The sequence below is a fragment of the Phasianus colchicus genome, chromosome 5 (assembly GCF_987193195.1).
Source record: "Phasianus colchicus chromosome 5, bPhaCol1.hap1.1, whole genome shotgun sequence".
Lineage (NCBI taxonomy): Eukaryota > Metazoa > Chordata > Aves > Galliformes > Phasianidae > Phasianus > Phasianus colchicus.
The window spans coordinates 28,230,315-28,345,063 of record NC_143440.1 but is presented as its reverse complement, the minus strand read 5'-3'; the positions used below and the strand labels follow the sequence as shown (position 1 = coordinate 28,345,063).

The following is a 114,749-nucleotide window of genomic DNA, read 5'->3' as shown; positions in this document are numbered from 1 at the left end:
GGTTTATATCCACAGAGGCTGAATGACTCTCAGCACGCTTTTATCCTTATTTTGGGTAGAGTGTTAGAAAGAGTGATCACAATAAGAATGCCAGTTGGTGTCTAATCAGCAGGAAGGAGAAGTGAGGCTTTATTACAAAGGATAAGCTCTTGGTAATGCAGTCTCTTTTCCCTGTAGACTACACAAGGCCACACACGCTGCATGTGAAGCCACCTCCTACATAATTTCCTTGAGAGTCAATCTAGCTAACCAAATTTGATAAATATTCCAGAGATATCAGTCCCTCTCCTACTAAACACTACTAGCCTGAAGCTGATGTTCTTCCATCACTCCATTAAGCTCAGTCCCTTGCAATCTAACTGTTGTGCTTATGAGCAGATCTGACAACTTTAAGCACTTGTCTTCAAGCTTATGATTTGATGGGTTTCACAGAAACAAGAGATGCAGTTAACTATTGGGCACAGCATCTGACAGAAGCTCCTAGCAGGCCTGCCAGTTGCACAGAAGTTGTTTTGAGAAAGTATGTGTTGTTTAGATCTGTTGTCAGGTGCGAGACAGAAGGGAGAGCAGTGAAAAGCTGGATGATTATGAACTCTGAACTTTTCTCTTGTAAGACCCATGTCCTATAGAATTTCCCCCAAATCTAACTTGTTTCTGATGTCAGTAAAAATAATAGCTTATGAGTAAAGATGCTTTTCAATTCATAGCTTGCAAAATTATGCCTGGATCTTTGACTTAAATCATTATTTTTTTTAAATTTGGAACGTTTTGCTTCTTTTCCATTATATGTCATTTGAAGATTTACAAGCAAGAATGTAGTTGCATTGATACTAACAAAACTGTGAAGAAGCAGTGTATACCAGAAATTCAAAATTCAGTCCAAGAGACAATATTTTGGCCACCTGTGTTTAATTGTACTGTTACCACAGCAAGACTGTTTTTCATATGATTTGTGTAACACTCAGTATTGAATTAAATCTTGGAAGTACATTTTCTACAGCAAAATAGCTTTTTTTGATTCAAGTACTGTTTGCAACAAAACCTCTTTTCATGTCATGTTGCATGCTGAAACAATGGTGAAAAGATAAATCACTCAATCTAATTTTAACTGCTTCAAAATTTTGCGATAGGTTCACTAATTCTTCTGAAGTTCAGAACATTTTTTTAACACATGTAAACATATAGCTTACAGATTTCTGATGCAGCCTTACTTGGCATCCCTGGGCTCTAGAAGCAGAATGAACAGAGTATGAATCTCTCCACAAAAGAGTTGCCTACTCCACCCTTCCTTTGTTTCAAAGTCGTTTCTGATTTTTTGACTTTGGGGTTATTTTTAATGTTAGATCATTTCCATTGTTTATCTCCAGAAAAGTGTTTCCAGGCCATTTTGCAGTCATCACTATTCTAGGAAGGCCTATGAGCAGAAAAAGGTTATTTGTTTCCCAGGCAGATGTGGTCAGAAATATAAAAGTAACTGCATCAGCATCACATACCTCTAATTTCTTTGTTCTTTAACTGTTTTCTCCCTATTCATTTTCACTGCTAAACCCATCAAAGATTTCCCTAGGGGCTGAACATCTCTTTCCATGCCAAGGGCTGATAAAGAATGCACCAAGGAAATAAATAGGCCAATACTTCTAATGTCGACAATGCTCTGGAGCTAAACCTGGAGCCAAGAGCTTAGCAGCTGCACAAGGAGTCTGTGCAAGTGGTTTTGGGAAACACAGCACCCTCTGGGTGTCTGACAATCCCCAGGAATCTGCCGTGAGGGCTTTACAAGCTGATCTATGATGGGCATCCCTCATTCCTGTGCAAGTGGTCAGGAAGAAACTCTGCCAAGTGTTGTTCCCTCTTAGGTTCACTCTCACAGTGTCTCTTGTGAGACTCTTTTTCCACAGAAGGGTTGTACTAAGAAGCAGTGTTTGTAGGAAAACCTGTTGGCTGGCCGAGTCTTGGAATAAACCTGCCTGCATTTCTCTGATCTGTAAATTCTACTGCTACTGCTCTATTTAGTCTCTGCTCTTGATACAAAGCTGGGCACAATCTCGTATGACAAACAAATGCAGTGGAGGAATTAATATTGAATGTTTCATCCCACTGGGTTGTCTGTGAAGGAAAAAAACTCACTTGTGTAGTACTGTCTGTACAGAAGTGTGGTTTGTACAAATACTCATTCTGATTCATGGATTGGGACCTGGTAGGTCTGAGTACTGGTTTTGTCAGTGATTTACTTGGTGAACCTGAGTAAATCAGTCCATTGATTTCCAATAGTGTTAACATCCATGTAAGGGAACTAAGGAGAGCAGCTTTTCAGATTGCTTTTATTCACAGATGAAAAGGCTGTAACCAAAAAATACAGCAGAATCAGTATGTCTTAACAGATAACACTGAGTTGAATCATGCAAATCTATTTTTAAGTCCACTTTTCTTGGCTATGTATAGTTCTCTGCTTGCTATGGTGCTGCTGTGCCACTACTGTTGATAATGATCATCAAGCCTTACCTGTATGAGTGAGTGCAAAAGATGCCAATGGCAACCTCAAGGACAAAGGGGTAAATGTAAAAAGTGAAACACAGCTTGATTTAGAAACAGGCTGAAGATTATCAGTTAATGCAGTTGAAAAAATATTTGCATGAAAAATGGTGCTGTTTCAGAACCTGGAGTGTCTGTATATGTGCATGAGCATGCAGGTCTGTATACATGCATGCATGGGTGTGCTCCACATTTACAGGGTCTACCTTACTGTGTTGTAGCCAAGAGCTAGCTGGAAGTAGGGAGTGTGGGGAGAAGTCAGCTAGTGTGTATGTTTCTGTTTAACTGTGGTTTTCTATGACTGTAAGAGCTTCCTTCTACATTAGTTTACTATGAAAAGTTGTTTACAAAGGGTAGGTGAAAACCAGCTGTCCATTGAATGAATAGAAGAAATCTATTAGGCCAGCAGAGGAAGGAGAAGATGTTTGTAGTTGCTGTTGTTTTCCTGATGAATAATTATGCCACCTCCAGCTGGCTGCTGAAGACCCTTTTCTTTAAAAATCGTGCGTCCTCCCTAAAGCTCTCATCACACCTCCTTCAGGCTTGCCTCGCTCTGCTGTATGCCTGATTTCATTAGGTTTGTGCAGTGGTGTGGCTGTAGGATGATAGCTTCCCTAAACTAATGCTTCATAAAACTGTGGCCTAGAGAGAAAGGAATGAAAATCAGGGGCAGCCTGGGTCTGTGCTTCAGTGATTCATGGAATGTTACTCACTGGGTAGTTCACGTGGGTTTTCTTTTCAAAACGTTCTTTAAAGAGTTGCTGGAATCCAGGTTAGTTGGATCTGCCATTAAGTGGTGGTGTTTCAGGGCACTTCCCCTGGATTAATCATTTTCACATTCTGAAATTTGTCAACTGTACCTTCAGGCATTGCCAATTCAAGCAAATGCAAAAAATATTCACAACACCTCGGTGTGATTTCATCAGATCTTCTACAGTAAGCAGGTCAGACTTGCTCAATACTTATCTGGGAGACCTCCAGAGAACAAAAAGAATACAGGAAGGAGCCAATCTTGTGATGCAGCTGAGATTTCTTGCCAGTATAAATCATAAGACATATCTGGGAATTTAAACTTTGGCTTTTAACTGGTTGTTAAAAATATGGCACCTCTTCTTCTGAGGCCGACCTACACTGAAGCTGAAGCAGTATGTGACCAGCAACGCTACCTTCCAAAAGGGATTTAAGACTGAAATTCTGTAGTTCTTTTCTCAGATTTAAGTTGTTAACTATGGCTACATTCCACCTCGAGGCAATGAATTACATACTGTTTCCAATAGTCTTGAATGTCAAAATTATTCTTCACACCTCCTACTAAAGCACACAGTCACTGCCATATTCCACTTCAGACAAGGCTGTATTCACTGAGGAGTCTCACATACAGAGCTAGGAAAGGCGTTGAAATCAGACAGAAATGTGAAGTTAGTGTTCTGTTTATTCAGAACGAAGATGAAATCCAAGGGAGATTTAGAGAAACTGATGAAGCTTCAGGGCCTCTGAACTAATCTACCTCAACAGGCCCTGGTACATATGTGAAATCAAATCAAGTGAAATTGTGACTTATGTCCCCATACAACATTTTCACCTTGCAATGCATTAGTTATTCTGCAGATTTCCTCAGTTTCTGCAAGTTAATGTACTCTCAGCTTCTCCACAGCTCTTACCACACTGACACTGCCATGGCTTCCTGCACAGCTCACTGCCATAATCTCCCTACCCCATGTTCTGTGCCTATGTATTTTTGGCCTATTTAGCTGTGCAAGACGTAATCTATCTTGTGGGTAATACAAAATTACATGCCTGGTGATAAAACAGCCAGTTCATGACTCTTCTCCAAACTTTGCCCACATTGCCTCTTCATTGGGAGTCCTAATTTTGGCCTCATTTCATTACCCTGAAATCAGTATGCATTTAATATTTAAGTTTTTCTTTTCTGACAATGTAGTTGAAACTGAAACTCTCTCCTAGGCTGGAACTAACAAGTTCTAAAAGCTTAACTCACCAATTCTAAAGGCTAAAACCAGCCATGAAAGAGAGGAAACCCTTTAACTGTAGAAGATGATCATGGATGGACTCGTCCTCATGTTGTGGGAGCTTTATACTTCAGACGGAGTTTTAACTGTGAACAAAGATCTTAATTAGGATTTTATCCCAGTGGCATCATGAATCATTGTTTGGTAGAAATTTCTTACAATGAGGCACCACTGTGCTGTACTTTAAAGAATGTGGTATAAATGCTGCTCAAATACTGTCAGCTCAGTGTTTGGATATTCTAATTTTAGCCTTGTTTATTATGTTTCATCTCCATGGTGGTTTTAGGCAATTCTTGTACCAGTAATGCTAGCAAATGTCTCTTTGTTCACAGAGACCTTGCGGTCACTGGTACACTGATGATGCTCCTCTATGTGATTTCTGCATGGATGTGTTCACAGAATTAGGCCCAATGAAAGTGGACGCTGCTACAATTTTCTTTCAAGAAACACTACCAGAATAATCCTTAGGATGAAATTTCATTTTAAAACTGCATAAAAATGCATGGGAGCATTAAGCTATTCCAATTGGTTTTTCAGCCATGCTGAAGCAGCTGGATGAGGTTAGAATAGTGAAACTAGAGCCCACCTACCTGCTGGAAACAGCCAGCTGAAAGAGGCAATCTCTGGACAACAGAAGAGTAAGGAGGCAAGGTGAAGATTCTAGTGGCCAGAAAGGTGCAATCATCAAGTGAGAAAGAATACTGTTTTCCTTAGCTCTCATGGGACTCCTTTGTCCATGTGGATCCATTTCAAACATTTTTTCCTCTTTAAGCACTGATAATAAAAAAAACTGATATAAGTGCTCTTCTATGGGAAGAATCTCACTTCGGTCTGTGTATTTTGTCTTGAGAGGATACAAGAAGAGCTTACTGTGCAAAAAATGCAGCCCACAGCTGAGAGAAACTGCAAGAGCAGGGGTTAATGGTACTGAGAGCTTCATGGTTCAGCTGTTTGCAGATCAGTAATTAGAATCCTGTGCTGACTGCATTGATCTCTCCCTGAGCAGCACTGTGAAATACTACAGAGAGATCTATTAGTCATAGAAATATTTGGGTGGGGGAAAGAAATAAAACACTTCCCTTCCCCCCCCCCCCCCCCCCTATTTCTAGGTATTTGAGGGCAAGAAGTGCATTCTTCTACCTTAAGGGAGAAGCCCCGGTCTGTCTCCAGGACTGCTGGGGCAGGCTGTCTGCATGAGGAGCAGCTGGAGCTGGAAGAGCACAATGTGCCATGGTTGTGATAAAGGTGGTTGCAGGCTGCACTGCGTGGTGTGAGTAATAACGTACCAGCACAGCAGGGGGAGGAGGTCTCCTGGCATGTAACCTTTCTGCTGTTAAATGTCTGCCTGATCTGTGCAGAAATACCAGAGAATGCATGTGCTTTCCATACTATCACTAAAGGGGCTGTATTCCAGGTGGGAGCAGGGGTAATGTCCAGGGCCGAATATCAGTGTGATACTCTTATGAGTAAGACTGTATCTGATGTGACTTCTCACAGAGGGTTTTGGAGAACCAGGGAACAGAGCTGCTGAGAAGGGAGTAGAGTCTGTGAAAGGATCTGACTCTCATTTAGATGTTTGCTTAAAAGCTGTGAGAAGAGCAGATGAGCTGCAACCAGATGCTAAGGTGATGGCAACACACTCAGGGGTGTCTTGTATTGTTGAAAACCATTCTACTACAATTAAAAGCAAGTCTAGAATAGCCTCCTGACAGTTTTTTTTTAATACAATCTATCTCACAATGAAACTATGCTAACAAATAGTATTGTAAAATTAACTTCTGCTTGCTATCACCCTTGTAAATAAGCCTATTTCTTAATTCTCATATGAGATGATGAGAGATTAAAACACATTTATTGCTACTGATGCTAATAAACTACATGGGAAATTGACTTCTGTCTTAAAAAAAAAAAAAAAAAGTAAGAGTTGTAGCTTTGGACACTCTGTCCAAACCATACTAAGAAATGTGTGTCAGCAGGATCCGAGTTAGGGTTGTAATGCTGCTGTCTAGTTATAGATCTTGAGACAAGGAATCAATAGGAACAAGTAAATAAAAGTTGGTAATGAGCCACAAAGGCCTAGTTTGTCAATCTTCAAAAACAATACTATCCAGCATGGAGACTAGAAGTACTAACTCTCCTAATTGTAAAGTAGTAAATTAGTCTTTTACTTATTTTCTGCTGATTGTTTTATGAGCTACTTACAGCTTGGTATCAAACTGTGATGATTACTGCAATGGAAATAACAAGGAAATGCCAATCATGTGCTTGTTTACAGACAATGACTTCCACACAATTTAGGTAAAATATTCGTTTTAACCTTTTGTTTGACCTCTTGTCCTAATTAGCTACTCTGTATTGTCATAAAGCTTAGGCGTTTTCTTTAACTAATTTTAAAATTACAATTTTGGGTATTCCACAAAAGGTGGAGGAAATACTGGAGGAAAAAGTGTAAAGCTTAACTTCCTCAAATGCAAAGATGAGAGATACTAAGGCTAAGGTAAAAACAGTAGTCCAAAACATGCTGCTGCAGTATTGCTTTCTTAGAAATGCCAGCATGTTGGAGCAGTTCTGTTTCAATGTTTTGTTTGTTAGTTTTGATTATCTTCTTATTAGGAAAAGCATTTAGGAAAAGCAAAAAAAGTGTGCTTATAAGGTCAATCAAGAAATTGTGATAATCTCATCTGAGTATTTTATATAGCCTACATTTTTATCATGCACCACATATAGCATTGCCCTAATTTTGCAAATGCCCTTTCAACCCACTGGAGTGTGGCATGAAGTAAAGAAAAGTGTTTCTGATTATGATTAAAAGAGAGTTCTTCCTTGGCCAAGTCCAAACAGCCATATCTGTAGTAGGTGGGATATGTAAAGAGAACCGGTAATGCTGGTATTCTACAGAAATCTTCACAGTAGCCTGAAGTTGTAAAGATGCTTGACTGTGTACTGAGAATGTGAGGAAATTAAGAATGTTGTCCGGCCAAAATAATAATTGTAGTTTTGAGTTGGTCCGTTCCTGCACAGTGCTGGCTTATGCAGCAAAATGACTCCTTTGCCTCAGTCTTGGCATAATAATTTATAAGAGAAATGCTGGAGAAAAATAGGTTGCACTCAAATCATCTGACTTAGTGCCTCCACTTAAATATTTCATCTAAAAATTGTTCACTCTTCACCACTATCAAGCTCTTATTTTCCTACAGTACGTTCTTTTGCCTGAGCAGGGAATAGCGTTCATCCTAAAGAAGTACTGTAAGGCTAAAGCAGAGCACAGAAGATAAGCCAGTTATTTGTTGGATTGCAGAGGCTCAATACATAGTCTGAGAGTACTCCTGCTGCTTTCTATTCAGATGCACTGTTTCTCTGCACTTTTCCTACGCTGTTTTTGATGGGCTTTGTTTGTTTCCTTGAAAAGCTAATCATGATTTTTTTCCTTACTTTATTAACGATGCCTACAACTAAGTTCATTATTAGTTTTACCTTCAAGCATGGTTGGATTCCAATAATATTATTTCCCATCTTGTGTCCTAATGTTTTCAGCCTGCATGCCTTTAAGTAGCTGAACAATGGGATTTAATTGTCCTCTCACGCACATCAGATTCTGTTGCTTATTTTACTTGACTCAGTCTAAATACTCCTAGGATCCAGTTCTCTTGAGCAGGACTATCTGTGCTGAACTAGGTTATGCTGCTGTGCATCACGGTTGAGCCAGTAATATTGCAGGAGCAGGGCTAGGGAATTCCAGCCTGTCACACAGGGATTCTGTTTAACATGAATCATTACTGTAAGGCTGAGGCTAATCTCTCCAGATTCAATCAATGGCCCTTAAACAGAAGCATAAATGTTTTTACTGTGTTTAGCAGCCTTCAGACAAATTATTAATGAATGCTATCCTTCTTTCCTCTTTTTGTGGAGAAGGTGAACAGCTTTTATGTAACATTAATGAAACAGCTGCTGGAAGAACTAACGCTTCATAATCCTGATGGTTACATTATCACAGTGTATTTATGGATAACACATCCTAAGAACTTCATCTCTTAACAGCTGTGTTTGTAATTCTAAAAGGTGTTTTGGCACGTGAAGGAGTGAAGCATAGACTTCATAGTTTGTGAGGTTATTTTTGTTTGTTTGATTTTCTTCCATTTCTTCTGAGCCTACAGTAAGTGGCGATGCTTGTCATGCTTGGCTTTATCCCAGTAGAGAATAGAATACTCCCTCCTCACCCATGAAAAATCTCCATTAAGCTTTTCTGTTCCTTGGGTTTGTTTTTGTTGTTTTTTCCCCTCCCCTTACACATCCTTCTTTTTGCTTCTACTTCAGCAATGTTTGACATAATTTGTAAAAAGTTCCTTTTCAGTATGAGCAGCCACATATTCAAAAATGCGCTCCTTGAAACAATAAAGTTAAAAACTTGTTTGTTTATACTAGGAAGAGAGCTATCATGGTTGGGGTTTTGCATCCATTCCTTCTCCTTACTTTCCTGCTGGGGAAGCAAACAAAAAAACCAGATCATTACATCTGTTTTGAGTCAGTCTCTTCTGTCTTCTGGTTTTCCAAGAATAACCAGATGCTGCTATTGGCTACCTAACTGTTGGGAGGAAAACAGTGGGGAGACTGCGCCAGTAGCACAGTCTCTTGAAAACACAGGCCCAAATGCATGCTCATCATGAGTCATGACTGGTTGTTTGGGTGTTGTGCACTGCAGTTCCTCCTCAGCAGAGGCCCAGAAGGTTGTGAGCTCTCGCTCTTGAACCGGTTGAGTGGGGGAGGAAATGGGGTTCAGGACAGAACCTGGGTGGGATTCTTCTGCTATAGCAGAGACAGTATCTTAGCATGCCTTCAAAGCTACTTTTCACACAAATATGGCTGGAGTTAGGAAATTTAATGAAGGATCTTCAGCATTATGTCTTCAGCCCCTATGGATGAATTGACATCCCCCCCTTCTTTGCTTGGCATTGCCCTCAAAAGTCTTTCCCAAATCTGTTTCTTTCTACATGGTGCATGGCTTTGGGGATGTACTTAAAGGAAAAGCTTCAAAACCCAGGACGTGATGCTCACCAGCAGCCTACCATAAAAAGATTCGTCTAGAAGCTGAGTTGCCATTTTCCTTGGCAAAAGCTGGAGAGAAATCCAAACAACTGTGTTTTCTTTAAATGCTTTGGGAACGGAATGGTACCAGGGGTGTTTGGTAAAATTGGGTCTTGACAGCAAATGGAAGGACTTCAAACGTGGCGTCCTTCAATTTTAGACAACTCAAGCGTTCGCCACGGGACGTGGTGATCCCGAGGGCTTTTCCCATCATTCCGTGGTATCGCCGTGCCTTGGTGCCACTGGCTGAGGGGGAAGAAAAGCCCTGAGTGGCTGTAGCTCTAGAAAATGGAGGGAGTCCTAAGCCGCCAACGCAGAAGCCTCGTGAGCCGCCCCGGGGCCGAGCCAGAGAGGAATCCCGGGTTCTGTCACGTCCGGAGAGCCCAGGGAAGTCGCCGCCAGCGGCGGGGCCCTGCGGTTGGGGTTCGGCCCCGAAGAAGCGCCGCGGTAACGGCCGCAGCGTCGCCCTCCTCCACGCCGCCAGGAGGCGCTGCGGCCACCCCGGGGGCGAGGAGGGCGGCGGGCCGGCCGCGCGCAGGCGCAGTGGTGGTTGCCCCCGCCCCCGCAGCGTTGTCCCTCCCCGGCGACAGAGAGCGGGGTAGGCGTCCCCTGCCGCAAGGGCTGCCGGTCTATCGGCGGCGCGGGGGCGGGCGGCCGGCCCGGGGCCCGGACATAAGATGGCGGCGGCGTTGCTGGGGAGGCGGCGGCGGCGACGGTTGCGGTTGCGGCCGTGCGGGCTGTCGCGGAGCGCGGGCGGTGCGCGGCTCTGCCCGGGCTCCCAGGGCGGATAGAGCGGGGCCGGCTCGGCGGAGCGGGGCCGCCATGGGCTCCCAGGTGCTGCAGATCCTGCGCCAGGGCGTGTGGGCGGCGCTGAGCGGCGGCTGGTACCAGGACCCGCACCAGGGCGCCGGGGTCAACGCGCTACACCTCTACCTGTGGCTCTTCCTGCTCGGCTTCCCCTTCACCCTCTACATGGTGAGCGCGGGCCGCCCCGGGAGCGGGGCCCCCTGGGCCTCGGGGCGGGCGGGCCCGGCGGGGGGCGGGCGCTGAGCGCGGCGGGGGGGGGGGGTCCGGGGGGCGGGAGGGACCGCGGGGCCGCCGCACGCGCGCCCCCTGCCCGCCGTGCCGCCCGCCCCGCGGCCGCGGTGTGCCCCCACCGGGCGGCCCCGGAGCGCCTGGGCCCGGGGGTGGCGGTGGGAGGGGGTGCGGGAAGCGCGGGGCAGCCGCGCTTCCGTCTCCGCCGCTGCTCCGTCGGCTTCGCCTTCCTCATCTCTGAAGTGGGCATGGCTCCGCTGGCCTCCTGGAAGCGCCGAAAACGCCCGATTACAGTGAAAGCTCTCGGATAGAACCTGTATTTCTGGCTGACGGTCTTATCGCTTTCTCTCATCGCTTTCGATAGCGGGAAGGGATGGCCTTCAGGATCATTACGTAAAAGTTTATCGAGCCGCAGCACGGTGTGCTGGCTGGCACTATCTCTGGACCGTGGTGAAAAGTTCCTTTGGCGTTTCACTTGTACCCAAACTTTAGAAAGCCAGTCTGGGAGAATCCGTGTTGGACGTACCTGACGCTTTGGTCAAAGCTATTGAAAAAAAAATAATGCTGACCTTTAAACCTAGGTGTTCCCTTGACATTTGGACTTGGAACAGATGCAGCAAACGTATGATCAGTTGTGAGAGAAGGAGGCAGTTTCCTGTTGGCCGGTGCTTTTCTTTCCATTTAAGTTATATGCAGCATATGGAGTATAAATATTTTGCTTCAGATTTCTCAGAGGAACAGTGTGATCATTCAAAGTGTGGTGTGACCAGTCTTGTAGCTTGCAAGTCTGCCTGGTCTCAATGCTCTTGACAACCAAAGAGCTTTTGAAAAAATTGAGAATTAGTGAATGAAACCTTGGAGAAAAAACCTCAGCATGAATGCAGTCATAGAAATGTAGAGCTCTTAGATGAGGCATTTACTTGGCTAAAAAGCAGTTTGTAAAATGGCAATGTGAGATGCTTCATACTAAGAAATAGTTGCTGTAGAAGAAGAGATTCACAGCCCTCTATGCTTAGCTCTTAATTCACGTTTCTGTGTTGGAAACAGTAGCTATGAGGCTTTTTGTTTGAAAACTTTATACTGCTGGTAAGGAAACTGCAGGCTGACGAGAACTGCTTCTAAAACTAATGTGACAACAACTAGATGAAACTTCCTACTAAGCTGATCCAATCTCTCAAAAAAAAGACCTGGAAACTTCTGGTGGGAAGAAGAGGGTCCTTTTGGTCCCAAATCATCTCTTTTTCAGAAATAATGCTCTTGTAGTTTGGCAGAATAGCTGATTTGATTAGCACTCTCTGAGAAGGCTGCACGTGAAGGTAAACTATATGGTGCACACACAGAGGCATTGGAGGGGGTGTATGGTTTTTATTGTATGTAGGTCTGCTGGCTGATCAGTATGAACTTACATTGAATCTCCTGCTGATCTTAAAGCAGTAGTTAATCTTCATTTGCCTGTGCTATAGGGTAAACTTCAGTATTGCTTAAATGTGTTTCTTGTGTAAAGGAAAAAGATGGACAAAAGCAAGCTGCATCAGGTTTTGTTGAGGGCAGAGAAGTTCTCTTTCTTCATAGCTCAGGACAAGTTAAAGATGCAACAAGTGCCAACTTCCCTGAGAATAAGTAGGGAGATTAGTCACAAGTTGAAGCAGATTGAATCATATTTGGCTGTTTTCCCTTTTTCCACCCTGTGCAGTTTAAGTGTTGTCTAGACATAAACTAAACAGGCAGAACTGTGATGGTCATCTTAGTTCTTTAGCATCTCTTAAGCTCTTTTCAGAAGAAAAAGGTGTAAATGTTGAGTGGCTGTAGGACATAGATAAATAAGCAGAACTCACTAAGAAGTCTTAGGTAACTGTAATATGAATTCTGAGTGTGACTTACTGGTTTGTAGGGGGGGGGGGGGGGTTCTAAGCTAGTTTCAATTGACTTGTTGCTGGCAGGCATCCATTAAAAAATATATATAAAGGGTTAAAATGCTGATTGGTTTTACATTATGTATGAAGCTTTTCCATGTAAGAAATTCCAAGTTCGTATTCTTGATTTGATGCATTAGGGTAGCAGTAAGTGTAGGTGTTCGTTAGTCATTTTGAAGTAACAAAGACAGTGGGATCCCTTATAAACTTTGCCTGTAGCTGATTCTCAAGACTAAATGAATCGTATGGTAAGCTGATCACTTTTTTTTCCAAGTATTTAATTTCAAACAAAAATGGGAAGCTGTCTCTTTAGGATATGGTAATTCACGTGCACTTCATTGCTTAAAGACTTGGTTTATTGCACCAAGCATTGCTAGTCTTTTTTTCTGTGTATCCTGTATCTTCAGTATGGAATCTGGTAGTGCTCCTTGTGAGGAAGCTGTATCATGTATCTGTGTTTCTTGGCATACGTATGCCACTGCTTATAGGGTTGATGTGTGTAGCATTTGGTGCAAACCAGTCGAAGAAATTAGCAGTGAAATTCAGCTTGCCTTTCTTCCTTGCTCCCTGATCTGTCTACCTTCTGAGAACGGGTATGTGAAAGTGTGGGCTCTGAATCATTGGTGGAGGACACAGATATATGTGTGTAAGTATCCATATTGCAGATCAGGATACTTCTGTTTCTGATATGTATCTGTACACTTAGCCTGTTTGGGGAGAAACTGTAGGTAACAAGGAGTCAAGGAGAAATGTATGCCTAAGTGAAGCTGTGTAGCTGTGTACTCTTGGATCTGTGGCTTGGCAGCATACAAGCAAAAATACTGCTTTCTAGAGTAGTTGAATCTATCCTGTTTTGATAGTTGTATTCAGTAACAGACTCAACTGTGCTTATTCTGCATATCTGTCATAAGAGCCAATCCTTTTTTTTTTTTGTTTTTTGTAGTCTAATTCAAAACTCAAGCTAGGAAAAGCAAATATGCTACAACATGAGGAAACTGTACAACCGGATTGCAAAATATAGTGGTCAAGTTGGAACAAAGATACCCTAAATCGAGAGGCCAGTGTTGTGCATCACTGTTGCAAGGAGGAGGGGAAGAGAGGAGGCTGCCAAGGCGCTTCCCCCGGTTGGAATGCTGCTTCAGCCCCACCACATGCGCAGAAGGGAATGAAGTCTTGGCTCTGGCAGCAGGGGAACTTTGCCAGTGAGTTAAGAGGAGCCAGGACTGTACCTTGCTTGGGGTGATGGGCTCGTACCTACAGAGCTTGTCTGTCAAAGTCAAACTCATTTACACAACAGTTCTCTTAATAGGTTTTCGATTTCCTGCTTTGTGTACATAGTTACAGAAGTAGGTCATAAATACATAGCTCCATGTAAGTCTTCTTAGGAGAAATTTCTGAGACGGATACTGTTTCCTAAACCAAATTTAAGTACTAAAATATATGTTGAGAATCCACTTTTCTCATGATGCTCTAAGTTACACGTAGTTTCTTGGCTACCAGAAGCTTCATTCATACACTTGAGGTTTTTGTCAAAATATTGTGTGACTTGTAACTGAGCGTGCTTCCAGATATCAGCAGTTCTTAAGGGCCCTAGCTGTTAATAAACAAACAACGGTGACAGAACTAGCCCTGCTGTTCCTGGGTAGTCTTTTCTTCTTCTCTGATACAATACTATAAATACTGACTTCAATATGCTTGGTCTTCAGAGTGTTTCACAAGGCAACTGTTACTGTTGAATGGAAGCTTGATTGATGTCACTTTTATGCAAGGACATAAAATCTGATTTGGACTGAAAGACTTTGGTATGAATGTTCTTAACAGCTAACACCTACACCTCTCTTTTGAAAACAAATGGGAAGCTTCATCATATTTGTAATGTCTAGCTAAAGCTCTAGAGCTTTCCAGAGATCCATGAAAGTGTCTTTAATTTTTCATAATTGTGCAGCACAACCTATGATGACGTGAAATTTTCTCTGGTTCCTCTTGCTTTTGTATTTGAAATGCTGACTCAAGATCTTTGCAGTTTAAGTGGGAATATTTTAAAGTCCCATAGCTAATGGTTTGATGTTTCTTAGACCACTAGATTGTTCAGTCTGGAAAAGAGGAGAGTTGAGCTGACCTTACTGCTCTCTACAGCTACCCTCCAGGGAGGTTGTGGTGGAGTGGGAGTCCACCTCTACTCCCGTGTAACTAGCATTAGGACCTGAGGGAATGGCCTCAAATTGCACCAGGGAGATGGAAGTTGCATGTTAGGAAATACTTCTCTGGAAGAGTGGTTAGGCATTGGAATGGGCTGCCCAGGGAGATGTGGAGTCACCAACCCTGGAGCTGTTGGAGAAATGTTTAGATGTTGTACTGTGAGACGTGGTTTAGTGGGAAATATTGGCGATAGGTGGATGGTTGGACTGGATGATTTTAGAAGTATTTTCCTACCTTGGTGATTCTATGATTCTTTTCTGTTCTAGGTTGATGACTGCAATTCAGGAGTGCTTAAGTGTTTCCTGCCCTGATACAGCTGAGATGGCCTTATGGCCAGTAGTTAGCAGAAACGATGTAACTGCATTCCTGTATCTTACTTTGTTCACTACTTGTTTATTCTTACTTCTTTTATAACTCTTATAACCTCCTTTGCATTATACCCTAGTGTTTTGGAAAACTATGCTGATAGACCACTGGTTGCCAGTTAAAGATAACTTTCTACTGGTCCAGCTGGTTATAGGAGCTCACAGTCTGTTGCAGAGGGCAGAACCATGCTTTTCACCGATAACGAGGCAGTAGTGAAGCAGACTTGTGATTTGAGTTCAAGAACATACCCAAATAATGTCTAGAATAAGTGTTCTTCAGAGTAAGTTCTGACTGCAGTTCTTTACTTTCTGTAAATACTTTTTATTATATAGGAGAAAAGTGAGGAAGAGATAGCCAGGCTTGATAAGTCTGATTATTTTGAGATCAGTTCATGTAGATAGTATGGATATCACGTTGTCTTGAAAGGTATACATTTTTGAAAGTAACTTCAAAGGGAAAGGTGGTAGAAAGTCTGTATCTTCTCCATTCCTCTCCTCCTTGAGTTTTTGATGATACTACGTGACTTCCCTTTAAGGTACAGGGAAATACTTTTAGCTTGGAGTTTGTCTAGTTATTTATTTGACTTGTTCAAACATTGGGTGACTGATGTTTTCAACAGAATGTAATTAAAGCAGGCAGATTCTGTATGGTCATGTCTAGCTCTTTCTTCTCTCCTACGAGAGCTTCACTTGTGACTAGTGCTGTTCAGTGTGCTCTTTCTTTTGGTGCTAATGGAAGTGACTGTAGGGATGTGCAGTAAAATGAGAGATTCTCTGGAATGCTGTTGCAGCTACAGCTTTATACCTGGTCTGAAAACAAGCTCTAACAAGGTTTTTGTCTGGGCCTGATTAAAAATGGTGCTTGCTTACTTGTGAAAACAACTGAAATGAGACCTAGCTGTTCATTTGTAGGACTTGAGCATTCCTATTACAATCTTGAAGATGTTATTGTGTAGGATACTCAGTTACTCAGGTCTCCTCAAATGTGGTAAAATGTCAAGAGCAACTCAATAGAATCATAGCATAATTTAAATTAGAAAAAACCTTCAATATCAAGTCAGCTGTCAGCCTGACCTGCCGAGGGCCATTACTAACCTGTGTCCCTTGGTGCCGCATCCAGGCATCTCTTAAATACCTCCAGGGATGGAGACTCCTGCTTCCCTGGCCGGCCTGTTCTAGTGCTTGACCACCCTATCCATGAAGAAATTTGTTCCTAATGTCCTGTCTAAAACTACCCTGATGCAATCAATAATGTTACTTTAACTTGTTTTGGCTCAGGGAGAAAAGACCCTGCATAGAAGCTGAATTTTTCCAAGTTTTGGCAAAGTAGAACAGAGAAGGTACCAGTGGTTTAGGTTGGCTTGAATTCACTGTATTTCTTGAGGCTGGAATGTAGATGAATTGCTGGCACCATGGATAGTACTGATGTACCACAGCATAAGACCTTAATGTAAGGTATGATCGTACAGTAGAGTGTGCTGGACGTGCTCAAAGTTATTCTATTCCCAAAATCCTATCCAGAGAAGAGCAAGACTGAATAAACACAAGGAATGAAAAATACGAATTTGTTGCATGAATCCTAGCTCTCTGCAATCCTGTAGAAAAGGGACGTGAGGAGGGATAAAATGTACTGTTTAATTCTTTGTTGGGTTTAATTCAAGCTACGTTCATTCTCTGTTTTTTTCTAACTTATTCTCAGAGCTCCGCTTTGCACAACAGAACGTGTGGATCTTGCATTCCACAGGGTGAACAGGATGCAGTATGTAACTTAGTTGCTGATGGATGGAGGGGAAAAACTGAAGAGCTCTCCAAATAGAGTTAGCCCGTAAAAGACATGTCTGTACTTTTGTCATTTAGTGTTAAACTGATTGCAGTAATGGCTTCAGAACACTGGGTGCTTGTAAAGGAGAGGCCAATTGAACTCTGTTTGTGATTTGGTAGCAGACTGCTTAGCATGTACAGGAAGCTTAAACATTTTGCCAGAGCTTATGTGCTTGCCTGTGCCTGCATGAACCTTGCTGCCTCTCAAGTTCTCAGAAGCATTGCTTTTTTTTTTTTTGAGGAAACCTTTGTGTTGCTCCAGGGTTTATGGATGTCACTATCATCGTGGCTCCTGGCTGCTTGTTGATGCTGCATTTAAAATTGTTTCCTCTTTCTTCTCCTGAGGTGGTGCTTGTTAAGTGAGTTTTCCCCTATCCATTAGTCTTGCCCAGCTGATCATGAAAGATAGCAGACAGAAATCTAAGTTAACGTACCCCAACTTTGTATGCCTGTCCTACTTCAAATGGTATGTTAGATTCAGACTTGTTTTTGAGGGTGTAATGTAGGTTAAACTTGAGCTCTTAAAGAGAAGAGATCAGAATAAGTAACCTCTCTTCTAATTGATTCTAGACTCATTCATATATTTGGCTTAAGAAATATTGTACTGATTGATTGTTTTTGCTTCCTGCCAGAATGTGAACAGTCAGATTAGGGATGGGTTTTCCACTGAAGTTCCTAATTGATACAATATTAAGAAATTCTTATTGTTTTATTCCCCTTTGTTAGTACAGTATTTTGTATTCAGAGATCTAGTCAAACTGTTTTTGCTTAAGTCAGAGCTCAAATTACTCACGGCTCTTTCAGGACAAATATTCTCTTAAATATATAGGAATCTTAATGTTTTAATCAGATCTCTTTAAAATGATAAAAGTAGCTCTATATAAATACAGGAGACTTTCTGCCCTATTCTCTGCTTGTGTTTCTCTGTTTCTGCAAGATATGCATGGAACTTTGAAGATGCCTCTGTTGCTAATGTTTATAAAGCATGAGTGACTAGGTGTATGAAGCAAGCTGGAATTAGCCTCACAATAGGAAACCTAATAAGGCAGTTCACTTAATCTTCTCATCTATTGAGTTAATGTTTGTGCTGGATATCAAATGCTACTTAATTCTGATTGTCACACATCTGTATATATACTTCTGAATGCTTAGAATTTCAAACTGTGCTGTCAGCTGGGTAAAGGGCAATGATATAACAGTATTTGAGTGTCCAGCTTCTTGTTTTGGTGATGGAATTGGTATATTTGTGGCTGAACACTGTGAGTTAATATCTCATTTTGTTTAGTGACCGGACAAAAGTATTAGTAGAACTAAAAGGTGAATTAGAACGGATAAAGCCTTGAAGTGGAAGTTTGACTCGTATGCCACAGCGGTCAGACTTCACTTAATACCTGTTGCTGAGATGACTGGTCTGTAAAAGCCTCGTGGGTCTCTGCAAAAGCTGGATGTGAGGTGTTAGTTTAGAGGAGTTTCAGAACTTGAATTTAGAACTGAGGCTTTTTATTTGGCTTTTGTCCACCTCTGTCACAACTGAAAAATTCTCATCAAAATATCTGCATTGGCTGTCTCTCTATGGGCATGTAACTGTCTAGCATAAATAACCCTTATAGGATGTGATACTGTGGGCTAGTGTAGACTGCTGCATAACAGTGTGAGCCACAAATGTAAATTGACCTTTTTTGTATGTGAGTGAGGAGAAGTTAAGCTTTCATGACTGATAGGTATTTTGTCATGGAAGAGTAGCTGTTGGAAACTGACAAAGCTAAATCAAAACATCTAGTCTATGTAATTTTCTCTCATCTACAATGCTGTCAAACTGACTTTCTTTTCTTTCAAAAAAACTGGAATTGGTTTGGTGTACTAATCTTAAAACAGGGTCTAACCCGTGTTTGGTTTAGTCTTTAAGTGTGAATGAAATGTAATTGGAAATATCGTCATATAATAGTCATGCTAGCTTTAAGTCTTCTCATCTAAGTATTACATTCCAAAAGCCTGGAGGAAAAAAAAAAAAAGAGGAAGTTAAATTTGCTTTTCAAACTCTAATCGTAGGTTTACTTAGCATGCTGCTGTGGTGCTTTGGTATTTTGTAGTCAAACTTTTTTTTATCTCGCTGGACTGCTAATAATGTCCATGCAAGGTTTAGACTGTATAATGTGTATGGCTTCTCAAATCTTGCTGAAAACAAAGGTTAATATCTTCAGGATGAAGGAAATTGTTAAACGGTGTGTAGCTGGTAAGTATGCTTCTTATGAATATTTGACCTTGTGTTCACTAACACTTCTTCTGCTCTTCTTTTGAAAGGCCCTTCCTTCTTCCATGATGATAGTAGCTGTGTACTGCCCAGTAATAGCAGCGCTCTTTATCGTTTTGAAGATGGTGAACTACCGTTTGCACAGGGCACTGGATGAGGGAGAAATTGTGGAGAGGAATGCCAATGAGCGTATGGACAGGGGTGCAAAAACAGAACAAAGCAGTGTTTCAGCCAAGAGGAAAGACAGCAATGGACCCAGGTAAGGTCTCTGTCAGTGTTTGTGTACTGCTCGAAATGTTGAAGAATTATGTCTTTATCAGATGTGTAACTGGAATGGTGGATGAAATAAACACTGAAGAATATGGATGCTGACTTCTGTGACTTTTGAAAGACTGATTAAGTCTAATTTAAAAAAAAAAAGCCCTTTTTACATTTCAAGTTTGAAATAATGATTTTATGTCAACTTTCTGGTTCTTTTTTGAAGGAAGATGTTGGAAGCACTGAGACAACAACGTGGAAAATATGTGCTCTTTAGGTTGCTAAATGCTTGGTGAACACAGCTAGAACTAGTAATATTATTTCAGCAGTAGACATGTTTTTAAAAATCTAGCTGTCAAATACTGACTGAGTTTTTAGTGATAAAAGCAGTGTCTGAGATCTGAATTTAGTTTGCTTAGTTTTACAAAGCTGGTCACATACAATACTTCACTCTAGTTGTAGGCTTGATTCAGGAGAACACTGTCCTGTGAAACTGGAATTCTGAAACTGTTCAGCTCACTAGTGAAGATGATGATTCTGAAGTATTGTCAATAGGAAATTATTACTTCCAACAGATGGCTTTTGCCATCATCAGAAGAGGTTTCCCTTCTCTGACCAGGCTATGCAGAGGAAAAAAGAGCAAAAGATTACTCATCAACAAGGCTGTTTGAACTCAGTATGTGTTACGAGCTCTATTATCAAAGCCTCCGCCAAGCTCCGTGTAACTGAGGACCTCTTAAGAGTTAGACTACATGAAATAAATGAATCTTGAATTGTTAGCTTTTTAAAGACCTTTCTCTTTCCTTTGCGTTTCTGGCTATTATTCATGAATTGTTTTCAGAGTGAAGGGATTGGTATACTGTCATACCGTGTTTCTTTAGTTTTTAAAAGGAAACAAAAAAAGACCAACCCAACACAAAAGCCTGAAACTTCTAAATGGAGGCACATGCTATAAGGAGCTGTAATCAAAAGAAGCTTCTTACTCTGTGTATCAGGATGTTTAAAGGTTGATGTAGTGGTGTTTAAAATGTTCGGGGTAGAAGTGAAAGAATTTCCTAGTGCATATGGAGTAGCTTCCACAGAGTGAGTCTTATGTTCTTCTGTGTCTGTGCTCAGCTTAGTATTATTAGCAAAATCTGTCTTCATTTCCTTTAAAGCTAGTATACAGTAACTTCTTGTATCAATCTTTTATAACCTGACCATCTTTCCATTCAGCGTTTGGTAACTGAACCTGCTGATTTTAATTGTAACTCCATTTAGATCACCACACTTCTTGCTAAAACTGTATTGTTCTGTTTTGGTGTAGTGCTACCCTAAATGTATACGGATGCCTTTTCTGCTTAACAAAATTCATGAAAGTAAACTAGTGGTCTTTTCTGTTTAAGTGCAGCCTTGCTAATGCATGTGTTAGATGTGATCTGTAGACTTTTTTTCTTCGTTTCTAAGCTGTGTAGGTTTTGCTTTCACAAGGGTTGTCAGGGCTTGGCAAGGACTTCTTTGTACAGGTATTCTGAATTACTTATGGATGTTTCAGAAGTTCTGTTTTTTCTGAGGACCAGTTGATCTGAGCCAATTTACTACATTATAAGTATCTGTGAGCTCAGATGTTGAGGTTAGTTTGGCGTGTGTACTGCTTGCCGACTGAAGTTTCGTTTACTTTCATATGATCCTTGTTCCCACTCTCAGGTCTCTTAACTGGAACTGGGAACAAGGTCAATGCAAAAATTACAAAGTTACTTTTTGGATGGGATGTGCAGTATGTTCTAATCTTTATCTAGAAGCTCCCAAGAACTTTGGGGTAATGTTCAAACCGGTAGAGGAGATACAGGGCAAGGTTTTAGTGTACTAAGTTAAATCAGAAGAGTAATAGAAAATCTTTTCTGATGAGTGTGTGTATGTGGGGTTTTGTTTAGTTTTTAATCCTGCTCTTGTAGCACAGAGTGGGCATAAGGCTTTTTGCACATGTAGATCTGTCCACCTCTCATGCAATTTCTGACTTCATACTTTTATGACAGGGTGGTGTTAGTTATGCTTTACCTCTTGTGAGGTTTCATTAAAACAAATAAATAATGGGAATAATACGAACTCCTAATCCTGCACTGGAGGAGTAGTACTGGAGTCTGTTAGGTATCAGTGGATCCACGTACATACTTTCAAACATTTAACTTGCAATCTTGCTTTTGGGAATATGAATGCCTTCTTTATTGTGTCAGTGACTGCTATGATTCACAGTAGGATAAGACATTAACCTGGTGACACTATTCTCAATACCCATCAATGTGGGGGAGCTGAATTTTGCTTGTACTTTGCTATATAAATCAGGAGAATGTGATTTCTTAATTTGCTGCCTTTGAAACACACGCTGTCTGCTTTAAACAAGTGGAGCAAGAAAATTAAAAAAAAAAAAGAAGTTGGGGTGCCTACAACTCTTGCTTTACTTATACTATTTCTTCTCCTTGCAGTTCTGTGCCTGACAGACTTCTTGATCTTGGAGTTGTTTGACTTTTTTGAAGTTGTAATTACCACTTTAAGCTTTACAGGAAGTCTCTTAATGCTTGAAATTGGTCTGTTCTGTCATTTTCAATACGTGCTGTGGTCCTTCTCCTATTACATCTGTAACTTTACCTTTAGCCTGGTCTCGGTTTTCTGGTCAAGTCTGGCCAATCTCAGCCTTTAATTGGCCCTGTTACAGGGCTATCTTATGTGCCAGCAGAAACCAGTAAATTGAGGAGGTTAATGGTGAGGGTTTTTAACCCCTTACCCAGCTTACCAGAAGATGATGTCTTCCTAAAGGATGTTCTTCCTGTATTTCTAAATCATATGTACTTCAAGAACAATTGAGTGGCTCTGAAGGATAGAAGGAAGCAAAAAGTCTACTGACAAAGGAAGGTGTTCAACAGATGAAGAATGAAACCCTTCCTCTGCTTTGTCCTGATGTCAGAACTGTTCTAAATTCTCTCTGAAAGTCATTGTCTGAACATCAGACCTCTTTAGCTAATCAGCCTAAGTAAGTTATTAAACTTCTGAATTCCCGTAGGCTAGCAGTCTCTTCACACTTTCAGTTGGACTCTGACATGCTCACAGTTGCATACAGTAAATGTGCAGGTGCCTCTAAATGATGCCTCCTCTATTGCAGTCTTGGTGGCATGTAGCTGGGCATAGTTTACTCCATCTTCTCAATTTGTCTGGTTACTTCTGTTTCTTTGGTTACTTGCAATCTGGTAATTGTAGCACTTGCTCAGGGCTATGAAGTCATCAACCTGTTAGAAACTGGTTGTAGGAATTAGTAGCAGGAACAAATGGCTACTATCTATAGTATACTATACTGTAATGGCAGCAAGCAACTACTAGGGCTCTGGGCTACAAGAGCATTTAGAATCTTCTGTGCATACAGTGGTTAAGCCTGGAAGTCTGTACTTCCTGCTTGTTCCTGCAGACACTTTTATTGTTGTTTTGTTAGAAGCTTTTGTTATAATCCATTTGTTTGAGTGCTACCTCAGAACACAGCAGTGCTATATAGGCTTTTGTTGAATCGTATTGTTACTTGTGCTGATATCTGCTGGTTCATTTTAAAACAAAACTGCTTCCTTCCCCCACCCTGGCCCTCCTCCCCAGACCTATGCATGAAAGCTAATTCCTGTTGACTTACTCTTCCTATTTCACAGAACGTACTTGAATCATTTGCAAGGTTTCTGAATAAATTATTTAAACAAGAACAGAACTTTATCTTTTTCTGAAAGGCATTATTTGTTATTTCTCTAGTTGTCATCATAATGTATGCTGAACTTAAATATTGAGTTGATTTTTAGTTTAGTCTTAACTTTATATTATGTCCTTAAGCATTCTAAAAATGTTTACATAGGGAATACTATGTTTGGCTAAAGCTGATGGAAACTAAAGAAGCTGAATTCTGCATTTTTTTTTTTCCCACTGATTCATCCTTAGCATTATTGATAAGATTAGGTCAGAGAGAGCTTTGTAAACAACAAGCAATTACAACATGTTGATATCATGCTGCTGAGCTATACCAAAATGGTGGCACCTTCTCAGTTTGCTGAGGAGTTGGACCATATTGTTCTGCTGACTAATGTCTGGTTGAATCTTAACCTGACTATTTTTTACTTAAGAAGTATATTCCTTACTTCAGACATTTTGTTTTGTTATCCCTTTGATGAAGGAATGTTCAGTCTGTAGAGGTATGTGATTAGGGGACTCATGTATGATTTGGAATGGTTCCTGAGGCTGAACCCCAGCGTGATTTATCTCTCTGTGGGATTACAACAGGAAACATCATACCACTGTATAAAGGATATTTCAGGTCTGTTAGCCTATTGAGAGATTCTTTATAATATCCTACTTTGATATTCTTGTCTTTTTTAAAAAAAGTTGTTGTTGGTCTGACTGTGTGGGACTAGATACATATAAAGACAGACCTGCTGTATTTCTGCCCATTTCTGTCCCGTTCTCCACAGATAACAGAATTGTATCTTTACTTTCATTCCAAATGGAGCAATAGGTGTCATTTCTCCACCAAAATACTGGAGCAGCCTTGTTGCAAGACCAGCCAATTTCTGTTTTGTAAATGTCTGCCTTTAATAAGCTGAACTATGGTGAATTATGATTTGATGGTGTTGATCTAGAACATACTTTGAAAGTAATATTTATTAATCTTGAAGTGGTGAAATCATTAGGACGCTATAATATGTGTGTTATAATATATGTATTATAATATATGTATTGCATCTTAAAATCTTAGTAGGGCATGTAAACCTTCTGAACAAAAGTTCTTCTGTGGTAGGAGGACTACTCCAAAAGTAATGCCTCCTATTTTATTACATTGGCCCACGACATCAGAGATGGCTGTTGGTGATACGACTGAAGAGGTTGAACTTTCCTACCAATATTCCGTTAGGTTTTGTTGCCGTGTGAACAGATGGCAGCAGAGGGGCAGTCTGGTAAAACAGTGCCTGACATGGAAGTGTGTCTGAAGTAAAGGTGTGGCATTGAATTCCTCCCTGTGGAAAAAATGCACCCACTGACATTAATCAACTCTTGATGGATGTTTATGGAGACCAAACAGTGGGTGTGAACACAGTGAGGCAGTGGGTGGTATGTTTCAACAGGAGTGACGGTGGGTCACCTCTGCTGATGCAGATGTTTGAGTCTGGCATGTATGCTCTTGTTTGTTGCAGGTGAGAAGGCATAGCTCATGGTGGAGAAAACACTGAAAAAGAGTGTTTTGTAGCTGTGAAATTTCAGTACCAAATAGCATTGTTGTAGTTCCCATGGAAATTAATAGGTGGCATTAATTTTAGAGTGACCTACATAAGTAATGATTTGGTGTCTGACAATGGCAAAGTCCTCTAGGGCTTTATCTTCCTGCCTTTCCAATAGCTTTCAGTGATGATATGTGGCTACTTGTTTAACCCATACTTAATTTTGCTCCTAGGTACAACTTAAGGAGAACTTTTTGATCTGTGTAACAGCAAATGACTTCAAATTGAGTTCTTCCCCTGCTTTTAGAAAGATTGTTACTGAGTGCTTTTTCTGTCGGTTGATTTCTGTATGTTTCAGCTGACAGATGTTCCAAAAGTTACACACCTGTGTTCACTTGCAGGGAAAATTTCATATGCCAGCATTTCAGAATCCCTTAAGGTTCCTAACTCTTCATACTTTGTGCTGGCCAGTGACAGTTAAGTTGCAAGGCAAGCAGCTTCTGTACTAGTGTATGGGATGCTCCAGTTACACCTCAGTTTTCTGCATCACATGAGCAGTTTTTGTCTGAGATACTGGGATATGCTTGAGCTTATGAATTTTGATAAGCAAGAAAATGTTGTTAAATCTGGACTCAGCATAGTCAGACATTTTATGTGTTTAACTGGTAGGTTAATTATTTTTAATCTTTCTCTTAGTGACCCTGGTGGAGGAATTGAGATGTCAGAGTTCATTCGAGAAGCCACTCCCCCTGTTGGCTGTAGTTCACGCAATTCTTATGCTGGAATAGATCCAAACAACCAGGTGAGAATTAAAGCATTTGCAGTTGTTGCTGCTGGCTTTGTGACCAGTACTCATTGCTGATTTTTATTTATTTTTAGTATCATTTTTTTGATTGTACTAAGATCAGCAGCTTATCTGCCTGTTGTATTTAACTGCTTTGTTTGGGATGGTGTTGCACAAGCTGTTTGATTCCTGCTCATCCAGTCTTGTGTTCTAAGAACAGCTGGCTTTTATGAGGCAAACTACTGTCCCAGCAGGAAGTATTCAATTTCTGCTCAGCTTGCTTTCTTCTGAGTTAGGAAGATGGCTCAGAACATGGTCAGATAAATACTAAGACCTGCTGTCATAGGCTTTTGTCTTCCCTTTTGTACCAGTGTGCCATTAGATAGAACACAGCTACGAAGTCATGGCACAAACTAATTGTTTGATATGTGTCATTTAGACACTTGATTGATAAACTTCAGTTGTATTAATTTTGAGGAGGCTTCTGTTAACTCTTCTTAGGATGTATCCACCACTATCTCTTGCTGTGCTAAATGACGTTTTGAACATCATTATTTCTGATGATTCAGACTCTGCATTAAAAAAAAAAAAAAAAAAAGTTAATTTGCTGGAGTACAAAGATAGTTGAAATAGAAATAATAAAACTGTTAATCTTTAGATTACCTCTGCAAAATCTTCCCAATTTTGATGCCTCAGCAGGAGCAGGAAGAAGGCACTAAATATGGGCTGCTGTATTCCAGATGGAAGGGCTGAAGAACTTGCCTTTTTTGGATTGTACTCAGTTCATTTTGTAGTTTCACTGGGAAGCTGTTCTGTTCCTTTATTACGTCTGCTGCGTTCGACTTTTACAGTGCTGTATGTGCTGTTCCTTTCATTTAGCTTGTGACTATTAGCCAGTCATGGCATCCTTCTTTTACCTTATCAGAGGATGAACAGATCTGACTGTCCTGACTGTAAGGTTATGTTGCCAGAGAGCACTGCAGCATTCTCTTAAGGATACAGAAGCTATTTTTGGATGGAGGGGAAATCCTTGTCTTGGTATTATAACAAGTCCATCCGATTAGCTCTGTTGGTCAGCAGCGTATAAAGTAGTGCAATATTATGTTGGTGTTTTTGCTGCATAATGTTTCATTATGCGGCATAGATAGGGTTTGTAGTGTTCAAGGAATAGGAAGCAATGGTCCATGTAGGAGTAGTTTAGTAGACCAGGGCTCTTGTTTCTTTGAGAGGCCTTTTTTTGAAGAGCATTTTCCACACCGAACTGTTGTAATGTTAAAGCATGTGAAGGAGCTCCATGCTCTTTGCTGCTTGTTTTAATGCTGATACCATAATAACCAACATAATGTTGCAGTTGAAACTACAGATAAAAATTAGTGCTTGCTAGTTGCCTGTAATTGAATTTGAGGCATCAGCGGGGTAAGTGTACAGTAAACAACTGAGTTCTTTTCAGTTTTCTCTTGCTGATACATTTGCATTCAGCTACAGCATCTGTAGGCAGAGCGTATTATTGAAGGTCAAAAGAAAAAAAAAAACTTGAAAAATTGCAAGATGACTGACAAAAGTGTGCTTGACAGTGTAGTGAAGAAAATGAATTAAACAAGCTTTGCTTTTTTGTAGCAAAGCAGTTATGCTGTAGTCTGACGGGATAAAATCTGCATGTGTGTTCAGAGAATGTTAGATTTGCTATACTTACAGAAGGGAATTAGTAGAATTATACTTTTTTTTTTTTTTTTTTTGAGTCATTTAAATTATACAATAAAGCACGGTTGCTATCTTTCTTTTCTTAAATCTCTCAAGTTCATATTTTGCCTTTGAATGCCCTTCGCCTACCCTGTTTCTGAGAGATTTAATTATCTGTAAATGATGCTGTTTTTTGTGAGTTTTTTGAGGGAGGTGATGGTGGAAATATTACTAAAGGAAAGCCTAAATTCTCTGCAACATCTCATCAAAACATTTGCTAGAGGTTACAGAACATACATAAAAAGGCAGACTAATCCTAAATGGCTATCAAGCTCTTAAATGAGGAGGGATGTATGCTAGTTGGCCATTGTACATGACTGAAAATAGATATTAAATAAAACTTGGAATATGATTGTAGCTAGTATCTAAAAATAGCTCAAGAAATACTGCAATTTACTTGCTTTGGGATGATTGTAGTCTATGTAATCAAACTGCTATTAAAAGAAAAATTTCACTAGCAGGAACAAGAGGAAGAATAAGATAAAGGAAAATCATGGAGTCATAGAGTAGCTAGGGTTGGAAGGGACCTTAAAGATCATCTACTTCCAAACCCCTGTTGTGGGCAGGGTTGCCACCCACTAGATCAGGCTGCTCAGGGCTCCACCAAGCTGTCCTTGAACGCGGCTAGAGATGGGGCACACACAGCTTCTAGGACAGCCTGTGCCAGTGCCTCACTGCCATCTGAGTAGACAATTTTCTCCTGACGTCTAACCTAATCTCCCCTCTCTTAGTTTAAAATCATTTCCCCTTGTCCCATTCACTATCAGACCATGTAAAAGGTCAGTCTTCATCTTGTTTATATGCTCCCTTTAAGTACTGGAAGGCTGGACTGAGATCTCCCAAGAGCTTTCTCTGTGACGAGCAAGCCCAATTCCCTCCGCCTTTCTTTGTAGGAGTGCTACTACAATGCTGTGAGCATCTTTGTGGTCTCCTCTGGACCTGCTTCAACAGCTCCATGCCAATGATTAGGTTAAATTGATCTAAGCTTATTCAGCACATCACCCAAGGGGAAGTGTGCTACTGCCACTTCCCCTGTTCTAACACGTAATGTCCTTGTGGTTTTCTAATCATTGAATCAACTCTCTGATAGACCTCAAATCTAACCCTGCTGAAAGTGTGCATCTCTTCCAAAGCAAACAACTTCTGGATTTAGCTTGGTATTTACTAAGTTGAACAGAATTTTTATATTAACGTAGTGTTTCCCTTAAACATTTTAGGCACCCACTGGTACTGCATTGAACGTACAGCTTTATGGCAGCAGTTATTAGTGGATCACCACAGTAGCAGTTCGTTTTCCCCATGAGGTATTTTCAAGGAAAATGTCCAGATTATAAGCAGTGGTTTTTAAAATCAATGGAGTAGAATGCCTGAGTGTGTTGGCCATAAAACAAAGAAATAGCAGTGTAACTGGATGCATAATTAATAATAGAAATGACTTTACAGTGCTGTGGTATTGTCTTTAAAAATATCCCTTAGATGTTTAGGCAAATGCGTGCTTTGCAGTAACAAAAAATACAGTTGGCTAATTCCTGTAATCCTACAGCTTTTTACAAAATTCCCTGTTTCTAGGTTGGATCTGGATTATCTCGTCTGGGAACAGCAGCAACAATCAAAGGTGAGATTTTCAGCTGCTTCTAAAAATTACATTGTGGAAGCATTTTAATCTAAAAATATTGCTCACTATGCTGTTTCCAAATACTTCATCTTAAAAACTTTTTGGTGACATAATTTACTGATGGGAGGAAATCCACCTGACAGCTGGAAGTGATGTGTCTAAAACATTCAGAGAGTGCATCTTGGAGCATGTGCTACGTTTTCTGTACACCATCTGTTATTTTTTTAATTGCTGAGCTGAGGGACTAGTTTGAGTGGACTTTCACTTATTTGATTTTGAATCCTGTTTTAACCAGGGTCTCTTCTGGTACCTAGTTTCAGTGACTTGAGTATTTATGGTTACTTAGTATCAAGCAAAAGTATTGTGTAGGACAGCCATTGTAAACTCCGCTGGCAGGGAGGAGATGAATTATTTGTGATATGGAAAGTTGCTATTTTGTATACTTACTAAGCTGATAATACAAAAACTGATTTTTTTCTACCTTCCTCACTTTTTTCTTTGTCCATTTTTAATATTTACAAATATTTCATTACAACCTACCCATCATTTTTATTGGCAACCATTTGCAAAATGTAACGTTCAAGTGCATATATCTCTAATTATATTAAAAAAAATCAATTTCATTGGGTTTTAAGATAGTTTTGCAGGTCTTCTGTGGGAGATCTGTGTAGTTGAATGAAAACATTCTTATGCACAAAGTAGGTATGTAGGCAATATATACCTCAAAAAGAAAAGCTTAAATCTTGTGTAACATGCAACTAGCATTGTCTGCCTTTGTGCAAGGAAATAAGGGTAACAAGCTTTGTAGTGTTACCTGTTTACCTGGTGTAGGGAACCTGCCTTGGCAGGGGGGTTGGACTCAATGATCTCTGGAGGTCCCTTCCAACCCCTACAATTCTGTGATTTGTGACAGATGAGGAATCTTCTGTGCATGTAGATGTGTGTGTTAATATTTTCAGCACTAGTACTGTTCTTTCTTAATATTTACAGGAGATACTGACACTGCCAAGACCTCTGATGATATCAGTTTAAGTCTTGGACAGAGTTCTAGCCTATGTAAAGAAGGGAGTGAAGAACAAGGTAAAATTTCTTTTTCCTGCATATTAAACATGGTGTTCTGTTACAGTGACCCTTTGCTAAACGGGCTAAATACATTCATGCAGTTTCTTGATAGAATCTAAAAAACTTTATCTTGAAGTTCTCTGTTTCTTTTCTTAATTACTTAAAGTTCCTGGGATGCATAGCTTGAATCCTTCTATCTTTATTCTTGGGTTGCATGTTTCCTGTTCTTGCATTTTCCAGCAGGTGATAAATATTTACTGCGTTCTCTTTGCTGCTGAAGGATAACTAGATTTTGTGTCTGTTAAGTAGTTTGTTATGCTGAAAATGATGTGGAATTCAGGGACTTCATCGTTGACTAATTTGCTCTGCTTCCCATTACAGCCCAAAGATGTTTTCTAAATAGGTGTGCTATTCTGTAAAGTAAATAGGTGTGCACAGAATGGTTTTTCTGTGCTAAGGACTTCTTCCAGTACTTGAGCTAACACAATTCCTGTAGTTGCTTTTTCCTAATCTGTAAGGAAAATGCTAGCTTGCATTCTTCATTCTTCCAGTTTTGTTTCAGACTTCATTTTTCATTTAGCTTTGTTGCCAGGAAAAAAAAAATCTTCTCAAAATAAAATAAAATAGAGCATAGCACCATAGGGAAATCTTTTGTTTCCTGATTTTTTAAAGTATCTGATGATTAACAGGAAGTTAACTCAAAAAGTAGCGTAATTCAATTTGGCAGGTCTAATTTGTCTGTTAGAGTCCTTAAATGTATTCAGTGATGACTGTGATTCAGTGCAGAAAGTATATCTAAGATGTCGCATCACAGGCTACAGTGCTGTTGTAATAGGCAGCTTCCTTCCACTTCATAATGGAACTGTTTGCTAAATCTTCTAATTTACATGTGGCTATAAACCTTTCCAAAAATTAACAATTGTAGTAACTTAATCTGATCTCCAGATTTGTATGTATGTATTTATTTATTTATTTATTACAAAATGTAAAGGAAAATAGCCTGATTCTCAGCGTTACCTCCAGGTGGACCCTTGTACAGGAGAAAGTTTGTGATGGGTAATGGAAACAGTCATCCTGAGCAAGAGATGATAGCAGATCCTTGGGACTTGCTTTCACAGAGCCAATGTTAGAAGTAGGATATCGGTTTTGAAAGAGCATGCAATACTTGTTCTATTTATAAAACCATAATTCAGCGTAGTCTGAATTAATCTCAGTAACTTCCTAAAGAGTTCTGTTATGATTTTGATACAATCCACAAGTTTACAAGGTATGTGTTAGGTGCGGTATGTATTTTTTGTTTTTTTTTTTGCTACCTTCAGAGCTGAGGGGAGTTATTTTCTTTAATCAGCAAAGATTTTTGTGAAATAGTTTACTGCCTGCAGAAGGTGGGACAGAAAGCAGTCAGGGGAATATGTATAAACCTTGAGACACATTGAGCAAGAAAAGAGGTTGTGGGCTAGTTGGAGTTCTTGTTGTCTTTTATTACCTACTAAGATTTAGCTGCTGCTTACAATTTTTTTAAAAACATAGTGTCTGTCAGACTTGTCTGGACATCAAGTTTTTTTTAATTGTGATATAAAGCATTGTCCTTGCAAATTCATTTGTTGATTTATTTTGTTTTTAAAAAGCATTTGAGAAATAAACTATAAATTGTAAATATTCTTGTAAAATACTCATATAAATATTTACTTCAACAGATTTGGCAACTGATCGGAAGCTTTTTCGTCTGGTGTCAAATGACTCGTTTGTCTCCATCCAGCCTTCACTATCCTCTGGACAAGATTTGCCACGAGACAACAGTGATAAATTGTGCCTCTCGAACAATCAGCTTGTGGACCAGTCTAAAACTAGTGCGTGTGACTCAGAAGTAGCTTCGCTTATAACTCTGCATTCTCACTCCTATAGAAAGGATCACAGACCACGAGGTGTACCAAGGACTTCTAGCTCTGCTGTTGCTTTTCCAGATGCTTCACTGAATGACTTCCCTCTTTATCAACAAAGACGAGGACTAGATACTGTCAGTGAGTTAGAAGCTTCTAAGCCCCCTTCTGGATCCAGAGAGTCCTTGGCTGAGAACTCTTGCATTTCGGGAGTTTTTCAGTTGGATGACATTCTGAAAAGTAGCAGCCCTCAACCACTGGCTAAGAGTGGGAAGAGCAAATCCTTGAAAGCAGACAAAAGTGTGGACAGTCTGAGAAGCCTGAGTACTAGAAGCAGTGGTTCAACAGAAAGCTACTGCAGTGGAACTGATCGTGACACTAACAGTACCATCAGTAGCTATAAAAGTGAACATACCAGCTCTACACATATAGAAAGTGTGCTGTCAGAGCATGAGGAGGAGTCTCCTAGAGAAGAGAAAAAGGATGGTAAGAAAAAAGACTGTGGTGTTGACTCAGAGGATGACAGTAGTTCTACTACTGACAAAAGGACTAGTAGTGAAAGGACTGCTGTGGAAGCGACCTCTATTAGTGGTGTTCAAGAGCTAAAGGGTTCTAATGCATCCAATGAGATGCACAGTCAGAAGGGTCTTAGTGCCTCTGCTTCGGAAGAGGCCAATAAGAACCCACATGCCAATGAACTGACTACGCAAGCTGACAGGCCACCTGGGAAGGCTGCTGAACAAAGAGATGAGCAGAGTGAGAAACTAGTTCTGTTATTAGACTCAAGAGCTTCTAAAGAAACTAGTGGAAAACAAAAAGAAGGAGATGTTCGACCCAAATCTTCTAGCTTAATACATCGAACAGCCTCTACCCACAAGTCCAGCCGGAGACGGACAGGAAAAAAGCGGGCTAGTAGTTTTGATTCAAGTCGGCACAGGGAATATGTTTCCTTCCGAGGTGTATCTGGTACTAAACCCCACAGTGCCGTGTTTTGTCATGATGAGGACTCCAGTGATCAAAGTGACTTAAGCAGGACGTCAAGTATGCAGTCAGCTCATCAGTTCAGCAGTGATAGCTCTTCCAGCACCACATCCCATTCATGCCAGTCTCCTGAGGGAAAGTACAGTGCTCTAAAGACCAAATATGTTTCTAAAGAACGTGGGGGCGCAGACTCTGAAAATATTCATAAAACCCACGTGAGCTCTGAAGGAATTAGCAAAAAACGATCTACACGTCGGACTTCTAGCACAAACAGTGCCAAGAATCGTGCCAGAGTACTAAGCCTGGACAGTGGTACTGTAGCTTGCTTAAATGATCCAAATAGTTTAATGACACCAGGTAACATAAAACAGTTAACCACTTCAAAATCTGATTTGGAAGCCAAAGAGGGAGAGGTGCTAGATGAGCTATCTCTGCTGGGAAGGGCTTCACATTTAGAGTCAGTCACTCGTTCTAGGAATAGCTTACCAAGCCAGGCTACGTTTCCTGAAGGGGAAGAGCAAGAATCAGCAAGTGGAGGTAAGTAAATGACCTGCCAGAAGTAACCTTGCCACATTTTGTTAATGAATTGAGGTATGCTTAAGTGTCTTCCTGTATCTGTTCTTGCCAGTAAAACACTTCCAAAGCATTTCAGTCATCCTCTCATGGAAGATCTGCAGAAACGAGAGCTGAATTCAAACAGATGTTATGAAGTACTTAGGTAGACATATCTGCTGATTTGTTACTGGCAGTTTCTGTTAAATTCGGGCTGTATCTTACAGTTAATATTTACAATCAAATCAGACCTGCTGTTGTATTAGTCAAAATTTTCAATTTGCATACTATTTTAAAAGTTAACAACAGAATTGGGACTGTTTGTGGTTAAAAGATTGTGCAGGTTAAAAAATGTAAGATTGGGTTGATTGAAGCGACTGTTGCCTCTTAAACGAACTCTATCAGGTGAATGAACTCAATAAGTGTGAAATTAAAAAAAAAAAAATCCTTGCAATACTATCTTCGATTGTGCTTTCTCATGATGATCTAACTACTAAACTGAGTTCTTCTAGGGATTTGTTTTCGCTTAGCTTTGCCATTGTTCAAGTTGGCTGTGCAGTGTTGTTTACTTACAGATTCTTTGTTTTGTCCTCATTGTGAGAACATGCTTACCTTCCTGTGCTGGAGAGAGAAATGTAGTTTCCTCTTTCTGTAACTATTGCTTTGTTTGGTGTAATGCAAGACCAAGGTTACTCGCATAGCTAGTATTAATATAGATTAACGAGGGCATTTTTTCATTTTTTGCAGCTCTTGATAGTTTTTATTTATCACTTCTCGTACTGTTTCAGTCTCCTTTCTTGTTTAGCCAGATTGACTGACTTAACTGGAGGGCTCTTCATATTGTGGAAGATAAGTGGGTTTAAACTATTTTTGCAAGGTGTTACAGGTTTACCAATTACTTCATTCTCTGACGTTTGTTGAAGGAAATACCTATCAAAATGCCCGGATCTTGTTAACTGAGGACTCAAATGTTTCATAAGTTGCCTTTACATAAAGTCAGCAATATTTGTAAGAAATTGTAGCAAGCTTAGTCTGAATAGTAAGGACAGTAAAAGTATAGTGTATCTTGCATTTTAAAAGAGACTTCAAGTCACTGGGAGCTGAAACATGACCAATAAATGGTTATTCTCTTGCACTGGCTTAAGAGCAAACTACTCAATAGAATTACTTTATGGAAAACCACATTTGTGACTACTGATCAAATTTGACTGGTTTACAGTTAGCTCACAGATATTTAGATGCTTTCATTAAAAAAAAAAAAAAAAAAGGGATAGTGGAAACTTAATGATGCTTAATGTGTGAGTATTTTGTTATTCCTAGTCAGAGAGCTTTGCAGTAATATGTAGTGGAAAGTTCCATTTACTAGCTTAGTGCTTACTCAGGGTTAAACACTTAATGCATTTTCATATTACACCTTGTTAAAATGATAGCACTTAGTTATTTGACTAATAAAACGTCTGCTTTATGTATTTATGGTCTTGAATGTATGCTCTCATCAGCACACAATTTCACTTTGATTTATTACATCTTAAAACTGTTCAGGTTCTTTACAGACGTGCAGAGGATTCATGTACCTTATTTTATAGAATGTAGTAAACTTCATTCAGTCATCAGTAAAAAATGAAAGAATCAGCGCAGTGTTGATTGGCATATATTGCTAAATATTTTGATCGGTCTTTTAATGAGTGAAATAGCAGGGAAGAGCAAACTGAACATGTCTAACTTCAATCTTAGAGATACAAAATAGAGCATAGAGCAGCCTAAGCAGAGGAGTCTTGCTGGTATTTGCAGCAATATATTCAGATTCCTCTTTGAACTCTGTTTAGATAATGGTCATTCTGAAGTTGCTGGTATTTTTAGTAAATGGGAGCACCCAACTATTACTTACCTGTGAACTTGCGGGCTGCTTTTGAGAAGTGATCTCGGTTCAGGCTCTCCAGGCCTGATAATGGCATCAAAGTCTTAGTAACACTTATCCTACCATCTCTATCCCGGGAAACATTTCCTTTATAAGAAATGAATATGATTGTTTTTGGAGGGGGCAAGGTTTTGTATGTGTTCTTTTCTGAAAGCAGAACAAAAACATTTACTTTTGTTGTGCATTACTTAATATTTATGCAGTCACGTCTACCATCAAGACAGTAGTTACTTTAAATTTATCTGTTCCTGGGCTATGTGAATAATTCCTTCCTATTGTGCTTTGTTTCTGTGGGTTTGCTTTGGAGCTTGTTTGTTTGTTTGTTTTGTTTTGTTTTTCCTCCACATAGAGAACTTCTGAGTTCTGTGATGGCTGTATCTTAAGATCAAAGAAGAAAACAGGACTTAACTATAATTACTATTTATCAGAAAATGTTGTAAATTTTTAGAATCGAAGTTACTTTATAGTCAATATTTCCCACTATTGAGTTGTCTCAATAGTGACTCTCAATTTGGGAGTGTTTTTAAAAACATGTAATGTAAATAAGCATTGTGTATGTGTATACATAGAAGCTATCTGAGAAAACGAAGACATTTTATTTCCATGGATTAGTGGAATAAGCCTGGTTCAGATTTTCCTAAGATCACAGGATATTGATTGGATCTGACTTACAAGTTCTCTAGTGTCATTTCCTGCTGAAAGTGTTACTTAATTTTATGTAAATATTTTTGAATTTTTTTGGATTGCTTGTGATAGCTTTCTGAAAATCAGTTGGTTCTCCAGTGTGCATCTGTAACAAAAAATTTTGTACCCTTTTCTTTTTCCAGTCAACAGCTTTAATTTCCTCATTTTCAGATAGGATGTAAGTGAAATGATGATTAGTGACTCTATATTCAGGTCTCCAGGGAAGTAACTGAGAAGTACATTCTTGCTTATTTAAACTGCGAAAATGTGTATTACTTAGTATTCTCTTACTAAGCAGGATGCTTTACGAACTTTTACTTGTGTTTCTTCGACAGATAGAACTTAGTTTGATTTTAATCTTATTATGCCAGGAAGTGGTGAGTGACTCATTTCTTATGAGATGATTACTTGTGCATTTGAGTAAAAATTGCAGTTCATCAAAATGCAGACAAACAGCATTTGGAAATTCTGTACCTAATTAAATATTTTCAGTGTGGTGCATGTATAACAAAAATTAAATGGAAGATGTCATACTACCATCGCTTTCTTTGTTTAGCTACTCTTGCAGGCTACTTAGTGATTGGTGGGTTATGGGTTAGATGAAGATGTGGAGATGTCTAAATGTGTCTGGTGATATTCTTCGGAAGTACCACCTTGATACTCTGGTGTGCCTGGCTTCTGTCAAATATGTGCTGTTTCAGGATTGCTGTTTGTCAAAATTTAAAGAACCAACTTAATTCTGTACGTGACACAGTGGCGTTTTGTAAAACTTGAGCTGACCTGAAAAGTCATGTGCTCTCTTCTAGTCTTTGTTAACTGTAAAAGACACACCCTTTAAGATGCTGCTCTTTTACAGCTTGCTATAATATAACAAATTCGTTTATTTACTTATTTTAAGTACTTAAGGCTTTTGTAAATAAAATTGTGTGTAACACTTTTCCTTCTGTACGTTGCATATTGTTATGAAGTAACAGCTCATCCTGTTGTTCTCTGGCCTATAGTACATCACTGTAAACAGGCAAAATAGGTTTTTGTGAGCTTGGATTAGAATCTTACATTTCGTGTGGCATATGGAAACCTGTTCAGCTTCTCAAGTCTGCATGTGTTTGTACATAGATGCTTTGTGTATCTGCATGCAAGGATTGGACAGAAGCTAAAAACAGAATTTGAGACTGGTGCTTTGCAGCCAATGGTCATGTCTGCTGTTACCAAAATACCACTTTTTTTTACCTACTGTACTTATGTCGTGTAAGGTTCCAGTGATCTGAAGTCATTACTATTCCTTGTGTGACAGAGCTGTTCCATGCTTCTGTTGGGTTGCGTCAATGTAGAGTTAAGGCAATTAAAGCTGGTTCTGTTTTCTGAAAATGAATCCGTGCTCCAAATGTTCAGCCAAACAATTTTGCATGGGGAAAAGAAGTCAAACTCTGATAAGTTTAGAAATGATAGACTGCAAAATGTGCACTGTTAATGCAATTTAGTTGTGTGTGTATGCATGCACACAAGCTGTCTTATTCCTGCGTTCTGCAGGACCCTTCTACAACTGGATCAAAATAAGCAGGTTAGCCAGTAGAAAGGGCTCTTCTGCATATGAGGTTCATTGTTAAAAGCAAGAAACTGTTCTCTTTCTTGATTTTTTTTTTTTTTGTATGAATGTCAACTAGCAGCATGCTATGCTGCTAAATGCACAGCATTTAGATCAAGAATGAAATAGGAGTTTTAATGTTAGCCCTTATCAATATTTGATTCTGCAAGTATAATTTTCTACTATCATAGATTCAGAAAGTAAAGACTAGGTTTTACAGAGGTAGCTCCAAGTTTTGAATCCTGCGTCATCTGAGTCGGGCTGAGATATAACATTCAGCAGTTAAAGATGAGAACAGCATGGGGAGCAATACACATGGCTGGAATGCAGCTCTGCAGTCTGTATTTCTGGAACTTGCCACTGTAGTGGCACATAGAATAAATCTTGCATCTACATAATAGCTCATCAATAACTACTACAGCAAAAAGCTATTTTTGTATATCTTGCATGGAACTTTGTCCTACTTGTTTTGCCCCCTCTTTGGTGTTTATGGATAACAGAAGGACTTTCGTTAGAAGGCTTATGACCACAATAACTGTGAGCTTTCCTGAATTTCATTGTTCCAGAGGGATGAGAGCAAAAACAACAACAAAAAAACCACAAGTTTTGTCTGACTCCTAGCAGTGGCTGCTGAGACCTAGGGATGTGTATAGTTTGCCAGAAGCACTTAGTACTGTTAGTAAAGGTCTTTCTGCTAATCTGATGGAAACATACTCCTTTAGTGCTTTATGCCCAGAATATTAAGTATTTCACATAAAGTTATGTGGGGATGCATGAGTGAAATCCAGGATACTTGTTGGAAAAATGCATTCTGCAGCATTACTGCTTATACTAAAAGTAAAAAAAAAAAAAAAAAAGTTGTTTTTTTGTTTGTTTTCCCTTGGTAGCAGCACTCAGAAAATGACTCTAGTTAAATTCTTTCTAGCCTTCCAAACAAACTAGAAGTAGTGGTTCCTCCAAAATGCTTTGCATTGCTGTGGGACTGAGGTTTTTTAAATGTCATAGGTTGGTGGTGTTTGTGCAACTACTTCTCACAATAATATTTTTTTACTTGATTTGGAAAGAATAGCTGGATTTTGTTGACAAATGGTGTATGTTGATGAATTTCCTGACTATTCATTTCCAGCAGAAATCTCATGGGAACTTCTGGTACTTGGTGTAAATCAAACTCTGACTACAGTTAAGTTAGTAGGCCACTTTTTTATAGATATATCTGAATTTATTGTTACACAGACAGCCAAAAACAGTTCTAAGAGCGCTCTGTACTGTAATGGAAGTGCTACGTGCTTCTGCCAAATGTAGCTATGCAATGTAATGCGATATTATAGTTAATAATAGCCCATTCAGAGCAAGCATGATTTTCTGTAACTGATGTACTAATGAATACCATTTATACTGAAGAGGCTATGTCTTCTAAAGACTTAAAGTATCTATTCCTAAAGATGTATAAATACAAATACAAATAAAAGGTTTCATAAAGAGTAATGTAGGATTTGAACATTGTCTACTCCGTGAACATACTACTACTTATTAACAATACCCAGTTCCCTAAATTATAGGGTTATATCCCCCTGTTCTGTGTTGGGGCAGAGAATCAGATTAGTAGATTTGCTTTGGGTCTTCTGTCCTTAGTCTGTCATCGCTACAGTCAAGAAGGTTGTGTAATGTTTACAGTTTTTAATAGTGGAATAATGCAAGTGAGAAGAACAGTGAAGTAGATGAACTGAGACTCTGAATTCTATCTTTAGTGTTACGATGGAAATTTGTCTATCTGGCTGGTTTAAAAAAATGTTTGGTTCAGAATTCAAAACAGATAGCTTCATTGTCACAGTTGTTCCCTGCTTGACAGGATTTGCCTTTCCAGATTGTTTGACGTAACTTATATTCTTCACATCTCATTTTGAACTTTTTTTTCATACATTTCAATCAAAACACTGAAGCTTCGGGCTTTCTTCTGAATTTTCTTTTTTGGATTGGTTCATTGGTTTTTGTTGTTGTTGTTTGTTTGGTTTTTTTTGTGACTACCTTTGCTTTCCGAAAAGTATACTGTTTTTTTTCTCTGCCCCATTTTTCAGCAAAACTTGATATGAGGTATTCCTCTGCTTTATGAAGTTTCTCCTTTGCTGCCCATGTGTGCACTATAGCTTCCCTCAGAAATTGGCATTAGGTGTATCTTGTAGTTTTCCACTGTTGTTTATAATACTATAAGCTAGTACACTGGTTTTTCAACAGAGATTGAAGAAATGCTTTCAGTATCTAAAGGGGGCTATAAAAAGGAAAAGGGCAGAGTCTTTAGCAGGGTCTTTTGTGATAGGACGAGGAGAAATGTTTTCAAACTGCAAGAGATTTAGGTTGGATATAGAGAAGTTTTTTACAAGAAGGATGGTGAAGTACTCCCTGTCCATGGAGACAAGGTCAGGCTGGAGAGGCTCTGAGCACCCTAATCTTGCTGTTGGTGTCCTTGTTAATTGCAGGGGAGTTGGGCTAGATGGCCTTCAAAGGGTCCTTTCCATCTCAAGTAACTCTCAAATTCTTGGTCTAATAATGGTGTGTAGTCCACAGTGACTAATAACTATATTGGAGGTATGGACTGAACTAATTCCTTCCTTCTTCTTAGGTTTTTAAAATAGTGTTAAGGTAAATGAGAATAAACTTTATGGAAGCCACAACTGTGAAAAAAACATAAAGTAATGAATACTTGTGTGGGAAACCAAGCTATTATTGCTGCTGACTGTCACAGACTGTTTTATTCTCTCTCAACTTTCTTTGTATCTTCTGAAGAGAAGTTTGGCTTTTCTCACATTCCCAACACAAATGAGATGTTAGATGCAGAAGGACAACACTTCAGCTATTTACTTTAGCAAAATTTGTTCAAGGTTAGAAGACAGATTTCATTGGCAGTGTGAATGCATGAGCTGTAAACTACTGATGTCAGCAGTGACTGAGTGTGTGTGAGGTTGATCATTACCAGTGGTTGAAAAAAAGGCACAGCTTCCAGTTTGACAGTGAGAAACGGAGTGTCCAAGTATTACTTGTGTTTTGTACACAAGTCTAACTGTGCCTCACTGGATTAATTTTCAAAACAGTTTAGACTTCATGACCTATTTTCTTTGAGAAAAGTCGGGTTATTATTTCTATTTTGCGGTTAATTGTTTTTGTTGGTTTTTTTTTTTTTTTTTTGTCTTCGTTTTCTAATCAGACAATTCTGCAATTTTTCTATGATTTTCCATATCAGTACCTTTAACTCACCTCTGTGTCATGTCTTTCCAGGAATCTTCTTACATGAAAAGAATTTGTCTATGTGTCAGAATTCATCCGATGCTAGGTTTAGCATTTTAGCTTAGCCAAAATGGAGTAAACCTTGTTAATATAGTAAAGCTTGGAAATTCTGATCTATTTTTCTTCTTTCCAATCTCAAACTTCATGATTTTCTATCTTAAAGCTTAGATCGGAAGTAGTGATGGATAAACACAGGATGATATAAATGTCTTTTTTGGTTTGTATGCATAAATGTTCTTCTGTAAAAGAAAACATCTTTTGTTAAAGCTAATTGTTTTGTACTTTGAAGTGTAAAGGCAAGGCCTTATGTCTGCTTTTCTTTTTCAAACTGAGGAGTTAAAACAATTTGCATGTAAATTCCAAAGTACTGTAAAAAGAGAAACTCTAGGAAGTCAAAGCCCACAAAGAGGATAGTTCAGGTTATGCTCTGGTATTCCAAGAGTGATGCCACTGTAAGCTGTCATTCTAGAGTTTTCTCTAAGAATACATTTGAGCTTTTTATTCGGAAGGTGTCATTCCAAATGCATAATTGTGAAGTGATGTCCTTATGGCTTAATAAATGATGGTCTGGCCAATCAGAATGGAAATGAAAGAATGGAAAGAAGGGAAAACATTAATTTTAAATGAATATGCATGCAGATACACAGTTGTTAACAACACAAGTCAAAACAATTTTTTCTCTTCGAAATTAAAGTGATTTTATTCGGGAGTAAGTTTAAAAGGGTTTAATTTGTTACGAAGTTGTCCGTAGGCTTTCACTTCTTATTTTGTGTATCTCTGGGAAGTAGGTTTGCATTTCTCATGTGCACTTTAAACTTCAAATCTGGTCTGTTTGTTTTTTTTCCTGATGTTGAGAGTGGTTAACATTTGAGGCTCAAATGCATGTGGTATCATGCAGAAGAAATTTAAATGTAAGTTTCTTGACTTGAGTGAAGTGTGGTGTTCCAACACAAAAAAATTAGAAAAAGAAGAAAAATAAAAACTACAGAAACAAACATTCTGTAAACTGGAAGGCTTGTCATAACTGATTTAAAAAAAAAAAAACAGACAACAACCACACACAAAACTGAAGACACACGGTCTGTGTTGTCTCTCTCTGTTGGATCTAAATTTTCTACATCCATGTATATGGTGGATCTCATTTTCTTGGAATCTGGGGTAAGTGACTGTAAGTCGCAGTGAAGTGTGAGTTGTAGGCTAGAGATGTGTTTAGAAAAGCTACTGTCCTACTGAGATATTTTCTTTAGTTTTTTAATATAAACATAGAAACGTATTACTTTGTAAATACTACAGGAAGCTTGCTTATATTAAAACAAAGCTTATTTCCCCCTGATTACACAGGTTTTACAGCATGGTAGTGGCTGTTGGAGGAGATTCATCCTGCTACTTGCAAAATCAGGAGTAGCTGTACTGCTTCTCTTCCTTAAAGACAAGTAGAAATACAAATAATGCATATTAACGTTGTTTCCATACCTGTTTTTTAAATCCTGTATTGCTTTGTACGGTGGTGGGGTTTTTTTTTTGTTTTTTTTTGTTTTTAACCCCCAAAAGCTCTGTTTGGTTAACTTAGTGACTCTCTACACTTCAAACAAATGATAATCCTTTCTGCATAACTGGCTTTTTTCAATTTTTAAGTCATGGTTTCAACATGTAGCTTGAGGTGTTGTGTAATGTTAGGAGACTCACAGCTCCTTGGCTGAAAAGCTCTGCTGCCTTTTCAAAGCAGTGAATAGACTTGCTTAGTGATCTGGAATGGCACAAACTGCATTCAGGAGGAGCGTATGTGTACTGACTGGAACTTTAAAGATAAATCCCAAATCCTTTGGCAGATTATGTAGAAAGCTATCCCCAAACCTACTTCTCTTAAAGCTTAATGAAATGATAGGGAAGCTAGTGAATGCCAGAGTTATTTGTCTGTGCATGTTTAAATTTCATCTGAAAGTAGATAGGAATTTAGATTGTGGCTGTTTTTTTGTTTTTGCAGGGCTGTGTTTGTTTTTAAATCTTTCATTTATACTTAATTTTTTCTTTTTTTCCTCATTTCTCCCTACCCCCAAGAGATTCCCTTTGTCTGTTCAGGAAGTAAACTTGCTTTGCTGGTAGATCAGAGCTGTGTAGGAAGGACCTCTAGTGTCTCTATAAGCTAGGTTTGAACTGCTGCAGAAGGTTATGTGTTCACTGAGGAAGGGATATCAGAATAAAAACAGATGTGTTAAGTATGCTGCCTTGAAGAATTGCAGTTGAGTGCTTTTGCTAAATAAGTGCAAGTGATAATTAAAATGTAAATAGAGGCCATCACTATGTTAATGGTAGCTAAGGTGTTTATGCATCAGTTAAGATCAATTGCTGTTCTTTATTCTGTGTTGCTTAACTGTGGCCTGATTTGTAGAAATGCATGTTGTTGCTTTTGCATCTGAAATCGGTAGAAACTGTATTTTGGGTGCATGTATAAGTTGTGTATGCTGATGTATGGACTGGAAAAGCTGAGATTTACACATTGGCATCTGAAATCAGTACCTGATTTTTGATCTCTTGTGCTTTAACTGAGTCCATCAGAAAGAAAGGTCAGAATTCCTGCTGTCTTGTCTGGTGTTTCACTTGTCCAGTACTTAAATGTAAGAGCCAGAAAGAAATTGAAGAAATTAAATTGTGTATTAAAATGAAGCATGAAGGTTAACGATTTATGCTTTAACTGAATCCTTGCTGAAATATGCTTAGAAGTGGTTATCACCTATTCATGCTTACAATGAAAGACTGATTGTGAAGGGGTGGGATTGCTCACTTTCACCTCATGGTTTTCTTGAAAAGATTGGAAACAATTGAATTAAGGATTTTCTAAATTTTTTGGCAGTGAAATGCTTGTAACTTTAAGATTGGTCTTAAGATAATTTCTTTATGTAGCTTCTTAGCTGTTAAAGCAAATTATAAGTTGAAGTTTCATGTACAATGTTCACTTAACCTATGGTTTGTAATTGGGTTCTTTTCATGCCTTCTGTATTGTCGGAGCTGTGGCAGTAGCACATGGCAGTAGTAGGTTACTACTCTGTAGATCAGTGCTACCTTCTTTTCTAGTAACTTTGGAAAACTTAATGACAGGGATGTTTTAATTTGGAGGGCTTAAGAGAATGGAGGCTTCTCTGCCTGCAGTCTTTCTGCCGCCCCTCCATAACAAATCTTGCTCCAGCAGTGTTTTTCTTTGTTTTTGCTTGACATAATCCTTGATTTTTCTCAGTCCTGTAACAGGCTTCTTGTCTACCAAGCTGTTATATATATATATATTTTTTTTTCCCCTTCAAGATTTTAATTTTCCCTTTGCATTGATTTTTGTAGGAAGTTTTTTTTCTTCCACTTGCCTGTGTAAGCCAGTTTTCTTTGTGACCTGTCAGATCTCTAGTGCTCCTCATTCTAATTGGTTAGGCTGAGGGTCATCTTTGGCTCAGGAGGGTTACTGAGTTTGTAGGCATGCTGTGAAGTCTGAAATTCCAAAGATGATCCTCTTTAGACTGAAACTTGAGTATAAGTGGGTTTAGGGGAGGGAGAATTTGCAAAAGCCAAAACCAAAGGAGTTAACCCCCTGACCATCTTGCATACCTATGAACTTCTGTTTTCACAGTGCTGCTTTGTAGGTGGACCAGACTCTTAGAGGGGAAGTGGGGATGAAGGGAGAAATTGAAAAAGCAAACCCTTATTCTTATGTGCCTGCTTCTCCTGCTTTTCCAAGTCATAGGATAATTACTGTAAAGAGGGCAACATGCATTTATTCATGCTTATGAGGAAAAAAAGGAATAAAAACAACACTGTCTTGTGAAAGTGTCTCCTGAAGGGATATGATAAAGTAAAACTCAGCTCTGCTTGTTTGGCAGAGGTGATAGAATTAAGAAGAGAATTTTGTAGTGAGGAGTGAGAGAATTACTAGGCTGTCCATGGGGGTACTCTTATTGCTATCTATTAAATGGGGGAAACTGAGAATAGCCTGTCTTCTGCCCTGTGTAAGGCATAAGAGATGGAATATCTGATACTTTTGAAATTTGGTTGTTTCCATTTGGGAAAAAATGGAGCTAGCTGTACTTAAAAGAACCTCATATAAACATGCGCAGCCCTTCCCTGACCTCCCCTTGCTCCCTTCTGCTTTCCCTCCCTGGATCTTTACTAATAGTTGTTCGGTGCTCCTGTCTTGCAGCAGTTTATTTGAGCAGTCAGCGCATGAGCCACTTTTCTTGTTGCAAGTGGAATTCTTTAATTTGGGGAGGGTCAGGGGGAAGAAAGGAGTCTTAAGTTACTTTGTACATAAATAGGATGGGTTCTTCTTTGACCTAAAGTCTGTCTTGATGCAGCAGCACAAGCCAGCGAGGAGACTGTCACATTTCGACGTGAACGCAGCACATTTAGGCGTCAGGCAGTACGACGCCGGCACAATGCAGGGAGTAACCCTACCCCTCCTACATTGCTCATCGGATCACCCCTCAGGTAGGGTATCTAAATGTTCCACCATATTTAGCATGCATGCAGCAGACCACTTCTCCTCACACCCACCAGTGTTGCCAGAAAGGCATTTTTTACTTCCTTCCCCGCCATAACCTCCTCAAGCTGTCACTGCATGTCACTGTGGGCTTGTTGAATTGTGCATGTATATGTGGCACTATTTTCAAAATTATCAGGGTAGCCAGTCTCTAACATGTTACAGTTAATTTTAGATAAATAATGAAGTGAACTAATGCTAACAGACTCCATGTTTTTTTTTTGTCAAAAACTTCAGAAACTTTAAAGCAAGAAAAAAGACCCAAGAAAATATTATTTACCTGACTCAATTTTGCTTTTCTCTTTCCTTTAAGAGAGTAAGTGTTAGGGTCTAGTATCTTTGTAATCACTTTTCATTTATGTGGATAATGAGAGAGAAGCACTTAAACAACAACAACAAAAATTCTTCAACATCTTGAAGAATTAAATAACACATGCAAAGGATCCAAATCTAAAATAAAGGTAGACCATAGTGTGAACATCCTGTAACTTTTTTCAGGAAAAGAGTAACAATAAAGTAATAACAGTGCTTTGTTACCGAACACACAGTGTTGCTCCATATGAAATTTAACTGTGTGGCACTGCGTGCTGTGCTTACAGCGTATATATATGTACATCTTGGGAATCTGTCACTAGCCCGTTTAATAACAGCGCTGAACACACTGATATGTTACATACAGCAACTCCTTGCTCAGCCTGTGACCTCAAACAGTGGAAATGGGGATCTCAAGATGATTTTAAATCTTCTGCTTTTTAAATCTTTTGGTTCTGTTATTGTCTCAAGTGTTGGAGAATCTGCCAAGAATAACACTGCCTACTGTGTAAGGAGCATTTACTCATAAAAGTAATTCTTCCCGTTAACATGATAAGTATAAAGCATATGCAGTCAGTATTCCTTCACATTCTTAATACTACTACTACATATCCTATACTATATATACTATATATAATACTATTATATATCCTAAACTAACTTGTAGCACTAGGAGCAGTCTATTTTTATGTTCTAGGAATTTGTGTGGGTTTTTTTCAGCTGTAAAATACCGTAGAAGGTGAGCAGATAAAAAGAAAGTAAATGGAAAATGGGTTGGGGAGAAATCTTGGTGTCTTTTGTAGTGCAACTGAAATAGCTAGAGGCTGAATTTACTGAATTTTTAGGTTTTCCTTGCGAAAGAGAACGGCTAGAACAGTGCCTAAAATCTAACAAATGAAGGCTTGACTTCTTCTGCATTGCAAATTGAATTGGATAGTACAGTATATGGCAGAAGTTCATCATATGATTTCAGATAAATTTGTTATATTTCTAATCTTGCTGAATAAAACATAGTGCGTTATTTTTTTAGTGAAGGATATTTAAACTTTCTATTAGGTCACTGCTGTTCTACTCTTATGTTCCATTTCTCCTGCTGTTTTTTTGTGGGTGGTGCAGTGTATCTATTGGTTAGTAAAAAATTGTGTGGAGTAATTAGAGCTCCTTACCTGAGAGAGGTTACTTGGTGCGCAGTGGTGTTTGTGCAGCTGAATGACCATCCTTTGGTTTGGAGCTAAATTGTCTTAGGCCAACTAAACACCCAAGAGCTTACTTATCTGCTTGACATAAATTCCATTTGAACTGCAAACTATGGAGTATATCTGAAAATTTGTACTTATTACTGTTACAGATTATTTCTAATCTCTAGATTAGTAGTCTGATTTTCTTTTATATGGATAACTTCATTTTTGTGTGATTTTTATTTCTTCCAGTAACACGACAAGGACATAGGATTTTGGTGGTAACCAGCCAAAAAATATTTCCTTACCACAGCAACTATACATATACCCATATATGCTTGTGGTGAGCTGCTTCTGACTAGTTCCTAGTACTGCTAATCAGTATGACTTCCTACGTTAACTTAAAACAACATTAGATTTACTCATTTTTAGTGGCCCTGATATTACTTATCTCCATTCTTAACAGAAAAAAATTAATCACCTGATCTCCTAACTATGATGTCAAATCAGATGTCATGGAGATGGCTCCACAGAGTCTGAGTTATACCTAGTTGTTCCCTTTGGGGAATGTCAAGTAGAAGATAGGTCTATAATGCCATCATGATTGGCAGTGGTAGACAAAATCTGGTCTAGTAAATTTTGCGGCTTTCAAGCTGAATTAGATGCAAGTGCACTTTCTTTTTGTTTACTTAAGTAACCAGGAAATAACAACAAAAAGGAAGCAGGAAAGAAACAAAAAACCAGAACAGCTTACTCTCCTTTTATCCTGCCTAAGCATTGACAGTGTTTTGACTGCTTCAAACATATGTATGGATTTGCATCCTGTGTAGCTAATGGTGTATGCATGTGCATCTGATAAGTGAAGATAAGTGACTGTCTCAAGCAAAATTTTAAGAATAGTTTTATTAATTAGAGTATAACAGTTTCTTGAATATTTATGCAATCTGTTATTACCGATATTTTGCTTTGTTTTTACTGTGACAGATGTGGATAACCTCTGAAACGACAGCTTGTGTATACCTTTTGAAACCTACCTACTATTAAATGGAAAGACAGCATTGTTTTGGTGTTGCTGATAATGCTTAAGTGAGACAGTGACAGCTGGCAAGTTTGTGAGCTTCCATAGGGCTTCTGTTGCCATATAGCCTTGTCTAGAACAGTAAAGCGCTGAATAAACCTTCAGATATGTTAGTGTGTGGGTTGCAATTTTTAACCTCGTCAGCTGCGTGCATGTCTGTTGTATTTTGCATGAAGCTGTTCTTAACACCTGGTCTTATAGTTATTTTCATATTTTGCAGTGATGTTCTAAGGAAAAGTGAAATCAGTTTTTCTAGAAAATAATTACACGCAACTGCATCAGACAGACACCCTCAACTCTTAGTAAGGTCTTATAGTTGTCTCACTTGCCAACTGTAGCATCACACTGTATGCAGTAAAATGTTAAAAGCAATAGCTGGTTAAGACTGTATTTCAAAAGGGAATGCTCTAAGACAGAAGATAAAGAATTTGTGTTTTAACAAACTATTTTTATATAATTTTGTATTTTATCTTGATAAATAGATGATTTCTTAATCTGAACAAGTGTCCTCCAGCTAATGACTGACATAACTTCTCTAAATGTATAACATAAGGGTAATAAAACCACAAATTTTGCAACATAGCTCTGATGCACGTGACACTTGTATTTGGAGATATTGCCACGTTTAATGTTAAACTGCTTTAAAAATATTGTTAATATTTGTTAAACAGCTGCTTAAAATAGTTTTGCATTGAGTAGGTTATGAAGAGGACTAACATTTTCAGATGTTGTCTGCTAATAGCTTTAAACTTGCTCACTTCTCTGAAGAATGAATTTCTAACTCTGGGTTTAGGAGAATTTTGTTGTGGTAAGGAATACTGAGCAACAAAATCATTGTCAGGGCTGTGCTATCAAAATAACTTTAAAATAGTCCTAAAACTTTTGCCAATTAATAACTTGTTAGACATACTCCCCCCAAAAATTCTGGTTCTACTGGTTCAACTGTGGTTATCCACAAGGTATGTTGCCAATATCTGCTTTCTAATTAATCTTAAAGACGTTTTATAGGAAGACTGCAGAGTAATAGCAAGAAAGATGGTGATGTTTTGACAACAAAGCAAAACAATTGAAGTCATATCTCCATGAGCATCCTAACTATTGAGAGAAGAGTATAGTAGCCTCTATTGTACAGGAGAGAGATCACAGGATGCAGTTAGACTAACCACCAGCAGCTTACTTTTGCACCACAAATTAAAACTAGTAAGGATAGCATTTCCCCAGCTCACCATCAGGCCGTAAGAACAGTGCTTCCAAAGGGTTGAGTGAGAACTGTATCTTTGTATCTTCTAGTGTAAAATTAGTGTCCAAGCAAGTTGTTGTACAGAACTCATGGGTTACCTTAACCCTAACAAATGGCTTCTGAATGCTGTAATTTTAACTTTTTTTTTTTTTTTTTTTTTTTAAGGAAAAGTCTTGTTTTGCTTCACTTTAGCTATTTCCTTTCCTTCCCGGTAATGTCTCCCCCATCCGTGTTTTCTCGTAGCCTTCAAGATGGTCAGCAAGGCCAGCAGTCCTCCTCCCAGGCCAAAGTGCAGTCCCGCTCCCCCTCCCAGGCAGCTGTGCTCAGCGCTAGCACCTCCTTGCTGGTGAGAAATGGGAGTGTCCACTTAGAAGCATCACATGCCACTGCATCTGCTGTAGGCGGTAGCAGTTTGCACGATGGACTTGGTATGCAGGCCTTATGTAACCTTGGTGACATGGAAGTTTTAATACGGCAGCTATATTGGTAATAATGCAGTGAAAAACAGTTAACTTTAACTTTGTTTCTGGATCTTGTAGGTGCATTTCTTAGAAAGCAATATTGTTGATAAATGCCCAGCCTTTCATCGTCACGTTTCCAGGCGCTCTGTCTAACAAATTTGCAGTGAGAAGCATTCTAAGGATGCATAAGTAGCAATGATATAAGATCTTTTGAACTATATAGCACATGTAACATGAGTATCCTTGCATTGTCGAAGAGAATCAGGGTGAGATTGCTAGTAAATTTGGGGGACCTCTGATTCCTGAAAAGATACCTATTGTGATCACTAAGAACACTTGATCTTTCAGAAGAGCCTTGCATAGTTGTTCTTTGAAAAGAAATCCTCATGTCAAGGAGGATAGTTTTACTGTGTGCTTAAAAGTAGGAGATTGAGACATGAAGAAAATATGGATCTTCTTGTTTCAGTTTCCATCATTTTTGAAGTCCTGTAGTGCTCCTTAGTTCTTCATGGTCTGTTTAATGTAATATTTCTAAATCCTTATTAGCTTCTCTGAAGTTAATAAAAATTGCTAAGGAGAAGGAAGTTCAGATGGTTATAGGAAGGGACTGATCTCCTGTGACACAGTAATGTGGAGGAAGGTGGGGAAAAATTCTTGGCCTGGATCTTTGCAGTTATCTGTTCATGCCCTGAACTGGTGATGACTTCAGTGTTAACATGGAATTCCTGCTCAGATTGCTACGATATCCATATTTAGAGCTGCTGATTGTTAGTGATGGTATTTTAAATAGCTACCAGTTGTGATAACACAGAAGTGAAGGTTGGATTAGAACACTGCTTAAAAACACTTGTTACAGATCTTACTGTAACCTTGCTCTAAAAGATAATTGATTTGTCGTCTTGCTGCATTAATGGGGAAGATTTCAAGCATTGCTGGGCTGCAGTTCTCCCCTTTAAATAAGAGTTCAGTTAGCAAGTAGCCATTCTTCTCTATCTACTAGCAACAATATAAGAAAACAGATGTTTCTTCTTATGTGATACGTGTGTTCTTGTTTTAGATTCTGTGGCTCTGGTAGTTTCTAGATAGAAAAATCAATGCTTAAGAGTATGAGTCTCTAAACTGTGAAAGCCGAACACATAAAGCTACAAGTTCTTTTAGCTACTTAATTTGGAGACTTTTTTTGTTTGAAATGGTCATTGGAATGTAACTGAAATTCAGAGATTACTGTGGTCATATCTGTTCAGAGATAGTGTTAAGACTTGTTCTTAAAAGCTACTAGTGTTGTATTTGATGGATATGGCTCAAATTGCCCACACTTCGATCAAATTTTATAGAATTCAGAGTTTTATATACAGTTCTTCAAATTGAATTATTTAAGAGCTTATGTTTACTGTGATTTAGTGAAAATTGAAGTGGATTCAGCATTGCATTTAGGTTCTCTTAGCAGTCACTTTTGCTGCACTTGGAATGGAATACATTTGCAGTCTTCAGAGAAGTTTAGCTATACAAATTTTTAAAGTTCTGTGTGTACAATATTACGGAGCAAGACATTGCCATTGTGAGGCAGAAAACTGTTAGGATTGGATCAGTTGAATAAATCCTTATTACATCTTATATTTGTTTGTTTTGGAGCTTCAAGCACCCGTTTAGATACTTCCTCGTGAAAGCTATTATAGCAAAAATCTGTTTTTAGTCTTAAAAATAAAATTCTTTCGTTTCTAGAGCAGGCTTTAAAAAAAATCCGCATTATGAACTAATGCCTGTTCTCAGAGCGTTCTGTATGATGGGTATTCTTTTATTAGAGCAGAATAGCTGATAAAATGGAGCAGGCTTTCACATTTGCAATTCATTTGTCAGGCATGACAAGAAGGGAGATGATCCTGTTGTGTTATTTCAGAGAGAATATGCTGGAGGGAGAAGGGATGTAGTAGCTTGTTCTGTGGTTTGTTTGTTTGTTTTTTCTTTTTTGGTGATATATTAATCACCATTAAAAATAATAAAAATGCCAAATGGAGCAAATGAGGAGATGTATAATGCACATCTGTCAATACAGTGCACAATAATTTCTTTTGTTACTGAAATTATTAGCATTTTCCAGCTCATATGGAAGACAGTCAGGTTGTTTGCATTTAAAAACTTTTTCCTAGTGCACAAATGCAATATGTGCTTCTGCATTTTTTTCTGTATGTGTGCTGATACGAAGCTTTAGCTCTCAAAATGACACACTTGTTTGTTTGTTTCAAAGATTAATTTATTTGATTTTGGTGATATATTACGTGAAGGATGGATCTTCGTGGGTTATAAGTAGTCTACATCAGTCTCGTAATGACTATACATTCTTAACAGTTGCTGAGATTTGTGCTGAATAAGGCAAGGGAAGCCTTGAAGCATTATTCGTAGTCTTCCAGATTCCAAGTAGAAAGACTTCAACATGTTACGTTGTTGCTTCGTGAATGATGAGGGGAAAGGAATTTGAAAGGGTGGAGAAAGAATGCAGCAGTGAATAAGAAATAAATCATAAGAAATGAAGGGCAAAAAAAGACTTATGGAATGATTGCAGGAATGATTAACATAATATGAATACAGCAAGCTGCAAAATGGACACCATGACTGAAATGAATGATCATCTTCAGGGCATAGTATGGCAATGCTAATGCCTTCTACTCTCATAAATATCTCATTCTTCCATGTGTAGGTGATGGGTGTTATTTTTGAGTTCTTGCTTTGGAGGCTATTAGAATTTGCGAAGTAGTTCAGGCTCCAATTACTAAGCTACTAAAACAGATGTCTGGTATCTGAAAGTAGGGTGAAATAACAGCCTGTTGTCCTCACGTAGGTGGTCATCTTATTTTCTTAAGAAGTAATCAACTGGAGCTTGATGATGCATCTGTACTGCAACATTTGGCTCTTTTAGTTGTTATCGCTTGTGTGAGCAGCAATATCTCAGATTTATTGAAGAATTTTGTTTTTTAAAGGCAATTACATGGTGGGTTGAAGGCTGAAACTTCCCGTACTGCATTTAAAGGTAGATATCTGTGCTGATCAGTCAGTTTCTCAGTGCTTTTTATATAAATAAGTAGACTTTAATTTAGTGGATGGTGAAGTATGGAAAGGTATGAGTAGAAGATAAACTCATTTCCCTCTGTTCCTGTAGAAAATGTCCCTCTTGTAGTTGTGGAATTGTGCATATAATGGATAAATTACGCTTCTGATAAATACCATAAATTAAAAATTGAACAGCCTTGTAGTGTCCAAACTGAAAACTTCTAAGTTTTAATACTGCTGCTGAAGGTAAATTCTGATGTTGGTAAATGATAGTTCCTTGCACGCTGTAGAATAATCAAATTTTGATAGCTTTGTTTGTTGTCCTGAATAGGATTTAAAGAAATATACTTACCTACTACTTACTACAGTACTGTAATGATTCTGATAACGATGCAGACTTCAACATGCGCAAAAACTGTTACTATCTTTCAGAAGGTTTGAAGCAGAAATATTTATTAGATGGAAAATTAAGAAATATGCTGAAAATAATATGACTGAAGAAAAACATCAGTCTACCACTTTAGGCAGATGCTGAGCCACTTGTCTTCCAGGTTCAATCTATGTAAGCTCATTGTTCTGTTGCTTTCATTGATTCCCATATCTGTGGGAACATCAGTCTGTACAATAGGTGAACCTTTATGTGGCTGTCTTCGGACTCAATGATGAGATACTTTCTGCTCTGAAACAGTTTGTTTCGAAGGAAGCATGTTCACCTTTTCTTCCCTTCGTGCCATAACGCTGACGTATTTTGGAGTTGTGTCTGAGTATCAGTAACTTCGGTTTATTATTTTCATGATGCATTCCAGGTAGAGTGCAGTGAAGAGTCTGAAGCCCTCTTTTGAGATGGAGTTAGGTGAAAAGTTGCAAGCATTTCTATTTAGTGTACACATGTTGGTTGAATTTCTTTACTTTTAAAATAAGGCTTTGTTTGGCTTGTTCACAACTGGATAATACTACAATCCTTAGAAGAGGAAACTTTAAGCTGCTTTGTTGTGATGCTATCAAAAATATTTGAGACAACTGTAACAGAGCTAGGAATACGAGGGAAAGAAAATCTGGGTGACTCCCAGAGGCTGGGTGTATCCATGTGTGCTGGGTGTTATGAGCATTGGGATCCCTCTCTAGAGTGCTGTGAGGAGACTGCTGTGTCTCGCACAACTGCTGGGACTTGGAGCTCCTGGGCTCTGCAGCCATGCCTTATGGTTTGCTTCCTCGGCAGCACTGAACAGATCTGTAATCTTTTTTTTGCTTTTAGTGAATTCATTCCTTTTTTTCTGAGGATCTTTGTTGGTTTGTGTGTGTTTAACTTTAAAGAGCAGCTTTGTTTCATTGACAAGTCATGCTTTTCTTGAGTTTCATTAGGAAATCTATTTCAGTAGAGGGATGAATTGCAGATGTAGCAAAACCTGACTCTGTTTTGCAGTTTATGTGCAAATAATTGAAATTAAGCATTTCTTTTTTCTGTTGAAATTGTCTGCTACATCTCTAGTTACCAGGTTTGTTTTATGCTCCCACAGCCATGCCCTACTTATATCAGCAATACAAAAGCAGTAAATGTTGATAATCTCAGATGAATTGGGTGTGAAGGTTCATTATGTGAAGGGTTTTATGCTAAATTTTCTCAAGTTTTGAAGTCCTTTGCATTTGATATGTGTAACGCAGTGCAGGAAATGTCTTTTCAAACAAATTTATCTGATGTAATATCTCGGCCTAAAGGAATGGGAAGCTGTATCTTGTAATATATTCTTGTTTCTCTGATCTAGCATCACATTATTGTAGTTAATAAATTTACTGGCTCTCAGTTCAGTAGCTTGTGCAAAAACATGAAGAATGTAAGGTAACCCAGACATCATTGTTTCTTTTAAGGACTGGTTGGTTGAAATACTTTTTCTCTTACATGGTTTATGCACAAATTTGTCCTGAGAGCAATCTGTAGTATTTTATCGATTATCTTCATGTTTGCTGTTGAAATGTTCTTTATTGTTGCAATTCAGAAAACCTCTGTGTAACTGCAGCTATTAGTTGTGGGGAAGGAGGTGCCTACCAGCTTGAATTTAAAACTTTGTCAATAAACATTCATTACATCAAGCATTAAAAACAAGGGGATACTTAACTAAACCACTTCATTAAGATCTTAACTAATTAAAGAAGTCACTTGAACAAAAACAACATCAACAAAAATTCAAAAGAGCCCACAACCAAAACGACTTTAAGAAGTGAATCTTTTGCTCATGTTTCTTTACAGATATCTGTAGCAGATACAATTAAATGTTGAGGGAGAGCTGTTACATTACTGTGTTCTGATGCATTCTGTACGCAACTACTGAACCATGTAGCTGCTGTGTCAGAATGGAATCTTCTTTCTCAGCACGTCTGCCTTATGTGTCTGGGTGGTGCCCCTCTGCTAGGGAGAGCCTTGTGAAGGTATTGAAAGCTCTTAGCTTGTTAGCTGTTTCTCCTGGGGCTACTTGTTTTCCTGAATCATCAGGAGATAGGGCTGCAGGATGTGCAGCTGAGAGGTTTACGCAGACTTTTGCTTCAAATGTGCCATAGTAGGTTTTTGTTTTTGTTTTTCTTTTAACTGATTAAAATATGTTCTTAAAATATTGCATGCTCTGGCATCATGAGTTGAGTAAAAGACTTTGAGCTAGGAGAAATGGAGAAGTTGGCAGGGCTGTATGAGATGATTACAACTTCAGAATCAGCTTCCTGCATTCTGAGCAGAAATATATTAAACTGACCTTCTGGGGAAATTACAGTCCTTATCTCTCTGATCAAATTGTTGTGGAGAGAAGGGCACTGTAAAAACATCATATTGTGAGCAAGGTAACTTACCATCTGAGTTGGAATCTCAGTCTGCTTCTTTGTTAATTGTATATTTAGAAATAGAGTTGGTATTGAAACTTTTTGAATGAACAATATCTTGAGGTAACTTGGAGTTGCTGGAACTCCTTTAACAATAATGGTTTATCTCAGAAGGTAGATTGTGGTCTTTGATCTTACACTGAAGTGTTCACTTCTGTTTTGTAGAATAGATCTCTGCCTTCCATTCCTTTTTTTACTTTTTTTTAGAGATCTAACTAATGAAGCATCTCTGGTCACTTTATTCACCCTTTGTGTTTCTTTCCAAATAGTAGACACGTACCTCTCAAAAGAATTTTAATTTGGACACTTGAGGAATCTCTGCCATAGCATGATTCCTCTGTGTTGATGAATGATTTACTGATCATTCTCCTGAGGTTGGGAAGAAAGAACTGAAGAAATTTGTCGCTGCAAGATGTTTGCCTGGTTATTCTCTAAGGGTGGGGGGGGGTGAAAGAAGCTCACACTGTGCTTTTGTTGTGTTAAATGGTGACATCTTGTAAATATCAACTCTTAATTTAGTTTATTGCTGTTTACTGTATATATGTCAAATGAAAGATTAAATAACTAGTGTCTTTGTGCTGGTGACGCACGTTACCACATCTTCTATTCTGACACTGATTAAAAAAAATATATATATCTAAATTGATCTTAATAGTTAGCTGATGTATAGAAATCTAGTGACAGTGGGATGAAATATCATGAAGTCTTGACCTCTTCTTAACTTTTTTTTTTATAGGTAAGTTCAGTTCTACACTCTACGAGACAGGGGGCTGCGACATGTCACTTGTGAACTTTGAGCCAGCTGCAAGAAGAGCATCTAACATCTGGTGTGTGTGAAGGCCAGTCAAGAGTGGTGATTGTTGTCTTACTGCAACCAAATTTATTTTAATTTTATTTATTTTATTTTTAATTTTAACCAATTTATTTTAATTTTAAAAGGTTATTTATTATGAACTACAAAAAAAATCTATTTAAGATATTCTCTGTACATTTTTACTTTTGAAACTTCAGTGATTTTTAGGAGATGACAGTAATTGTGTGCATAATGTTACCCATTTTAGCAAATTTTGGAAAACGAAGATTAATATTGGTTTAGGTGATAAATGTCCAAACTGAGAACTTGACAAATGCTTTATTGATTGGCTTAACTGGGAGTCTTCCTTTATAGAATTTAACTCACGTTTGGGGGAAGTAGGAAGCTATTAATTATTATAGCTATTAACTTATTTAAAAATGAACTTCCAATTGTGAAGCAAATGTAAACTGATAAGTTTATTCTCAAGTTCATAGATGGCATGAAACAATACAGGAAAGTATTAACGTGCCTACTGTTTAAAAAAAAAAAAAAAGTTATTTACAGTGGAAATAGGCAGCTACATACTGGAAAGTTCATTTGCTGTTGGAAAGATACGCTTCCTTTCTCTGAAGTGACAGGAGGCAGAAGAAACGGAAAACAAACCAAAACCTTGGCCTTAAAATCCACTTCACTACACAGAACTGCTCTAAACTTGTTACATCATGCTGAATGTTTAAAAACCTACCACGTGTAGGTGGAATAGCTTTTGGATTTATGGAGTAATGGATTTCAAAGTTTCCATCTTCAAATCTTTCTCGTGAAAACGTGCAAGTGCTTCTTGTAGGGTTGAACTTTGAAGAAAAAGTTCTGTATTCCTTGCACAAAGCTATCAATGCCTGCCTATACTGCTTGCATGTTCCAGATGCAATGGCTTTGCTGGTGGCTGCTGTTGTGAAGCTGTACATGCTGATGAAAGGAGCAAACTGGTCAAATCGAAATAATTGATTATCAGGATGATAGTTCAGTTTCAGTGAAATAAAATGTTAAGAAATGTTTATTTTTATGTTAAGGCAAGGAACTGAAGGGAATTTGTGTAAGTTTGATACCAGTCTTACAGCTATGGAAATCATATGGAAAACATACAGCCAAATGCTATACAAAATTATGGGGGGGGAAAGCAGTGGTTGGATATGGACTCTTTTACAGCAAGAAGTTTCTCCTCCTCGCTAACAAATGGAAATTGTGAAGTAATTTTGCTCTTTATGGCAGAGGTTTAAGTTTTGCTTAAAGTTTACATTTTTTCTGAAACAACTTCAGTCAGTATATTTGAGTGTGTACTACTTTTGTCAGTTTTGGGACTTGGTAAAAACCGTGTACAGTTAACAAACTGTAAACACCCAGGAGACACTTCACTGTCTTAGAGTTGTGTGTTTACACATGAGTAGCTAACAGATTATAAAATATCTTTGTGGTGTTGTTTGTTTGTTTGTTTTAAGAGGAGTAATTTTCATCGTGGTAATCTGTGTAGAGAACTAATGGGCTGCCTGGTCAAATCGTGTGTTGGGAAAGTTAAACCAAGTGTAAGGGTGAAGAGTGATCCTGATCTACTGAGGATACTTAGCGCAATATGCAAGGCTGTTATCAAGGTTTATTTTCTTTCCTGATTATTCACTAGGCCTTCGTGAAGTGGATACATGTATTTTAAGTATGTGATCTAAAGAAAAATCTAGAGGATGACATTTAGCTAAAGTTTACAAGTGGTCAGAATTAATTTAGGTCAGTAGTAAACTGGTGGCCTTTTGGAATCAAATGTAGTTTTATAATATGAAGTCTTTCCCCCTGTTCTTATAGTGACACGGACTCTCACGTATCGAGTTCTACCTCAGTTCACTTTTACCCACATGATCTAGTAAGTTTTTCTTATTTATTTTTAAAGCATGCAAAAAATCAGAAGACTTGACAATTCTATTTATCTGATTAATCATCGTGGTTGTTTGTGTTAAGGTTTTTTACTAGAGTTTCAGTGAAGATAAACTGGTATTATTCAGCTGTCATTGTATATACAAATCCATCTTTTTGGGTAGCAGTTTAAAATGTAAACATAAATTTTTCCACTGATCTAAAGCATGGTAATTTGAATATGAATCTCTGTCCTTGTTTGGGATATTCTGAGATACTTTGTCCAGAGATTACTGGATGATGTGAACAAAGCTACACTTCTTTCCACTGCAAAAGTACACTGTGGCAGAAAGAAGAAATCTTGTTTGTGTTCTGAACAAAGGGAATGTTAGCAGTTTCCCTAATGGAGTTCAGACATTTTTCACTGTAATCTGCTGTATGAAGTTTAATTCCAGTGGAAAGAGTGAATGGAAAAAGGTAGAAGCTTTTTCATACTGCAAGTGGCTTTAGAATTCGATAGTTTTCTGGCCTCAACCTTTTATGTTGTTGTCAAGTCCACATGTATCTGTGCTTATAATTCTGAACTCTACTGCTTCAGTTTCTATACAAAAACACTGCATATGGTCAAAATCCCTAAGATCAATGATTCTTAAGCTAGGAAGAGAAAGTGAAAATCATTGAAGTATCTGATAACCTAATCAAGGGGGAAGAATAAATTTTGTTTTCACACTTGAGAAAATAATGAGAAATCTCAATTTACCCAACCATGCTTTTGATCAAGAATGTGATCTTCATTTAGTGCCTACTAGAACTTTGTTTAATTTCCAGCCCCTGACATGTAACTGCCAGTGTGGTTCCACTGAGGATATGTTTGCAGGTGCTTTTGTATAAGGCAAATTAACTATCTATATAAAAGCTGAGCCACATATCCAAAGAGGAACATCGACTGATAACTAATGTGAGAAATGATACATTAAATTGATTCTCCCTTTTACAAGATCAGAATTTTAAAAAACTGCAAAAGAAGCACCTGCTTTCTAACACAGCTTATCCAAAATGAGCTTTTAAATTTCTTTAGAAAGTGGATGTTCCTCCTTTGTTATTTCTTTTTAGTATCTTTCTAGGAAGATACTAAAGGAAGGAGAAGCTGGCTGAGGATAGTTACGGTATTCTGATACTGTAAGGAATTAAGAAGAAGCTACAAAAATGAGTTTTTAATTGTAATGTGTAACTGTATAATGTCAGCACTTTAAGTATGACTTGAGTTTTATTTTTTGCCTTAACAATCATTAACTTATTCACTAAGTGATATTTTAATTGTAGTATTCTTAAAGGTCAGTGCATTAAGGCGTTTCTTGGCCTGTTAATGTAAAAACTGAGTTAAACAGTATGCAAGTGCATAATGGTGGTTTTTTTTAGCTTTGAGTATTCTCCTCACATGTTAGTACTACTGTGAATTCAAGAGAATTCTGAAGTGACAGAATACAGAATAGTGAGCAACTAGAGTCAAGCATAAGCAGTACTGTACTGTACAAACAAGGTTAGGGTTGAGCTTTTTTTGTGTGTCTCTCAGTATATTCTGAATGCAATGAGTTTGACCACTGATGGCTGTACATGTGGCTTTGTCATGCAATACCAACCATTCAGCATGGATGTGCATGCAGATTAGTTGACTATAAGAAATGGACTATATTTTGTTTTAACTCAGAACTTTGTAATGTTCTTATATGTATTATTACTGCTCATGTATCAGTTTACTAGTCTTCAAATTTGAAGTTTTCAGAGTAAGTGGGATAATGTGCCTAGTACGTATGTACTTTGAAATAAGGCATATGCTAAAATGCCACAGTTGTGTTGAATGGGAACTATTATTGCTGCTAGTGCTCTTCATTTACCATAGTAAGGACAGTAAAAGTAAGTAAAAGTCACAGATCTGTTTAAAATCTAATTTCTTAAAACTGAAACTAAATAATTGTAGCGCTTTTTTTTTTTTTCCCAAGGCTGCATTCAACAGAATGCAGTGATACATAAGAAGCAACTTCTGTTAATACTGACTTTCTTTTAGCTTTCTCTTCCCCAGATCAGGTTGAACAGGCTGCTAACCATAGATACAGATCTACTGGAGCAGCAAGATATTGACCTGAGCCCTGACCTTCAGGACCACTTGCAACCTCAAGAGGAAGCAGCTCAAAAAGTGAAGCAGTACTATCGTTTTTGGATACTGCCTAAACTTTGGATTAGCATAAATTTTGATAGATTAACTCTTCTGGCTTTATTTGATAGGTGAGGTCCTTGTATATTACTAGACTTCAGAAATTAAAGATTAAAAAATGGAAACGAGCTGTGAGCATTCCTCTTAGGAATGCTTTTACTATAGTGTGAAAGATGAAATAATAATACCAAAATAATTTTTTGTTTCTAAGACAACAAAAGCTACTTTTTATTTCTTCAGGAATGCTAGCAAAAGCTCTCTCACTTTGTGTGAGTGTGAGAATGATATCTTAAGCAAAAAACCTCTCGTTGTTTGATCTGTTTTTAATGCTAGAAAGTAAGTTTCTCAATAAACAAACTGGGTACTAGAACCTGCATATACGTGTAATTATTTCAGCAATAGACAATGTACATGATATCCCAAAGCATTTTCCAAAGAGTCGTATAGTACTGTAACTGTTGTCCCTGGTCCATTTACTTAGTGGAATAAAATAAACATCAACCTTCAGTTACCAGCTTTGGGAATGTATCAAGTATTCACACTTTGGTAGTGACCTTTCTTGAAGTATTCAGTACAGTAGTGTGGTTTTGTAGAGGTAGATTTCGTAAGGAACTAATTGCTATCGCCGGTTATTCCAGCAGCTTTTATCTTTGCTAAGAGTACTAAAATAATTTACACAAGTTCAAATCTTTTCTTAACTACTTTGCTACCAACAGCATATCTGTTGTTAACTTCTGACCTTTGCTGTTCTCTTTCACCTTTTTCTAAACATAATTAGCTTTTAATACTCTTTTTTTTTAATTTCCCCTCTCATACAGGAATCGTGAGATCCTTGAAAACGTGTTAGCTGTCATCCTAGCAATTCTAGTTGCATTTCTGGGCTCTGTACTACTTATTGAGGGCTTTTTCAAGGATATCTGGGTCTTCCAGTTCTGCCTGGTTATAGCCAGTTGTCAGTACTCACTGTTGAAGGTATTTCAATTCCTATCCTCATTTTGTGTAAACAATAGAAATAGTTATGTTGGATGTTGCAGGCTATTTGGAGCTAAGGAAAAAACTATGTGTTCATTGTTTTTAAAAAGAAATAAGCAAAATTCACTTTAGTGGAAAGTTTGATAGATGGTTATGGAAGATCATTTCACTAGAATAGTTCTGCGTGTTTGTTAAACAGTCCTTGATTTTTTGTACTCTCACTTTTTGTTTTCTGAAAGAGAAACAAAATCATATTGCTTAAAAAGAAACCCGCAAACTAAACATGGTGGTTTTGTGTGTTTCTTCTTGTTAAGCTGATGTACCTCAATGCTTTCATATTATGCAATTGCTTCTAAACATGTTTTTAATCAGTTGAATTAGTTTTTAATCAGTTGAATTAGTTTTTAATCAGTTGAATTAGTTTTTAATCAGTTGAATTAGTTTTTAATCAGTTGAATTAGTTTTTAATCAGTTGAATTAGTTTTTAATCAGTTGAATTAGTTTTTATTAGACATTTTTATCAGGCAAGTGTTAATGATACATAAGGAGTATTGAAATTAAGAAAGATTCTTTCTTTATGATAGAACTATTAAGGTGGAAAAGAGAGAAAGGGATGGGAAGAGAGGAATAAAATGTACTTACAGGAGAGTGGATAACTTCCTTCTTTTTGGTTTCAGAGCGTTCAACCAGATTCTTCTTCCCCTCGACATGTAAGTCATAGGCATATACCTCTATTAACGCTGCAGATGTAAAATTTCCACAAAGAATTGATCTTCTTGATGCTATGCCATTTCTCTTATATGACTTCTCATGAGGTACAAGAGGCTTATACTCTCTTAGTACGTGATAAGGGAATTTATGCTATGTTTTTTTCCCCTCTGTGCTTTTTGTTTGTTTTTAGCAAATCCTATTCTCTCTGTTCTATCACAAAATCATGGAATAGTTTGGGGTGAAAGGGACTTTAAGGATCATAAAATCATAGAATGGCTTAGGTTGGAGGAGACAGTAGAGATCATCTAGTTATAATCCCCCTGTCATGGACAAGATTGCCAACCACCATATCAAGCTGCCCAGGGTCCCATCCAACCTGGCCTTGAATGCTTCCAGGAATGGGGCTTCCACAGGTTCTCTGGACAGCCTGTTCCAGTGTCTCACCACCCTCTGAGGGAAAAATTTCTTCATAGTATCTAACCTAAATCTCCCCTAAGTTTAAAGCCACTCCACTCTGTCCTGTCAGACTATCAGACAATGTTAAAAGCTAGTTCCCCTCTTGGTTGTAAGCTCCTTTTAAGTTCTGTAAGGCTGCAGTGAGGTCTCGCAAGGGTCTTCTCCAAACCAAACAATCCCAGCTCCCTCAGCCTTTCTTGATAGGGGTGCTCCAGCCCTTTGTTCATCTTTGTTGCCCTCCCCTAGACCTACTCCAATGGCTTTGCATTCTTCCTGTACTGGAGGCCACAGGCTTGGACACAGTAGTCCAGATGGGGCCTTACAAGGGCAGAGTACAGGAGGACCATCACCTCCCTTTTGCTACCTGCCACTCCCCTTCTGATGCAGCCCAGGATACTGCTGGCCTTCCAGGCTGCAAGAGCACACTGCTGGCTGTTAATTTGTTGGAATGTCTAATTCCAATTTCCTGACATGGACAGGAGCACCTTCCACTTCTACATCAGGTTGCCTAGAGCCCCATCCAACCTGGCTTTGAATACCTTCAGGAATGGGGCATCCATAATTTTTCTGGGCAGCCATTGCTAGTGTTTCACTACTTTGAATTAAAAATTTCCTCCCAACATCTATCCTAAATTTCCTCTGTTTAAGTTTAAACCATCCCTTTTGTCCTATCACTACAGTCTCTTATAAAGAGTTCCTCTACAGTTTTAAGGCAACTTGTGCTGTAGAACAGTATAAGGATAAGTTGTTGGATGCATTCCAGCAGTAACAGAGAAAAATATTTTTAGTATTTTAATTTGTTGTAGAATGAAATAGAAAAGCTTTGCAGATATGCTGTTCTAGCCTTGTAGATAATTCAGTGGTATTATCATGCTCACAGACTATTTCCCAACTCTCTTAGGCTGAGTATGCAGTACTCTAGTGAGCTTTAATTTGAGCATGGAAGTGTTAATGTGGTAATGCTGAACAATGTTTATATTTTATTTAGCATCTTCTAGCTTGCCAGGACAAAATACTTCTGTAACATCCTAAACAAGATACTGTAGAGCTTTATTCCTCTGCAGCACATCATTCATATTATTTTAGGCAGTAAGTTGTGTATTTTAGTGGGTACAGAAATGCTTTCATTTTCAGCAGAGCAGTATCTGAGCAATAAACATCAATTGCTTTTTAGTCAAAATATTGTTCTCTTGCTTATGAAGCCTCAGCAGAGTTTTTCTGACATTTAGTGTTGTGAGAAACATGCTTTGAAATTCAAGTGAGAATAAGTGTAAAAGTAACTTGAGTCTAAGTATTTGTATATTCATTATATAGATCAAAACCACAAAAAACATCTGTTTTTATCCCTGCAAGGCAATATTTTAAGGATTTTATGAAAAAAATTTGAGGCGACAACACATTGTAGGAGTAGTTGATGAGCAAAAAAGAATTTTGATTCTGAAACTATAACAGAAAGGTTAAAAACAAAATAGGTTTTCTTCTAATCATGAATTTTTTTTATGTTTTTAAACAGGGTCATAATCGTATCATAGCCTATAGTAGGCCTGTATATTTCTGTTTATGTTGTGGTCTTATTTGGCTGTTGGATTATGGCAGCAGAAACATATCTACAACGAGATTCAAGTTGTATGGAATGGCTTTCACCAACCCATTGCTGCTGCTGTCAGCCAGGGACTTAGTTATAGGTGAGTGGCTTTTTCCTTAATTTGAATTTTTTACTTCACCATAGTAGAGCTATTTTATTCTTTACACGTTGAACCTTGTTGTGATGCTGTTGCACTGTCGCCTAACTGCCGTTCATTTAGTTTTCTTTGGAAAGAGGAACTTACTGCTGTTTATAGGAAAACTGTTCCTTTCTATAGCTTTGCTGTCACAAACTGAAGAGCTGTCAGGTAAAATGGTGTCATAATTAAAAAGCTATACAAATCTTTCTGATTTTTCCATTCTCGGCCCTGAACATGCCCTTCTTTGCTCTTGAGTATCATTATGCTACCCTGTGCTGGGACCTACCTGCTCAGTAATTAAATCATAGAATTTTAGAGTGGCTTGGGTTGGAAGGGACCTTAAAGATTATCAATTCCTAATTCCTCTGTCATGGGCAGGTTTGCCACCCACTAGATTTGAATGCCTCCAGGGATGGGGCACATGTTATGATTTGGACTTGCATAGCCCATTCTCTTGCAGAGGACCTTGTCACAAATGAGCTGGGACTTAAAGCAGGTTATTTTTATTTAGCAGTTGAGTAGGACAGTATGGACACAATTATTAAATACATTATAAGCAGATTAAATCTTTCTTAATTGTAATTTTGAACACACCTGGTTTTTCATTGCAGCCCTTCAGTTACATCAAAACATCTGTGTGTAAAGCAATACAATGATTTAATGTTATGATTGCTTGCTTCTGCTTTAGGACAGTCTTTTTTTCCAAGAAAAATAAAGTATTGGTCTTGGCTTTGATTATTTTTTTGACTTTCTATTGATTAATAAGAGTTGGGTGCTCTAAGGATTATTATTTATTACTTGATCTTTTTTTAAGAACATTCTGATTTTTATGCCTCATGCAGTTTTACTTTATGCTAGTAAAACTATATTTAAGTGCCCAGAGGGAGAAGATCTGAGCCTCTTATGAGCAGTGTTGTCCACACCATTTCAAAGCTGCTTTTTTATATCTTTTGTGGAGCTAATAACAAGAAGTTAATCCAGCAGACTTTTTTGTTTTCTTGTTTTGTTTTCTTAAAACTGGCCTCATTTTCCCTTTGTTTGTTCTCTGTTGACCTCAGAAATCTTTTCTCATCACTTTGAGTCATTTTCATAGTGTATATCCATATCCCCAAACCTAAATAGAAAGCCTTATATATGGATGGTATGGGCATTCTGAAGAAAGACCTACTTTTTAAAAGTGCTTAGTCTTTTTCAGTTTTAGGAAGATGTACTGATCTTCACCTTCCAGACTTTTTTGAAGTGTTCTGAATGCAGCTTTTTTTTTTTTAAAATTTACATATAAAACTTGCATAATCCCAGGCACTCCCTAAAACCCCTCCCTGCTCAGCCTTTGGACATAGTGTTGTTGCTGAAATGCTGTTTCAGAAATCGTTGTTTCACAGGGGAAGCTGGCTAGTAGCAAATACTTTGTTAGCACAGAGGAAAACACTCAGCTGCTTTTTTTCCCATTCCCAGGAACAGCAGTTAGAACAGCACAGGTGCAAGGCAGACTTTGTGTTTAGATAATGCCATTGGTGTGTCCTTACCAGCAGACAGGTGAGGTCTGGTAGAAATTTTCACCTATTCCACAAATCAAACTTCATCCATTAATCTAAATCTGCTCCAACAGCAGGTGATTTCTATTCTCCTAAATGGTGCCCATGAGAGAATAGTTCTGTTGAGGACTTCAAAAGCCATCAGAAATGCTGAGTTTTTGCTAGACTGCTCTTTATAGGTTGTATTTTCGCACATTTATTTGCTATCTCACAACTAATGTGAGATAGTTAATCGTTCAGACCTTGATGAAGACACGTTTCAACCACCCAGTCTGATTACATTGTATTGTTTGCCTGCTGTATAGACTTGTTTGAGTAATGATTTGAGAATTCTGAAATATTTTCTTCAGGTCCTGAGTAGCTGGTCCTTAGGCATGTATTTCCTAACTTGTATCAGTACAATCAGTAAAAAGGAGCAGAATTTGTTTTTCCCAAGTCTTGAACCTAAATGTTTTAAAACAACTTTAGTAATTTAAGTAGGTATTTATCAAGTAGGAGTGATGGCCTTTACTATACAACCATTCAATGAATATAACATTAGAAACTTAAAATTGAGACTTGTGATTCTGAGCAAGATACCTCCTAAGTCTGTGGTCACTGAAGCTAAAGTCTCTAAGATTGTAGAAAGTCCTGTCAGATTTTGTCTGCTAAGATGATTTTCATGGTTTGATATTTCAGAACTGAAAGCTTATCATATGAGGAGCAGATTTAAACATAACAGTTGTAGGGAATCAGAATGGCCAGAGTTGGAAGGGACCTCAAGGATCATGAAGCTCCAACCCCTCTGCCACATGCAGGGCCACCAACCTCCACATTTAATACTAGACCAGGCTGCCCAGGGCTCCATCCAATCTGGCCTTGAACACCTCTAGGGTCGGGGCATCCACAACCTCTCTGGGCAGCCTGTTCCAGCACCTCACCACTCTCATAGTAATGAACTTTCCCCTGACATCCAACCTAAATCTTCCCTCCCTCAACTTAAAACCATTTTCCCTGGTCCTGCTGTTATCTACCCTTTCAAAGAGTTGATTCCCCTCCTGTTTGTAGGGAGGATGATAGTTTCTGTATGTTTTTATCCTTAAGGTGGAAAGTAAGCAATTTGCCCAGGGTGGAACTGTGACCATTCTATGTACTGAAATCGTGTCATTTATTTATCGTTATTTTATTAATCCTGTAATTTGCAGAGATTTTAATGGTTCGTGTCAAGTTTCCTATTAAATATGTAGTTTAGCATTAAGACAACATAAATTTTATTTACTTATTTTTAAGAAATGGAATGGGTAAACGAGTAGAATTGTCAGGCATTATTAGTAACAGGCAATCTAGAGATGAAATGGTCTCTTAAATTTGTGTGGCTGTTGTTGACTTACTCATGTAATTAAAAATAGGCAGCTAGGCTTATAGAAACTTTTTGTACAATGAATGAAAATGTTCAAATCTCATAATCTGTTCAAAAAATATCAGCCAGTTTTTTTTTTAACTTAAAGTCTGAATTGGCCTGAGTTTCTGTAATGATTAGAACTGAATTAAAAAAAAAAAAACCAAAACAACAAAACTTCTGAATAATGGTCAGTGTAACTTCTGTATTCAGTCACTTCTATAAGAAATGTAGCATGTAGTACCCTAGAGCTGAAGAGTACATTACCATGTAGTATTTTTAATATATTCATCACTTTTTCAACTCATTTTTTTTCTCTCCCCCCTGTAGTGTTTACACTATGCTTCCCCATAGTATTCTTCATTGGTCTCCTGCCTCAGGTGAATACATTTGTGATGTATCTCTGTGAACAGCTGGATATTCATGTCTTTGGTGGCAATGGTGAGTGTGTTTGTCCACAACAGTGTCGAAAGCATTAGATTAGGTTAGTTAAAGAATTTGATGATTACACTATCTATATTCATGACCTATACATATGGAATAGTAACTGCATTTTAAAAAGGTTATAGTTCTGATCAATTACTGAGAAATAGAATTACTGGCCTGCTTAGTCTGTTGAAAACTATACTACTTCTACTTGTTTCCATTTCAGTGTTAGGCATTCACATGGTAACGCTGTTGAATTAATGAAGATGTAAATGAAGCCATAAAAATAATTTTAATCTTTTTCTAAGGGAAAATGGATACGTTTTTGTGGGTTGGGTTTTTAATACTGGGGGGGAGCTGAGCTGACTTCTTTAAACAACTTGAAGTCTTTCATATGCTAACCTAATTGCATAATATCTTTTCTTCCACTATGATATTCAGCTACCACAAGCCTGCTTGCAGCACTTTACAGTTTCATCTGTAGTATTGTGGCAGTAGCGTTGTTGTATGGACTGTGCTATGGTGCCCTGAAGGTAAGCAAAATTGCACATACAGCATACGTTCATGTTTTGAATTTTGTTCTTTTTCCTTCAATCTCAATCATGCAGAAAATGAATTAGAAATATTAGTCTGATTTGGTAGGGTTTTATATTTGCTTAGTTTTTGTGTCAGCGAAACAGATGGAAAGTAGAAACGAAGCAGACTTTGGCTTTTAAAACATGATTTGTTTATGTGCTACCAGGCTATTATTTGTCTAAAGCATGACACCTTCAGTTCTGTTCTGTATTAATTCTTGTAATAATCATGGGACTGTCTTATTTCTTATAGAGTTGTTATGTATTGATGTGTTAATGTCTAAAAAAGGGTTCTTCTTAAATATTTTTTTTCTGGTGATGTAAACCATAAACAGTGTTTTCAGGCCTGTGTTTATTTGAAAAGAGAGATAGAAGAGGGTTTCCAGTGTCAAAGTGATGATGTATGCCTGCCTACATGAACACGCAGCCTTTCCTTAAGATGCCATTGTGTTTGAAAGTATGATATTGGTTCTGTTTATTAGTTTCAGGTGTGTAAATGATCCAAATGCTTTCAGTTTACAACTGGTTGTAGAATGTGCTCCTTCAAATTCAGCATTACCTGGTTCTTTTTCATTTTGCAGATAGCAAAAAGCTGTTAGAGAAAATATTTTCATCACCCACAGAACATGATTAGCTTTCTGCAGATATGTCTGCTTGTCTCATTAGCCTTTGTATACTTTTCTGTTCAAGTTAAACAAGTTGTAGGGAAGGGTCACTGTCTTTTTTTTTTTTTGCAGATTCAATACAGATTATGAAAATAAAAACATACATAAACACTGCTTTCATCTTAAGTCAGACTCTTATTTAAAAAAAACTTGAGAAATAACATGGGGAGCTTTCAGAATAAGTGACTAAAAATGCAATTCTAAGGATGTGCTCCTGGGAAATACATGAAATTCTTGAGTGTTACGAAAACTCATGACTACTAAATGATTAAGATAGTATAGGCTTAAAGAGTGTAGACTGTTAGAACTTCTAACCTATAGTTAAACATTGAACAGTGTTTTTCTACTGGAATTCCAGTTTTTATTTGTAGAATTGTAGAGTGATTATTTATGTATTTCCATTCTTGTATTATGAAACGTAGTTCTTATGTGGCAGATAAGTGTTAAATACTTTGCCTCCTCCTTATTTATATGTCTTTTTTCTCCAGGATTCTTGGGATGGGCAGCATATTCCAGTTCTCTTCTCCATATTTTGTGGTTTGTTAGTGGCAATGTCATATCATCTCAGCAGACAAAGTAGTGACCCTTCTGTGCTTTTGTAAGTGACTCTTTTTGAATCATTTTTCAAGGAAGAAGCAAGTCTCAAAGGGATTTTGGATACAAAATATTAAATAATATTAAAATATTATTTGACAATAATATTGTCAAAAATAACATGGTATTGGTTCAGTAATTAAAAGGAAATTTTCAAATTTTGCACCTGCTTTCTCCTTTGAAGGGCAACCTTTCTTTACAACTGAAGCCTGATTCAAATGCTTTCTAATTACCAGTTGTGTGCCAGCTTCCTGCTGGTGCATTTGCGTAGTAATGATTTGTAATGATTAAAGAGGTGCTGAAAGAACTAGTTTAAGCTGAAGCCCACTTGTGGATTTTTCTTGGACTATACTTTTTTCACTTAACTTGATACTGGATTTTTCCCTTGAATGTATGGTCAAAGAACAAATTAGAATTTGATCTTGGGTACAAACCAGTGATAGTCTGTTAGTGCACCCATCCAAGATGGGGAAACAGTCTTGTTCATCTGAGTTGGAGTGTATTGATTTGATGATTAGTAATTATGTATGTTAGTAGTTAGTTATGTATGTTAGATAGTAGTTATGTATGTAGAACAAAATACTTCCAGTAGGAGAAATATGGCTTCCACAGAATGGCCAGTAGAGGCTCATTTGGCACATATGTGGTTAGGCAGAACTCGATCTTGGATTTAAATGTAGCTGTAATGTTGGATGAATTTGAGCAGTAGTCTGAGTCATGTAGTCAGAGCCTCTTCTGTAGATGGAGAGATCAGAGACTGGTACCTGAGTGTTCATTCAGGGTCTTCTGAGAATTTATCAGTTGGATATAAGTCAGGGAATTCTTTGTTCTCTAAGTGATGTTTTCAGTTTGCGTCTGAACTTTGGAGCACGTAGAGCTTTTGTTTTGTTACTTACATGCTAATGTTTAGTTTCATGAATAGTTTGATCACAGTTTAGAAATTTGGCATTTGTCCAATTATTTGTTAGCCAGTCCCTAGAAAAATAAGCAGCTAGATTTATTCATATGGCAGTTCAGGTTCTCTCTTTAGTAGTGATCACTGTGTGTAGCTGGAGAACTGGTGCTATTCTAAAATCGAGATCTTGTTATAAATAAACTTTTCCATGTGGAAGCACTAGTATACTAGGATTGTTTTTTTTGTAATAAACTTGCAGTAAATAAATCTTCTTGTTTTGTTACTCTTTTAAAAGCAGAGTAGTGCATGCTTTTCAATAGGTTCTTTTTGTCTTTCTTCAAGCTCTTTAGTGCAATCAAAATTTTTTCCTAATTCTGAAGACAAAAACCCCGAGGATCCTCTGTCTGAAGTGAAAGATCCTCTACCTGAAAAGCTTAGAAATTCTGTGGTAAGTAGGCATTTTTAATCACTTTTTTTTTTTAATTGAGTCTAAACACTTTATGTTGCTATCTTGTGATGATCAGTATTGCATACTGCATCTGGAGCAGTAAATAAAAGACTTGGCAAATTTAACTTTTACAAAAGACCATCTCCTTGTGTAGGTCTTGGCTCTAAAGGATTAACAGTATCAACAGATTTCTCCTAGTACAGCAGACGCAAGCATGAGCTGATTTAAATTTGTGGAAACTACAAACAGAGCCGAGAAATCACAGTCTTAACAGTAGTAGGACAGAAGGACTGTATGGGAGCTCTAACTCAATATGTTTAGTTGCTGGGAGAGTGGGGGAGCTGAGGATGACTTTCATTGCTTTTAAAAAGTAGAATTTCTTGTATTGCAGGAAAAAAAAAACCTGCATCCCAAAAAGTTAAGACCTTGAAGCAATAATTGCTCTGCATAAGTATTTTTCTGGTTTTAGGGTAGTTAATCTTGTAATACTTTCCTGTGTGTGTTTACAGTGGGAGCAAGTCTAAACTTGGAAGACCATGACTTCTAATGACCCTGAGCCTATATCGCCCTCTTGTGACTAGCTTAATGCTAATCATTTTGTTGGTTTTTTAATCCTTTCCCAAAGTGTAGCTTCTATTGCATTTTTTTTGAAATAACAGGAAATTCAAGTTCATTGTTAAGGGTCTTTCCAAAGCCATCCTTTGTTCTTCTGTAGAGGAGGAGAAAAGAGAGAGAGTTGTTCTGCCAGGTAGTTAGCTTTGTCTAGGCAGCTGTCTTGAGAGCTCTTAATTGCTGTATTCACAGATCATAGTAATTCACAGGTCACAAATGGAAAATTTGCTTAGCACTTTTGGTCAGCTTTTTTCACTGCTACACAGAGGATCCTTATAACCCTTAATGGTCCAGAATGAGAGAGTGTATTGAGTATATTAATTTATCCTGTTGCACTTTGAGTAAATATCTTTCCAGTTAACTTATTTGAACCCTTGTGACATTTCTGATAACTTCACTGGAAGCTATTAACACTGGCATAATTGGAAGTTCTTTTAATCAGTTTCACTCTTACTGTTGATGCACATTAAGATTCTGAAGAGGACAACCAAACTGATGCTTGCTAAAATTATTTTGTTTTGACTCCCCAGAGTGAACGATTGCAGTCTGACCTGATTGTGTGTATAGTCATTGGTGTACTCTATTTTGCAATTCACGTCAGTACAGTATTTACAGTTTTACAGGTAAGGTGTTCCATCAAGTATGCCACTTGTTTTCTGTATACAAATATTCTAATGATATGTAACACTTAACAGAGCCATGACATTACCAGAAAGAGTAGATTTAGATTATCCTTAAATTTATAGTGTGACAAGGACATGACTGAACATTTTCACATTCAGCATTTTGTGTCAACTTCTTTCTTTTCCTTAAGTGGTTACATTTGTTGGCTTTTGTTTGTTGCATTGCTTTGTTTGTTGCATTAGCCCCTGACACAAACTGCCCTCTCTTAATCTGTCTCTGTTAAGTTAGCGTAAAGAAAAATATAAAAGGTTTGATTATTAAAGTTTGAGAGGGTGAACATTGACTCAGCAATGCGTGCTAATGTGGCAATAGACTGCAGGGCAAGGGAGTAGCCCTTTCCAGAAATGCTTGTTTTCAGTACTTCAGAAAACCTCTGAGTTTTAAGGTGCTTTTTGACTTGTCACTCTAGGTAATACTTCTGCTTTAGGTATCTTTAAAGTGTATATATGCATCCTACTTGATGATGGTTACATGGCACAACATCCTGTACTTGAATTCGTTTAAGTAAAGGCATTTGTCTAAAGAATTGCAGTTACTGACTTATTTTAATATTCTTCAAGTGAGTACATCAGTTAGCTTATAAAAAGCCTTATTTCAGACAAGTGAAAGTTTCTTGTACATATTTTAAAAGCATTTCACTCTCCAACTGCTGCCCACAGTTAGAAACTAATTTAAAAAGCATATGCATATAGGTAGCTTCAGCTTTCAGCTGTTTTATTTTCAGTGTTCTATTTAGCAAGGTGTAAAGGTTTTTCTAAGGGAAATCTCTCTTCTATTGTATGTTTGGACATCAGTACTCCTCCTGAATTTTACGTTCTTCCACATCTGAGAAACTTGGCTTTATGTTCTTTACCTTTGTGTAGTGCAATAGAATTAGGCTTTGAGAGTTATAACAAGATAAAGTAATTCTGATTTTACTTAGGTATATCCAGTAATTTAAAGCATATAGGAGATGTTACTGTGAAATTTAGTCTTCAGACTATTTAAATATGGTGATGTTTCTTGAGTGTCATAAAGGAACTTGGTCTTAATTGAAGGTTTCTTATTCACCTTCTCCTTGAGAATATAAGAAGAGTGATGATTTATTTTTTCTTATGTTTATACTTCTTTTATCCAACAGATGAAAATGTAAAGTGGATTTGGTCTTTAGAGGATAGTAGCTTTATTATTTATCTTATGAAATGCAGATGGGTAAGAAGTAATGGACTGTGAAGGAAGATTGTTGTATTATTTTTACTTCAAAATGCTTCTAAAATTAATGGAAAATTCTTAGAAATAAAGTTTTTGTTCTTGGACATTTCCTGTTTGATCTTTAGTTACTCACAAGGTATATGCCAGATTACCATTATGTGAGCAACTGTCTAGGTGTTGGAGAAAGTGTTGTGTTATAGTGTATGATTTTTTTAGTCTCTTCTATTTTTTTTTATAAAAAATCTTAATTTCTTCAATTCTTCTCTTCTTTAGCCTATTTTAAGTTATGTTCTCTATGCATTGGTGGGTACGGTAGGCTTTGTGACCCATTATGTTCTGCCTCAACTCCGAAAGCAACTTCCTTGGCATTGCTTTTCTCACCCGCTGCTGAAAACCAAGGAATACTATCAGTTTGAAGTCCGAAGTAAGTATCACTAATGATACTTTTTGAATTTGCAGTAGTTGCTGACCAACTTGTGTTAATGATTGACACGCTTCTACTTCTTGCTTTATTATTGTCACCAGTGGAATATTTCTTGACACCTGATTTAGTTATGTTTTAGTTGCTCACTTCCTCATACTTTGAATCTGTGGCACTTTAAAGTGATTATGATGCTATGTTATATGTGCTATATTATCATATATTTCAGAGCAGTCCTACTAAGATTTTGAGGACTGTGCTTTAAGTTTTGAGTTTTGTGCTAATGATTACCGTGATGAAAAACGTTCCGTTTTTTCTGAAAATTATTTAGGTAGATGTTTCTTCAAGATACTAGTTTTCAAGTGCTTCAGAGAACTATATACAGTGAACTCTGTTGGAGATTTCATCTTAGGATAAATTTGATTCTTATCGGTATTACTCACATTATTCACACATTCAACAACAAAGTAGTTTTCTATTAATATCTAACTGGATACTTTTGTTCTTTGTTTAATCATAAAATGACTTGGATCAAGAATCCAGATTCTGTTACCTGAATTTGATTTATCAGTGCAATCTTATCTTTTTAATATCTCCTGATAGATGCTGCACATGTTATGTGGTTTGAGAAGCTTCACATTTGGCTCCTTTTTATAGAGAAGAATATTATCTATCCATTGATAGTCCTCAATGAGCTTAGTAGCAGTGCTAAGAGTATTGCTAGTCCAAAGAAACTGGATACTGAGTAAGTAGAAAAGGCTATCAAGTAATCTGAATATGTCTATTCCAGTGGGAATTGAAATAGTTGTGGAATCGATGGGAAGACAGCTAATGCTATTGCCTGAACACTAAGGCAAGGAATGAATACCATTTTTCTTCATTTGAAAGCTTGTGTAGAAATGAGTCACCTTGTTGGCTTTAAATGAAATGGAATATTGCAGTTTTAAAATAGGAACCTACACACAGAAAAATCATTCAAATCAAAGTATGTACTATAAAGATTGGAAATTGAAGAATTACCTAGCAGTATGATAGCAGAATTTCCTTGTTGATATGCAGTCTGTAATATGATTATCCAGACCGCAAATTCAAGATACTTAACATTATTTTTATAACCTTCTGATCCATCAGTTACTATCTCTGAGAGAAACAAAATAATAATTAAAAAAAAAAAAAATCACTGTCATTAAGTTGCATTTCTCCCTGTACAACCTAGGCCAGTATAGCATGCAGAAAATAATGATAATTGGTATACAGTAACATCCTCTTGCTGATTAATCTGGAGCATTTCCAGCATTTTTGCATCTCAATATTGATAACCTAAATTTAAGGCTTTATTTCTGTTCAGAAAACAGGGATACCTCTAATATTACTTAGCAAGACTGTTTTACAAATAATGTTAATCCTTTGGTTAGTAACCTCTAGAGAAAAAGTGAAGATGTCTTTTAAAATAAGTAAATGCTCACATACTACCACCATACAAGGCAAATGAACAAAATCCAAATATAAACCCTGAGTTTGATGGAGATTGACATTGCATGGGAACAACAATTTAGGTGGTCTATAAAATAGCCTTTCAGGCAGCAAATAAATAACTGTTTTTTGTGAATTTCTATACAGGTTGGGTGCTTTAATGATCACAATAGCTGGCTTGAAGTTACTGCGTTCATCATTCAGTAGCCCAACGTGCCAGTACGTCACTGTTATTTTCACAGTGCTCTTCTTTACTTTTGATTACAAAAGTTTTACTGAGACCATGCTGCTAGATCTCTTCTTCATGTCCATACTCTTCAGCAAGGTAACTTTTAACTCTCTGTGTGTTTCAGGTCATCCAGAAGGGAAAACTGGCCATACCCTTAACTGATAGCTGATGTTCAAATCATTAGTCCTATTGGCACTTTTACAGTTCTTACAGCACATTGATTAGACTTTTCCTTCTCAAAGCACTTATGTTTTGAGACAGCACTTGAGTCTTTCTAAAAATCTCATGCGTTTCTGATACTAGAACAATGTGGTGTGTATTAATGTGACTCTCACTTCATAATTGCATCCTTATTGTAAGTCCAAATGCTTCTTGTACACCAGCTCTAGGACCAGTAAACTCCTCAGGCTATTTACTGTACTCCAAAAGTATGTTGATTTTCAGCAAAAATGCTTTTTTTTTTTTTCTTTCCTACAGCTTTGGGAACTCTTTTATAAGTTGAGATTTGTATATACCTACATTGCTCCCTGGCAGATAACATGGGGATCTGCCTTCCATGCTTTTGCCCAGCCTTTTGCTGTGCCACGTATCCTTTGTAATTGCTGAATTTTGGGGGGGGGAAGGTATTTATTTATACATTCTAAACGTTATGTTATAATCATTATGTATTATGAGATATATCTCATGAATGAGCAGATTAGTCCAGTGAACATTTATGAAAAACAGCATGCTTTCTACCTTGCTACAGTATTATAAACTGAACAGCAGCAGATAGAGTAGGAAGAGAATTCTAACATAAAAAGCATAGGAATTAAACAACTGGGAAAATAACATAAGTTTTTCTTTGATGTTCCATTCCTTTTTTCAAGAGTCACTAACCATGTGATTTCAGATTTTGAGTATTGTTTATGTAGGTTGCATTGAATAGAATATCGATTTAGTGTCATGTTAGATTTGGTGGTAATTATCTGAAAATTCTACAACAAATACCATTAATTATTTCTGTTTCCAAAAGCAAAAATAAGCCCTTTGACAACTGAAGAAACTGTAAAGATACTTCGCTGCACAGTATTTCTTGGAGATTGTTTGTTTTCTTTTTTCTTACTTAGTGCTGCTGTATACTTCACGTATTGTTACAGAAGCTTGAAGAAAGTTTTTGCTGCTTTGTTTTCCTTAATCTTGTCATCCTACAGATTCTGCAATGTTATTTGTCCAAGCAGCTGTGTCAGCATTCTTCTCTACTCCACTGAATCCTTTCCTGGGAAGTGCAATATTTATCACTTCTTATGCCAGACCTGTCAAATTCTGGGAAAGAGACTACAAGTAGGTGAAATAAGACCTTTAAAGACTATGTCCTGTGTTTTACTTAAACGTGGAACTAAGGCTAAATGAGTGTTCACCTTGAAGTGCTGCTATCTTATTTTTCCTGAAGAAAATTAGAGCAGTGATCTTCTTTCTGAAATGGTGTAGCAATTGCTTTTATTCTAGCAGCATTTACATTGGCTTCTTAGGTAATTGCTACCAAGAGGTATGCAATTTTGGTACTGTTTTTTAAGCATTAGAATTATAGCTTTATAAAGTGCAATTGTATTCAAAGCATGAGTTTATTTTAAAAAGATTGTTAAGAGAGTACCAAGGTTGGAAAAGACTTCTAAGATCACCCAGTCTAACTGTCCACCTATCACCAATGTTTCCCAACAAGCTATGTCCCTCAGTGCAACATGTAAATATTTCTTTAAAGCTTCCATAGACGGTGAATCCATCACTTCCATGGGCAGCCCATTCTAGCACCTAACCATTCTTTCAGAAAAAATGTTTTTCCTAATGTCCAACCTGAACTTCATCTGGTGCAACTTGAGGCCATTCCTCTAGTCCTATTCCTGGTTACATGGGGAAAGAGCTGATCCCCCACTTCAACACAGCCTCCTTTCAAGTAGTTGTAGAGAGCTATAAGGTCTCCCCCGAGCCTCCTCTTTTCCACACTGAACAATCGCAGTTCCCTCAGCCACTCCTCATAAGACTTGTGCTCAGGACCACTCAGCAGTTTTATTGCCCTCCGCTGAACATGGTCTGGGGCCTCAGTGTCTTTCTCGAAGTGAGGGACCCAAAGCTGAACACATACTCAAGGTGTGGCCTAATCAGGGCCGAGTACAGAAGGATATAAAATGCTTAAAGAAGAAAAAAGAAAAATTTTTAGAAATATTTCACTGGGAATACTTTTATCAATTTCTGTTAGTGGTAGTTTCTTCCTTTAAGTTTTCTTACAGTAATAAATTTCATTAAGAACACTTCATTTTAATTTCAGCACAAAGCGTGTGGATCATTCAAATACAAGATTGGCTTCGCAGCTTGATCGAAATCCAGGTAGCTTTCCTAGTCTGACTTGTTTTTATGTGTTTTTGTTATGTACTTACTAACATACTCACAAGGAACAAAGGTACAAATGTTTGTTTTTTATGGGATTTGTGATCAGTTTGTCCTCTGAGGTTTTTTTTTTTTTTCCAAACCCCACTGGACCTTTGTCATCTCCTGTTATTTTTTCCTTCATTATCTCTTTCCTTACTTCATTGTTTACTTCTCTATGCACTTTTCTTGTTTCTTTTTTACCTTTGTGTATCTCTGCTTTACTTTTTCTTCATCTATAATTGCAGTATTAAGTTGTTTTGCTTCTTTATTCTTAAGCAAACAAAAAGCTAAACATTTGAGGAAGTCTCAATGATGTATAGGTGATGAGACCTATATAACAGTTGTTGTTGAGATACTTTTGTGCATATTTGCTTTTGCACGTTATTATATGGAGTAGATCGGTGAGAGATGCATGAGTTAAACCAAAGGAATAATTTGGAAAATGGAGGAGTAAGAGGGAAAAATTTTGGTCAAAAGTATTGAACTTCACTTAGCAGTTATTCAGAGTAGTTGTCTCAAGAGCTGGGGTAGGAGCAGAGGGCATGAGGTTGAGAGCCTTGAAACAACGCTGTTAAGAAAAATGTAAGACTCAGTGTGGATTGATAATTGACATTTCAGCTTGAGTTTTTCTGCAGATGTAGATGATAACCAAAAATTCAATCTTCCTGCAGGTTCAGATGATAACAATCTGAATTCAATCTTCTACGAACATTTAACCCGTTCCCTTCAGCACAGCCTATGTGGAGATTTGTTGTTGGGTCGATGGGGAAACTACAGTACTGGGGACTGCTTCATTCTTGCCTCTGACTACCTCAATGCACTAGTACACCTTATAGAGATAGGAAATGGCTTGGTCACCTTCCAGCTGAGAGGGCTTGAATTCAGAGGTGAGTGTGTTGCCCTTCCTTAACTGTCTGTCCCGTAAACAGGTCTTTTGGTCTGAAAGCTTCAGATATTTTCTGTTTCATCCTAAAAATTATTTGCTTTGAAAATTGAGCTTCAGGGCCACTTTATGCCATCTGACCCCTGAGGAAAAATAACCTCTAACAGATCTGATGCTAAGCCTCTCCTCACTTTTAATGCGACGTGGCTATGATAACTAATTCATAACACTACCTAATTAAACACTTGTAAATGCAAGTCAACATTAAAACAATTGTATGAAGCATTTAACTTTTTAAATTATTATTTTCTCTTTCCTAAGGAACTTATTGTCAGCAAAGAGAAGTAGAGGCCATCACTGAAGGCGTAGAGGAAGATGAAGGTTTCTGTTGCTGTGAACCTGGTCACCTTCCTCACATGCTTTCCTTTAATGCTGCATTTGGGCAGCGTTGGCTGGCTTGGGAAGTGCTTGTGACAAAGTATGTTCTGGAGGGTTATAGTATCACAGACAACAGCGCGGCATCCATGCTGCAAGTCTTTGATCTCCGGAAAATTCTCACCACTTACTATGTGAAGGTATGAGTCAGATAACTATAAACTCTGGGGAGCTAGGCTGGATTATAGATGGGAGTGGTTTAGTGCCTTGAACTTCCAATAGTCTTCATGGGTGTGATATGAATTATAGCTTTATGAACAGCTTCATCAAAAGAGGCCAGAGTTTGCTGCACTGACATTTATAATTGATATTTGGTTGTAAGAGCAGAAAAATGACCAAGAGAGATGATGTTCTTTCTTGCTGAAACTGGACTAGAAACTGAAAGGCTATTACCAAAATGCTGTAGCCATTGTAAATGAAATGGTAACTGGTATGACTCTCTTGGATAAAGCCAAAGCCATCTCTTTCTTTTATTTTCCTTTTGCTCAAAAAAGGATCCTGTTAAATCTGCAAGTTTTCTGTGTAGACCTTAGATCCCTTATATGATCTATTTCCCTATTTATGATCTGTCATGAAAAATTTTAAGTTCAAATTTTTCTGAGGTACATTCACACAAAGTTTTTCTCCAAATATGACTGTATTAAGCTGCCTCATCTTTAAATTTAGTATTTTAATTATTTAGAAATATACTATTCATGTTCACTCAATTAAGAATTCCCATTTCTGTGTTTTTCTGCAGTTAGCCTGCTCCATCCATTTTTCTTTTCCTTACTCCTTAAGAGTATGCTTTAAAAACTCTTGGGAGTCATTAAAAATATTAACACACACAGATCTGTATTGCTGTTGAATTTATTGTATCTGGGAGCTAAGTAAACTCTATTGTGTATCATTTTTGTTCGTTATCTGTGAATTGAAAAATCTGTGAGTTGAAAAATTTTCGATTAATATTTTTTTTTTTTTAATTTTTTTTATTGTAATAACTTACAGATTTTTAACTACCATTTCAGGGAATCATCTATTATGTTACAACTTCACCCAAGTTAGAGGAGTGGTTAGCAAATGAGACAATGCAGGAAGGACTGCGGTTGTGCACAGACCGCAATTATGTTGATGTAGACCCAACATTTAACCCCAATATTGATGAAGATTATGACCACCGTCTAGCAGGAATCTCAAGAGAGAGTTTCTGTATGATTTATTTGAACTGGATAGAATATTGCTGCTCTCGAAGAGAAAAGGTAGGTATGAATACGTGAGGGTAGGTATTCATTATTCAGGAATTGTCTCATTTCTTCCTTGTTGCCTTAGATTAGTATTTTAATACTGATCTTTTAGAAAATAAAAAATTGAAATGTTATTTTGTTTTGATGTTCTACTCTAGATACATGAATTTAAATAATTTCTGTAAGTAAGGAAGTGTACGGTATGACCTGTCTGCTAGTGCCTTTTCAGTTACCAGCTTAAAAGAATCAGTTGAAATTTAGTGAACTATTTATCTATGTAGATGATTCTATGATGTTGCATATTTAGATATCAGTGTTTACAAATCAACCTAAGATAATCTTGTGACAGGTTTTTATAAGATTGCCAACTTTTTGTTAGTGATTATTGCTATAACTTTGCTTTGGACAACTGGAACCATTGGCTTGTGAAAGCAATCATGCCATATCTAACTCTTTTTCCCTCCGAAGCCTCACACCTTTTAAATAGGAACACTAGTGTGTTTGCAGGAGAATGCTTTTACTGTTCACAAAAAGTTGTATGTACTCTAGTCAAGTAGTGTTTATATAGGAAATAAGCAAGAATTTTTATAGAATTTTATAGAAAATAAGCAAGAATTAATTGACAATAAAGGATGGGAATATAATTTGATTTCACTTTCTGCATGAACTGTTGGAGGCTTCAGAATTTTTTACTTTTGAAGCTAAAAGATTAGGTAGCAGCCTATCTTAAAGGAATTAAGACTTAAAGGGTTTTGTAGTCAGATGACAAACACCAGCCAAAGAAAATCATTTTCTATTAAGTGACTATTTTGTGAAACGTATTGTGGATGTATTGATAATCCCTTAAATGCTGCTACTACCATGTGGATCATCATGTATCCTATGCAGCTCCAAATGGCTTTGAGCTGAGGGTGAATTCCCCTGAATAAGCTGTAGTCTGGGCAAGTTTTTAATTGACTCAGAATCATATACTCCATATACTAAGCAAGAATTCAGCTTATTCATTAAGAATACTTTTGTTGTAACGTCCTAATCTTAATAAATACAGTTTGCATACAGGGTGCACCGTACCAATGAGGAAAGTGCATGTATCCCTTCAACTTACAGTTCATCTTATTTCAAATATAACGTGTACATGTCTATCTTTACAAATATGTAGAATACCTGCAAAATTTTTTAAAAAAAGAAATTCATAGTGAAAGTCTGAATAAGTAGCTGATGGGGTAGGTACATGCGTAAGGTTTGTGTACCTTTGTATGCATTTGGGTGTTTTATTCCTTAGAGCAGTTTTTTTAATGTCAAATCTTTAACTCTTTTTACCTTTTTTTTTTTCCTCTTACTGCAAGCCACTGGATTCAAGTAAAGACTCACCCCTGGTTACACTGTGTTATGGGCTTTGTGTTCTGGGGCGGAGAGCATTGGGAACAGCTTCGCATCATATGTCTAGGTAATAAAATCTTGTTGTAAGCTCTGCTTTCTCAAATTCCCTCTGAGATCCTAGATTACATGTTGGATGAGTACCTCTTCAGGAAAGATGATGATAGTTAATTTCATCCTTCCTTACACTGGGCAGATAGGCTGTGTGACCTGTATTCATGTTAACAGCCAGTGAAACATAACCAAAGAACAGCACATGAGGGAGAACTGGAATTTGAGCATTTTGTTTTATAGAACAACTGAAAGGTGAGCATTTTGATGTAGCTAAGCTCCAGCGATAACCGATAGAAAAAACGCAAAGCTGATTGAGTTCTGAAAGTAAAAACTGTTTTTACTTCAGTGTGATGGAAATGTTCTTCTGAGTACCAGTCAGCTTACCCAAGAAGATCTTAGAGATATGCAGTCACAAGAGTGATCAGAGCATTTGATTTTTCTCTAGACTCCATTAGCTTAGTAAAAGAAAATGATGCCACTAAGTATGAGTTATCTATCAAGACTTGATTTAGTGCTAAAACATCCACAACTGTGGCTACATCTTATTCTTGATTGGTCCACTGAGGTGTTGTACTCCCCAGAAAGCCAGGTGTTCCATAGAGTTCTTGTTTACTTGAGTCCATGTAAATACAATCTCTTGCCCATATAGTTTATTCATCTTCACTTTAGTGCATGTAGACACCTTGTATCAAGACTTTACTTACACAAATGCTCACTTGTATTTTCCCTTCCATCTTCTCTCTTATTTATAGAGAAGAGTGATGTGCCTTTATGTACAGCTTAGTATCTTCTTACCTTATTAATTATATGGACAAACTTTTTTTTTTTTTTTTCCCTCAACAGTAATCTGGAATCCTTCTTGTATGGCTTGCATGCCCTTTTTAAGGGCGACTTCCGTATCTCTTCAATTAGGGATGAATGGATCTTTGCTGACATGGAATTGCTGAGGAAAGTAGTGGTTCCTGGAATACGAATGTCACTTAAACTACATCAGGTGAGGAATTTGATGGAAAGCTGACTCCGGTTCTTTTTATTTCTGCATGTTCTTTCTTTTAAATGTAAAGTGCTGGGAGAGAGAGACTCAGCTCTTATGGTTTGCTTTGGAGGACTATTATTTTTCCTCCCTTGAAGAGGTGTCTAAAGGAAGATATGCAGATAGGTAATGTGTGTGTGTAAGGGCAGCCAGTGTCATTGTCAAACCTTACTGCTGAGATTTTTTAGTTTCCAGGAAAGTTAGGGAGGTCAAAATTAGAATACATAGCTTCAGAAAGAGAGGAGGAAAATAAAGGGGAGGGGGCGTGTGACAGAGGCAGACAACTGAAAATGAGTGAATATCCTGTCATGTCTTTCATCCTTAGATGTTCAAGGCCAGGCCGGATGGGACTTTAAGCTACCTGGTCTAATGTAATGTGTCCTTACCTGTGACAGGAGGATTGGAACTAGGTGGTCTTAAAGGTTCCTTCCAAGTCAAACATTTTTGTGATTCTACAAGTCTAGTGTAAAATTCAACTGAATAAATAATAGGCTGGTCCTTTGAATGATTTCTTTCTAAGTTAAAGGGAGCAAACCTTCCCTGAGGTGCAAGTTACTTACTTTTTATACATAGTTACATCTGAAATATCAGTCATAATTTACCGACTGTTCTTGGAAACAGGATCACTTCACTTCTCCAGATGAATACGATGATCCTTCTGTTCTCTATGAAGCCATAACAACCCATGAAGAAAATCTAGTTATAGCACATGAAGGGGACCCTGCCTGGCGGAGTGCTGTTCTTTCCAATTCTCCCTCTCTCCTTGCTCTGCGTCACGTGATGGATGATGGTACCAACGAATACAAAATTATTATGCTGAATAAGCGCTATCTCAGTTTCAGGGTCATTAAGGTAAGTTTTGTGTATATTCCACAACGGTATAATTAAGGTATACCACTACATACTTTTAACTCAAATAATTACTTTGGTGTTACCGGCCTATCACTGCTGGGGCAGCTTCTTCTGTAGTAGAAGTGTTTAATCAAGAAATCAGTTCCTGACTTCAAATTTTTTATTTCTCACTCAGTTCTTACACTCTGTTTATTCTTACTGTTGCAGCCTGTGTCGATCAGGTCAGCCCTTTCATAAATATGAACAATTGTGGTTCTGTAGCACAGTTACACATATGCATGTAAAAGTCTACATATGGAAAGCAGTTTTGTCATGTTTCACTTGCTGACACAGCGTTTTTACTTGCCTTTGGTCATTTATCTTTTGCAGGTGAATAAGGAGTGTGTGCGTGGCCTGTGGGCAGGACAACAACAGGAGCTTGTCTTCCTGCGTAATCGCAATCCAGAAAGGGGAAGTATCCAAAATGCAAAACAAGCTCTGAGGAACATGATCAACTCCTCTTGTGACCAGCCAATTGGTTATCCAATCTATGTCTCACCTTTGACTACATCCTATTCAGATAGTCATGAACAGCTTAAGGAGATTCTTGGAGGAGCTATCAGCTTAGGAAATATCAGAAACTTCATAGTGTCTACATGGCACAGGTGAGCTGAGAAAATGAGTTCTCACAAGTATATGTTTGTGCTCATTAACTAGTCTCATATATATGCTAATCAGGGCATAATTTTCTAGCATTCAGTTACATGCAAATAAATAAGTTAACTTTTATTTCAAGCACATCTTAGAATATGGCAAGTGCCCTGGCACAGAGTTAGCCTTGAAGGCTTGTAAACATTAAAGCACAAACTGAATGAGAGCTTAGAAAAAATTTAGAGGATAATGTTTGTATGCAAGAATTACAATTACAGTTCTTATTTCAGGTCTGATAACGAAAGATGATGCAACTTCTGTGTTACTTTTTTGTTATCATTACTTTCATTACTTTTGCTGTCTTCACTAGGATAAATGTGCAGCGTGCAGCCGTAAATATTAGTGTTGGTGTGCTCGTGCACAGCAACTCAAACTTTAGTTATTGTTCAAAGTTATAATGTATAATATATATATATGTTTATCATGTATGTCAGAGCTAGAATATGCAACTAGTGATGTTGGTATAATCCACCCTGCATATAACCTTCAGGTAACCTAGTACAAAGTATTGCTGTGCTGTATTTTGTAGACCATGAGAACTTTTACTTCACTTCTGGCTCTTTACGACTGTGGCTGTAAAAGCAAACCATGGCAACTTTGCATGGCATTCAGAAACATGTTCTTACCAGTTTCAGGAGCTGGTCCCATAGTTGGAACAGTCCTCTTGCTTTTCTATGGTCATGTGTACACATAGACATCTACAGCACATCTAAACAGAACATATTCAACATGTGCTGCATTTACTGTAGTCTGTGGCATATGTCTTCTGTTACCATCTGCTTGTCTGACATGTGGGTAGAGCAACAGGTGAAAACATAACACAGGACTGTATTTGGATCCAACCTGTTCTGAATCCCAGGGGCAAAGAGAAAAAAAAAAAAAAAAAAAAAAGGATTTCTTGGTGTATTTTCAGTGGGACCAAAAGAAAAAATAGGAATTGAAAGGAAGAAGAAAGATGCTGTTTATGTGTCTGTCTAAAGCTTATCAGTGCAAACAGTATGGTGAAAATCTTGTATGATTATATATGCTGGAAAATGTCAGTTGCCATCTGAATGTTCAAAATTCACAGAAGAATTAATGATTCAATTAATTGCAATGTGTACTTGAAAATTATAATTATGTTACTGAAATTAACAAGAAACCAAATTTAAAAAAAATTACTGCTCATCTAAATAAGTTTTTGCTGTATGAGACTGTGTATGACTAGTATGTTAAGGAGCATAAATTTACTAAACTGTTGCAAAATAACAAGATATTCTTCTAGCATTTTGTATTTAGAACTATTGATTCAGAGGTTACTTCTTTCCTTCTCTCTTCCCAAAGGCTATTTTATCTCAGCTCTTGGTTTATCATAGCTGTTATTTGAATGGCTGTCCTGAAGAAACATTCATACCTGCAAAGCCTGTTCTGAGAAAATAGCATTGTCTAAAAAATCTGATTTAAAAAAACCCACAAAAGTGACTTTTACAGACTGTGCTGAGTGTGGTGTTTCTTAGACTCTTTATGTTCAGATGATGTGACTTAATGTTAATTGCACTGTGTTTTCAGACTAAGGAAAGGTTGTGGAGCTGGCTGTAACAGTGGTGGAAATATTGAAGATTCTGATGCTGGAGGTGGGGCTTCTTGCACAAGTAACAATGCCACTATCAATGAGTCGCAGAGCAGCATGTCGCAAGGAGGAGTGAATGCACCTACAGGGCAGGGACCTGGAGCAGTACAGCACCCTCCTGTGGCACCTCATCCCGGGGCTCATCCCACTGCTCTTCCTGCAGCTCATCCACCAACCCATCCATCCACTCTGGGTAATGTTAAAATACAGCTATAACAATTTTTCACAAGTACAATCCTGTAGCCAGAACCGGTCTCTCCACTCTTTGGATCTGGCCTAGGCCAACAGAAAAGACAAAACAGACAGATGTACAAACCTTGATTGTTTTATTAACACCTGCTTGGGTTCCTCTCACACTACAGTGCTGTTTTGTCCAATGGAAAGTTTCCAAACAGAGACTTATCCTGTTGAAGTTTAGTTATTCTTGCAAAACAGGCTACATGACTTTGCAGCAAATCTCTACAGATTGATTCATCTTATGTCTTCTGTCTTACTGATTGTTAACGTTCAGCTTGCTGATTTTTAATGTATTTGTATTTTTCTTATTTATATACTAGAGTGGATCATCTATTTCAATTGTATTTTAGCTAAATCCTAACAGAATCTGTGCTGATTTGAATCTAGTGAGGCAATAAGCAGTAAAACCAAGAAAAAGCTTTGTAAATATTTCCTTTGCTCAAAGAATATAAATGTGCATGTTAGCTGTACACACTGGGTTTTTTCTTTACATAGCATGAGTACCTCTGCAGCTCTGAAGACGTTTATACAAATTCTTCATTTAGGAATGACACTAAATAATATTCATAAACTGCTATTTTTTTACATTAAAATTTTCTTAATGCTTAAAAAATATGCTCCAACATTTTCTGATCCAGTCTGAGTCTTTGAATATCCATTAAGGCATATTAAGAAAGAATATTTGCATTTTTGAAACACTGACATCTCTATCTCCTGTTTTGTCTTCAGTATTGGGAACTTAGGTATTAATATTAAGAAACAAACTGCTAACGTGGTGAGAGCAAGGCTGAAGCATTTGTCAAGTGATTTATCTCACAGGGATTGGGAATGGAACAGAAAATGAGATTCCGTGATAAAATAAGTGAAACACACTCAAATGCTCTGCTATGTTAAGTGCAAGATACCTAATCCTACGATTCCATTGTTTTAGATGCTGTTGATTACACCCATTAATTTTGTACTTAATTGCTAAAACGGTTGTATGTCATAAATCTAACGTGTGTGGGAGGCTTTATCAAACTCTCCTGATTCTCTATCTTTTATTTTTAGGCACCAGTCACAGCTCTCACTCTGTGCAGTCGAGCCTTGTCAGACATTCCCCTGCCCGTGCCTCAGTAGCTAGCCATTCATCTTATTGCTACGGCAGTCGTCATTCATCTCTTCGCACATCCACAACAGGCTTTGTGCCTTGTCGGCGCTCTTCCACCAGTCAGATATCCCTTCGTAACCTCCCATCATCCATCCAGTCCCGCCTATCTATGGTGAACCAAATGGAACCTACTGGCCAGTCTGGAGTCAGCATGCAGCATGGTCTGCCCTCTTCCAGCAGCTCCAGCCAAAGCATCCCAGCCTGTAAACAACATGCCCTTGTGGGCTTTCTAGGGACAGAAGGAGGGAGTAATGCAGCTGAAACTCAGTCAGCTGGTAATGCAAGCCCTGCAAATCAAATGCAAGCCAAAAAGGATGACGTTATTTACAGAATCCAGGTGAATAGTCCAGAAGAAAAAGTTAACTTAAACTTCCTTAGTCATGTGCTTTTGTTAGTGTTATCTTGTGTGTTGCTGAAATCATGACCTTGAAGTACATGCACCATACTTGATATGCCTCTGTATACAATAGTTGTGCAGTTACAAGTGGAGGACTAATGTAAGGAAACGTTTTTCTGGACAAGCACTCTTGCTGCATGTTTAGACATCTCTGTTTATATTACTTACTTTATCTTCCTGTAGTACAGGCTTGAGAATGTCAGCTGAACTCAGTTTTTCTCCATGCTTAGTCTGGTTTTATTCATATCGATGCATATAGTTAAAGAGCTTCACCTGCAGGACTGAAAGCAACTAGTGTTATTCTCTTCTACCAAATAGACTGTCCTCTAAAATAGATGTTAAAAATTCTGTTGCTTTCATTTTACATGTGTATGTGTTCTCTGGTTATTGCTGTAAGGCTGGCTTACTGAATAGCAAACAGTATTCCGTTGACTAAATTAATTATTGGCAGCCTTAGGAGTTCTGGAAAAAATCAGAAATATTCTTGCTCTTGTAGCTTTCAGTAGCTGCACATACATGTTCTTGGCAGTATTTTACTGGGAAAGACCAAAAAATTATTTAATAGGTCAGGTCATAACAAACTTGGCTTCATTGCTGACATCACCTCATTTTAGAATAAATTGCATCTTTAATAATAGTTAACTAAGTTAGTTAATGTAGACAAAGTTAACTAATTTTGCAGGTTTCTGCTTAGAAGCTTTTGTTTACAAGCAAGGGCACTTGTATGAAACTGTTTCCTTCCTTTGCATGAGGAAGGCACAGACAAGGTTGCTGTATGCCATGGGATACTGGATGTTATGCAGTTCTCTCTGCCCTTAAGTTGGAAGAAGTTTTCAGGAGTCTCAACAAACCATGCTAGTAGGAAAATAGCTTTTTAGCCTACTAGTGAATTCTCTAAGCCCATGTTTCTTAAGGTTTAATTCTCTAGAAGTGATGAGCCAGTCCTAAAAGTTTGTCGTCACTAAACTCTTCCCTGCTACTGGACCATGTGCTGCTATTTTGTGTACTTTAAGCTGGCTCGAACTCTTCTGTGGACCAGAGTAACTGAATGAAGTGCTGGGGAAGGGAGGCAGGCAGCAGTGAAACAGTAGATTGTCAGCTATGTCTGAAACTACAGCCCAATTTCCATCATTTCTGCTGCTCAAGTATTTTTGGAGCTTGGAGCTTGGGCTTGCAGCATTGAAATCAGCTATCGATTTCTGTGTGGTCAAGTCAGTTCTGTGGAAGTATGCAAAAGGTTACAATTAATCCCTGTCTTTTAAATTTTGGCTGAACTAACAGTCAAAACTCAATTCCTACTTATAGTTAATGGATCCCAGTCAAGTACTGGAAGGGATCAACGTGTCAAAAAGGAAAGAGCTGCAGTGGCCAGATGAGGTGATACGGCTAAAAGCTGGAAGAAACAGCTGGAAAGACTGGAGTCCTCAGGAAGGCATGGAAGGCCATGTAAGTTTTTTTTGTTTAGAAGTTGACAAGCTAATTAATTTAAAAGAAAAAAAAGTGTCTTGACGAGGCAGCCTGTCCAGGTGTCAAGGCTAATGACATGCTAGTAGTAAGTTGGATCAGCAGCTGTCTTCTAAGTCAGTGTTGCTGGAAGAGCAGTTCTAGAATCCTAATTTGGAGCAGAAGTACATTTCTGCAACTGTATTGAAAAGATAAAAGATGATTTGAATGTTGTCAGCCACTTCTCCTTCCTTGCCTTCTTCCAGCTCTTGTCATGAACTGTTACCTCAGGCATTCTGCTTACTCATCCAGCCTTCATTTTCCTTTCCTTAAACTGTCAATCCCTTAGAAAATACTGAAGGTCAGTTTGCCAACCAGTCTTTAATTGAATGGTTAAGAGTATTTGGTTTTTAAATTACTCTGAAAATTAAGCCAAATTATCTTTGTGTCTTTGTTTTGTAATAAGTACTTAATTGATGTTTCCTTTACGAAGGAAATATGCTATAACTAAAACTTGCAAAAGCATATGACTTGAAACTCAGTCTCACTTTTCCCTAGGGGTGTTATATCTGCATATGAAAATAAAAATTCACTGATTAGTTGGAAAACATCTCCCATTGTAGATTCTTCTAGTTTTTTACCCAAGGCATACTGTTTATAGATCTTCTCGTCTAAAAATTATGCAGTGAGTATTCTTCCAGTGGTAAATAGTACAAGGTAAGAGCTGCTGCCTTTGTACCTGCATTGGTTTACTGATGCCACTGTATTTTCACTTTGAATGTGTCTGTTCTGACACTTAGTAAGAATCATCTTTTGATAGTCTGCTTATTTCAGCTGGAGATGTCATTGCAAATAGTGGATACAGGACCATTACATTAAGGTAGATTTGGAGTATATTGGTATGTGTGTGTGAAGGAAGAGCTCTGAAAACAAGTTCCTTCCACAAATAACTATCACAGTTGACCACCCTAAGGGCTAACTTGTAGAACTAACTTGTATGTAACGTGTAGGAGAATGCTGTTGTAAATATTCATAATTAAGCTGGGATTAGACAGTATGCTTTTTGGGATTTCCTTATGCACTTTTGCAGATAAATAATGTCATAAAGATGATGAACGTAAAAGGACAAACTGAAATGTATTCTGGAATCATGAGTCCTTTTGTTCAATACTGGACAATTATTTCTGTGGTTCTGCAGTTTGTCTTGCAAGTTGCAGCATGCTGATGTACAGTGGCTGTTAACAGAAAGATTGAGAGTGAGTGAATGTTTCTTGTCTGCTATTGGTGCAGTATATTGGCAGGGTTTTAGAAGAACATCTTTTAACCTTGGATGATCTGGTGCTTTCTCCCTTTCTTCTTGTGTCTGATTGTGAGGAATAGATTTAACTTGAATGACATAGTTTCTGCTGCTTGTTATAAGCATACATCATCAGTAAATCCATTACTTCTTAGGACAGTCTTCCCTTTTTAATCCTGCACCTTCTGCAAACACACAGAACTGATTCTTACCTATTGGGGTACTGCTCATCAAGCAGTCTACCTGTCAAAGTATTGTTCTGTCAGCATCCCTGTATGAAATTCAGCATCAGAAAAACAAGTACTCTGGTACCTACGTAACAATTATGGCCACGTTCTGAGTGGTATATAGACTTCACTACTGCATAAAAAGGGAAAAGAAGCAGTAGTTAAAAGCAGAAGAAAGCAAAAGAGGAAGCGGGACAGAATGGTTTAAGACAAGAATGAAGAGAAAATGGACAAGAAGCAACAGCCACGTTGTTCCTCATGTTTTTGTTGTTATGAGGTTTTTTGTTTTTGTTTGTGTTTTGTTTTATTTTGCATAGGGATATAGGACTTGGGAATTTAATTATGACAGGTTTTGAGTTATCACAATAAAAATAATAGGTATTCTGTATCTGGTTTCTTGAACTGTAAAAGTATCTAAATATGTTGTGAGGAGTAGGGTAGGTTATGTTGATCCTCACAGCTCTAAGACCCTTAGTTAATAATCATCTAAGGGTGATTGTGAAGGAGAAGCATCTAGTTTGTGAGTACTGTGTATTCTCAGTTATTACAAATTTCTCTATTATGTTGAAAAAGCACTTTTCCAAACTTTGCTTTTTATTTTGCTAAGCTTTGCTATTATATTCACTACACAAAAACATTGTAGGGATTCTTCAAGGAAATGAAATTTAGCCATCTTCTTTAGATTGGAGGCTCCTCCTTTTTTTCCAGGAGTTTAAGGTTAAGATGTATTCTGAATTATGTTTGTATGTGCTAGAGAGCTTTTGATTTTGTTTTTTTTTTTTTTCCCAACACTGACATGCACAAGACAACCCAAAAGATTGATATTCAGGCCTTTAGAATAATAGGCTGCCTTTGACTATATCAAAGGTGCTAGTTTTATGTTGGACAGCAAGGATGTAGTATTTGGACTTGACTGAGAAATGCTTTGTGTCTAAGGGTGGTATATTCCTACTCTCGCTCAGCACAACAGCATTTCTCTTTGTAAAAAAATTTAAGTTATTTTATATCATCTCTAAGATAGTTTTACAGGTTTTATGCCTAACTCCTGATAAACTTTATTCTGTGCTGCTGTGTGCTGCAAAATGCTGGGATACTTTAAAAGTATTGTGGCTTCAAAATTATTATTTCAAAATATTCTTAATCTGTATGTGTACAATTTTTTCCAATTGTTACTTACTTTGCATGGTCTATTCAGCTCTGATTTGGCTCAAGTTGTGTTAAAATCCAAATCCAGTGCTGAGTGCCCTCTAAGCTGCAGATCTCCAGCAAGACTGAGACAGCTAATCAGAGGGCATGTGAACATTGAAAAATGAGCAGCTAAGACAGTGTAGCCCTTGTATTTTACAATATTTGTATTGTATTTATACTCCCTTTGCCTTGCATTATCAGCTGAATTATCAGCTACAACTTTGAAATGACAGCAGTTCCTGTGAAACTCATGTTTTCTTGATTATTATTATTTTTTTTTTCCAGGTGATTCACCGCTGGGTGCCTTGCAGCAGAGATCCAAGTAGTCGGTCCCACATAGATAAGACCATCCTGCTGGTTCAAATTGAAGATAAATACGTTGCTGTTGTTGAAACTGGAGTCCTTGAACTTGGGGCTGAAGTGTAAATCTCTGAGACTTAAACTTCCCCTTCTCCAACGATTCAGAAAAGAGAAGGGTCCAGAAGCAGCAGCTCCAGGACATAAAACTTTGGTCCAGTTGTAGGAGAGGACTTGAAACACAGATTTGTCTAAGTCCTTTTCCCCAAATAAACAAATGTAAGAAATTTTTAAGTTGTTAGCTGCTGAAGAAACATTTGCATGAAGGATAGATTTGTTGAGACATATCTTTTTGTTTATAAATTTTGTTTATGCATTGTGTAATGCTTTAAATCAACAAACGTTTCAGTTCTAAGATCAGAGCACCTCATATTTTTCTAATTGTTTTTGCCAAAAATTGCCATGTCTTGTCACCGAGTGTGTGGAATTCATCCACTTTATTTTAAAGAAATTGACTACAAACATTCAGTTTGGTGAAACACAGTGTGAAGGTTTCAGGAGTGGCAAGAAGAGACTGAACAGATGTATAGATTCTTATTCCTTATGAGCTAAAACATTAATGAGAACTGCACTAATTTTTTACAGCAATGCACTAAAAACAACCCTGAGATTGCTGAGAACATTTATTTATATATATAAATATAAGTATATAAAATACCATTATTTAAATTGCCTTTGGGATTAATCCCCTCCCTCTCCATATACATGTTGATGGTAAGGGCTGTGCCATGGGTTTGGTTCTATGTTCTGTATTTCGTACAAGTGCATTTGCTGCATCCTCTTCACAATAAATGGTAAAATAAGAAATACCTAGACATGTACCTGAGTATCCCTGTACTACATCAGAATCTATTGTGGCAGTGGTACCTCAAATCTATACAACACATCCAGCTTTAAAAGTGGACCCCAGTACACTATCTTTCATCTGTCCTCCCTTAGCTAGCTTAAGCTACCTTGCTTCTTTATGCCCAGAACTGACTATGTTGTTTCATTGCCTCTTCTCTGGCAGAGAGTTGAGTTCTGTAGGGGAGATACTTGAAGGGTTTTTTTTTTTTACTCTATCCAATTAAAAAAAAAATTAAAAAAAAATTAAAAAAACAAAAAACAAAAAACTTTTAAAAGGCTTTTATAGAAGGCACAGCCCTAAACTTGTATCACTTCTTCTGCCACCTTGCCTTTTCTTTCCCTTTAGTCTTCATTCTTTTCTATGACTTGAATTTTATTTTCTGTGATTATACATTCTATGTAAGTGTAATTTGAGTATTTATAACTGTGAAGTTGAATTATTCATGTGTTACATATCCTAGGTTTTATTGTATTTTTTTTAAATGTGTGTATTCAGGGAAACAAGTAACTCAGAACTACCGTGGGAGTGTGAGAGGGAAACTGGTTTGGTTTTGACTTGCAGTTCCTATGACTCCTCTTAATCCATAAGAAAAAAATGTACCTTTTGCGATTGTTTCCTGTTTCTGATGTGTAATTATGTAGGATTCTGTGCAGTATCTGCACACAGTCCTAGCTTTTGGGAGCAGCCATCTTCTTCCCAGTCACCTCCGCTTCTTTCTAGATAACGTAATCGGGAGAGACTTCCGATGTACCACAGAGGTGGTTGCAATTATTTCTCAGAGAAACCCTGTGCATTATGTACCTAGTGGGAGTGAAGCTATGGGATGAGGGAGAAAAAAAAACAGCAAGAAATGTCTACTTAAAAATTCTTGGTGTTCTGACTCAACTCACTGTATGCTTGCTAGCTACAGAAGGGCAGTTCTGTGTGCCTGGTAGCTAGACAGTTGTTAAAACTCCCCAGTGAATTACACTGGGGCCTTGCTTACATTCATACACTATGCAAATTGTGCTCCAAGTACTGTGCATTCTACAGATGCATATTACTGGTGGCTGTATGCACGTGCAGTTGATCTTGGTAGAAATGCACAGTTCTGGATCTGCCACCGTTGACATAGTCTTGCTGTTCCACGTAGCTCATCGTATGTGCGCGCTGTAATATAGTTAAATTCATCCGCTGTGTATCAGGAGGTGTAGTACAGCACATGAACCTTGGTCAGTAGTCTGGTAATTTTGCTGTCAGGAATGAAGAAAATTTGTATATTTTAGATTGAAGATGTTTTGGTTAAGGTTTTATTCTGTGTTTCCCCATAGGTGGATTACAGGGTTTCCTGTATGACTAAGGATATTGCTTCATCAAGATTCTTTAGGAAGAAATAGGCCCAAATTGGATCATTGTTCTAGAAAGTCATTTGGTGTTTTTTCCCCTGTACTAGAGCCTTAAGGTAAACAAATGGCTGAAAAGCAAAATACACCAGGGCTTTTTGTGGTGGTTGTTGTGGTGTTTTTGCTTTTAAATCAATTGAGGTAACTTTCAGGAAGTTAACCTTGACTCTGAACAATCTATACCATTGTCTTCAATGCAAGATAACAGCAGCGTCCACTGCTGCTGATAAATGTGAAAGGAATTAATGACTTGTTAACATAAAAATTCTAGTGAATATGTGACTGGAATTAAATTAGCAAACAGCAGATGGGGGAAAAAGAAAGGCTTTTTCCTAAGGGATAAAGAGAGTCGATGGATCTTTTTTTTTTTTTTATCTTAAGACTCAGTGTCTTGCCTGCGGGAGATGGATCTTAATGTGGCTGGATTGCAGGTTGATAGCTTCTTTCAGAGATACTCAGCAAATGCCTGCTGTGCAACCATTGACAGAGCACTCCCACATGGTAGAGGTCTGCTCAACACAAGTAAGGCTTTGGAAAATTAGTATCTTTTCCTTCAGTTTTCCTGCATTCCAAGCGGTAAAGATTGATACATGACTGTATCTTGGCTCCACTGTGAGTGTGACAAAACATTTGTTCTAACTCCCCCCAGGATAGATCTGTCCATGGGATGGAAACTTTTTGTTCTTGTTGTTCTGTTCTCTGTGATTTCCATCTTGATGTATTTTTTTCCTGTTATGGGTGTAGAAAGGATGATGACTTTCCAGGTAGTCCTGTCAGTCCAGATCGAGTTCAGCATAGAACAGGATTGTTTCTTCAGAGCTTTCATGAGAACCTATAGATGAGTGCATGAACTCTGGCCACTTCTCATTGTGTGATATGTTCTGTCACCATAAGAAGATTCCAGTTAAGTCCTATGTTTAGATGTGCATTTATCCAAAAGCTATTTTTTGTTTCTCTCTTTTCTCTGAAGGTGATATCTATGTATATGTACGTAAATACATACGTATTTACTGCTTCCCATGACAAATATTTAATGTCTGGGAAGCGCTTAAAAGCTCCCCCGATTGGATTGTGTCCATCAGTAAACAGGCTGATATTTAATTTTAAGTCTTTATGCATTTTTTCAGCCTGTGAATTCTTTTGAAAATGGTCTGAATTAAAAAGAAACAAAAAAAGGTATGTGACACCAGTGATACCTATAATTGTGCCACTTACTCTGTACAATAATTGTGATGAATGCTCAGGGGCTCTCTCTTGTGGTACAACATTTCTGAAATTGTTTCAGAGTTGGCAGGAGAACAAGGGCCGAGATTTGGTTTTTGTTTTAGGCTCCATCGAGGTTCCTGGAGCCAATTTGCTGGAAGGCGGGACGTGTTCCTGAGTGTTGACCTCAGTTTTCCCACCCGCTATGTAGTTCATCCCCCCTCCTTCCTTACCTCCTTACCACCACCCTCATAACCCTGACAGGAGCAGAACAGCTCTTCTGATCGGCCTAGGTGACTGGTGAGCAGCGAGATGGAAACTCACAGCACAGCTCCATGGCCTTGGCTGTCTGACAGGTGGCCACGGAGCTTTGTTTAGCACAGGGTGAGGGGGAGAAGGGGACATCTTACAATCAGAGTTTCAGAGTTTTTCTCTGACGATACACATGGCACCACACAACCTAGGAGTGTAGATAGAAGAACACTGCTTGGACGATCTTTCTCAGTTACAGGACTCTCCATTCACAAAATGGAGCAGGATAGATTGCTTTTCTTACAATTAATATTATTCAGATATTATTCTACCTATATTGGATTTGGGGTTATACCACCACAGGTTTTATGTACTTATTTTTATTAAGGAATTTTATACCTATTATATAGGCATCTATTCTTTTGTTGTCTGGCTTAGTCTTTGATAACCTAAAGCAGTACATTTACTGAGGCTGGACGCTTTCAGAAACTAAACTGGTCATTACTGGTGCCTTAGTAAAAATGTGGGTCCATAACACCTTGGTGGAAAGTGAAGCATGTGGCTTGTTCACCCCAGCATGATATACATATTTCCCAGAAGGTGATTAAGATGGCTGCTCCAAAAGAGTTCAGGAGTGCACGTACATGACTCACAGTTCACAAGCACCCGAATAGGAGCAGTTTTTGACTTCTGCTGTGTACAGTTTGAATAGAGAACCCCAGCCCACAACCCTGGACAATGGCAATGAGTAGCTGGGTACTTCTTACATAAAGATTCCCCCAGAAAAAGCTTGGCCTCGAGCTGCTGAATGGAGAGAGAGGAGAAGAGGTGCACGGGAGGAGGAGGAGGGCTTGTAATGGACAATGACAATATATATTGCCTCTACCAGCAACCAGCTACCTTGCCAGGCATAGGGATATACGTACCTGCGTGTCTGTGAGTGTGTATGTGTCTGCGTGTGTTACTGGAAACGGCCTGTAAATATTGTAGCTGTTGAAAATGGAAAAGGCAGAGAGTTTTTTTGCAACCTGGTGCAGCAAAAGGACAGTATTGACAGTGGAGAAACACTGAGAAATAAAAAACTTTTTTCACGTGTTGTCAGTTATTGCACTGTTACGATCGGCCCAGGTGTGACCCGCAGGTCCCCTGGGGGCCCCCTGTGCTGCGGGCGTCTCTTCCACCGTGCTCTTACGGCGCTGCAGGCGTTGAGAGGAGAATCGTTTTCGGGTATTCCTTTTCTGCGGCACCACTCCCGTTCTTACGCCTTCCCGTGAGCAGAGTGCCATCTGCCCCCTCGCTACCGTTCAACAAAGATGAGAAAAACTTAGGTACGGCTTCTGCGTTCCCCATGCTTTCCCGTCTCTTTTTTCATATCCTGTCACGCCGATATCCCGTCCTTACGCTCGGCGCTTTTCTATTCGTGCTTCCCCGGAACCTCTTAAGCCCGGTGTGCTTTAGCGGGCGCTTCCCCGCGTCCTCCACCAGCGGGCGGAGCGCCGTGCGGCAGAGCTGCCGCCAGGGGGCGGCCTCGTCCCGCCGGGGCCGTGCGGGCGCTGCCGCGGGCCGCGCCGCCGTCCCGTTCGCTGGGCCGTTCCGCGGGGCCGCTGGGCGGCCGCCGCCTTTGTTCAGCGGTGCCGCTTCGGTCTTCGCCCTGCCGCGCACGGGTGCTCTTCGCCCGCCCCCTCCGGGGCCGTAGCAGCGCTCCGTGCCCCGCCACGTGTGCAAAGTGCCGGGGCCTCCTCCGGAGGGGGAGCGGCTCCGTGACGGGCGGCGATCCCGTGGGCTGGGGAGGGACACGTGGGGATGGACGCAATGGGGAAGCGCCGCGTCTTCAGGCAGCGGCGAGGGGAGCTGTAACGGAGCGCTCCGCTGTCGCCGCTCGGCCCCTTTCCAGCATCGGCCCTGAGCTTAAGAGCCGGACGTGCGTTCTTCAGATGCGCCCTTCCTGGAAACTAAGAACAAAGTCCCGATATCCCTGCTTGAGCTGCTCCTCGCTGCCCTCACTGCAGCTGTGCCAGCGGGGGAGAGACGGCACGGCTGCCTCTCACAGCCCGGCACGCTGCACGGGCTCCTACGCCGAGATTTCTTCCCAACAGGATCCAAAGTGCGTGGCTTTATGTAAGCAGATATATAAAGCCAGGCTGCCTGCCCTGCGTGGCTCTCAGCCCCTCGCATGGGTGCCCCATGGCTCAGCTCCGTGTCCTATAGCCTTCTTCCACGTCCCTGTTCCCATGCCTCACTTCCACGTGCTGTGCCCAATCCCGCATCTCATGTCCTACCCGTGTCCCATCTCCATGCCCTACATCTCAGTCCTTCATCCTTCTCCATATGCTACATCTCAGTGCCGCATCTCACTCCCACCTCCATGGCTCAGTGAGAAATGTCTCTGAAAAATACTTTTACGAGAAATTTGTAAAGATCTGGAGAGGCTGAAATTCTGTTTCAGGTGTAACGATTATGCCCCGTTCCTATAGCAAACATGCAGCCGCAAAACAAACCGTGCTTCACTACCAGTTCTCATATACGATGTCTGGTTGTTGGTGCCTGTGTTCTCACTCAGGGTTTCACTGTTTCCCTCCAGGGGAAGAGGCATGGTGACACAGAGCAATCTGCAGTCCTGCTCCCGAGGCTCTGTGCGCATTGTGGACAGGTCCCTGTCCCTGGGGGGCGTGGGGTGCTTGGCGTGGATGGAGCCTATGCACTGCCAGCACGGCCTCACGAGCAGAGCCACCAAAGCCTTCCTGGGCCTGCGGGAAGCCTCTGGTTATCACAGGAGAGTCTGAATGTAAAGATGAAACTCAAAGGGCCGTGAAGATAGATAGCAGCTGGGCTGAATTCCTTTCCAGCCTCGTGTGGCAGGTGCTCTAGTTTAAAATCACCTTTCCTGAGAGAAGGAAAGAAAGTCTGGCACATGTGACTCGAGAGGAGCAGCTTACTCCTTAATGAGGTGCAGGGAGCTGCTTAAGGAAGCAGGAGCTTTGCTGAGAGAAGTAATGAGATTAATGAGAAGTCAGAAGAACACCAATAAATGTGACAAACGTATTTCTCCTCTTTCAGCCCTGAAAGCCCAGCAGAGCAGAGAGCACAGCAACAGCCCTTGGCTTGTGGTTCCTCAGGACAGCAGTAGGTATGGTATAGAGCTTGCCCCAGGGCTCAGCAGTTGTCCTTCCTTGGTCATGTTGAAGTCAATGAGTGTTTCTGCTTTGTCCCACTTTTTTTTTTCTTCCCCTGTTGTAGCCTTGTGACTTTTCCCAGAAGCATACATGGGGAGGGGGGTGTGAAGGAGAGGGAGAGGCTCCTCACTGAGCATACAGTTGAGATGCAACCTTCACTCTGGTGGTTCTTCGTACTCCTCCTAAGGTCTGTATGGAAAAATATCTTGGAATTGCCAGAGGCAGCAGCAGTAGGACTGGCAGAACTCTGTTACCTACTTACAGGTAAACACTTGGTGCTTCCTGCTTACAGCCAGCTGCAAAGACTGAAGATGAAAGTAACCCAAGCCCTCTTCCTGTTGAAGTAGAGCTCCTGTGTTCATTTCTCTGTGTCTGACTTAATTTTAAACAGACCAAGTAGTGGAGCTTCTGCCACTTCACTCTGGAGAGATAATTTCACATATCTCTTCCTGATACCCCACGTTTTCCTTTTCTGCCTTTATCCTTGAATGCTAATTCCAGCCTGGTCTGTTCTGCTAATTGGATCCTTGCTCTTCATAGCATTTAAATCCTTTTTGGTCTTCTGGGTCATCTCTTTGCGATGAGTGAATAACCAGGGGGCTGGATGCACGTTGACCCCTTCTGGATCCAGGGCTTTCAGATTCCAGCAGGGAATAACAAGGGGTAGCTGGTGGCAAATAGCAGGTAGAGAGCACAGGTTTGTGTGGGCATTGCCCTTCCAACAACATCCCTGTATGAGAGCCCAGGGAGGGACTGCTGTGATCTGGCTGCGGTCTCTGGAGCACAGGGCAGGGAGCGGTGGGTGCCGTGAGCCCAGAGAAGGGAAATGGGGCTGGAAGCATTCTGGTGAAATCTGTGCAAAATGCAGCGTGATGCTGAAGCGTGGCAGCTCGTGGGCAGCCCCGGGGGCAGGAGCACCAGTGGGTGCTCAGTTTTAGCAGCAGTAGCAACTGCTGCTCAAATCTGCAGTGCCACAGACTCCCCCAAGATATTATTCTTTACTTATTTCCATGGTATCTGAGCGCCGCAGTGATTATATAAATAGACACTTTCTGGTGAAACTCTCCTCTCTGCTAGGCTACATTTTCTGAATTGTAGTCACAAGCCTTTTTTTTGCAGCAGAATGGTGGGCTAATTGAGATGACCAGGGCTTGTAGTCGGGCTTGGTTATGCTGATCAGCCCATATTGATTGCATCACCTCTGCCCTGGTGCAGAGAACAGCTGATGGGACATGCGTGGGGTCAGGCTTAGCTCCCACCCCCAGGAGCAGCCCCCACAGCCTCCAGTCCCTTTGTGGCGATGCATGTGTGTGAGCACCAGGTGCTCAGTGCCCAGGTGGGCAGCAGTGTGCTGTGCCCCTCTCTCTTTCTGGGCACCACAGCCTTTGTTCTGGGATGGCACGTGGTGTGCCCGCAATGGTAGGAGATGGTGAGCACGTGGCTTGGTGCTGCCAGCAGCTCTGCCCTTTGGCACCGGTGTGCACTGCCACCTCCCCAGTGGAGAGAAGGAGGAATGGTTTGCAACCACACCTACCTGTAGATCATAGATAGTGAAAGACATCAGTGGCCTCCTCTCCATCTACACCCACTGCTATTCCTATGAGTGTACACAAGGGCAAAAAGCCTGGGACGTTCTGCCTGTACTGGGTGAACACTGAGCTGCGTCTGACTGCAAAGGGATGCTTAGAGCTTCGGAGTCGCTGTTTGTACACAGCCTTCACTCTTGGTTTTGTTCCAGTGCTTATGTGAAAAGGCACTTGTCAAAATTGCCCAGGAAATGGAAATCACAGGAAATTCATACTGCAGATGTAGCATTATTTTTGTTTTCCCCTTGGTGAAATGCACTTTACAGCCCTGGGGTAGTGCTGTGGATGATGGGCTCTCAGTTGTTAGCAGTGAGGTTTCCCAAAGGTGTAGAGCTGAAGGGAGTTGTGGAGGTGACCACCATGGTGCCAGTGTGTGCCTGGGGTGTGCAGAGCCCAGCACTCCCTGCTGATCTCTTGTGGTCTGGCCATGGAGGGATGGATGGCAAGGCTGTGCCTTCCCAAGGAGCAAGCAGGCTTGCAGGAAATTCCATGCGGGGTACTGCTGCAATGTTGCCTGCCAAGAAACTTTGGAATCCTTCCTTCACGTTGTTTGAAAATTCACAGAGAATAAATTGCTTCTGGGATATATTAGTGATTTGGTATTTTCCTCACTAGAGAACGCTTTCTTGCAACGTGTTCTGCTGTTTCTGCTCATGCCAGGAGGGCTTTTATTTGGTTCTGATTGGTTTTCCACTTGCCTTCTTCCTGAGTTTTGCCAGCGTTACTTCCAAGTGGAGCCAAATGAAGGTTCTGTCGGGATCTCAGGATCTGTCTTTGCATGGGCTGAGGCTGAAGCCGTGCTGGTGGCTGCAGGTGTGCAGGACTCCTGCCCAGGCCAGGCCCTTGCAGACACCAGCTTCGAGGCTGGATGTGGGAGAGGAGGTGAGAGCTGCCCTTCTGCTTTGCTGCCTGACCGGCTGCCTAGCAGAGAAGCCTACCTGTGGCTCTGATGCCCAGACTTCTAACAAACTCACATCTCCAGCAGTGTGCTCCAGATGGATTGATATGACATCACTACTGAGTAAATAGAAACCACTATCGAGTGGGTTTGCCGGAGTTCTTATAACCTCAGCTTTAATGCCAATGTTCTGAGTCAACTGAAGTACCATAGATCTTCCGTGATTAATAACTGCCGGGACATCTAATTGGGGCTTTAAAGCATGGTGGTCAGGCAGAGAAAGTGAGGGTTATCTCCCACGGGCAATACTTCCTGAGAGAAAGGAAAGAAAACTAGATGAGACAGCATGCAGCCTTGCTGGGTTTGTGATACCTCTCTGAGATCTGGAGTGGGGGTGCTTCTGTCTGCTTGACTTGCCCAGTGCATAGGGACTGAGCTGGGGTGCTGCTGTGCAACCAGCGGGGAGCGGACCTGAGGGGCCGCACCAGCGCCATAGCTGTACTTATGTGAGCAGAATGCAGCCAGTCGTTGTTGTAGAGCTTCTGGGCTTTCCTTAGGCACGGGGAAAAGTGAGTTGTCATCTGAAAGGAGAAGCTGCGCTTTGTGGTTGGAGCAGTGTTTCACAGCCCTGTGGTTAGCAGAGTAGTGCTCCCCAAGGGGCCACACAAACCAGAGGAAAACTGCACGGCAAGTGCAAAAGGACAGAAGAAGCTCTGTGGTGAAGGCATTCACCGGCTGCTCGGGTAACAAAAGGTTTTCTTCCCCTGCTCTGTGACTGTCTCTAGTGGACGTGGTATGAGTTTATCAGGTGGGTGCAGGTTTATCAGAGCAGGCAGCTCCAGGCACTTCCATGGCACTGTAGTTGGCTGCCGGGGATTGCCCTTCACAGGTGTCTTCAGACAGGTAGAAGTGGCCCTGGAGGAAATGGTGAGGTTGCTGAGGGCACCCTGCTGGCATCGCCTCTGCTGGCACCTGCAGCTCGCTCAGCCCAGCGGCACTTGAGCGCCGTGAGGCTTTGTACTCCAGCAGAGCAGAAAAGAGTTAACTCTCCCTCAGCTCTCCTCTAGAAGAGAGAAGATGGAAAAGTTTCATACTGTGCTATTTTTAAATCCTTCAAGAAATGCATTGCTAAGAGGAGAACGGCATAACTGACGTTTCCCAGAATCAGCTGATGAAAGTGCACAACACAGCTCCTCATGGGCAGCCCAGGAAAGGTACAACACTCAAAATAGATTGCAAATAGAAAGAAAAAGCAGGAAACCATTACAGATCTCTGTAGGCAACACCCCAAAGTCCACTTCAACTTTGTACTTGAGGCAGTAGAGAGCAATTAGCTGAGGAGATGACTGGAAGGTTTGTTTCCCCATTGTATCCCAGAAGTGGCTCTGGCCCATTGCCAGTGAAAGGTGCCACCCTGATGTTGCACAGACCTCTGTAACGAGGGTCCTTGTCAATGTGAGAGGGTCCCCAGACGCTCCTGTGTGGTGCACGCTTGGGTGATGCTGGTGTCTCTCCAGCAGCTTGCTTCATAGGGTCCGGCCCATGACTCATGTGTCCTCCTATGGAAGCAGCATGTGGCATAAATGAATGCATGTGCCTCACACTTAGAAGCAGGCACAGGCACTGCCTGTGAAGGGCTCTGATATGTTACGGGTAACAAAATAGTTGCTGCTGTGCTTAGGTAGCAGACTTAGAGCATTATTAATTCTGAAGACCATTAAATATGAGTTTTGCAGTGGTTGTTCCTACTAAGTTTCATGTAGAATGAATTCAGAAATGAATGAATCTGGGCTACTGAGTGGCCTGTGTTAGCCAGGCGGTGGAACAGGGGCTGCAGGAAGGGGCTCCCAGTCTTCGGTGAGATCAGAGAGGAGCAAGCTCACAAGTGCATGAGCAATGCAAGCACACTGAAGATGTGACTTGAGGTGCCTTCCTCGCCTACAAACTGCCTAGTGTAAGTACTTGTGGTGAGAGCTGGCAGGGGATGGGTGAAATGTATGGAGAGGGGGAAATGTTTCAGTGACTGGTAGCAGCACAGACGTGCCCTTGGCACAATGCAACTGTTAGGAACTGCCTGGGGACTTGGTGCAAGTTGTGCAGCAAGCAGCTGCTGTGCACAAAGCAGCAGGTATGTTTTGATTCCTCCCTTCCCTGCAGGGTAGCCATTAGATATAAGGAATGCATCTACTGCAGGGCAAGTACCACAGATTAGTTAGGGATGGCAGTTGGGAGATCACTAACGTGCTTTGTTCTATATGTAAAGATGGTGTTCATCACATGACAGGGATCCAGAAGAGTGGTGATAAGTTCAGCCTAACAGTGATATCACTGTGTTTGCAGAAGGTACTGCCAGAGAGTGTGAGACTCGGTGCTCCTCTTTCAGAAGGCTCATCTGTGGAAAACCAGAATCACAGAATCACAGAATCACAGAATCGTAGGGGTTGGAAGGGACCTCCAGAGATCATCGAGTCCAACCCCCCTGCCAAAGCAGGATCCCTACACCAGGTCGCACAGGTAGGCGTCCAGGCGGGTCTTGAGTATCTCCAGAGAAGGAGACTCCACAACCTCCCTGGGCAGCCTGTTCCACTGCTCCGTCACCCTCACCGTAAAGAAGTTCTTGCGCACATTGGTGCGGAACTTCCTATGCTCCAGCTTCTGGCCATTTCCCCTTGTCCTGTCTCCTGTCACCGAAGCTTTCTTGTGTAGTGTGTTTCTCTAGAGCATCAGGCAGGCTTGTGCAGGATGACTGGACCTATTGCCCTGTGGGTGGCAGAGCCAGGAGCTTCCAGGTCCAGCTTTGAACTCACTGCTGAGGTGATCTCCCATCCTAGGGAAGGAGCAGCGGGGACAGCTGAGAAGGAAGAGGTTTGGGGAACTCTGTGTGTAGGAAAAGAGTGAGTATATCCTACTTTATTCTACTGTTTGTGTGTGAAGAAGTGGTGCAATTTACCTAGAGGGAGGTTTCCAGATTTCCACAACTGGAAATATTTAATTAAGTGAGTTGTTTTCCTAGTAGTACTTTAAAAGGCTATATACCCAATTAACTGTGCATTAGACCTAGCCTGAGCCCCATTTTGATATGCTCAGTGGACTGTGAGGAATTTACTGTCAGCTTAAGAGAGACAAAAAAAAGGTAGAAGTCAAATTGGTGGCGAAAGGAGATTCTGGCTCCTTGTCAAAGTGCCCACATGCTTCATTACCTTGGTTTAAAGCCAACAGACTAGCTTAACAGGGCCGTTTATTGCTTCCTCCCCTTCCACCTATGCTGAAAAGGAAGTCTTAGCCACAAATCCCCACTTTGCTAAGCCATACTTTTGTTGTTAGGGACACATAGTGTCATTAAGTTTTGAAAAGGACTCTTAGATCGTCCACTCCAACCATCCACCCACTAAACCATATGCCTAAGTACTACGTCCACATGATTCTTGAACACCTCCAGGGACATTAACTCCACCACTGGGTAGCCCATTCCAACACCTCACTGCTCTTTTGGAGAAGTTTTTCCTAATATTCAACCTGAACCTTCCTTGGCACAACTTGAGGCCGTGCCCTCCTTCAGGCTGCCGTGTCCAGGTGCAGTATTTGCACACAGCTGGTGAGGGACTGAGCCTTGTAGCCACCCCAAACAGCACCTGTTCCTGCACCAGCTGCTGCTGCTGGGATCAGCTATGAGAAGAAATTTGCTTCAGGAAGGGAATTACCTGTGGTGTGACCTAAAATTCAGGTTGGATATTAGGAGAAATTTCTTTTCAGGATGAGTGGTCATGCTCTGGCACAGGCTGCCCAGGGAAATGGTGCAGTCACCGTCCCCGGAGGTGTTCATGAAACGTTTAGATGTGGCGTTGAGGGATGTGGCCTGTGGGCATGGTGGGGGTGGGTTGTTGGTTGGACTAGGTGATCACAGAGGTCTTTTCCAACCTTAATGATTCTGTGGAGTTGTCTGCCTGTGTTATGTACAGCAAGTTTTCAGTGGTGAGGACAGAGGCATTCTACAGTCTGCTGTGCAGATAGGTACAGCCTCAGCATTTCATTGTGGTCTCTTGCTTATCTTCTCTTAGTTCTTATCTTGTTCTCAGGGTTGCTTTTTACGTGCCGTCCACCGTGGAGCCCAAACCACAATGTTCAGAGAGTTGCAATAAGGGCAATGATTGCCCTAGAGCAGCACTGTTTACAAAATCCAGAACTAGGGGTGAATACACAGATGATTTTGTATTTGGGAAAGGAAGGCCTGAAGAACAGGTGGCTGCTCAGACCCCTGCAGTAGGGGCACATGGAGCAGGACACAGAGGTAACTGTGCTCTACTCACCTACTTCCCTTCAGTTTCAGCAGGGACTCCTGGCAGCTGCAAGCAACTGCTTTGGATTTTCCAAAGCATTGTGAAAGAATGTGATGATGTAGCCTTATTATTTTTAGCCTGTTTTGCTGAGCGAGTTGTGCTTACACAACTATGTCTCTGCAGCCCTCCCTGCCCCGCACATACATGATAGCCTCTATATCCACAAGCTAATCTGAAACAAATTTGGCAGGGAGCTCAGGACTTCGTGTGGATTCAGACGTGGGTAGACCAAAGGCAGGCTGGTGAAATTTCAGCAGCAGCATCTCAGCTCCCAGCTGCTCCAGGAGGTGGCTTCACGCTGCCCTTGCAGGCACAGAGGCAGAAGGGTGTGTAAGGGTCAGGGATGGGACGCTGAGGAAGGCTGTAGGGTGTAGGAAGCAAATCTGTGTTGGACTGGGCTCCAGCAGTGCTGGCACAGAGCTTCCTGCTTTGTCTGAGGGCGATTGACGCCCTTAATACAGGTCTAGAGAGGTTTGGCTGGAGCTGCTCTCAGTGGGAATCGATTCTGCTTGACTGAATTAAGGAAACACTGGTGGGACTTGCTCTGGCAAATTTGCAGTCTGTGTTTCTAGCACAGACAGGACAAAGGACAACCTGAATTGGGAGAAAAAACAAGCCTGTGGGTCAGTTTTTCTATCTGTGGGAAGCAAGCTTGAAAATGTAAAAGAAAATGCAAAGGCTTAGAATCCTAGGCTACATCTCCCAGGTGAAGCTGGCTCTCTTAATGTGCAGAGAATACCAAAGCTGTGAGACGTTTGTTAAAACACACACAAAGCCCCATTGGGGTGAGAAGTAATTTGCACAGTAATTGCGAAAGCGGATAAGCGAGTGCGTGCCTGCTGCCCTGCTGGGACTTGTGCAACATGGCACGATGGCTGCCTGCAGCCACCTTCCTGCCTATGTCAGAAATGTCCCAAAATCCAAGGTCAGGAGGGGTCCCTGCGATCCCCTCAGCTCTTCCACAGATGACAGTGGCAACTGGGGGCTGGTGGTGGCCACGTTTCACAAAGAGAGAGAACCCTCTTGAGAGCTTGTCTCCAGTTTGGGTTATTTCAGAGGGGAACTGTAGGAAAGAAGGGGGCCAGTTCTTTAGTAGGGTCTGTTGTGGTAGAACAAGGGGAAGTGGTTTCAACTAAAAGAGGGGAGATTTAGATTGGTCATAAGAAAGATTTTTACAGTGAGGGTGGTGACGTACTGGCACAGGTTGTCCAGAGAGGTGGTGGATGCCCCATCCCTGGAGACATTCGGGGTCAGGCTGGAGGGATTCTGAACACCCTGACCTAGCTGTGGGTGTCCCAGTTCATTGCAGGGGAGTTGGGCTAGATGGCCTTTAAGGATCCCTTTCAATTCAAGCAGTTGTATGATTCTAAGAAGAAGAGCAGAGACGTAGTAGTTGGAGGTGGGAGTTCCACTACGTTCACACACCCCAAGCCCTTTGTAATGTCAGGCCAGCCTAAAAAGCAGAGGCACTGCCATAACATGCCTAACATTAGACACTTGATACTTAACATCTGCCTGAAGAGTGGTGGTTGTTAAACATAAGATTCACTGTGTACAAAGGATGAAGATATAGCTGGGTTCAAAGGGCGTGTGATGAGTTCATGAGATAAATCATGCAGTGTGACTATACACAATATGAAACATTGATTTATTAACCCAAGTAACCAATGTCTTTTTTTTTCCTCAGGCTTGTTGAGGGGATATTTCTTTGATAGTATTGGGTACAAAGTTATACTTACAGGCAGAGCCATGGCCAATACTATGTCTGGTTGGATGGTGGCATTAAAGCTAGCTTGATTATGTATCGGGTTTATTTTTTTCTGCTTTCTAAGTCAGTCAGTTTTTATTTTTCTGGTTACTGTGGCCAATAGCCAATCTTTCAACAATTAGAACATTATTTCGCTTCATCAGACAGAAAGCTTAGAGGAAATTCAATTCCATTCAAAGCACTATAGTGAAGAGAAAGAGATCCTGCCTCAAAACCAGAGTGCTGCTGACTGCGCTGCTGTGGGGTCAGCAAGCATGTGAGAGCAGCACCCAGATCAAGCTCTTCTCCAATAAGTAACCTTTCATTTTGAAAGTCTTGGTGTGCCTCTCTTGAAGGCTCTGATCTCTGTTGTTGAAGTTTCTGACAATTTTCAGAATCTATTTTTTTTTTGGCTGCTTCCAAAAGCATATAATCCATTTTTTCTTCCAGTTTTTGGCTGCACCAGCTTTATATAATTGTGCTCCCATGAATATATTCCAGTTGACTTTTATAATTCTGAGAAACTAATAATCAAAGACAAATGTAAAATTACTAAGATATCAGCTTAGTTGTTATTTTTAAACTAAGGCAAGCATCTATATGAGAAATGTACTTGAGAACATTCAACTTATTCTGACATCGAGATTTCACAGTGGGTCAGATAAAAACCCTATCAGAAATCTATCGAAGATGACACCTTGGTAGCATAAAGCTTAAGTGCTGTTTCTCAGAAGCTAAGTGGAGTTCAAAGGCAGCCCTTTATGCATTCACATGACAAAATCTGATACAAAAATATTTAGAAAACCAATCAAAATAAATCAAATCCTCTTTTCCCACCATGAGTGCAAAATATAATGACTCTTATATTTAGCTCATTTAGATGGTAAAGTGCCAACCACTGGACAATGCTGTTCCAAGGAAGACAAAATACAAGCCACTTAAGTCAAAACAAGCAGGTAATCAATGACTCAGGCAGATAAAATCAAGGCACTAACTAAAAGCACAGTAGCTCATAAAGCCATAAACCACCATGAGGATTTGTTTCTAGCCGTTGTACAAGGTGATAAAGGCTGAGAACAGACGTATGTGCCTCGTGCTATCGTTGCTTTGCAAAAGGGCCAACTCCCAAAGCAGCCTGGGAAGGGCTGTGCAAACAGGATCTCTTCAGGCAGTGGGAGGAATTGTGGTGAGGAGAGCTGTGGAGGAGCTGCCCCTCCATCCTGCTGCACCAAACAGAAGAAGCCACGTGTTCCAGCTGAGCTGTACCCTAGCACAAACCAAAGGCAAGCTGTGACTGCTGGCTGGGAGCATTTCTGAGCTGCACATCTAAAATCACCATCTTCTAGTGTGCGTGGAAAAGGTGACAGAAAAAAGCATGTTCTTCTTGCCCTGGTTGGTCCACCTGCTCCCATGCACTGTTAGGCAGCGCAGCCAGATCCAGAGACACCATTCATGGCAGCGAAGCATCACCTCTGACAGCTCCTGGGGCAAGTCTTTTGAAGAAGAGTTCAGCTTCCTTTTGCTGAAGAAAAGGGACATATTTCTTACTCCTATGGTAACTTCACTGGAATGCTTCAACTATGTTTGAAAGTAAAATGAGAAAACCCCCACCTTTATGTCCTATAGAACAAGTTTGGCTCCCTTTCCCCTCTCTTATAGAAAGTGCGTAATTATAATCCCATCAGTAAAGGAGTAGGCTCATTACCTAGCTGCATAACGAAGTACATTAGCAGGACAGATGGGCAGCTGGCAGTAGAGGATGAAACAGGCTAAAATCCAAAGTACTCTGAAATATGCCCTTGGGCTTTCCCCGAAGCCTATTTATTTTCATGAGAGGATTTGAACATTCAGAAGTTCACAGGGAGCTTGCCTGCATCCAGAAGGTGTCATTGCTCAGGGCACAGCGGCCCCAACTGCTGCTTGGGTTCAGCAGCACTTGTGAGATGACACAGTTTCTTGTCCTGCTGCCAATGGTGCCTGAAGGTTGCATCACCATCAGTACCTTTGCTGGGGCACTTCAGCTGCCTTCCCTGTGCTATAGTGGTTCTGGAGCTGACTGGCAGGGAACCCCCCAGGACAGCTGTCCTCTGAAAAAAGCTTCCTCAAAGTGGTCTTGTGGCCCTTAGGCCTCCAAATAGTATTTTAATATATATTTTTTTCTTAATTGCTCTGGCAATTATCTTTGTTGTTATCAAGAGGAAAGGGATGTCAGCACTGACAGGCAGCGCAGGGCTGGCACAGGCCTGGGAGTTGAATCTTGTCATCCTACAGACAGCCTACACTGCCTACGGTCTCCTTCTTGCTCTGATTATTTTGTGTTCCTGTAGCATGCAGCAATTTACTTGTAGCCTTCAAGGCACACGAATCATCGTTCCTTGTCCCCTTATTCGCTATATAGTGATGTTTCCTGTCATACTGCTGTTCGACTACACAGAAGGTGCCTTGTACAGAGATATGAGGCATCCTGCTCTGCCTACAGGTTCAGGATGTGCTGACTCAGCACGGCCAGCTTTCTGCACTGCACATGGTAAGTGGGTGTCTTCTGCTAGAAAAAGCTGTCCTGAATAGGAACTGTCCTGCTGAATCACAGAATTGTTTGAATTGGAAGGGACCCTTAAAGGCCCAATTCCTCTGCACTGAGCAGGGACACCCACAGTGAGATCAGGGTGCCCAAAGCCCCTTCAGTCTGACCTTGAGGGTCACTAGGAATGGGTCATCCACCACGTCTCTGGGCAACCTATGCCAGTACTTCACCACTTTCACTGTAAAAATCTTCCTTATGACCAGTCTAAATCTCCCCTCTTTTAGTTTGAAACCATTTCCCCTTGTCCTATCGCAATAGACCCTGCTAAAGAGTCTGTCCCCTTCTTTCTTACAGCCCTTTCAGATACTGAAAGGTTGCTTTCAGGTCTCCCTGGAGCCTTCTCTTCTCCAAGCTGCACAACCATGTGGTACCTCACCTGTATCTCACTGAAGCACATCCCCTTGAGGGCTGGTGGTGGACAGCCCCAATCACCTAGTATCTTTACCATTATTTGACCATATGGCTTCTCAAATGTAAGTTCCTTGATCTCTTACTTCAAAAATGTTCCTTTTTGTGGTATTAACTTGATTTAGAGCACAGGCGTTGCCCTACTTTAGCTGCCATCTGCATATCCACAACCCTTTTGTAGCTTGAGTTAATTGGCTTGCATGTGCTGCTTCATGGAGTGGCTGCAGGCTCCTTCTGCAGACCACCCATGGTCATCCGTGGACTTCCCAGACAAGTTTCCAGTAAGGAGGAGTAATTTCTTCCACAGTACTATTAAATGTCCTTATTGTGCACTTCAGCCTAGTATGCAACTGAGGTTCGTGCTAGCTGCAGTCCTGGTGTCACACAACGGTAGGCACAGGACTCATGGGGACCGCACAGTGCTTCTGCTGTCAGGGGTGCCAGACTGAAGGTCTGTGATGTGACCGTAACTAACTCAAGGGGCCTCCACTGGGAGGACTTTGCATAGATACAGCAGCCAAGAACAGGAATATCTCCATGACAGGTTTGTGTTACGTAACTGACTTGAGAAAGAATAAGAAAAAATAAGGAAATTAATAAAGAAAAAGAGTGCAGCACTTTATTTGTCAAAACAAACCTACAGAAATACTGAGCAAAATGAAGTACTTGGTCTTGGAATTTGAAGGAGTGTCTAGGGCACTTGCTCCTCTGCCAAGTGTTTGGATGAAATCCTGAAATAATATAACCAGAAAAAAATGAGAAACTCTGTTTTCCTCGAGGGGGTGGAATCAGAGCAATTAGCCTGCCAGAGGCAATGCTCTTCATTACAATGAGTGTTTGCTGTTCCTGAGTGAGGTACTGGCGACGTGTACTTTGCAGGAGACAAAGATGAATTATCTGGAAGGAAACAGCTGATGTTGGAGTTTATTAGGGGGGAGAGGGGTCTAGTAGTTTTATCTCCAGATGGTTCTCTGCTGGTCTGTGAGTAAAGCAGCTAACAATTCGGTGCCACATTACCTAGTCCAAAGACAGATTAGCCACATTTTCCTGTTCTGAGGCAGTCAGTTGTGCATAACGTGGGATTCAAATGTCAGGAGGACCAGGGGATGACTCAGGGTGGTTTTTTCCCCACTTTCTTTGTTTTGATCTGTTTATGAAGTAGTTGTCCGTGTTCCAGTCTGCTTGTAATGAACATGCTGATAGAAGTTAAAAATAATTTTGGAGGAGGATTTTACGGAAGTATCTGAAACAACAAAACAGAAATGTCACTGTAAAACAGCAGTAATTGTGTGGTGCTTTATTAGCTGGGAAGGGACAGGCTGCAATGAAGAACTGACTGGAGTTTGTGGGTTTTTTTAATATTGCTTGTTTGTAAGATAGAGAATATGTTGATTCTTCTTTCTGAGTGAGATACAAAAGTTTGCATTTTCCTCTTTTTCAGGCAAACCTGCCCCAGAACACCATTTGATAACAATGCATTTCATGACTACCTTTTTTTTTTTTTTTTTTTTTTTTTTTTTTTGAGTCCAAGCTCTTTGGTATCGCCAAATAATTGATGTAACTTACAACACAGGTCACATATCAGGAATGAAAACTGAAGTTGTCTTGCTTTTCCTTAAGAAAGGAAAGTTTACTCTTGAGATATTGCCAGCAAATAATACTTTCAGAACGTCTCACATAGTTGGGATGCCAAAGTCACACTGAAAGTCTGTGAGGTTCAAGATTTTAACTCACGCTGTAAATGTGATTCAAAGGCTTTGAGGCTGAAGCCTCTGTCCCTGCAGAAGATCTGGACAAGGCTCCTTTACCCTTCAGGTTCTGGGCGGATTGATAGGACCAAGCAGTGGGAGAGAGGTCACAGAAGGCTCCTGCCATCTACAGATATGCTGATCATAAATAAATTTTGGAGATGGCCGGATGCATTCTTACAGAGATGATTTCTCTTGTGAAGATCTGTCTGAAGATGCACACTGGTGGTTTTCCTTAATGTCATGGTTCTGCAGAGAACTGCCTTGTTGAGCCCTTTACCTTATGTGTGTGTTTCCAGGATGGTCTGAATGTGGAGAAGAGTGAAGATGAAGCACAATGGCTCAGGAAGCACGGAACAGAATGCTTCTCATTTTAAGAGTCTGATAATTAAGCCATTAAAGATTGCTGGGACTAGCAATACCATGTCTACGGGGAGCTAATTACTTGTATGACTGGTAAAATACCATGACAACAATAAAGGACATTTTATAGACAAGGAACACTGACAAGCTCCTGCCCTGAAGCATGCAGCTGGAGGGCCCAGCCTGTACCCTCCTAAGTCAGTGGAATGTCTCCAGTCAACAACAGCAACTTGGGACCCGCATTTCTGCTGTCAAGGTGATTAGTAAGGATACAGTAAACACTAATAAAATATACAGAGTAGAGAGGTGTGAGCTGGTGAGGATACACCGCAGCTGTACAGCCTGTAAGGCTGGCTACTGCCTCACCAGCAGAGTACTGGGTCCAGGGGCTTGCTGATTCACTCTTTCCTGTTTTTCATTTTACTCCTACATGGAGATCATGGTGTTGTCTCCAAGTCTCTCCGAGGGCATCTGCTTTGGTGTTCTTTTTTTGCCTTCTCACCAATACCCCCAAAGGACTTCCACTTATTTCCACTTCTGTGCAGCAACAGCAGCAGAGAGGCTCTAATCTGTTTGCTGGAAGCATATTTTTGTGGTGAGAATGGCATGTCTCCCTCTGAGACCTTTCAAAGTGCCCCACCTTGTATAATTGCAGGATTTCAGCTGAGGTCTGGCTGCTTGCAAATCCCTTTTATGCAGTAACCTAATATCAATTACATCTCCTAACTATAAAGGCCTTGATTTTTAATTCATGTAATTTTTCCTCTGAGAACAGAGACCAGTTAAGGCATCTTTAAAATCTATAACTGTAGTTATTTGTTGGGAAATAATTCAAAATGAATTTCTGCAAGGCGGTAACATTCCTGACATCTGTCCCTTTTGGTGACAGTACCAATGGATCTGGATAGCTGGCAGTTGCTGTGGTACCAGTCTCTGATACTGGCTGAAGATGCTGTTTGAAGGCAGCGCGTAAACCTGGCTGCTTTCAATAGCCTGCTCTCCTTTGAATTTTCCCAGAAGTTCCAGTTATTACAGTCAGAGTGCTCTGTCTGTCTATCAAATAGTGTTATTGTATTCTTTGTATCTGTTGTAGTTTGCATGGAAATAAATAGGAGGCATAACTTTTGGACCAATCTACGTTACAGCAGAACAGCCCCTTTGGCCTTCATTCCATTCCTCTTCCTGGTGGGACTGAAGCATCTAAATGGTATATGGGGGTATGTGTATCACAAATAGTGATAGAACAGATAAGTGCAGAGCTGCAGCTGTTGGCCAATCAAAACAGCACAAAATTCCCTGAGATATCTACCAGGGGTGTATGGATGCCTCTGAAGATTGAATTAGCCATTTATTCTGGTAGCTGCTATTTTTCAAATGGTGTAAATAAGACAAAAATAAGCTTGAAAACCTGCCTTTTTCTTTTTCTTTTTTTTTTTTTTTCTTTCCAGTTTTACAGAAAAATTACACTCTTTCCATATGGATGCAAGATTGCTGGACCCCGTTTGAAATGAGGAATTTCTGGTCTTGGAGCCCTGGACCTCAGCCATTCTCTGCAGCTCTCTCTTTCTCCATGCCCCTCTGGGCAGCACAAGAGATCCAGAGAAAGAAAGACACTGTGGAGCCCAGAACCCCAGCTGTGAGCTCCTGTTTGTGAACATCAGTTGGGAATCTGCCTCAAATCAATACCAATTTATTTTTCCTCTACAGATGATCCTCGGAAAAGGTAGCAGCCAGAAGCAGAACTTGTGGCGGTCTCACTTGGCTGAAAACCTGCCTTGTAGGTCTCAGGAGGGAGGCTCAGAACTGCTAGGCAGAAAGTTATTGCAAAAACCACACAGTTTTCCTGGCCCACTCCAATGGATTTTTCCACCAAAGAAAGGCATGGGTTGGCCTCGCAGCAGGAACTCGAGGCTCTGTGTGCCTGACAAAGATCTCTACGTTCAGCCTGCCCTGCCTTCCCTCTGCACTGAGGGGGGAGCTCCTTCCA

At 39.5% G+C, this 114,749-nt stretch overlaps 1 protein-coding gene and 1 long non-coding RNA gene across 11 annotated transcripts; both read left to right on the top strand.

The window, feature by feature from the left end:
• Nucleotides 1-9,848: 9,848 nt before the first annotated feature.
• On the top strand, nucleotides 9,849-97,124 carry PCNX1 (pecanex 1). 8 transcript variants are annotated; one of them, XM_031593625.2, is made up of 36 exons: nucleotides 9,849-10,619; nucleotides 19,279-19,487; nucleotides 25,399-25,504; nucleotides 28,796-28,841; nucleotides 29,832-29,921; nucleotides 31,601-33,301; nucleotides 45,117-45,249; nucleotides 49,353-49,537; nucleotides 56,217-56,307; nucleotides 58,128-58,185; nucleotides 60,256-60,458; nucleotides 61,206-61,359; nucleotides 62,037-62,069; nucleotides 64,040-64,211; nucleotides 67,494-67,604; nucleotides 68,031-68,122; nucleotides 69,318-69,427; nucleotides 70,661-70,766; nucleotides 71,909-72,001; nucleotides 73,527-73,677; nucleotides 74,278-74,419; nucleotides 75,295-75,472; nucleotides 75,854-75,962; nucleotides 76,570-76,699; nucleotides 77,682-77,740; nucleotides 78,454-78,669; nucleotides 78,987-79,240; nucleotides 80,108-80,338; nucleotides 81,670-81,770; nucleotides 82,598-82,748; nucleotides 83,409-83,639; nucleotides 84,009-84,283; nucleotides 85,878-86,131; nucleotides 87,226-87,662; nucleotides 89,028-89,168; nucleotides 92,163-97,124. In XM_031593625.2, the coding sequence occupies exons 1-36, from the start codon at nucleotides 9,933-9,935 to the stop codon at nucleotides 92,301-92,303; spliced, it is 7,581 nt and encodes a 2,526-aa protein (XP_031449485.1). In that variant the 5' UTR covers nucleotides 9,849-9,932; the 3' UTR covers nucleotides 92,304-97,124. The 8 variants fall into 8 exon arrangements, with proteins under 8 accessions (XP_031449485.1, XP_031449484.1, XP_031449483.1 ...); XM_031593624.2 differs by having other exon boundaries at nucleotides 45,120-45,249; nucleotides 60,241-60,458; nucleotides 92,163-97,123; XM_031593623.2 differs by having other exon boundaries at nucleotides 60,241-60,458; nucleotides 92,163-97,123.
• A 529-nt stretch (nucleotides 97,125-97,653) lies between these two features.
• On the top strand, nucleotides 97,654-114,457 carry LOC149917815 (uncharacterized). 3 transcript variants are annotated; one of them, XR_016467264.1, is made up of 4 exons: nucleotides 98,825-98,865; nucleotides 98,976-99,045; nucleotides 112,699-113,018; nucleotides 114,211-114,457. It is a non-coding gene; the product is annotated as an uncharacterized LOC149917815 (long non-coding RNA). The 3 variants fall into 3 exon arrangements; XR_016467263.1 differs by lacking the exons at nucleotides 98,825-98,865; nucleotides 114,211-114,457 and adding an exon at nucleotides 97,654-98,022 and having other exon boundaries at nucleotides 112,699-113,507; XR_016467262.1 differs by lacking the exon at nucleotides 114,211-114,457 and having other exon boundaries at nucleotides 112,699-113,507.
• Nucleotides 114,458-114,749: the final 292 nt, after the last annotated feature.

Excerpts from the sequence above, each read along its gene's own strand:
- PCNX1 (XM_031593623.2), top strand. The coding sequence starts at position 9,933 with ATGGAGGGAGTCCTAAGCCGCCAACGCAGAAGCCTCGTGAGCCGCCCC. Across the intron at positions 29,922-31,600 it reads AGAAGGGAGTGAAGAACAAG|ATTTGGCAACTGATCGGAAG; the intron begins GTAAAATTTCTT and ends TTACTTCAACAG. Across the intron at positions 81,771-82,597 it reads GCTTCGCATCATATGTCTAG|TAATCTGGAATCCTTCTTGT; the intron begins GTAATAAAATCT and ends TTCCCTCAACAG.